The 123133-nt window shown below is 32.5% G+C and overlaps 5 protein-coding genes across 10 annotated transcripts; 3 read left to right on the top strand and 2 right to left on the bottom strand.

Moving 5' to 3' along the window:
• Positions 1 to 6999: 6999 nt before the first annotated feature.
• Positions 7000 to 20138, top strand: LOC143920911 (low density lipoprotein receptor adapter protein 1-like). Of its 4 annotated transcripts, none has more exons than XM_077443939.1 (6): positions 7000 to 7364; positions 18173 to 18352; positions 18495 to 18600; positions 19059 to 19221; positions 19301 to 19438; positions 19523 to 20138. In XM_077443939.1, exons 1-6 carry the CDS (start codon positions 7319 to 7321, stop codon positions 19601 to 19603), a joined length of 714 nt encoding a protein of 237 aa, XP_077300065.1. In that variant the 5' UTR covers positions 7000 to 7318; the 3' UTR covers positions 19604 to 20138. The 4 variants fall into 4 exon arrangements, with proteins under 4 accessions (XP_077300065.1, XP_077300063.1, XP_077300061.1 ...); XM_077443937.1 differs by having other exon boundaries at positions 7023 to 7364; positions 18492 to 18600; XM_077443935.1 differs by lacking the exon at positions 7000 to 7364 and adding an exon at positions 17971 to 18087 and having other exon boundaries at positions 18492 to 18600; positions 19523 to 20087.
• On the bottom strand, positions 20136 to 28401 carry LOC143920912 (lysozyme-like). Its single transcript, XM_077443940.1, has 4 exons — positions 28048 to 28401; positions 20790 to 20969; positions 20638 to 20711; positions 20136 to 20559 (listed from the first exon to the last, which is right to left on the bottom strand). The coding sequence occupies exons 1-4, from the start codon at positions 28112 to 28114 to the stop codon at positions 20413 to 20415; spliced, it is 468 nt and encodes a 155-aa protein (XP_077300066.1). The 5' UTR covers positions 28115 to 28401; the 3' UTR covers positions 20136 to 20412.
• Positions 28402 to 39200: 10799 nt separating this feature from the next.
• On the top strand, positions 39201 to 49320 carry Inos (Inositol-3-phosphate synthase). 3 transcript variants are annotated; one of them, XM_077443933.1, is made up of 11 exons: positions 39201 to 39352; positions 39441 to 39515; positions 45291 to 45463; positions 45541 to 45653; positions 45732 to 45889; positions 46124 to 46257; positions 46340 to 46460; positions 47315 to 47465; positions 47647 to 47738; positions 47812 to 47920; positions 47996 to 49320. In XM_077443933.1, the coding sequence occupies exons 3-11, from the start codon at positions 45354 to 45356 to the stop codon at positions 48448 to 48450; spliced, it is 1443 nt and encodes a 480-aa protein (XP_077300059.1). In that variant the 5' UTR covers positions 39201 to 39352; positions 39441 to 39515; positions 45291 to 45353; the 3' UTR covers positions 48451 to 49320. The 3 variants fall into 3 exon arrangements, with proteins under 3 accessions (XP_077300059.1, XP_077300057.1, XP_077300058.1); XM_077443931.1 differs by lacking the exons at positions 39201 to 39352; positions 39441 to 39515 and adding an exon at positions 42251 to 42442 and having other exon boundaries at positions 47996 to 49310; XM_077443932.1 differs by lacking the exons at positions 39201 to 39352; positions 39441 to 39515 and adding an exon at positions 42283 to 42446 and having other exon boundaries at positions 45295 to 45463; positions 47996 to 49310.
• Positions 49321 to 49690: 370 nt separating this feature from the next.
• Vps11 (vacuolar protein sorting 11) lies at positions 49691 to 56137 on the bottom strand. Its single transcript, XM_077444164.1, has 16 exons — positions 56069 to 56137; positions 55263 to 55331; positions 54866 to 55039; positions 54647 to 54790; positions 54442 to 54578; positions 53968 to 54133; positions 53455 to 53889; positions 53098 to 53373; positions 52799 to 53018; positions 52190 to 52583; positions 51956 to 52113; positions 51802 to 51883; positions 51500 to 51715; positions 51287 to 51433; positions 50374 to 50609; positions 49691 to 50299 (listed from the first exon to the last, which is right to left on the bottom strand). The coding sequence occupies exons 1-16, from the start codon at positions 56081 to 56083 to the stop codon at positions 49788 to 49790; spliced, it is 3381 nt and encodes a 1126-aa protein (XP_077300290.1). The 5' UTR covers positions 56084 to 56137; the 3' UTR covers positions 49691 to 49787.
• Positions 56138 to 59109: 2972 nt separating this feature from the next.
• On the top strand, positions 59110 to 122598 carry beta4GalNAcTA (beta1,4-N-acetylgalactosaminyltransferase A). The gene is made up of 9 exons (XM_077444194.1): positions 59110 to 59185; positions 115877 to 116141; positions 117696 to 118135; positions 118231 to 118369; positions 120175 to 120272; positions 120424 to 120607; positions 121680 to 121802; positions 121886 to 121981; positions 122069 to 122598. Exons 2-9 carry the CDS (start codon positions 116002 to 116004, stop codon positions 122199 to 122201), a joined length of 1353 nt encoding a protein of 450 aa, XP_077300320.1. The 5' UTR covers positions 59110 to 59185; positions 115877 to 116001; the 3' UTR covers positions 122202 to 122598.
• Positions 122599 to 123133: the final 535 nt, after the last annotated feature.

Raw genomic sequence — 123133 nt, 5'->3', positions numbered from 1 at the left:
TTTGTTTTGAACTAGACGCTCTTCCATCAGATGAATCACTTATCTTTGCTTAATTGCGTAGGATAATTTTATCAAAACCTGTAAAAACGATTCATCTTAATTAAATTTATTAATTTCATTTACGCATCACTCTAAAATTGTTTCATAACACATCTTATGCATGGTTGAATATTTGATTTTATATGATGTAAAAATTGCTATAATCGAAGTGCATCGTAGAAAACAGGTAACTACTACAAGGTGTGTATGCATTAGAATTAAAAGGAAGTGATGAAGTAATACTAAGCTTAAAGGCAGGAAAGCTTAAAAGCAGTTAAGGAAAATATAAAATAAAAAAGTACTAGAACTTGTCTGGATATACACTCCATTTCCAGCAATTTCTATTAGAACTGCTTGTAGTAAGTAGATTTGGTATTTTCGTCGCTAATCATCTGCCTGTACAGAATACTTGTAAATGTTTTATTGGGTTTGCTCTTTGTTTATTTTTTAACCAGGATTGAATGTCGTCAGATAGTGGTTTTTGCAAAAAGAGGGTGTCCCATCAAAACTGTATCCATAATTAGTTTGAAACTGGACTGGTCTGGGGATCTGCAGCGGCCCTCGGCTACCAATCGCCCTCCTTGTCGATTTCTAAGAAGATACAGTCATCAGAAATGGCTAACCTTTTGTCTTAAAGTTTCAACACCAGAGGAATATATATATTATTTTTTATATATGTATTATCATATATGCATTTTAGATACAGCCAATGAAGAAATATTGGAAATGAAAATAAGCCCATCTATTCTGATGTGTTGCATATGATAGTTCTATTCTTATTAAAAATTAGAAATTGACATATGTCAATTATAAATTGGAATAAAATCGTTACACTTTTTGATTATATGTTAACGCTTATAATTTAAATAATACAAAAAAATATTGTACTTGAAACTTTATTGTACTATATCTAAGTCAGAGCATCGTAACCTGTGCACCGCGGTAATATGTGTTCCCCGAACAGCACTTCGGCCTAATGCGTGCGAGTGAGATCGCGTGTGAGGGAGAAAACCGATTTTAGTTAGTGTTTTGTCCGTATGCATATACGGAATAACTAGCGACTGCCGATGAAGTACATATGTATGTACGTAGCTGACAAACCCTACGAGTCGTAAACAATGTGTGCCGCGAATATCCAAAGGTTACAATACTCTGATCCAAGTGATGTGTTGCAAATTTTCATATACATTATGTATGAATATTAAAATGGCAATGCTCGAGCCACGTGGCCAGAAGAATTAACAAAATGTGGTGAGAAAAGTGCTTGAATAGTACATTTTTTTCCGTGAAGGTGGAGAAATCTTCAAAAGACTCCACGTTGTTTCCAGCTTCTTCCGATCCTAGTCCGTTCTAAGTAGCGGCTAGAACGGCTAAGTCCCCTCACCACAACAAATTGACGCACCCAAAGGGGACTCGAATAGTACGTAAGACAGCGGAAAGGATGAAGTAAGACCAGAAGTGAAATAAGGAGAGATTGATGGACTCCAAGAGTCGTTCACGTAGTCTATTTTCATGGTTTAAATCAGGGGATCCTAACCTTATTGTTGTGTGCTTGAATTTAAAACTGAGAAAAATGATGGTAGGCGAGATATAAAATGATAATTACAAAGATGTATTTTTTATGTGATTTATTGAAAAAAGCTTATTATAATTTTTAGATGGCTTTTGAACCACGTTACAATTATTTAAACCGAATTTTCTTACCATCGCTTTAAGAGAAAAGATCGAAACGAAAAAAATTGAAACGAAATACTTAATACATTTTTCATTTCTCGTATTGTAAAGGATGTCCTTACAATATATCTTTATATTATTTTTTGTGAAAAGATGCCTTCACAGTCTTTATATACATATTTAAAAAAAGAGCAAAACCAAACATAATTCCAAACTGCGACTTCGAATAAAGCGCAATCTGGAAGTCCAATTCGACTACTTTTTCGAGTAGCTGGGGCGGTATATCGGCAATAACGCGGTGAAGGCTTTCAGGTCGTCCATCGTCTCTGGTTTATCGGCGTAGACTAGCGACTTATATCCCCACATAAAATAAGCCGAAAGTGTTGAATCACACAGTCTTGGGAGCCAATTCACGATCGTAAAATGGAAGTTTCGCGAACTGAACCACGATTTTCAAAATAAATGTGCACAATTTTTGCAAGCATTGTTTTGGCGAAAATCTATTCATGGTGAAATGGCAAACCAAACTGAGTATAAATCAGCTGTCAGCTGCTAAATTAGCTGTCGCTGGAAAAAGTGCTGCCAATTTGAAAAACAAACATCTAAAAAATAGCACCTTTACATAAACCTTAAAATTAAACGGATTTTTTTGCAAATTACATAAAGCTCATTAAGTGCCATTATATATAGCAGTATACATATTTATAGAATCAAATCTTGTTTTATTTTTAATTACAAAGCTTTTACTTTGATCGTGTTTTTTTGGAAAAAATTTCAATGTTTTATATTTCCATTTGGTTTGAGGGTGGTGACACTCTGACCTCCTTTTAGTACATCACTACAAGAGTATGTACATTTAAAAGTTAATAGCATTACTTTCATATATAGTTTTATTGTCGTTTGAAAAAATCACGGAAAGGTTAACAACTCCTGGCGCGTTGAGACGGTACACGCGCTTTGGATGTAGATTGCATCAGCATCGATACTTTCATCAATGATTGCAGAAAAATTTGATAAAAGCAAGGCAAAACACCGAGTGCTTTGCGCTACAATTAGTCAAGTTATCAAATAGTTTAATAAAATGCAGCAAAGACAAAGAAGGGGCTGTCGACCTCAGTTATCTAAAAAATATTCCAAGTTAACCTCATTTCAGCTCTTTGTATTATTGTTGTAGAAGTTGGAAACGAGTGCATAACACCTTATTGCAGTCGATATTAGTAATCTTGAGCAATAACAATTAGCAGACGTGAAGAACACAACTATCCGAAGAAAGGTGACTTCCAGTGGCAATGATTATATAATTATAGTGACAAGTTTTTTTTTTAGATAATGCATACTTAATTCAAAATGTAGTTATAAGTAATAAGTATTTTTACTTTCTTATTTATACGGAAGTCCTGTTTGAGAAGTAATTTTTCTGCAATTGTCCGTCCACATACAGTACCGTGCATAGAAATCGCATCACCTGCAAATACTTTGAATTCTTGGAATTTCTCGGTAAAAGGTCCCCTAATTTCTAAAATACTCTTTTTTATTCAAAAGGGTAGTATTTCGAACATTTTGAGGTATTCTATTAAGTTCTTGTGCGGATTTCGAGTGAGTAACTGCGATTTGTGCGAAACATGGTGAATTGTGCGAAACTTGACGTGACGAAAAATTGGCAAATAATTTCGCTATCTTCAAAAGGATTGTCCACACGAAAAATTACGTTACAGTTGAGATGTCAAACGATAAGTTTAGCACATTGTATACAATGCATTTATGTATACAATGTACATATGTACATTGTATACATAATAATTATATTTGAAAGTGGCAACAGTCCAATGTTCAGTTCCAAAAACACTATTTCTGTTTGACTTAATCCACACATTGTTATCACTTATATTAATTCGATTTGTCCAGAATCTCGAACAAATATTGTCAGACGAAAAATCGAAAGGAAGCTGAAAAGAGGCTAGTAAAATATAGAATAAACGTATTATTATACCCACCCGTATTTTTAAATATTATTAAACGTAAAACATTATATTTAATGTTTTGCGGAATATTTCTCGAAATGAAGAAAAGTGGACTTTTGCCACTCAAATATAACGGCTCATATATGTAAATATTGGTAGGAACAATAATCATGAAACTATTTCTGAAAATAAATGCTTCTTTAATGCATGTACGTCTCCTTGTATGGAAGGCATAGATAATACTTAAGAGAAAGCAATGGTTTGTAATTGAGTTATAATTTTTATAACACTAGTTGGCTAACCAGATGTAACATTTCCCGAAAATTAGCAGCAGTCACAGGAATAATTAATACCATCGAGTATTAGACATTAAAACTAATGATTTATTTTTAATATCAAAGCTGAATCAGCATAATCAGAACACACTACCGATAAATATCTTTGTGGTTTATGTAAAAATTATCACTACGCAAATTTCCCAGAAACCGGGATTTACCTACGTACAGTAGTATTTAATACGCATTCCATTTCGAAACCCAGTTTACATTAGAAATACATAATATGTAACGATTATGATAAAATTGGTATTGCAAATCCAAAACAATACGATTTGCCGCTGTTACAAAGAAAATTAGAAAAGGGCATGTGGGTGAAATTGGAAAGTCAAAACGTGCCAATAATGTAACAATTGCAATAAAAGCTTATACTACTACTTTTACTACTACTATGACTTCTACCACTACATCTACTACTACTATTTACTACTGTGTGAAACACATGTTTTGCTATTTAAAATTGCAATTCAAAGATAGCAGGTATTTAGGTCAAGATTAAATCGATTTTTTTTCAGTATAACAGATTTTGCGGCTTCTTTACAGAGACGTGTTGTATTTTCAGATTATTTTGCTTCATTCATTCTCTGCTAATATGTTTTATTTTGTAGATGCGTTTTTTGTACTTATGTACGTCGCACAGTGTGACCGTATGCAGATCTGCCTAAACATTCATGATTTTAATATTTTCCGAAAAACTTTTAAAACATCATCGTTTTTTATTAATGAATTGTTAATAAAGATTTATTTAGTCGTCTCAAAAGTTCGTCACACTTTATCAAACTTGTGTCTCGTGATATGCAACGAAATAGATTTGTACTGGATGCGGTTGTGACTTCGATTCGAGATCAATTGTGATCTAGTCGAAAACTTTATTGGTACATTTTTGATTGAATATTTCTCAAAAAAGTATTTTTTAATATATGTATTTAATTCAAATTTTATCGGAATATCCACCGCAGAGTTTGATATTTTTTGTATAAATTAAAAATTTCACGAAGAATTTTGAAGAAGACCTCCATTTGACTCCGTCATGATTTTAATGAATTATTTAAGCTGGAACTACTTAACTATAAGAAGCTATATCAATTTTTTTTTACGTTTAACTTACGTATCTTTATTTTGTCAATTGCTATACCGTTAAATAAATGTAGAACTTTTTTTGTATCATCATTGAAACACACATAACTTTTCCGATACATTTTTTTCTCAATGAATACGAATATGATAATTAAATATTAATCAATCGTATAGTTTTTCTATGTAAACACAATTATGTAAGGAAGTAAACTTCCACTTCCGGATCATAGCTTTGTATCAAAATCTCAAAATATATCGACCATTATATTAATTCATCGAAAATGAATTTTCAGCTTATTGTGAGTTACAGTTTTTGAAATATAGCGTTTTTAAAACAAATTGAGCGCGTGTCTAGACAGCTCTGCAACGGCCACACTGTGCGTCGTTTATATACATATGTATATACATATATACATACGGACATACATATGTGTGTCCATAATAAAATTTCATTATTGAATGTTTGATATTTCAAGAGTTTTAAACCAACGAGTAAAATCTTGGTGAAATTCAAAAATAGTTGTAAGATTCTATCGATTATTTTGAAGTCAAAAAATCCAAGCCATCTTGTCCCTAGTCAAATTTCAGAGATTTAATACAATTTAGTATCGATACAAAATTATCTATATATCAATTTTAGTATCTATACAAAATTAGCTAAAATAAAAAAAATGTATAGATATACTTAAAGCTTATTCTTACATAATTTCATTCATTGTAAATTCTGTCATTTCCTTGTGAATCATCAAAATTCTTAATTATTTTCTATACAAACCGCAAAAGTATTATATTCTTTATCTCTCTATACCTGATTGTGTCGAAATAATTTTGCGTTATATTCACCGGAACGTAAAAAATATATGCACATCTAATATATAATTTCGAAAGAGACTTTTTATATTTATATGTAACTGTCGTTGGGAACATTGTAAACAGGTAAGTTTCTATGACGATATATTTTCTTTTCGATTCAAATAAATTTACCACCGGCCCCGGGGGCTACCGAAGGCTCCAAGGGCGCAGGCGTCGAGGGCGAATCATCTGGGGGCGAAGGCTCCGGGGGCGCAGGCGCCGGATTCTGGTATACATATAATTTAGAAAGAGACAGTATATATGTTTGTTTGTTCATGCCAGTCAATTTAATAAAAAAAACAAATGAGTATTCAAATAAATTTATATAAAATAAAACTATTCAAATAAATTTATATAAAATAAAACTATTCAAATAAATGTATATAAAATAAAACTATTCAAATAAATTTAATAAAATGGTTACTATTAGATTAGTCATGTTTAAGCGGTTTATATTACAAATACCGAGCGAAGCCGGTTAAAACCAATCGTATAAAATAAATCCAATTTTTTTTTTATCCAAATGTAGAAACCCTTATTTATAGTATACTAGTTGTTTTACTTGGCTTCGCTCGGTATTTGTAATATAAACAGCGTAAACATGGCGAATCTAATAGTAAATATTCATTTGTTTTTTTATTAAATTGATTTGAATCGAAAAAAAATCGACTCGTTGTCATAGAAATTTTGACTTGTTTACGAAATTCCCAACCAACAATACTTACATACAAGTCTTTTTCGAAATTATATATGAGATATGTATATATGTACATATGTACATATACATATGTATATTCAGTCTAAAATGAAAAATATTTTTATTTCATTAAAAAAAATGTTTGACAATTTAACAATTTTTGACTACGAATACATATACATATATACATATGTAGTTTAATCATTTGACTTGACTTTGTACCGATATTATTTTTGTGGAAATCTATTATATCTAATTGTAAAAAATTGCATCGATGTAAGGCGAATATCGGCAAATTATTTTACTTATTTATTAATATAAACATATCTAGAATATATTTCATTCAAAATTTCTGTTTGATAATAACCAATATCAGTGTTTGGCGTCAGTGGAGCCGTTGATCTGGTCAATATTGTGTATAAATCTAGTACGCCAGTCAGCCAGCATCAGTCGTTAGTGAACAGTTTACGAAGGCGGTCGTTCGCGTTTGTTCACTCCATTGAATATATTACACATTTAATATTCGATAAATTTTGGCAATCTGTCTTAAATAAAATACCAATAAATACTCAGTTTTCGTTTTTAAAAATCTATAACGATACGATTTCAAGAGAAATTGCACGCAGTTTGCGAGCTTTCAGCAGCGTCTAGAAATTCCATTTGGAAGTTTTCCATCGGAGAAAATGTCTCTTTTAAAGAAAATATGGAGGAACAATTCTAAACATAAAAGTGAGTAAATTGCTTAATTTATTATAAATAATTTTTTTTAAATTAAAAATGTTAACCGATCGATCTTTGTTCATATCTACTGTGTCAATTCACAATGTACATACATATACTATAGTACATATAAATGGCTTGGTGCACAGATATTGTATGTCCATTTTTGAATTTGTATTAAATTTTAAGTTTGTAGATGCTGGAATGATTCAAGTCTTTTCCTTTCAAGGTAATTTGTTACGTACATAGAAAAAGCGGAATTATTCCAGCATCTAAAAACTTAAAATTTGATACAAATTAAAAACGGACATACAATATCTGTGTACATATGTACACAAATATTGATTCATTCGATGTTTGTTGTATTATTGTATTTCATAGTAAATATAATATATGATCCGTACCGCGTCCATTCATAAATAAATCATGTATATCTGTAATTGGCAATTAATAAGTTTATTACAAAGAGATCATGAATTTTAAATTGTAAAGTAGATCATGAATTTTAAATTGAATTCACTTTAAATTGAAACACCAAAAATCAAAAAATGTTATTTATACAATTCATTGTTGATTTTAATTCTATATTGTGTGTATTGATTTTGATTTTTAAATGCTTTTTATTATTACGAAATTATGTTGACAATATGTACATCTTATATATATTTTAATAGCTACTGATCTACCGATCATTTTCTATTTTACAATTTAATTTAATTTGGTTAGTAATCATAGTATTATATTATCCTAATGTTAATTTACGGCATAATAGGAAAAAGAGCTCAAAAACCTATTTACAATCCTTATATTGTGTGTATAGAATATTACATAGTAGTGGTTTTACCCGGTTTCGCTCGGTATTTGTAATATAAACCGCTTGAACATGACTAATCTAATAGTAAACATTTTATTAAATTTATTTGAATAGTTTTATTTTATTTTAATTTATCTAAATAGTTTTATTATATTTAAATTTATTTGAATATTCTTTTTTTTTATTAAATTTAACGTCACGGATTCTAACACCCAAACCTTACATACAAAGTCTCTTTCAAAATTATATATTAGATTTTGCTATAATATAGTAATAAAATCATATATAGAATTTTATATATATATATGTATATCAAATTATTGAACTCAAAAAAATACGCACCTAATACACTCAATTTAAACCATTGCTTTGTCTTGTAAGATTCTGGTTTTGTGTGCTATGAAAATGTCAAAATGTGTGAAAATCATTGGCGAATTGTCAGAAATTTGCTGAAAATTTCTAAAAATAATTTTCGATTTATATTTGTACGTACTTATATATACAAAAGTCCGAAACTAGAAAATTTTATAGGGAGTGCAGACAGCGATAGTATATGTAAGTCATTGAATTGTCTCGTATAAAAGCAATTCGTGTGGTCCGTTTCAGATAAATCTGAAACGAATTGCGGTTAACTGTACGATACGCTTTTTTATTTCGATAACACAATGTAGCTTTTTCAGCGTGAAAATAATATAGCAGCTTTTCTTCATAAAATTGGTTCGTTTCTATATTCACATTTCTTTGTTGAAATGTTTGAAAACCATTAAAAAAAACCTAACTTTGGGACTGTTTGGACTATCGAGGTTGCACTGCAGTATGTGTTTTATGTGTATTGAGTCCGTTACACCTAGAGATATCTCCGGGTCTTCTTGGCAACCGATAAACACCCGACCACTTTCTTCAATAAGTTTTCCAAACCTTCCATTCCACAATCACCCCACTGCTTGTCACCAACAGCCATCACGCAACGAAATTTTCAGATCGTTTTATTTTTATTCCATTAGCTTATTTCCAACGTCGTTGCAGAACAATTCCGCAAACAATTCAATCCTAATAAGAAGTCAATGGCAGACTTTAATTTGAAATGTATTACAATACGAATATTTTGGCACACTATATATATTTATATAGTCTGTATTTATATAGACTATATATTTATATAGTCTGTGCCAAAATATTCGTATTGTAATACATTTTAAATTAAGGTCTGCCATTGAATTCTTATTAGGGGTAAATTGTTTGCGGAATTGTTCTGCAACGACGTTGGAAATAAGCTAATGGAATAGAAATAAAACGATCTGAAAATTTCGAGAAGTAAAATGTTAATTTATTATTAACATTGAAAGAGGAAAGCTCGCTTGATTTATGACAAACCAAAATAATATATGTACATCACGTTTTTGAATACAAGGTTTTGTTATTGAAAATTTTATTATTTTGATTCTGTTAAATGGCGCAAACATATTTATTACTACATTCAATAGTCATTAATTGTAATAATTAATTAAAATTTCACTAATAGTTTGTTCCATATAAATGTTTACATCTCTTTTTTTCTTATACGGCATCATATGAAAGAAAAGGACAGAATTTCAAACTTAATTAAGAAAAATAATATTCTATTGTTTATGCAAACTATGCATCTTTTGTATAAATAGATAAATTCGTATTTTTGGTTTCATTATTCATATCAAACTTTTGCATCTCAATATTTACGACCTTTAAAATAAAAATATATACGTTTTAACACAAATTCTAAAATCGCTTTACGCAATTTTTACTACTTGCTCGCACACTTAACACAATTTGGTGAGGTTGTTGTGTTTATTCGCCTGATTTATTTTTTTTCTGCTCTTGGAAGGTTTCCAAATACTCGAACCAGAGCGAACGAATGTGCGAATTTTAGAAGCGAAACGAAATTATTTGCCAAAACTATACGCGTTTATTATGATGTATTCAAAATAGTATACATACAACTGTATTTCTTTTATTCTATTAATTTATTTCGCCACATTTAACAATAGGATCGTCCATCCCTATTATGTATATAATTATGTTACTGAAGTGACGAGCAGACATTTTTTAAATAAAAAAAATAATTGTGAATAATTTAAACGATAAATGGCCGATTGTGAAGGTGTATGACATTCTTACCTCGAAAAGGTTATCAGACGACAATAATGAAATGGTTTAAGTTCACTCATTATCAAATTCAACTCGGTTTAATTTTACACATAACGATACTCTATCTCCAGGGAAACTGTTGGCTTGATTGTTGTACGTGTACATCAACCTTAAATCAAGTACATATGTACGACAATGTACATACATTGTTATATTCAAGATACAATGTATCATTAACCTGTTCGTTTGATAAACTTAGTATATTTTTAGCAAATCAATTAATTTTTTTTAACAAGTAGAGAACATACACACATAGAACAATGGAAATTTCCAGATTGTCAAATATTAGTATTTTTTATTATACTCTGCGTACGATAAGTAAAAACAATTTGGTACTTTTCCACAGTGTATTAGACTAATAAACGTACAACAATTTTACAGTTGATTGATCTGTTATTACACGGGGAGGGAAAAGCGTGTTAAAAACTGCTTTTTTACGAAGGTCAAATACATTCACAAAATGGGTATATCAGCAGAAAGTAATTCTATGTATTTAATTCTTAAGATTATTTGCCTTATTTATACTAAAACAGATAATATCAATAAATATAGACAAGAGATATGTAGAAAAATTATAATATAATTAAAATAAATATGTGTTATATTATATGTTAACCTTATGTAGTAGTAGTAGCTACATTATTACTCAAAAATCACTGAAAATTGATTTTTTAAACTTTTACTGAATCCTTGACCTTTCAGTCTTGAGCAGAACGCTCTATCGATTGAGCTGTGCCACAACTCGTAAACTTAGTTTAAAACTTTGATTTTAAGGATCCCTCTCTCCAAAACTTATCTGAATATGGCATTGATCAAAGTTATTGATGCATAGTTTGAACCAGCAACGTCCCGAGACTTTGTGCCGCCTTAGGCAGAGTTCAAAATGCCGCCCTCTTAAGAGATATGGTTGAAACAAATATTTTTTCATAACTATAATATCATAGAGGGTTACATATTAATAGGGTCTAAAGAGGTGATAGATGACTTGTATTTTAAAAACATTATACGTATATAATATGTAAAATATGAGTAAACATATTTGTCTCGTGTGGAATATGAGCTCAATGGGTCACTGACAAGAACAGTATCTTCAAAAGGGGTCTACCTCACGGCACCGAAAGTGAAAAGGTCGAAAAAGCAAATATCGAAAGGCAAAGATCGAAAATCGAAAGATCTTAAGTCGAAAGATAAAAAAGGGTGCATAATAAACGGTACTATGTATATATAATATATATCAGTGGCACGCGGTGAAATTATCTCTCTTTTTGTCATACAGCCTTGTTTAATGTGCGCGCGCAGGATACGGGAGGAAAAGCCTGTTTCTCTTGTTCCTGTTGTATCCTGCTCGCGCAAATTAAGTGAGGATTTACGACGGGGGGGGGGGGGGAGAGAGTTTTACCGCACGCCACTGATATACATATATACTAACCGTTTTTCATATATATGCATGGTAAACGAACATTTTCGACTTTTTTACGGTCACCCCTTCAAAAGGCATATAGTTTTTCATATCTTCATCTAAGTTGTGCTGTTAAAATATCTATCAATTTTTCATTTCTACTGTAAATAAAAATGTATCATCATTAGGAACAGATTGTTGAGATCGACCCTCAAAAATTTTTAGTCATTTGTAGGTAACATGATCATTTGATCAATTCCAGATATTAGTCAAAGGGGTGCAGGACAATTTGACTCTACAGCCATTAATCAATGATGTTACTGCCATTGAAAACTCACTCTTACTTAATTGTTTTTTCGTCGAACAGATGGAGAACAAGATTCTTTCCGCAAACCTTACTTTATTTAAAATATGTTTTATTCTGCCAGAATTTGCCCCCCCCCCCCTAAAATTTGCCGCCTGTAAAAATTGCCTTACCTTCGGAACGTCACTGGTTTGAATCATGGTCATCAAAATGTTGACAATCACTGCAGTCTAGACGAGAGGATCTCTCCCAGTGTAGCGATCGTTCAACAAACCAGACTATTGCATCAGCTCCTCAACCTTACGGAGGGACACCTCCAGCTTGCGTCAGATACACTTTTTATGCTCGGCGTGCAATTACCCACGCCGACATGCAATTATCTACCTATTGGCGAAAATAAAACTCTCGCCGAAGTGTGCTTCGGGCTATTTGAATTTTCAATTGCAAAAATGTGCATATAATAGTTGCATTATGAAAAAAAAACGGACAAGTTAGTCAACATTTTCACCGTTATATAAGCAACAAGTTCTTGTATATTTCGTACCTTAAATTTAATCACATATGTATGTAAATATATCCGTGATATTATTTCATATGCTATTTATTTTGTTAAGTATTGCATTCGAATTAAATTAAGGAGTTTCTATAAGTTTTTCGCAAATATCCTTTTTCTTGTGTCCTTCATGACTTAGGATGGATATCGTGATGGTAAACTTATTTTCATATCTCGATACTATCTACTCTGAAATTTCTAAAATAATCATGGGGGATTTTGAATATCCTCTTCATTTACAGCCATTCATTATTCATTGCTGGATAAAGGCTTCTCGAAAACGTTTCCATTCGTCTCTGTTTTGCGCATTTCTCATCTATCTCACACCACACCTTTTTCTAATTTCATCCTCCCATTTTACTTGCGGCCTTCCTTTCACCCTTTTACATTCTATCGAGTATCATTCCAGCACTTCTCTTATCCACCTTTCATCCATTCTTCTAGCTAATTGACCCACTCATTGCCATTTCAATCTCTTTAGTCTCTCCACTATATCCACTACCCATATCATACTTCTCACCCACACATTCCATTTCACATCTCTCCTCTTTATGCCGAGCATACAGCGTTTCATACTCGTTTGATTGTATTGGACTTTGTGTCACATCTTGGCGTTCAATGTCCAAGTTTCACATCCATACGTCATCATTGGCAAAACATATTGAGCGAAGATCTTTCTCTTTAGGCAAAGTGGAATTTTTCATTTAAAAACGGCATTTATACGACCAAAATGCACTTTTTTGCCAAATTGCAATAATGGTAGTACATAGATACTAATTTTGTATAAAACTTAAAATATTACAAACCAGTTTTTCGATTTTCTGAATAATCAAACTATCAATGTATTTACATAGTGTTTCATAATAATATAATAATTTTATAATAATATAACATTTTGCCACTTTTATAAATAAATATGAAAAAAATATTGGAAGCAAACTGTAAAACGAGAATATCTCCGTTACCCATCACGGAAAGCTTAAGCAATTTGGAAAGCTTAATTTTTCTACTACAATTGCTTAAATTGTAGTAGAAAAATTGAGATAATTTATCACGGAAATCTCGTCACTATATGCAGATCCGCTATATTTGGGGATTTCCAACTTTCCAATTGCTCGTTTTACAATAATTTTATAATTTAATTACCCCAAGGTGATTTAACTCGAAATAAGAATCAATGTTACTTTTCACTTGAAATAAAATAAACCATGGCTTGCTCTTGTCGCAACTAAGGACCGGTCATTATTGCAATAGATGTAAGGAGGTATTTTTCCGATGTGATTCTCATTCGATACGACCCTTTTCATTTCGGTGAGCCCTTTTCAACAGCGAGAATTTGTACATGGGATAAGGGCTACGGCTTTTCGCTTGCTCACCTATCGACCCTTTCGACATTTCAACGCTTGACACTAAAAGATATTGGAAAAGCTTCAGATATTGGAAATATTTTCAAACGACTTTTATGTATATATCGCAAAGTACATACTTACGTTTATGTATTTCACCACGTTATGTAAATGTTTGAGTAGAAAGTAATATTTCTACCGGTGAAATATATTCATTTTGCAGATCGCAATTTTCCGATAAGTAATAATAATTATTGTCAACACGTGCGCAAATTCTGGTTTGTGTCCTTTAATAAAACGCTTCGATTGTATTGTTTTAAAAATAAAGTCGTGGAAAAGTTTAAACATGATTAAAAGGAATAAACATGAAAAACGTTTCTTTTCATTAACCCTTTGAGTGCTGACGTCTTTTCTGTTGACAGCCCGCCACGATGAAAATTTCGCCAACATCATTTAGAAATCCAATAGAAAGCAGGTATAAAAATTGTAGCTAATCTAAACAAACCCTAGATAACTACCGCTGAGGATTTCGAGTTTTGTAAAGGTGTATTTAGACTCTCTAATATATCTTGCAACAATATAAAATAAACTAAAGAAGTCTATTAATGAATGTATTTTTTCAAAACCAGTTCCATCTTCTTCATTATCGTTAAAATGTAATGATCGCAATCAATAAATGCAAGCCACAATCTAAAATACTCAGCAGTTAGGGATTTCCATCGAGAAATTCTGCTATGGTTATAAATTCAGAAATTCCGGTGTAAACCAGTCTTTATAAACATTGACACGGATTGAACGACCCATGTTCAATGCATTTTTTTCAATGCTACCTGGAAAAGCTTAGCGGGTAGTATTCTTGTTTACTTTGTACATGCTCAAAATACAGTGCCTATCGGCGTTTTTCAGTTTCGTGGACTTGTTGGAAAAACGCCGATCGGCGTTGGTCAGCATTCAAAGGATTAAAATCTGGAATACACAAGGAAAACTCTGAGAATACACAAGTAAATTTTCCCAATTAACACGTTCAACCCGGCGTGTACCAACGGTGGCCACGCGGATAGTGCTATTAGCAGATTATAATTTTACGGTTCCACTTCATTGAGCACCTCAACACTAAAATACCTATAAAGCTCTAAGGATTTAGGGACAACTCATTATATAAAGTGATTTAATGCTGTCACACGTAATTGAGTGCCGATACGCGTGACAGTGCCGCCACACGGGCAAATGTATGAAATCATGCGCCGGGCTGAATGTGTTAAATGAAATTTAAATAGAATATTTTTACTTTTCTATAAAAAGTGTCACTAATACAAATATACATACATCGCTGTTGCAAATTTATTATATTTGTATATCATATTTAGCACCTTCACAGTACCTTCGTAATCAATTTTGGAAATTATATTAGTACTGTATGGTTTATGTATATGTATGTACATATATATATGAAAATGACTTGTTGTCGTTAGCTGAGATTGCGGAAACCGCTCGAATAGATTCATGAGGGTCTTATGAAAGGGATGGAATTACTAGCCATCAATTCCAACGGGTACTTAAGTCACTCGAAATCTGTATTGAAACCAATTAATTGAAACTGCGAAGGTAATTATTTAGTGAATACGTCTGCATTTGAGTATACGAGTACGCATGAGAATACCGGTCGAATTTGCATAAAGATATATTTGCGTATATATGTATGTACCTACTGGAGTAAGTACATATGTAGGTACAAGTATACTTTAGAAATGCAATATTAAAATCGAGTGCACGCAGCATTCGCAAATTATAATCAATGATCTATAATGATCGTTGAATAAATGCGAAACTGCTAGAGATTAGGTCAATCGCTGTGTCTAATAACACGGTAAATATGCACGTAATAAGTGAGCACACACCATTGAGGTTGTCAACCTTCAAAAACATATGCAAAATGACCATTTAATTGGTAGATACATATGTATGTACGAATCTTATTTAATTTGTAATTTAGGTGGAGTAAAAAATATCCCAAATTTAAATTCGTACCTCTATACTTTACAGTTTGACATTGAATTTACGATTATTATTATATATTTTTTTAATAAATGTTCATATGTACATTGACCTCAATAGTACTCTGGAGAAATGCGCATTCAACCAAAAATATATAAATATTGTTGTTTAATATAAATGAATCGTACGAAAAAATATTTTGATTTACATTTCAAGGCGTCATTATTTATTGTTTATCGCATTATTCCAAAGATTTGATGACGACGCACTGCCGGGTTCGATTTTAATTCATAACTTATCTGCAAACGTTTATACATTGCATTGTTTATACATTGTTTATACAAACGTTTATACTTACATGCAAACTATACACATTAAAACTTTACAAATTTGGCAATCCATTGATATTCAAAGAATATGTCCATTATCTGGCTGAAATAAGTACATACTTAAATAAATGTGAAAATAAGTAAGTAAATCTCTTTATATCATACAAAATTAAAATAAATCGGTTTATAAAATATATTAAATATTTTTAATATATTAAATATCGGTTTATAAAATATATTAAGTATTTAATTCGACCCATCGAAACTTCTGAAACGTCAAATTGAGTAGTAAAACATATCTCAACATTTTTTTTTGCCGTTCATGACCGCTAGCGCTGAAATAATTAATTCGTAATTGCAGGTATGCGAATAAAAATGGCGAGAACTATCCGATAATGCGAACCTTTTTGTAAAAGTAGTTCAGACAACACTCGGATGCCGTAAAAGGGATCGTCTGCCGCTTTTTAGCGTGACTGACCAGACTGGATTCCGTCACCAAGTCTCCTCAGTGATGATGAACGATAATCATTATAGAGATAGTGTATAAACGAGCATTTCTAAATGATCATCTTCGATGTAAACTTTCACAGTTTATGAAATTTCAAAGCTGCAATTATATTAATTAATTAATACATGGACATGTACATATTTCTAAATTATTTTCAACACATAAAATAAAACTATAATAAGTCATGGCAGGTTTTATTATTTTTTAAGACTAAATATTCAAAATTCTGATATACTTGTAGGGGAGAAAAATTTTCTCCCATATATTTTTAATCATATTTAATTTTTTGGAAAGATGTAATGAAGAGACAGTTTTAGGTATTTATTTACTTGTAAATGATTAAAACTACACATAGTAATCAATATTTATTTTAGATAAATTATCATTTTGTACATTATCATGTGTAATAATACTATGTTGCAAAATTATTTTATTAATATTTTGATTTTTAAATGCTTTTTATTATTACGAAATTATGTTCACAATACATCTTATATCTATTTTAATAGCTGCTGATCTACTGATCATTTTCTATTTTACAATTTAATTTAATTTGGTTAGTAATCATAGCATTATATTATTCTAATGTTAATCTACAGCATAATATGAAAAAGAGCTCAAAAACCTATTTACAATCCTTATAAATGCTCATAATACATCTAATACATAATATTAATTAAAGACTCTCTAAAGTCGATGTACCTAAAGCAGATTGTGTTTAGGTAATCTATGATTTTATTCATATGGGATATTTCATCCTCTTGAAATTTTTACTTTTTTACGAAGGGAGGTAAAGATTTTTCTGGAAAACGGCTTGGTATTGATTTTAATAAAATATAAATTAAAGAACAGTTAAATATAATTTATTAAACATTAAGTTGTTGTTGTATTTTCTTTGATAAGGTTATAAAAGAATTTGTTTATTAAACAAAAAAAATCACTGCGCATTCTTTGAAGGCAATACTGTAATAGTACCAGGCTAGTGCCTGGTATAAAATAAACAATTCACAAACGAGACGATAAACGTCAAAGGTCGAACATTCAATGCAATAATAATCTTTTTGAAATCTTTTCGTCGAACTAGTCAAAGTACACAACTTCAGTTCAGCAATATTTACAGTTCAACCTTACATGAACTGTAAAACGATGATAGGCGCCGACAAATGCGCAATAGCAAAACGACACATTTCACCATTGAAACTGGTTTAAAACATCATAACTAGAATGATATGATATTTGAACGTACATATGTCTCGTAATCGTAATTGTGTTATACGGTCATCTTTTTGTCAAGCTCAAAGTCTGCTAGCATTGAAAATTATTAATATTACAATGAGATAAGTATTCAAGTTCTTTTTATGATTTATTATCATTTAATGTTTCAGAACTATGTGAAGATTGGACGTCAAATAAAGGCCTTGGATCTGAGTTGTCGCTGAATCCCCTTGGTGAGACAACGGAAAGGACCTTCAGATTGAAATATGTAGGAGTGGTACCAGCTGAAAGAGCATGTTCTGCTCCAGCTACTGCCGCTGCCATATCCCAAGCTGTAACACAAGCAAAAGGTTTATACAATATTACATTGATAATTAATAATAGAAAAATATTTATATAACATTGATATATATACATAATTATATTTCTATTGTACTTTTAACTATTCAAATTTGTTATGTGTATAATATAATAAAATATGTTTTTTAGCAGCCGGAAAAAGAAAATTACAGAGGGTTGATGTAACAGTTTCGCCTAAAGGAATTACTGTCGAAGATGCAACTACAACTGAAAGGGTTTTAGAGGTTTCTATTTATAGGTATGGGTGAATTTATTTTATTTAATAATCTTTTTGATATGAGAAATTAATTTCATTGTTAGAATAGACAATTATCCTCGGATTTTATTGAAAATGAAGATCACAGTAATCGATTTAAAGTGGTTTACTGCTTTTGTAATAAAAAGTAAAGTCATATACTGCTTTTGAATAATATCAGCACTTAAAATTTAGATTAATCTTATTTATTACTTCAATTATAACTTTTTACAAGCTTTTTATTATTACCACTTAGTTCAATGTAAATCAATAATTAATTACTCTTAGTCATAATGTGTGTGTGTATTAATTCTGCGTGAGACAATTAAGTATTATTAAATAATTAACGCTTAAGAATATTAATCTCGAAACAAATGTTTTATATTTGAAATAAAGTTTCATAATCATAAAGATAAAAATAAAATAATATATATTGAAAATACCCATAATATCATTTCCAGGATATCATATTGTTCAGCGGATGCAGCTCATAGCAATATATTCGCCTTCATAGCATCAGGACCCAACGATATACTCGAATGTCACGCTTTTCTATGTTCCAAAAGAAAATTGGCTAGAGCGGCTACTTTGGCAGCAGCACAAAGCTTCAATGCAGCTTATCAAGTAAAATATATTTGCACCCTAAATTAAGTTTTAGATTTAAAAAGCACATAAAATATTTAACAAGTATTGTCTTGTATAGATGTGGCAGACTAACCAAGAGAAGAGGCTTATATTATCAGACAAAAACAAAAAAGTTGACGATATGATTCCAGTCTTCTCTGCACCTAAAGCTCTATTGATTGATTTTGGAGGAGAAAGTTTAATCAACACTCCATGGGTATATATTCTACAAATCAAAATACTATAAATAATAAACAAAAATTTCAAAATTTTTAACTGGAATTTTATATTATTATTTTAGGTTTCTTTCGAAGAAGAAGGCACACTCGATCTGTGGAGTGATGCTCCAGCCGCCAGACTGTTGAATCCAGTCATCAGCTAATTATTCGATTTGTTTTATTAATGCATAGGTGTAGTTTTAATATATGACATAATCATATAACATATTTACAAGCACTTTTCAAACATAACTTTTAATACTGTATTTAAAAAATATTTTATATACTCCAATCATTAGTATTTTTGATTCGTCAATAGATATGTTGGATTTGAATTTTTCTATAAGCTAATTATCTCTAAATTGTGGCCGAAATACAGAACTAATTAAATTTTAGTATTAAATCATCTTTAACGCCTTTTTTGCTCAGCGTTGCAGTTTTACTATTTTTTTATTGTAAAATTACTATATTCATATGTATTCGTGTTTAATTAGTTTTAATTAATTATATACTGTGGTAATTATATTATATTTAAGTTGTATGACTTCAAAAATGGGATACTCATACTTTTATATTATTTGTATAAATTAATTATTTTTTACGACATTGAATGATATTTGAAAGTTAATAAATAATATTAAAAGCACAATTCTTTTTGTTTAAATATATTTTAAGGAATAAAAAAAATGCAACATTCTATAAATACATACATAATTTTATTGAGAAATATCACAAATTCGTTTTTAAGAACTCATTCAGCGGAAAGCAATTTCCTGAATAAACTCAATAATAAATATGACAAGTTTTATATAATAGTTCATATTATATTAGGATTTCATTTTATTACATTAAAAAGTGTTTATTATATTATAATTGTTCCTCTTCATAACATTACAAATATAAATATTCATTCAAAAGCCCCTTTAATGTTTTAAAAAATTATAATATATCAAAAATACGATGATTGTTAAAATTATCCCTGCTTCTTTTGTACGGCATCGATACACTGGTTGAACTTATTTGTGTACTCGTATGGTAATTCACTTCGGCATCCATATCCTCCTTTCTTGTGAATGGCCATGTGATCGTAGCAGTTGATTACACCGTCACCATTACAATCCTGGGCAATGCGATCATCGTGAATTAATATCAATGAATTACATTATGTTGTTTTCATTTACTTTTAACATTTACATACCTGTCCGAATTTAGCCATATATCCTTGTACAGCTCTGGCAGCACAGCGTGGCTCAGTCACACAGTTGGAATAAGCTGAAATTTAATAATAACAATAAATTTCACTTGAAACATTTCATACTTGTAAATCATAAGTAATAACAATATAGGTACCATTAGTATCATCAGGAGACTGATTGGTCAGCGTTGGCTTTCCAGCATCAGACCAGTATGCCCAAGTAATACGGAATAGACCACAAGTATCTCCATCACAAGCTAGAGTCACATTGCAATTGGAAACTGCCTCACATATGCATCCCAAGCATACATCTGTTACGGGTGGTACGCCATCGGCTGAAATGTTAAAATTTTACATACCCATCAGTTTTCACAAGATATAAATGTTTTTAGTTTTATTTATCGGTTTAAATACGACTAGATACATTTAAAAATTTGATGTATTGTATGTAAATTCTAAATAAATTAAGTCTTAAAATAAATTTTATAAAAAATGGTCAGAGGTTAGAAGTAAAATAAAAATTTTAAAAAATTATTATATACAATTATTATTGCTATGACATAAAATATATAAAAATAGTGAAATTAACGTTATTAAGGGCATTTTATTAATATTGATAAACCTATGGATCACTGTGATGTGAGTCACTAAATTGCCCGTTAAAATAATACTTTTCTTTTATAATAATTATTATTAGGAATTCCTGTAATGCCAAAATGGTCCAAACTTCAAATAAATTATATTTATTATAAATTTAACACTTAAAGAGAAGACCTAATAAATATTTAAGGTAGAATATATTTTTATAATTAGATTTATATTTACAAAAAAATGTTGCCAAACCACACAAGTAATATATAACTATAACCTTTCTTTAGGTATGTATCTGCAAAATTGTATTTTATTTAGCTCATTTAAGTATGCATAATAATGCACATAAAATGATAGAAAACAAAAAGAGAAACACAATAATTAAAATCGAACACACATGTATACTGTCTATACATAAATATCGAGATACAGAAGTTCAAATGTCAAGTTGCTTGGGAAATTAGGCTGAAACCAGTACATTAAAAATTATTTATATTATTGAATATTAAGAAAAAACTGTGCCCAATAGAAAACAATAAACCAACGCAAATTTTTATTGATAACACCATTAAAACGTTGGCAGATAGATTATATAAATCAAATATTGTACCAATGAACACAAAACAATTCAAGATTGTCGATGTTCAAGTTTTATTTTAGCGATCGAATCAACTTTTAACATTTTTGTTGTGTCACCTACATATACATATAATTCAACAATTTTAATAACCTTCTATTCTTATCGATTCTATCTTGGTTTTTCCCCGCTTTCAGGATGTAAATGGAGACAATGAATTCCCACACATATTAAACCGACATTTATCAAAGGTGAAACCTTCATAAGAAGCTAGTCAATCAAAATTGCGCTTCAAGGTTTTTGTACTTGATCTCAAATCACTACAAGTATACCGGTTTGAAATTAAGTTGGAGAAGTCCATTGATATTTATTTATATAGTGTTATTCTGTAATTTATAAGTAATTAACATGAATCTTCAGTAGCAACACGCACATTACCTCATAAAAACCTACATACCTATTCAAAATGTAAATACATTTTTGCCTTGATCCTTTTCATTATAATATATTTTATTTTGTATTTATTTCCATAATAAATGTGTTAATTTTTTTGATTTGATTTTTAAATGCTTTTAATTATTACGAAATTATGTTCACAAAACATCTTATATCTATTTTAATAGCTACTGATCTACTGATCATTTTCTATTTTACAATTTAATTTAATTTGGTTAGTAATCATAGTATTATATTATTCTAATGTTAATCTACAGCATAATAGGAAAAAGAGCTCAAAAACCTATTTACAATCCTTAAAATGTGTTAATTTAATCATTGTATAAAGTATTATATATATATATATATATATATATATATATATATATATATATATATATATATATATATATATATATATATATATATATATATATACATATATATATATAAATATTTTTTTTTATTAATTGTTCAATTGTTTTGTTTATTTGATGTGAAAATTTTTGATACACTAGTGGAAATAATTCATACTACATATATTTTGATAACTGTATCATCGTGAATATTTTTTGTGCAGTAGCTGAAGTAATGTTGGCAACAAGATTATTACTACTGTTATCTACTAAACTGTATGGGTTGGGTTGTTTTTGCAGAACCATGGTCAAATGAAATCGTGATAAACAATAATTTTAAAGTTTACCGTTTATTAATAAAATTTTTTGTTATACAATAAATGCTTTTTCCAGTGAAACAATTTATATTGCAAAAAACTGGTCGTGTTATATGTATGTATGTAGTAGAGTGGGTCAGACTGGGTTATTCCGTTAAGTTCACGACCTACACTATGCTGCATCAATGATATGATATGTATATTTCAGAATGCATTCAGAAGATATTCGAAATACATATAATTATGTTTTGGGTGCTGTAAAGTCATAAATACAAGAACATTAGAATAAACTTGTATCTACAAATATATGTACATATGTAATCACAATATAATGTGTGTAGTCATATTGCATATTTGTATTTGATGACAAGAACGTTCTTGAACTTGTTTTGTCGAAAATAAAACAATGCTAATGACGACGGAGACTACGCGGAAAATTACTGTTTCGATTGCACGCTTATTATCATATGTGTACCTTTAAATCTGTACTCATGTATTATTCATAGATGTATAAGAAGAATTGCCAAACGAAATTGTGTGCAGTTTAAATAAATAATAAATCTACACAATGTCGAAATCTCTTCGATACGTCTGACCTTCGGCGAAAAGTATTAGCATTTCAATTTTGATTTAAAAATTCAAAGAGACCTTTATTTTCCCGGATGTGCCATCGATCAAATATTGACATACGATTATATTACATTTTTCTGCAATGTGCAATCATATTTAAGAAATACATAATTTTTATTGATTTATTATTTTTTAAATATGTATTTCGCAGCAATGTTTATTACCTACTATTTATCACTAAAATGAATATTAAAAAAAAATAGCACATTAGCTACTTCATATTATATAATACCAGCTTAACCGTTGTTTGTTTTTGTGTGTCACATTCTATAATTTATACATTAAATAAGCTACAACTCGATTCGCATATAAAATACTATATTTAAAGTCTATTTTGCGAGACACAAACTTTAATTAGTGTCTATATATGTGTTATTCATGTAAATGACTACTAAATTAAAAATAGAAAAAGGAAAATTGAACGCTGCTATAGGAGGAAGGGAATTATAAGAAACTAACTTTATCACCCGGCTTCGCTCGGTATTTGTAATATAAACCGCTTAAACATGACTAATCTAATAGTAAACATTTTATTTAATTTATTTGAATAGTTTTATTTTATATAAATTTATTTGAATACTCATTTGTTTTTTTTATTAAATTGATTGTCACGAACAAAAAAACATATTTAGTAAGTCTCTTATAAAAAATTATATATACACCCCCGGGGTCTGCGCCCTCTAAGGAGTGGGGCCCTAGGGCTTCGCCCTCAAATTATTTGTTCGATGACGTCAGAACAATAGACTGTCGACTATTAATTAAATTGGCGAAAAATACGTAGGTACATACAAACATACATACATACATATATAGATTTTATTTTTTTTTTTATTATACAACATCAATTAATTAAGCATACTCGTCTAACAGATTGCTCCAAAGCGGCGAGTGTGCTAAAAATATTAAGAAAGGACAAAAGGGAAAAAGTACATGAAATTTTACAATTAAAAATACTTAAATAAAGAAAATATAACTACATAAAACATGACATAGAAAAAAAGAATTCTTATAAATTCATAATTAAATAAACTAACTCAACCTTTTTAAATGGTCGCGACTTTCGTAACTTAGGAAGTGGTGCAGAGATTGAAGAGAGATGTGACAAATGTCAATGGCACCATTCAGTGAATTTAAGAAACGGAGGCCACGAGGAATAGGAGAATAACTAAAAGCCACAGTTCTACGAACAAAATTTAGTGTTTTATATGTAAGATTACTAGCTTCAAAAACCGACATGTTCAATTTACATATTTGGTGGAAAGCTCTACTTTTTAAGTATGTTTTGTTTGTAAGATTTATTTTGAGAAGAGGAAAATCATCATGAATATTTTAGAAGGAACTTTGTTCCAAAAAATGTCATCAAAAGGAAAAAATTGATATATTTTACGAGGCTATTCTATGTTTCACTTCGCTTGTTGGTCTGACACTATTCCTACATTCTTCCGATCGTATTTTATATTGGAAAAGTAAAATTTTACTTTTTGATATACATATAATACAATAAATTATATCCTGTTATAAGTACTTCCCTAACTATTAACTGTATAGTTATTTGGACTACCAATTTATTACATATAATTTTCTACTGCCTAATGGCATTCAAATGCTAATCTGTAAAATACCGCAAAATCAACGAAATTTCCTAAAATAAATTAACACTACAAAAATTAGCAGCGAAACAAATGAGTATAACCATGTTTAACTGGTCGTAAAAATCACACCGGCCTAATTTCCCGAACGCTAAATCTATACTTGATTAACATAAATCATGTAAATTTCTATACGGCTAGTTGAAAATCGACATACGTTATGGCCGCGACACTCTAAAAATAACGGTCGAAATGAAATCATTTTAAAAGCTAACGTCATTCAATGATCTAAGAACAAATATATTCCAATTCGATATCGAAAAATTTGGAGTATGTGCGAAGACAGGTCGACCTTGGACGATGCGGATTTCCTACACTCGGATATTGGCGATCAATATAATTAATATATAAGAAATGTGTAATCATCGATCTCACTGCTCGAGGTTTCCGAAGATTTTGAACATCAAAGATCATCGGATGTTTTGTCTCCACATTCAATGATTTGTTATTTGACCTTCGCTGAAGATCTCTCCGGCTATATTTCAATATTGCACATACGCTCGTTTTTGAAATTCGTGAACTTTCACAATATTCACTCCTACGCATAGATGTGCGACCTGTAAATAAAGTTATAGTTGTCCCTTGATGATATTCCTTTTTTGATGCGTTCACTAATTTTTTTATGATTTCTATTGTATATTAAATAAATGACTTAATTTGCGATGCCACACTAGGAGAGCGGACCCCAAATAAATAGGATAAAGCTAAGAAATGAAGATTTTAATTCCAGGCGACATTAATAAAGATCCATTTCTTAAAATTAAACGAGTTTTATGATTTGATGATTGTTAACTATTTCCATTTTGGGAAATTTCTAATTCTGATTAATTTTTCAATCGTTACAACCTGGCTAGAGTTTTAAATAATTAGTGGAGCTTAAACGAGTTCACTTGAAGAAACTTTTTAATATACAACACAAGTTATCACTTAAAAAGTATTCATTGGAAAAAAAAGTATTCGATATTTTAGGGAACATTTTATTCTAACTAGCATCGGTGGTTTGGCGTTTAAATTTGGCAATTTTTCCGTGAACAATTTACAAGTTTCATACACCATCTTAAAATATTCTCTACATATGTACAATTAATGTAAAATAAAAATTAAATCTAAATGAATTGTGACAAAGGGTAGTAAAACTAGAATTTTAGTATCATTCAATTTTCTTGGAATGAAAATATTTATTAATTAATTTATTTTATTTTATTGACAATTTTGCCATAGAGACATGACAGAATTTCTCCAAGTCGTCACTATGGCTAAGCAAAAAACGGATACAAAAATAAATATGAATGCAGAAACAAAATAAAAAAGAAACATAAAGATAAAAATACAACATTAGAACACATTTGCGATCTCAAATGAAACCAATCACTCAACCAGATCAATATATTTTACATTAAACAAAGCTTGATGCCCCTTGCGACAGGTGACGAAGCCATCAAATTGGCACGTGCCACAGGAGAAGAGGGCAAACTGCGGCATCTAATGTACCTGAGTTGGCTGAGAACATTGAAGGTCAATTCTGCCAGAATTTGAAGATTGCTCACCAAACCAACCAGTAATTTATAAATAAATTAAATCGAAATTATGAAATTGTTCATTCTATCGTGAATCGTATTATAACAAACTGGGTCATGAAGTGCGACATGGGTAGATAGAATGACATTTGTACATATATTCGTCGAATTCAAAGATCTCAAAGATTAAAATATTTTAAAGTTTTTTTAGCTTTACTGACTGGATATAAATGTTTTTAAGAACAAAGGACTAACGGAACTGCACACATTGCTGTGCAACTTCTTCCACACATACGTAGACATAGTCTGTTAATCCTTACAGGGATAACCGGTCCCGCAAACTTGATTTCACCAAGTTTCTTGCCCTCGTGTTTGATTATAGCAATCATGTGAACCACGGGCACATTACGTAGGTAGATAGATATTAGCAACAAGATGCTCTCGAACCGAACGCACAATTTGCATATACCTATACATACTTCATATTGCTCAAGTGAGACATTGCAAAATCATTGTCAAATTTTTCACGATGAACCAACATTCTTTCTAACACTCGAGGCAAGTAAGAGAATTATGTATTTGATCCTCAAAGCTTAAATAATATTTTACCTTGACCTGATGATCATTTTCTCAATACAAATATTATATCATACAGTACAAATTTAACATTATAGTTTCACAAGTCTAATATATATTATACGTATATAAACAACAATCTTAGCATATTAGAAGAGTTTTCCTTTAGACATGATACAATACATAATTTAAATAAAATCGAAAAGGATATTTGTAGGAACTTTCATTTCACGTGTTGAACTTAAATTTGAACACTTTTTGCTAACTTCATCTAACTCAATCTTAATCTAACTTCAGGGTTTCAATTGCTCCCAAAAGATTTTAAACAAAAAGATCTCCTACCCGTGATTTTACAAACCCGATGGAATTTTTTAGATTCAAGTCGTAATTTCCAACGATAGTTTTGAATTTTTGTCTGTGCCAACAATTATATCGTTATTGGAATTCAAAATATATTCATATGAATTTTTAGTAATAATAATCTAATCTTAAACCCAGCAACTTTCTTGGTCAAATTTTAGTAAATCAGATTAAAAAAAAACTATATCCCGAACATAAATAAATTGATTTTCCTTCAGAATTTTCTTTCAACAGAAATATGTAATGAACGTATGTATTTTAATATTTTGACCAAATTTTTGACATAATTTTAAATAAACGTATATACTTCCGTATAAATAATTATTTTAATAAATCTACTTGCTGAAATTTGTAAAAAATTGTCTAAAATATTGCAGTTTTTAGTATTATTCAAGTGACACTGACCTTTAACATTGGCACAGAGTGATAGTCCGAAGACAAGCACCACAATTCCACACGCTGATCTGAACATGGTTTCTCAGAAGTTTGAGATCCTTGAAGTGATTTGAGTTATTCACGGACTGGAAGTGGAAGCGACTGACGCGAAGACCTCGTATACAGTGCTCTTTATAAGATCGAGTACCCCCACCGTGATACTAATGTATGTATGTACATATAATATGCATGTATGTAGCTAAACTGCACAACAGCTGACAGTGGAACTTTATGATCCGGTTCAAAAGCCGGAACCCAAACCCATACATTAAATTTCATGAGAATTTTTTCATGGATGGAAGGATTTTCCATCGGCATTGTTGTGCTGCAGGATTCCGAGAATTCCGATTAAAATTAATAAATAACAAACCACGCTTTGGTTATTTATTATCGTTATCTACATATATAATGTTTTACTTGGATATGACGTATGAGCGAATTTGATTCGTTTGAATCAGGTCGAAATAATTATATTTATAATAGTATGTATTTCGGAACTAAGATTTGTATTTATCTGAATTATTTTTAGTGGTCCCAAATTTTTACCATATGCATTATATTTCCAAAAAGTCAACACCAAGACGTTTTATTTTTGAATATAATACGAACATAACAGTATCTTCTTATTTTTCAAATAAGAAAATCAGGTTTGAAGCCATTCACAAAAAAGTAAAACATTGTCCTGCAGGCATAATAAATTATTTGCATACAATAACGAATTTTCAAAAATAAACGTGACACAATTTTGCATTTATACTATGAACGCTGTAAAGCGGATGAAGGAAAAGGTTAAGGATTACCAAAACCGTAAAGGACCGAACTTTAATCAAGGCTGTAAAATAATCCTACATATTATATGTAAATACATACATTATAATCCAACATACTACATACATATCTCAAATATTGGATATATACAAGGTATGACAAATCACTTATTTTTTCCCCCATGGTGGCTATATTTTTCAAAAGTAGATTTATTCACTTGGCGCAAATACGTAACGTTGGTTATTAAATTTCAATCAATCTTCACCAGGGGAAAGACCAAAAGAAAAGTACGCTTATGCAAACATAATCCTCACGCAGTGTTGAGCAGTTTGTCGCCATAAGAATTGCAATACCTGACACATTTAATTTAATTTATTTATTTATCTTACATAGATATATACCAGAAAGGCCTAACAGGTAAACCCCAATGCGCCTTCCTGGCCAATTACAAACATTGCAGTATTTTTTAGTACATAAATCGCTGAATTTCGAGATGCTGAAAAACTCGAAATCAACTATTAATTAATTAATCCATATAGATATCTATGGATTTAGATTTGTACATACATTTTACTGTAAATTTGCCGAATACGTGAAATCGGTAATGAGCTTGAGTTTTTCATTATTTTTTTTGCTGATTACACGCATAGAAATGTGACAGTAATAAAAGTGCCTTTTCCAATAAATAGCATGTGTCAGAAAATGACACACGTACCCTTTCCATAACTACACATATACGCGTACACTACTACTATTCGCATGGAATAGAATCAGGATAGTCACATATTCACTACAGAAATAAAAGTCCTTTTTGATCATAGAATATACGTATTTTATTTTGTTATAGATTTATTTACAATTTATTTATAAACAGATAAAAACCCATTTCAATACATCATCTATACATACATATAAAATTGAATGTCTGTTTGTCTGTCTGTCTGTCTATCTCATATAGGCTAGTAAATCACTCAACCCATTACGATGGAACTTTCAGGATTTGTTGTATGCATGTCCGGGAAGAACGCTGTGAAAAAAAACCTCTTAGTAATAATATTCGTAATTACGATTTTACCGACGCGAAAGTATGAAGCGTCATTGTGTAGTCAAGGAAATGTGTTTGTTGGTAACCACGTTAACAAGTTGGTTTATGACGACATGGCGTTGAGGAGACGTTACTCCACGCTATTGAGATCCAACCATCACTTGAAACGGGAACGGAATTGCATGCCTTATTCTGGCATTGCAACGCATGCCGGGTTTAGCTAGTATAATATAAACAATAATAACAAAAGAAAATAACATCAGTAGATAAAAATAATAATATGTCGTTAAATCATATGAATATGAGAAAAATATAGTAAAATAAGAATAAAAATAATAGTGAAAACATAAGATAAAAGAAAGAACATTAATAAAATGAAGGAAAAATATTCTGAATGGATATAATAAACTGACCATAAGTCACATATTATGTCGTTATTCGTATGATCAGCTATATAGTTAAATAGCTGCACGGCTGTGCATAATGCAAAAAATTACATATTGATACAATTATACAAATAATACAAACTTTAAATTAAAAACCATTGAAAAGAATTTGCTTATTAAAGCGTTGACGGTTACTTTCGCCTTTAACTTTTAAAGTAAACATTTTGCTTTCAAAATGTAATCGTGTAAAAAAATATTTTTCGATTATTGCTTTATGCGTATGATTCTGCGTTTCCGTCAAAATTTGGAGCAAATGTACTCTATTTATATTTACTTATTTATTTAAAAATATTTTTTACATTTCAATTTTTACATACATTCTTCATACAATTATGAAGAATGCCGGTGGTCGCCATGACACTTTTACAAACTGTCAAACTACGATGTTAATCGAATAGTATGTTACTTAAATGATTAACTAAATTATGAAAATGTATTCCATGCTGTTTATTGTGTTTTTGAATGCATTGTGCAATTTTAAACGATGCACTTGCCCATCTTGCGAGTAATATGAACAGAGGAAATTTTATCAAACATACATAAAACACGACTAGGTATGTCGGTGGACCTACTCCAACCTGACAACAATATGACGCCTAAAGACACTTCTATTATTATAACACTAGTGTTGTGTCTGTTGATATTTCAACGGATGGTTCCGGAAAAGGAATTAATACATGAATTACAATAAAATCCGAATCGGAAAGTCGTCGTCGGAATCGGAATCGAAATCAAAATCGATATAATAACTTTAGATAGTTCTAATTTTTTTTTTAAATCTCCATACTTGTCGATGCACTTACCACATACCCACATACATCCTTCCGGTTTTATATACATATATTTTTTCTCTGATTACACGTAATGCAAATATACATTAAAATATACATACATATGTATATTTATATGTATATTTGCACATATGTATGTATACGTATTTATGTACGTTTTCTCATGAAACCAACTATAAACAGCATCTTATTGCTTATCGAGCTCTGACCTTTACAGTTGATGGTCACTAACTTACACGTCGTTTTTAATTCATTGTCAAGATTGAAACGATTGACTATGTATAAATGTTCAAATAAATTAGTTATTACCAATTTTCATGACGGTGTATGTAGTTATGACTAAATGGAAAATAATGGTCGTGTAATGAATGACAAATGAAAATTTCGAAACGATCGATCGACTGGATTAATTATCGAAACAAGGACAATGTCGACCGAAATTGACATTCTTCAGAAATGCAGTTTGCACAATTGAATATCTATGTATTTATCATCGATTATGCCACGCATGACTTCATTGTCCATAAAGGGTCAATTGTATTTTACATGCATTTTATTCACATATTTTGTTGGCGATCGAACGTGAAGGAATTTGTATTATATTATATTGTATATGGAATATATGTATTTAGCAGGTGTATATGTATGTACATATGTCATCATCATCTCAATTTTTAATACGATTAGTTAAAAGAATCTTTTGGAATGGATTGGTGACTAGCTAGTTATGTAAAATAATAAAAGTGACATTTGAGTGCTTAACCCTTTGAATGCTGATCAACGTTTTGCCAACAAGTCCATAGGCATGAAAAACGCCGATATGCATTGTATTTTGAGCATGTACAAAGTAAACAAGAATACTACCCGCTAAGCCTTTCCAGGTAGCATAAAAAAACTGCATTGAACATGGGTCGTGTAATCCGTGTCATTCATTTGTCAACGTTTATAAAGACTGGTTTACACTGGAATTTCTAAATTTATAACCATTTTCCCGCAGAATTTCTCGATGAAACTGCCGAGTATATTAGATTGTCCGCATTACATTTTAACAACAATGAAGAAGATGGAATTAGTTTTGGAAAAATACAACCATTAATAGCAAGATATTAGATAGTCTAAACACACCTTTACAAAACTCGAAATCCTCAGTAATTATCTGGGGTTTGTTTGTATTAGCTACAATTTTTACTAACCTCTTATACAGTTCATTATAGCTGCTTTCTAATGGATTTCTAAATAATTCTAGTTGGAAATTTTCAGCGTGACGGGCTTTCAACAGAAAAGACGTTAGTGTTCCGACTTTTGTAATGACGTGTGGCAAACAGTCTTATTAACTGATTGTCGATTGGCATTATTGACGAGTTGGCATTAGTGTCGGCCCAAGCGGAAATACGCGACGGTCGACAGAGTCAACGAGTAGACGGCGTACGGACAGCTTGTGTTCCGTACGCTCCGCTGGCCCACCACGTGCAAATTTTACATTTCAATAAACTACATCAAACCATTATCGAAGTCTTTTCCATGATGGTCACTTCGAACCGGACACCAGTAACCTAGGCCACAACACCAAACGGACAAACCAATAGGAAAAAACGTGGTCGAGAAAAAATGGATGTCAATTAAGAAATCGGTATCGTTCCTTTGTTACTATCCATACCTTTCCAATACTAATAACATGTTTGCTTCTATTTCAGCAATATATTGATTGATGTACAGAGGTACATGACCGCGTGATTGACGCAGAAAATATATAAATAAAAACATAACCTACAAAGACGCATGGGACACAGAGGTAATCCAAAATTATCGGAACGATCACATAAACATCGTAAAGGATATTCAAGTAAGTGAATGTATTCAATCTCAGGCAATCTGTTCAAAAGGCAATCATGTGGGTAGGTCAGTTTTTAAAATATGTTTTAAAGTATAACAATTAATTAACGCGATTGTATAAAATAATATCGCGCTACGAAGGAAGGTTTCATCGGTCGCATCGAATTTCGTATTAAAAGTGTAAAATCAGATGTAGTGTAAAATTAGCAAAGCACGTGGGGAATTATACTTGTAGCCCCAAAGTGGCTTAAACCAAGTACATACCGGTATATTCATATCGGTAGATCTTTGTTTCTTAATGTGTGTAGAAACACCCTCCCCCCCCCCCCCTTCCACGATAAATGTGGAATTATACTTGTAGCCCCAAAGTGGCTTAAACCAAGTACATACCGGTATATTCATATCGGTAGATCTTTGTTTCTTAATGTGTGTAGAAACACCCTCCTCCCCCCCCCCCCCTTCCACGATAAATGTGGAATTATACTTGTAGCCCCAAAGTGGCTTAAACCAAGTACATACCGGTATATGCATATCGGTAGATCTTTGTTTCTTAATGTGTGTAGAAACACCCTCCCCCCCCCCCCCTTCCACGATAAATGTGGAATTACACTTGTAGCCCCAAAGTGGATTAAATCAAGTACATACCGGCATATTCATACATCGGTAGATCTCTTTGTTTCATAATGTGTGATGAAACAGTGGTGATTTAAAATAAATCACAAGACTTGTAGCCCCAAAGTGGTTTAAATCAAGCACCCACCAATTTAGGGTTGTTATTTCTTCCAAAATATGTTGGATAGATTCTGGTGATAATAGTTAAAGTAGAATATTAAGATTCACGGTTAATCATTGAATATTATTACCTTATCTCTACGAATAGTTCAATTGACAGCTATAGTAGAGAATAACTGTATTTATGAGACGAAATAGTGCAACTTTCTGAAACAAATGTCAAGTGCTGAAAACGAGGAAATAGAAGCTTCGACTTCCAAGTCGCATAAAGGTCGAAATCCAACTAGGGACGTAGAACCTATTAGAGACAGGTCAAGCTCTAGAATACATCAGACTCGAAGTCAGACTCAATCGATAGAAATATTAGCGAAAGAAAATAAAGTAGAAGTTACAATGGCGTCAATAGAATTAAGGTATTCGGGCGCGTTAAAAAGACTAAAGGGAAAAATAGAAAGAACCTCCGAAATAAATGAAGGCCAGTATCAAACCATTAAAGAAGCATACGATTATGTCCGAAAACTCCATTATGAGTATTTAGATAACCTCACAGATATAGAGCAGGCGGATCAAATAGACGAAGAGTTCGACATGATTTCAATGACAATTCAAAATCTTAAAGCGACATTAGATAGACAATCCATTCAAAATAATCAACTAAAAGTAGAGCAAACAACAATTAAATTTGCTAGAGATAAGTTACCGACGTTGACTATTCCCACATTTCAGGGAGATCCATCTGAATGGCAATCATTTCAACAAACCTTCAAAAATATAATAGGAAATAAACCTGAATATTCTAATGTCACTAAATTACTATATTTGCATCAATCATTACTCGGTCCCGCTTTAGCAGCTGTCTCAGGGTTAGATATTAACTCAGACAATTACGAAACAACTTGGAGTATTTTAGACAAGCAATATAATTTACCAAGACTTAATCTCAAAACTAGGATCAACTCACTTTGTGACTTAAAATTAATCACAAAGGAATCACATATCGAATTGAGAGATCTATTAAATAAGGTAACGGTGTGTATTAAAAACATTGAATCATTGGGTTACGCGAGAGAAATTTTAGATCCATGGGTAACATGTTTAGTTCTAAGGAAATTACCATTTAGTTTATTAAAGGACTGGGAAACATCTCTGGTTGACAGAGAAATGCCACCGTACGAGAAGTTAGAAACGTTTCTGCAGAATAGATGTAATGTATTACAATCTACTGCATCTGTAACTACGGTGAAGGAATTCCCTCATAGTCGTCAAAGAATCATGAGAACTCATGTCGCGAACAAAAACCCATCAAGTAAGGTAAACGCATGCGCATTCTGTCGAAATAATCATTTCATAGGCAAATGTGATAAATTCAAAGCAAAATCCAGTATGGAAAGAAATGAATTCGTTAAATCTAATAACATGTGTTTTAAATGTTTAAATTCATCGCATAAGATAACAAATTGCAAGTCTAACTATAATTGCTTAAGGTGCAAACAAAACCATCATACTTTGTTGCATCAGGACGATACATTTAGTTCAAATAATACGGGAAGGAAGTCAATTAATGCTCATTCTACTCATTTCTCTCAAAGGGAGATAATTTTACCGACGGTACAAGTAGACATTATAACGTCCAATGGAACGGTCGTTAAGGGTCGCACATTATTAGATTCCGGCTCACAAGTCAACTATGTTACCACATCTTTCGCTAAGAAGAATAACTTCAAGTTAGAGAAAATCTCTCAAAAAATTGTAGGTATCGCTAATCAAGAAAGTAGCATTCGTCACATCACCAAGGTGACCATAAGGTCTTCAACCACTAATTACTCAACCAAAGTGTTGTGTTTGGTATTACCAGAAATTACTGGCGAAATTCCAACTGTGAAACTGGATCAACAGTTAATTTCAATACCAGCGGGAATCAAGTTATCAGATCCCCTTTGGAATAAACCGACGCCAATCGATTTATTGCTCGGCGCCGAGATTTGCGTTCATGCTATGAAAGCAGGAACCATCCAGTTAGGAAAAGGTATGCCTATCTTAAAGGATACCGAATTCGGATGGACAATAGTTGGTCCATATCCCGAAGTAAATAATGCTCCAGGGAAGAGCCACATAGGCTTAAGTCAATTAGACAGTCACATTCAAAACTTTTGGATGATAGACCAGGTTCCTATGGTAAAACATCAATCTCTTGAGGAGAAAAGATGTGAGGAACATTTCCAAGCACACACATCACGAGATAAAAACGGTAGATTTTGTGTAGCTTTACCATATAAAAATTCCCCGGTAGTATTAGGAAGTTCATTGCACATTGCGGAGAAAAGACACAAAACTTTGGAAAGACGTTTTTTAGCCAATAATAATTTAAAAATGGAATACAATAAAGTTTTAGAAGAGTATATAAATTCAGGACATATGTCAGAGTGTGAACCTCCGGAGGCACATGAGGTTCATTGTTATTCACCTCATCACGTCGTAGTTAAGGAGTCTAGCCTTACCACTAAATATCGTGTAGTTTTTGATGCGTCCGCAAAGACAACGTCCAATATCTCACTAAATAATATTTTGATGGTGGGACCTAGTGTCCAATCAGATTTGTTAAGTTTACTACTCAACTTTCGACTCCATAAATACGTGATTACTGCGGATATTAAGCAGATGTACCGACAGATTCAAATAGCAGAGAAAAATAAAAATGTACAATTAAATCATAATTCGTTATGGTGGGACGGCCCTAGTTGGTTGAAATTAGATGAATCACGATGGCCTCGAAGACCTCCTGAGATCACAATAGATCTTCCAGAGAGAAGGGTAGTCACTAACGCTACCCTTGTGAGGGAAAATAATTAGATAGATAAATATTCTCATCTTCCAAGACTCCTTCGAGTTTTATCATATGTTCGTCGGCCACTAAGGAATAAACAATTAAACGTTAAAGAAAATAACGAACCGTCCGCTTTCGAATTAAAAGATGCTTTAAATAATTTGATAAGGTTATCGCAAATGGAATCATTTCCATTGGAATATCGTTTGCTGAGCAAGGGACATCCAATTCCCAGTAGCAGTAAATTAGCTAAATTGTCCCCTCTATTCCATGAGAATTTAATTTGTGTTGGAAGTAGACTTCCTCTGGGAACAACTCTATCAACGTCACCCATTATCTTGTCAAATAAGCATAAACTTACACACATGATTGTCCGAGATGCGCACTTGAAATATATTCACTTGGGTACTCAAGCCTTACTGTCGTTATTGCGGCAGACCTATTGGCCATTGGCCGGACATAATACTGTCAAAGGAGTGGTGCGTTCATGTGTCATTTGTTTCAGAAATAAACCACTGTCACACAATAGATTAATGGGATTGCTCCCGCTTGAACGTACCACTGCGAATTTTCCTTTCAGTCATGTGGGGATAGACTTCGCAGGACCTTTTCCTGTGAAGAGTGGTTGCAATAAGAATTCTAAGATAATTGAGGGTTACGTTTGTGTCTTTGTGTGTTTTTCCAGTAAGGCAGTTCACTTGGAACTTGTCGGAGACTTAACGAGTTCAAATTTCTTAAATTGTTTAAGAAGATTCGTAGCCAGACGTGGCAGGCCCAATACGATATATTCCGACAATGCTACTAATTTTGTCGGTGCAAGTCGTGAACTCGTTAATTTAGTAAAATTAATTTACGAACGTCCTCATGAGGAGAAGCTACTACGGTATGTAGCCTCCGAAGGGATTCGTTGGAAGTTTAACCCGCCAAGGGCGCCTCACATGGGAGGGCTGTGGGAAGCAGCGGTTAAATCCATGAAGATTCATTTAAACAAGGTGTTAAAGGCCACCACCTTAAATTTCGAATCATTTTGTACGGTATTGACTCAAATAGAAGCTTGCATGAATTCCCGTCCTCTTAGTCCCTTGTCTTCGGATCCACTAGACCTTTTACCCCTCACACCTGGACATTTCTTAATTGGCAGATCCTTACTCGCTCTTCCAATGGAGGTTAAATATAACACTAATGTCCATGCCAATCTGCTTCAGATACAATTGACCACAGCAGCATTTTGGAAACGTTGGTCGGCGGAATATTTACATTCTTTGCAGTTACGACACAAATGGAAGAAGGACTCGAGCAACAATCTGAGTGTGGGTCAAATGGTCCTGTTAAAGGAGGAACACATGCTGCCAACCCGATGGGTCTTGGGTCGAGTCACTAAATTGTATCCCGGACCAGATGGCAGAGTTCGAGTCGTCGACGTCTTTACTGCCAGCGGAGAGTTTCGTCGGTCCAGTCATCTAGTGGCGCCATTGCCGATTCTACCACAAGGACCACTTGACAGGAAGGAAGATCAGCAAGAGGGAGGAGAAACAGCAGCTTCAATTCCGTCAACTTCGGTAGCTTAGTTTAACCCGAAGACACTACCCCCAACTCATATTACTTATTAGATGTAATCATGAGTTTAAATCATTCAATGTTAATAGTAGTACTCCGTAATTCACTTTAATTGTGTTGTGTGTATAATTTAAGCTATTTTCATTTTAACATTCGGCAGTATATATCTCCGAATTTAATCTAATCATTTTATCTTTATAATATAAGACTTGTCTCATGTCATCACTCGGAAGGATTATATCCGAGTTTAAAATAAACTGTTCAAATTTGACAGTTAAAATTAGATTCATGATTTGTTAATGTTAGTCTCCAAGCCACACTTAATGGAGCATCTTAAATTATTTCATGTCTACTTAATTATAACCTGCCGGGAGTCATCCGCAGGTCTTATGTTTCTTGTTATGAAACCATAAGTTAACTCTTACTGTTTATAGTATTTATGTGAATCATAGAATAAGTAAATATTATAATACTGAACATTTCGATGTTTAACGTAGAGACATCTATAATCATAGTTCGCCTTCATTTCCTGCTTGTAGGAATGAATGAATGACTTTCCAATTTACTTTTAATTTAGCAATGTTTGTGCTACTTGTTGATGAAATCAAGTTAACTTAGGAGCATTACACTCACTAATCAAGTTTAGTTGATCGGTAATAGCTGATCTGTCTTGACAACTGTAACAGTGTCAACATTGTATTGTCTAAGTTAACATCAAGATGAGGAATGCTTAAGTTTTAAACCATATACAGTCCACTCTCTCTTCTTTAAAGTAAACTTATCTTGTAATGCTTATTCACAGCTTCAAAGGAGATTTCAAAAATTTTAATGTAAATAGAAACAACATTCACCAGAGGTATACCTATAAGTTGAAATATTACTGAACCAATAAATTGATTTTATCCTCACACTGGATGAGGCAAAGGTTTCATTATTCACCCTCTATTTAATTATTTTAAGAGCTATGATTTATTGTAAACGACTCGTCAGTAATGCTGTAACTCTGTAGAATAACTGTATTGTTCAACAGTTTTCCTATGTGGGACTATGTTCCGACTTTTGTAATGACGTGTGGCAAACAGTCTTATTAACTGATTGTCGATTGGCATTATTGACGAGTTGGCATTAGTGTCGGCCCAAGCGGAAATACGCGACGGTCGACAGAGTCACCGAGTAGACGGCGTACGGACAGCTTGTGTTCCGTACGCTCCGCTGGCCCACCACGTGCAAATTTTACATTTCAATAAACTACATCAAACCATTATCGAAGTCTTTTCCAGTTAGTACTCAAAGGGTTAAATGCTAACCAACTGAAAATATCACAGCCATGTTATAAATAAGATTTTAAATTATATGAAATATTTCAGACTTTGCATGGTTTAAATATTCAAAATTCTTCCGATCCGATCATCATCAAAAGAGACGTGCATCTCCTAATATGTGTGAGTAATAAAAAAAAAAACAGTCCCCAAATATTAAAACGCCATGAATATATTATTTGATAGCGAATCAACATGGACATTTTCGAACAATGGATTGCCATCGATGACCGTGGATTGAATCCTGAGAGGCCTTCCTTTTTTTTCCCTCGTTGCTAAAATACTTGTATTGGTTGTTCACCGCTTGCATATATGTTTTTATCACAAAAGGCGTGATGACTCGATCTGTGACAAATTCCACCCACGTGTGCTCGTTGCGAATTACAGATATATTAGGTAGTATGTTAAAATATACATATTGACATTGTCGTGTGATGTCTATGTGAAAAATGATTAAACGAACGTCTAACCATGAGAATCTACTAAGGTAAACAATTTGATTACCAATGAAAATATTGAAGAAATTTTGTCTTTTTTTTTAATTAAATTGTTTTTTTTTTTAATTAAATACAAACCACTTTAATTAAATTTTAATTAAAGTGGTTTGTATTTTCGTCAATCTCGTTTAAGAAATACTGAAAGAAGATTTATAGTTAAAAAAGTATTATTGAATAAAAATTAAATTGTGAAAATATTCTATTTGGAATAATTTAGCGATATTGTACGAAAAACGAATATCGATAGATTGATTTCATAGTTTCTGTATTAGTATAATTTATTAATTATCAAACATTAATTAAATAAAAAAAGAATAAAAACCTAGTGTTCCGATATTTGAATTATAAAGAGATTTCTTTTGTTTAAAATCAAAACTTTTTTGTTAAATTCAAAATGTGTATATTTAAATATGTATAGATATATAAGTAATTATCAATTTAAACATTATTTTTTTGTTAGTTAGATGTCGCTTACTAATGCTATAAGTATTATTAAAATTATAATTTTAGAAAAGCATCAATCAGTTAATCTTACTTTTAGCATCTAAATCTAATGTTTGTATATTTTGCGATAAAAAAGTCATGCAAGTCTGTATGAAATGATAATTCACTGGGAAAAAAAAGTTTAATGCTTTATCTGATTATTATTAGTTTTATAACGTTTAGACAAAAAATTTGCTATTTTTGTGAAGCTTAGATAACGTGCATTCATAACTACGTTATCATCGCTATACATGACTATTTAATTTTGGAATATCGTTCGATTGTTATGTGTGAACGTCATATTTTTCAGTTAAACAAACTAAAAACAGTTGATGATTAATTCAATTTAGCAAGTTGCATAAAAATTCAACTCTGACAACAATTTTGCAGATCAGTTATAATAATACTTATGTACATATAATACATAGTAAGTATATATATAATACATATGTACATATAATATGCTTACCATATTTTTTATTAATATTACATTGTCCAACACAAAAAACACGTATAATTTCAAAATCAATAACTACACTGCATATTTAATGGAAAACTTTTTCATCATTTTTTCTCTTCAATATTCAACGTAATTCATTTATTTGAATATTTTTATTAAAATATATGTCGTTCATAAAAAAATGATCATTTCATTCAAACAAACAAAATATGTACATATAGATATGTATGTATAATAGAAATTAATTGAAATATCCAAATGGAATTGACAGTTTTTTAAAATTCGACACTTCAATTAATAGATTAATAATATTTTAGATGTAGAAACTACTGAGTAACTATTTTTCATATACTTTAATTTTCAATTCTACACTTCTAGAGAAATTTTAATTTTTTTGATTTTTTTTTTACCAAAAATCACAACATGGATTTGTGGTGCTGGTTTCATGAATAAACTTACATTTTTCGTGAACATACTTGTCTATTTCACGAATTCAGTATAACGTACATATGTATCTTGATATGTGCATACATTTGTAAGTTGGTGTTTTTCAACTTTATTTGAGCAATGATTAAAAAATCTCGATGATTTTATAATCACTAAAAATTATGGCTGTTTCAAGTAAAAAAATGCACACAGTCAAAACTATTTTAATTTGACTGTTGTAAATAAATATGCATGTTATGATTAATATTATCTATAGGTCTGTTGCTGAGAGTTGGCGCGTTCTCTTACTCGCACAGAAGCGCGCGAAAGAGACAGAGGGTATTTTTATGTACTATGGAATATAGTGTGACAGCATACTATACACCTATTCACTGACACTACACAAGCGCATTTGTTCGCGTCAACTCTCGGTATGTATAATAATATGTTTAAGCAAAAAAAAAATGGGAGAGATGTGCCCCACGTTAAGAAAAACTGATGGCAGGTAATAAGTAAAGGCCGGATAGCCAAGGTGCCGTCTTGAAAAAAACGGACCCAGAGGGTGCTGTGTATTGTTCATTGCATTGTTAAAGGTTCGCCGAACGTTTTTTTTTTGGACTATAGCTTTGTAAATAGAGCTAAACCGCCCCGATTCCTGGAAAAAGCACTGTGTCTAGTAATAAGATATCATCATAGAATGGTCATTGTTAAAAAAAATTATCGTCTAAAAGCGAGCCATCGAACAGAGAGACGGAAAATCAGAAGAGAGACGAAGTTTAGCAAACAATGATCAAACTCCGCCGCGCAGAGTTTTTGTAGCAACATTTTTGGAGGCTGAGAGCGATTCTATGCATTCTACTTCTATGGATATCATACATCAAAACTTTTTTCGAATGGTAAAGTAATTTGCAAAAACAATTATTGCGTTGGTAACATTGCACAGTGGCGTGATGCAGAACGATATATAGTGCGCAAACTCGAACGCCCGCCTCATTTTCAAACAACACTCCATTCCCACCACTCTTCGCACTTAACCCTCTGACGTCACGTTGCAAAACGCGAGAATGGATCGTTCACCTTTGTTGAAGGTGTCAAATTCGAATTTGAAATATGAAAACGGTTACATGCAGGCCAGTTACACCTATTGCAACACCAGAGTTACCAAACATGATGACCATTGTCGGGTGAGTCGATTTATGTAAACAACCCTTTGGGCCACTTGCGAACATTTTCTAATGATATTATTATAATATAGAATTCGCGATATATTCACTTAACGAATGGTGCTGTCATAGTTTGCAACCCGGTTTATCGATTGTGACATTGGCCTTGACAGTCAAACAGCTTTCAATCAATACTCGCCCGGCTGAAAAGAGAAGTTTCTCGAACGCGTCCTCGACTTCTGGAATATTGCTTACCCCAACTTATTTTCCAATTTCATTCCTTCGTTATATAAACTATACACTGTTTTCTTGTTTTGTCTTATGTGGATACGTAGGTACTATTTTTTCTATTAGTCGTCGAAGGTATATCTAGGTCTTCAGTAGTGTACCGATAATTTAATCTGGGGGAAAGAAAATCCTCTGGCCCCCTCCTGGTTGCGCCAATATAGGTTTTTGTTACTTTTCATTTGCTATTATATTTAAAAATAGATAGCATAATGTAATAGTATATCGAACCAAACGGAATACGGAGATGTGTACTTCCGATTTTTTATTTGCATCAAATGGATTAAGACAATACAGAAAAGTACTTATGTTACGTAATAATGCTAAAACGATTTTTTTTTTAAATTTTAGGCTTCCTCTTTTTAATTGGTATGTATTGAGCTGAAACTTTGGGAAAACGTTAAAAAAACGTGACTCCAACTCCAATTTACAAAAATTTTAATTGTTTATTCCCCAAGTTTGTTCCTCTATGGGCGACCATTTTCAGGTGCACAAATAGTCGTAATTTCACCAACTAATTCCACGAATTAGCTAATTTTCGAATACTCTGACGTACTAATAGAGAGTGTCACATACATACATACATATATACATATCAACACGGCTTTTTTCCCATGTAACGCGGTGGAACGGCATTCCGGCACCTTTTTTCTCAGCAATTTTTACGTTTCAAACGAATATTCTATATTAGTGTTGTACCCGATGACATATCATCGCATGGGTGTTGGCATATTAAGTTATCAAATACAAAAAACTAAAAGACATGTGTCGTCGGTCATGTGCTCGATCCCCACGCGGTTAATTTTTTTTTCAAATACCTTTTACATAAATATACTTAATTTAATATTTATATTTAATTGTTTAATATGAAAAAAATGGTAAAACTACCTACCTACCTACATATAAACAATATAAAACACCACAATAGAAAAATTAATTAATAAAATAAATTTTCACTAGATGGCGGTAAATTATTTATCTGCCCTTGTATTCGTACATACGTTTTGGTAGAGGTATAGCTGTGACGTACATACATATGTATGTCGAATCCAAACATTATAGTACGGCGAGCGTTATCTCAGACAGACAGAATAGCGATATTATATATATGATTCTATATAATTTAATTTGAATGTTATCTTTTCTAATAAAAAAACCTGACAAGAAGTGAGTTCCGGTACCTTTTTTTTACAAAAAAGCCCGGCATATCAATATATCAGTGGCGTGCGGTGAAAATTTATCTGTTTCTATTGCACAGCTTTATTTTTATTTATCTGTTTCTATCGAGTAGGATACAAGAGCATACTGTGACGTCATAGCGCATCCTTTTGTACCCTACTCGCGCACACCTAAGTAAAGCTGTGCGATAGAAACATATAAATTTCCACTGCATGCCATTGCTATATACAGTGAGCTCGTGTAAATCATTAACTTTTAACTACACTTTTTTCTTTTAATATTTACGAATAGTTGAATTATTTAATACATTGATGTGATCTTTTTACATTGATTGTTAAAATGTTCATAAATTAAAATGTTCATATTGTCCATAAATTACCGCCATTTTCAACTTCAACGTGACAGGCTCATTCGAACGCATTTTCCATCATTTTTATTAGGGTTTCGGGTATTAACACTCTAATGTCAGTAATTAGAAAAATACAAAGATAGAAACACTGCGTCTCAGATCTGTATATGTATGTGCATTGGATATTGGTGGATCACTCTAGTTCCAAACATAAGTCTTACGTTCGTCAATAATTCAATATTCACATACTATTTAAAAGTGAAAATATTGAAAATAAATAAATGCGAAATTAAAGTTTGGGTCGCTCGATTTTTTAACGACTCTTGAGTCCACCCAAAAAGCTACGACATAAAGATATTGACAGTACTGACAATAAGGATAGAAAGATTCAGAAAACAAAATTTCTAATATACTTAAGAACTCAACTGGAAGTAATACTTAAGTAACTCGAGTTCTGTGGCTTTTCATGTTTTTTTTTTTTCCGAAACAATTCAATGTATTGAACTGAAATTTAATATTTAAAAATTTCTTGCTTCACACGTTCAACCCGGCGTGTACCACCGGTGGCCACGCGGATAGTGCTATAGCAGACTATAATTTTACGGTTCCACTTCATTGAGCACCCCAACACTACAATTCTTATAAAATTTTAAAGATTTAGGGACAACTCATTATATAAAGTGATTTAATGCCGTCACGCGTAATTGGGTGCCGATACGCGTGACAGTGCCGCCACATGGGCAAATGTATGAAATCATGCGCCAGGCTGAATGTGTTAAAAGGTTAAAAACGTAATAAATTTTGTAAATACAGCTGATTTTTTGAAAGTTTTGGTTAGAAGTTGTGAACTAAAAGTGATTAGTAAAATTTTTAATTCTGTATCTTTTTTCCTTACATTATATAGAACTAGAAACTTGAAAGTTACCAAATTAACAAATGTCGATTACAAAATTTGAAATCTTTAAATTATTAGCAGACTACTTTCATTTAATTTCCATTGAAAAATAATGAGATCTCTTGTACTATAATAATAATGAAACAATCTTAATATTACAGGTAGAAGAACATAAAACTAATTTAGAGATCCGCACTAAATTGACACCGGCCAAACTGGGAGTGATGCTCATCGGATGGGGCGGCAACAACGGTTCTACCCTCACAGCAGCAATCCTGGCTAACAAGCATCAAGTACAATGGAACGATAAAACTGGCGTTCAAAAATGCAATTGGTATTATTTCAATTTCTAAACACTTAAAAGTTTAAACGTTTCAATTTGTATCAAACTAAACTTCACTTCTTGTTCAGGTACGGATCCTTAACCCAAGCGAGCACAGTTCGTCTGGGTATGGACGAACGCGGCAAAGATGTATATATACCTATGTGTGATGTCCTGCCTATGGTCAATCCTGACGATTTGGGTATTGTATTTAACTATGTGTAGATGTTATTGGAGTTAAAATTTGACACACTATGCAATTATGAAATTTTCATTTCAGTCATCGACGGGTGGGATATCAGCTCGTTGAATTTGGTCGAATCCATGACACGTGCCCAAGTGCTCGATTACAATTTGCAGCAACAGCTCAAGGAGGAAATGTCACAGATGAAGCCGAGACCGGGTATCTATGACCCTGATTTCATAGCTGCCAATCAGGTATATTACATTTTTATGTACATATATAGCAGGAAAAATAATAACAACTTGATTCTTATTTAAAAGATTGAATTGTTATTACTCGTCGTTAGTATTTTGTTAATAGGATGTGTCATTAAAATATTTTCTACCAAACATAAGGTTAATGCAATGACATAACAGTTGCATAATATTTATCACACTTTGGTGCATATCTCACATTCTTTTGTAATTCACCACGCAATTTTGTCTAAGGCCGACCGTGCGACGAATATTCTAGAAGGTACCAGATATGAACAGTACTTACAAATACGATCGGATATAAAAGATTTCAAAACAAAAAACAATCTAAACGATGTCATCGTTTTATGGACTGCTAATACTGAAAGGTATGAAAATTTCATACTTTTTAATATGAACATATGTATAGTATATAGCATATTAAAAGGTAATAATTAATATATTATACAGGTTTAGTGATGTGATTCATGGTGTTCATGACACGTCGAAAAATGTGCTAAATGCATTAAAGAAAAATCATTCTGAAATATCTCCATCGACGATTTATGCTGCAGCTGCAGTTGAAGAAAGAGTAAGTTTTATAATTTGTCTGTGTGTTATATATGTACTTATGTACAGTGCATAAAGCAGCTCTTATAATACTTGACTAAATAGCTGATATAAAAATACTGATCAAGTAAAATAAATATGCACATTTTAGTATTATTACAGATAAATTCTAAACAAAAAAATATCTATATATCTAATACATAATTTCGAAAAAGATTTTGTATGTATGTATGTTTGTTTGTTTGGTTCGTAGACTCCGTGACGTTCAATTTAATAAAAAACAAATGAATATTGAAATAAATTTAAATACAATAAAACTATTCAAATAAATTTAATCAAATGTTTACTACTAGATTATCCATGTTTAAGCGGTTTATATTACAAATAACGAGCGAAGCCGGGTAAAACCACTAGTCTAATATATAATTTCGAAAGAGACATTGTATGTATGTATGTTTGTTTAGTTCGTAGACTCCGTGATATTCAATTTAATAAAAAACAAATGAATATTGAAATAAATTTAAATACAATAAAACTATTCAAATAAATTTAATCAAATGTTTACTACTAGATTATCCATGTTTAAGCGGTTTATATTACAAATACCGAGCGAAGCCGGGTAAAAACACTAGTCTAATATATAATTTCGAAAGAGACATTGTATGTATGTATGTTTGTTTGGTTCGTAAAATCCGTGACGTTCAATTTAATAAAAAGCAAATGAATATTCAAATAAATTTAAATACAATAAAACTATTCAAATAAATTTAATAAAATGCTTACTATTAAATTGGCCATGTTTAAGCGGTTTACATTACAAATACCGAGCGAAGCCGAGTAAAAACACTAGTATTATATAATATTTGATTATTTTAGTGTTCCTTTATCAATGGATCTCCTCAAAATACAATCGTGCCTGGAATAATGGAAATGGCCGAAATCAACGGAGTGTTTGTCGGTGGAGATGACTTCAAATCCGGCCAAACAAAACTGAAATCTGTTCTGGTAGATTTCCTCATCAGTGCTGGTATACATTATATTTACTTATCAATTTTCATTTACTCAAATATATTTTGAGTTAGTAAAATAATATTGACCAAAATATTATTTTACTAACTCTATCGAATCACTACAGTGAATATTGATCGAAAATTTAATTACAAGCCATTTATAAAGTATATGATTTAAAACTTTACTAAACAATGCAGGTATAAAACCAGTATCGATCGCAAGTTACAATCACCTCGGAAACAACGATGGAAAAAATCTACAAGCACCCAAACAGTTCAGATCTAAAGAGGTAGACAAAAATTTAGCTTATGCATACATTTAAAATATAGTTATTGAAAGATTTCATAATGATAATGTTTTAGATTACCAAAAGCAATGTCGTCGACGATATGGTCGAATCAAATTCGTGTCTATACTCCAAAGGAGAAACTCCTGATCATTGTGTGGTCATTAAATATGTACCATACGTTGGTAAGTATCTAAACATAATAAATTCAACAAATTGTAAATAAAATGACACACCAGTAAACGTCGATGCAATTTTAGGTGATTCTAAACGAGCTATGGATGAGTACACATCTGAAATTCTCCTTGGCGGACATAATACGATAGTCGTTCACAATACATGCGAAGATTCACTCCTCGCAACGCCAATAATCCTCGATTTGGTTCTACTAACAGAATTATTTTCTAGAATAGAATTCAAGGAAGCCAATTCTAATAGAGATTTTTCCAAGTTTCATTCAATACTTTCACCACTGTCATATCTTCTCAAGGCGCCGCTTGTTCCTGAAGGTACTCCAGTCATAAATGCACTGTTTAAACAGCGCGCTTGCATCGAGAATATTCTCAGAGCTTGCATCGGTCTTGCTCCGGATAACCACATGTATTTAGAGCATAAGATACCATTCATGATGGAGTCTAGACAAAAGACAAAAAATGGGGATATTCATATGAATGGGGCTAATGATAACGTAGCCCATAAGAAGATAAAATATTAAGAAATAATTGATTTATATTTATAGCATGATATTTCTTAGATAGTTATCCTGTCAAATTTTATCATATGATTTTGTAAAATAATACTTATTTAAGATTTTATGGAATCAATTTTTTTCCAATAATTTCTAAATCGAAATTAATTACTGTTCGATATTAAGTGGATATTTCTTATGCCAGAAAAATAAATGACCATTCTTATGTACATTTGTGCAAAATATATTTGTACTGTGGACAAAATATATTTTTAGACAGATTCTGGAGGACAAGTAAGACTCTAATAAATATTTTATTTTCCAGTCTGATCTGTACTTGTTGAAATTTTATGATAGATTTTAATGATCTGAATTTTAAAGAACGATCATACCTAATTAAAGTATTGTGATGTACGAACTAAAATAGGGATAGATTTTAAAAATATTGTCGAACAGCGTTTGAAAATAAATATATTTTTATACTGTTTGTAATGAAAAAATTATTGACGATACACTTATTTTTTGCGAAAAATACTTGAATATTAAGTGTAACTGTGCCAACTGTTCAATCCAAGAAGCTTTAATTTCAATTAATAATGTTAACATTTGTGTAAAAATCACTTGTTTCCTACATTATCTGTATGTTATAACAAAATGAGTCTATATTAAATGATATTCAGTAGATACATGTGTATGTCTACTGCAATCAATGATAATCCGAAGAAACTGGCGTAGTTGTAGAATTATTAAACATTATTTAAAAACAATTACCATAATTTCTTTTAAAATTACATCATAATATAATAAGCATTCCAGACAAATATGTACTAAGTAGCATTAGGTCTGAATAAATTTGTTTAAATTGTGTTTTCAAATAAATTATATTTAAAACAAATCAAATATTGTGTAATTTTTTATTTTCCTGCATTATAAAAAATATATAAAGAGATACAACAGATCAGCTGTATGGATGTATATTTCTCAAGCGATTAACAATTTGCAGTTTTTTTTATATTGTTATACATAGAATGATCAAATATACATTAAAAATACATACATGTGTATTCAAATTATAAAAATTATTTGGGTATATATATATGTATATATATATATATATATATGTATATATATATATATATATATATATATATATATATATATATATATATATATATATATATATATATATATATATATATATATATATATATATACATACATACGTAATATAATGTAACTAAAATTTAAAAAAATGGCATTAAATAAATGATTATTAAATAACTCTAATTTGTCTATACGTAAAATAATTGCAATTAATGATTATGCCTAATAAATGAAGCATTTGTAGATTGACTATATTTTTCTTATGCAAAAGGATTTGTGTGTTTGTCCGAGCTGCTCAATTCATCATCAGCGTCTTCGTCAAATGGATTATTTTTTGACGACACATTACTAACAGGCTTCTCATCATCACTGTTCGCAAATGGATTATTAGAATCATCTTCGAATGGGTTAAAGTTCGATTTTGACCCTTGAGATTTATTGTCGCGCAAAGAGCTTGTGCTTCCTAAACTACTGTTGTCTATATTTGATGAGATTTTATCGAATCGCTTACTTTTCAACGATATAGGAGAGTTCTTCGCTGGCGTGGTATTCTTCGAAGAATCCTTATCATAAAAATCACTTGATAGATTTGCTAAATTCGAATTAGACTGCTTTGCTTCGGGTTGGGGGAAGCGGTTTATGTTGGCTTCGAGACTAGAACTGTATTGTAACTCTTGACGTTTCTGCTCCATCAGACGAATACGAGCTTCAGTCGTCGGTATAATAATTGAGCTTTTCGACGGTGGCGGTCTTTGGCTTTCCACAGTAATAGCTGCAAAAAAATATAATCAAATGTCGCTTTGGCTATCAAAATAAAATATGTATTAAAAATAGAATAATAATAACCTTGTCTATTTTTTCCGCCTTCTTCTAATCGAATTCTGGCTTCGGCTCCAGGACCATAATTCAAAGTTTCAGGCTTTATCGCTTTTGGAAGTTTAGTACCTAATGCTAAATTAGGAGGACTGTAAGATTCGATCTTAGACGCACCTGGTTTACCTTCAGCTGATGTATCATCACCGGTTATGATGGTTAACTTATTGAATACACCTCTACCAAAATATTCAGCGACTACAGAAAATCTGGAATTATAGATAACAGACATAAATATCTTCAAACAAAATTTTTATCAGTTTTTTATGTAAAATCATCAGTTATATTATTCAAAATTATTACTGCTTGTATGTATGTACATATAATTTTAAGATCATCATCATCATTTACAGCCATTCACCATCCACTGCTGGATGAAGGCCTCTCCAACACGCTTCCACTCGTCTCTGTTTTGCGCAACTCGCATCCATCTCACACCGCACATTTTCCTAATTTCGTCCACCCATCTTCCCTGCGGTCTTCCTTTTACCCTTTTGCATTCTCTCGGGTACCATTCAAACACTTCTTTTGTCCACCTTTCGTCCATTCTTCTGACCACGTGGCCCGCCCATTACCATTTCAATTTTAAGATAATATATGAAAATATAACTTTAGAAAACTAGTATAACATTATAAAAACATACTGGAGATAGATCAAAGAAATTGATCTGATCTATTGTCAGTCATATTTGTAGTTATATTCAAAATCCAAAAAATATTTATGGAAGTTTTTTGTGCTCACAATGTACCAACCTTGCTTACTACTAATCGATAGCATTACATATGTTTGTATGACTACTTTCAAATTCAAAACCAGTGATCAAAATACTATACTCCAGGTCAATTACTATGGTATTTCTACTACATTGGTTGTTATAATACATACCCATCACTTGCTTTTTCTAATTGAGCATGGAATGCTTCCGTGGTTTGAGCACTAGTACCTTGATTACGTAGAACTTCGAGTAATTTTTTATTATTGGGTACGCATGCTGGACATTCCTCTTCATTTTCAGAAAAGCTCTGAAAACAACTAAAAAACAAAATCAATTGTAAAATTGAATTGAGGAACTCTTTCATATTTTAGGTAAGTCCTTACTGTTGATGATAGCTATGACTACATAAGAAATGCCTGGCAGGTAAATCGAGTGGCCGGGAGCAAGCAGCACATCTCGAAGCTTGACACACCAAAGGTCTTAAGAGAGCATCACGTAATTCGTTTCGTCCTTGAGCAGCTTCCCCGCGAAGGCGATCGCCTTGCGTTGCCTCTCGTGCACTTATCTCTTCTTCTCCAGTTAATATATTCATTAAATATCTAATTATAAACAAAAAAGAAATATAAGTATAAAAATTAGACTGTTTTATATGATATATGAGAATTAAATTATACATAATACTTACTTTCTTACATCTCCCAAAGTACAGGTAGTTGAATTTGTTAAACAATCGATGACTAGTAGTGGAGACAGTAGTCGTTGGTTAGCTAAAGAATATACCGAATCATGTGAATTCTTTATAAATTATTTAAAATCGATAAAAAATATTATTTACAAACCTATAACGTTAAGCACTTCTGCTAAATGTTTGGGTGGAGGTGGACTCCACAGCATTTCAACCCAAAGATGAGGTTCTTGAGCTCCAAATTTACGACAGCAGATCATCGCAGAGTCCATATCTTTCTGAGTAACATGATATCGAAGAATCTGTTGATATCTAAAAAAAAAAACATAGCCAATTATTACAACAAAACTGTACATTTGTATAATATCAAATCCGAAACTATACCCACAATTTATACTCTTCGTACAAATACAAAATTCCTGGTTTGAAATTGAGCATCAAGCACACTATCAACGTTTGATCTTTATCATAATTAGCTTCCGAGTTCTGAAGGAGCTTGACAACCTTCTGTTCGTAGGTTTCCCTCAACTGGGGCTTGTCCTTGAGGCTGGACCATACGTGAAGATGGTGCTCTATTAGAGTATTGTAAATTAAGGTCGACCAATTAATTTCGCATTTGACCAAATGTTCGAGGAATTCGACGAGCCGTTCAGAATTATTCAAAAATAAATGAATATACTCCTCGGGACGAGCTCTGTCTGCTTGATTACGCGATACGACACCAGCCATCATAGCATCATCTACCAATGGTTTATTTTTGGGTTTGTAATCAATACAAAGTTCTGAAAACGATCAGGCAAAGACATTTAACAATTGAAGGATGTATAATATCAACATACATATATTATATTAACCTAGCAAAAAAGAACTAAGGGTCCAAGAGATAATACTCATGTACATAAATACATTATTTTTTAATTATGCTCTTCTATTATCATTAATATCCATTTCAAGTATTAAAAAACAATTTATAAAGAATCTAAAATAATTTATTTACGTTTCAAAAATTGCGTAGTTTCCGCTGGAGCATGCTGTATTAGTACATTGCCATATTTTTTCATATATACATCAGCATCATCGAATTCTAGATCGGCAATATAATCCAGAGCTGCTAAAAAATCTTTTTTATCTTCGGTGACTATCCTAAGATACCAATCGTGTTGTTTATGTTTCTTGGATAAATACAAAGCATCATCGCTACTTACTTGTCTACACACCTGAAAGCATGTTCTTATTACTACATATATCCACATAAAAATGAAATGTAAATAAAAATTGTCTCTATTCTATACTCACTTTAATTGCAATTTCTACATCAAAATCAATAACGCGATCTTTGGCGTTAATAAATTCTTTTAATTTTCCATGCTGATCGTGCTGATCCAACTTTACGAAGCATGTCAGAAGCAAAGTGGTGTGGTCTTCAGTAGCTAAACCCATTTTGTGTAATTCTTGTAAATAATAAGTCAACGGTTCCAAATGTCTAGACTCAAGATATTTTTGAATAACGTAAGACGTTTCAAGTCTTCCGATAGTTTTAACATATTGCTCTACTGCTCCTTTAGGATCCCCCTATAATAAATGACCATAAACGATAAATAAAATTCCATAGATAAATAGACAATAAATATTGTATAATACAGTAATATGTACCTTCTTAAAAAGGTGATCTCCGTATTGCGTATAAATGTCAATCAATCTTTCTGAATCATATTTTTGACTGCTGGCGATTCTAATAGCAACATCATATAAATTTTTCTTAAACAATAAACTTAATTTAGACTGAAGATCTTTCTCATCTAAATGATGAATTTGTTTATCTTCTGTAATTATATAAAACGCTCCCCATTCTGTGATCACCGCATTGACTTCTTCCAGAGCCATCGTAAAAACTATAAATTTATTTTGAATGTCTAAAATTGTGATCAAATCGCCCGATGGCGAGTCATCACTTCCCGGAGCCGTGGTTTTAGATCCAGAGTCTTTCGAAATGGTGACTAGATAGCTACGGAACCAATCAACGCGTTTTTTAACGCCTTCTAATGCATAACACGGACCTCTACCGTCAGTTGTATAGCAATAGATCGCCTAAAAATTTAAATTTGATTAAAAACATATCGCACAGTAAGTTAAGAACTTGAATACAAAAATACATCAGATGCATACATCATTTTTAGCCACCACAAACTGCTGATCTTGTACTAAAACAGCACAGTGAAGCCGACATCCACTAGCACCTTCATCCATGATCACACTACGTTCTTTCCCACTGTTTCCAATAGTGTATACCATGACGGACGACCGACTAGCAATGAATAAATGAGTTGTGCCCCTGAAATAAAAATCAACATTAAATCTCGAGAAATAAAATCTACAATTATCTGGGTGAAGTTTAAACTATAAACACACTTCAGAATTCTATTTTTACTAGTGAACTTCAATTTTATAATATAAAACTGGAAAAGATTAGAATTTCCAATCATTTGAGGCTCTCATATAAGAAAAAATATTATATAATTTCAATAAAACTCAACTTGAGTATGATTAGGTATTGTTATTTTCATCTAACTCAAAATAGAAAAGTATTCTGAAATGTATTATTCGATTCAACACCACCCTACATACGTATGAAAAACATACTTAAACGCAAGTCCAGTAATCGGAGTACCGTCAGTAGGCTTATTGCGAATATCAACTTCCTTACTACTCCGTTGCCTCGTTATATCACCTCTGAATAAAATTACCGAGCCATCGTCAAACCCAATCGCCATCAAATTCTAAAGCGTTCCAACATTAAATTATTCGTATAATTAGCGATAATTCTCAAAAAAATATGTCAATATACCTTATTTTCATGAATAGTTAAACACGTCGATGCCGGTCTCATTCGTGATAATTTGGTAACTCTGAGACAAACGGGTCGGCCTTGTCCATCTTGGCGCACACTGTCCCAAACTTTAATAACTGACTTAATGCCAACTTCATCTTCCTATTCCGAATTATTTCATAACATTTGTTGAGAAAAATAAAACAAATAATTTGATAAAGCTCGAGATAAACTTACGCCGATTGTAACGATGCATGGATCATGTCTCAATTGAACAATTTGAAAAATGGAATGCTCGTAAGCTTTAAACGATGTAACTTTCCACGCACGTGAAAAGAGATGCACCCAACCTTTAGCATCTCCAATTACCAGTTGGGAATATCCACTGGAACATACTTCAATAGCGGTATCCTAAAAAATACAAAAAGCATGATACAAACATTTTATATGGCACAAAAGTACATATATTGTAAACCGGTCTCCGCGACGGGCCAGAATGTGAAATTACCGATAACGCGATATTTGCGTTTTCGGTAATTTCACATTCCGGCCCGTGAGGTAGACCCATTGTAAACTTTGAAACATGAAACATGAATTTCACATTGTATCTTTCAGATGTTTTAAGTATTTTCACCTGCAATGCTTCAGCAACTTTGCCTCCATCAATATTTTTACGCAATTCAAAGAAATTAAACTTGCGCCACTGAAACAATACAAACAATCAATAAATAATCACATATGTAAATATACATATTTTATCACAAATAGTAAAATTCATCAATAAAAACTTGAATGAGCATACATACTCCAAGACAATACACATACATATAATAAGTGTAACTAATAAATTAAAATTAAGTTTTTATGCTGGATTTGAAAATGATTCAAAATCAAAATTAAAAAGTCCACACAACATAAATTTTCTCTTATATTTACATAATTTTTGTCAAATTAAATTTTACCCAAGGGTTGTGCATAATGTCCACGTAATTAATTTTATCCATCTTATGCACAAAATTAAGTAATTCAAAAAGGAACAAAGATGGGAAAAATAAATGCCTAGACAATGCTAATGCGTGAACTACTGTTGAACGAGTGTGATATTGGTTGGATATCGTGTTTGTATAATTACAGTCAATATTTAAAAATGACAACAGAGACAACACAACGATTTATCGATAAATTTGATAACAAATAAATATATTTTATAATTTAGTTGCGATTGAAAGGTTCGGTGAAAGGTGATTATATATATATATATATATATATATATATATATATATATATATATATATATATATATATAGCTATTTTTTTCAAATATTACAAAAATAATTGCAATAACAAAGAATATTAATTTCAGATATAGTTTTTTTATAAAACGTGAATCGAAATTTAATAACATCGATATATTATATTCTAGTAAAATAATATGAATACTTCTAAAAATGCCATCGTGTCTCCAGCGGACACCACACGTTGAGAATTGCGGAACCGCCCTCTTGACAGCGCACTGACAGAACGTTTTTTTTATGTATTTGGCCCAAACACTCGGTTTTATTCCTCTTGGCAAAAAATTTAATCTTCATTTCTTGTAAAAAAGACATTAATATATTAAATATTGATAACAATCAGCTTGTGATTTTGTAAATTATTCAATTTACAAAATTAAAAAAAAACATAACGTTGCTATGAAAATCGCGAAACCGGAATATTTGGCACTTGAGTTCTCATATGTATGAAATTTTCGGGTGCCAGATGTTCCGATCGAGATTTTAGTGACGCGAGAGAGATCTCTTTATGCAGAATAATCACCGAACGAAAATTAAATAAAAATATATATAAAATATATGTTTTTACAAGCATTTTATTAGCTTCATTTTAGATATAATTGAATTGTTAGAATCAAAATAATATATTTGACATGAAATCGAATTGTTTAAAATTTAATTCGATTTGATATTTTCGTATGAAATATAATTTTATGGAAAAAATATGAATGATATTATACATATTTTTGGATTTTTGGGAATATGTTCATATTTTCGAGGAAAAATAGGATTTTTACTAAAATCGTCATTTTATTTGTCAATAAATGTTTATGTACTTACAACATAGCTTTTAAAAAAATAATTCTAATACCCTTTCTTTACGTTGGGTCAACTATGATAAAAACTTTTTGCATGAAATATTTGAATATCAACGAATGCATGAAAATATAACGCGTTTGTGTTCACACTTTGGCTATACAATGTTTTATGCGCTTTGTCGCTAAATCACGCCAAAATCTACATACATTCAAAATTTATGTCATGATATTCGTACACAAGTCATAATTAGAGGTAGGATAGCCAAGGTGCCGCTCACTGTCCCATTGTTGTAAATCATTTGTAAAAAAGGTTCGGCAAACCTTTAACAATGCATTTACAACATTTGAACAATACGCGGCACCCTCTGGGTCCGAGCTTTAGTCATAGTATTGTTGCATAAAAACGACGTTTCTCGAACTAAAATGATTGTTTTTGGAAAATTGACACATTATATATTATAATTAAATAATTTATAGAAATCACAGCTTTTCATATTGTCAATTCCGGTGGGCTCCGTTCTACCAACTTGTAATATCTCGAGACTCGTTTTTTCGGTTTTTTGACTGCTTAAACAGGAGTTTTTATATTGTATACAAAATTTTGCTTGTTTTTTATATACATCCAGGGATTTTTTTCCCATTTAACGCGGTGGAATGGCGTTCCCGCACCTTTTTTCTCGCCATTTTTTATGCTTCAAACGAATATTCTATGTATATAATATACATAATTTGAATATAATTTTTTCTAATAAATACTTGACAAGTGAGTTCCAGCACCTATTTTTCAAAAAAAAAAATCCCTGTATAATATGTATGATATATATTTAATGTACGAGATACATTATGATCATTCATATTTTTTTAAGCTATTAACACACTTTTAAAATATTTTAATAACCGTTTATAAATCAATTTTTACTATATTTTTTAAAAGGTAATGTTTACACCTGTTTTGTTTTGTATATAACACATATACAAAACATGTTTGTATATGTGTTATGTAGTTCAGTGATTATTCCACAGAAAGCAATCTTGCACAGTACATGTGTATTCATACTCGACTACGAAATATACCGGAAAAGTTGGGAAAACGAGTCTCGAGAGAAAAGGTCCGTACAACGAGGTAAATCCCATAAATTCACTAGGGTTATCAAATATTGCTTAAAATATCGAGATTGCACCATTATATTTTAAAGAAATAATATTTGAAAAATTGATTCATCTTCAATTTATGATATAAATATAATCACGAATTCAATTTGATATTTTAAATTTGTTGCAATTCAATTGTTTTATGAGTCGTTGGAAGTTCAAATCTCGTCAGCAAAGCGGCATTCTCTAATAGCGCGCTCACTCAATAGATGGCAGCTGAATTCGAATCAATACAGGGCAGGTGTGTATGCTCGGTTTATTCTTTTGCTTTAAAGATACGTAATGACCAGCCCCAACAAACAATTCGACACGTAGAAAAGCTTTTCTACTGATCTAGAATATTTTTTCTATAATATTAACATAGATTAATATTATATTTAGGACTTAAAAAAACGAACGTAGCTCATCTCTGAATATTTTTCTGCTATCTCAACGATCTTAGGCTACATTATTGACTTAGTAAATCTCAACATGTCAATTTGCAAAAAACGATTGTCATGTCCGTCTCATTTCCCATCCTTTTCATTTATCCAGAACGCTGACTTTCATGCAGAACGCAAAATTTAGAGGTTGATCCTTTTGATAAAGAAAACTTTTAGACTACTACATCATTATCAATCGAGGAAAGGAGAAGTTCTCCAAGTTCTCCTGATATCACGTTAAAAGTCGATTTACAAACAAATACGATTTTTGGTTAGATTTCAGGAAAGATTAGTGTTTAAATACCGATCTCTTGATAATTATGTTCCCACAGATTTTTTTTTTCTATTGAGTCTATTGATGTTTGCCCGCATCGCTCACGTTTCTTACTAAGAAAATGCTATTTATTTATACAACAAAATAAAATTATTATAAAAATAATAACTTCGGGAAACAAAAATATTTTTCTAAATGTAGAGGTTGGTACACCTTAACGAAATGAGCTGCAAGTGGCACGTGAGTCAAAACTGGCCATCTTCTGTTTGTTTGCCAATCTAATGTTTGGCTGATGAAGTTTGAACGCGCAATGGCGTAGATTAATTAGACTATCGCTAATATGTATCTTTGCAAACAGCGTAATTCTACACGAGAGCGATCAGCTGACAAACCATTGCTGAAAATCGGATCGGTAACGATTTCCAGATGTGTAGGAAATATGTATGAATGTAGGCGTCGTACACCCCTGCCTGCTCGATCAGCTGTTATACAGTGTTGTGTCGACAGCGGTGCCCTCTATCCGCCATCACCAAGTTGATTTGTCAGTTGCGCGCGGTCTTTCGCCGCGGTGGGACGTGCGTTGGTGCGGCGCGTTTCTGTCTTTGGCAACTGTGGTCCAGGTGAGCTTTTGCACAATCTCCGACAAAAACGCCGACGACGCGAGAGCGTTCGCCCCCCCAAACCCGGCCTCCGCCCCCGTCCTCGCGGGGACGCGAGCGGCGGATGTCAGCCCGACCAAAACATCCGCATTGCGAATCGACTACCCGCTACCCGCCACCGGTCCCGATTATTCCCGTTTGGTTCGCATGCCTGATCACGACCAAATCACGACCATGCACCCGCCGAACCACATAACCTCAACTGCCATTCCTATTTGTGTTCCTTTTGAAGCGATCTAACAAATTGCACCGCAAACCGGTTTTTGCAACATAGTGTTTTTTGTACTATGTATTATGTATCGATCTACATAGAATTCAAGATGACCGAGAGGTGACCGATCTCACGATATACATATATACATATATATATTATATGTATTTTTACATATGCAGAGGGGAATTTATTTATTAAAAATGTATGCCTTTAACGACTCGTTAACTGACAGTTTGTAGGAGCGTTGAACTGTCGTATGTATTATATTTTTTTAATGCAATCTTGCATATCATTTAATATTTTGCTTTCGTTACAGTATCGCTCATGTGTGACACGCTATAATAATATTTTGGAGTGAATCAGCTCAATGAATTTTGAATTCAGCTCAATGAACCGTTTGTTAGGCTTTTTTTTTCGATAATACGATTTATAATTTTAATCGCAATGTAATGTTAAGTTTTCGTTCATTATTACTCCTATAATATGTTAATTTTTTTTCCTTGTATTAGTAATTTATGTGTGCAATCTATGTTTGTTTGAATCTAAAAACTGTCTTGATTAGATTTGAAATATTACGCTTTTTTTTTTGATACGTGTAAAAGCGTTACGAGAACATTTCTATATGACTCACCAAATTTTTCTTATGTCATTCAAATAGACTTTCCCTTTCATTGGATAAAAATTGGGTGCTTATTGACACCCTCTGTTTCCCTACTTTGTTATTTATCAAATTACTAATTCGCCAGAATGTTTAATTATTTATGTATATATTGAATTATCAGACTATTTTAACTCCATTGGAAAAAGCATTTAGTATTGAATCGAATATTTTACAAATAAACCGGTCGAATTTGATTTTGATTTTTAAATTATCTGATACCTACATATATTATGTTTACAATACATCGTAGGTCTATTTAGTAGCTACTAATCCAGCGATCATTAAGTATTTATAGTATAATCTCATTTTAATGTTATTGTATATGTTACAGTAAGAGTATAAGTCTCGAATCAGTATACACGGGAGAATGAATGAACACGTTTACTAGTAGATTCATACACCAACTATCCGTACGCAGTAAATGTTTAGGAAAGGAATAATAAGTTGACATTCTTAACAACTCGGCCTATGACGGATTAAACTAAAAACTGAAAGAATGCGACATTATATCGAAGAACATATTATTATTGAACAAAATAAAATGTAACCTAACCTAAAGTCGTAGGTAATACGGATGTACGTAATTTTGCGTCTTCTACAGTGGATTTCACCATGTTAATTTTTGTCTATTTCGTATCAATTCAACAATAAATTAGTTATTTGAACACAAGCAGTTATATATTCTTGAGCATAAAATTCATTGGAAGAGCAACGTCAAACTTTGGTCAGCTATCAATCCACTCAAATTTCATTCGTTAGCAGATTTACTAGTGCACAGCAGCAAGTGCATGAATTTGCGCTATACTTTGTGTAGTAATAGTATCTGCGGGATCTAGCGTCGTAAGCTTTAGCTAAAAACTAAAGCTAGTGTATACACTTACTAGTCAGTGTATACTGATTCGATTTTTGAGGCTTTCACTGTAAAATGTATAAATGTAGCTTAAAAAAGATTGATCTAATGAGGTGGGTTGTATTATATACATATGTACTTTGATTTGCATTTAAATATTTTCACAAATTCGCTGTAATTTTATACTTTCGTCGTCCCTCGGCCCTAATTTCGAATTTATAAAATGTAATAATGTTAAAAAATTAAATTTTATAAAATATCTACCAGCATGCAGGCACTTATATTAGCAGTGTTATATTATATGTAGGCATATTGTGCATGTGTATGTATGTCACAGTGTCTATCGGAATTATATATTGCTCAATCGGTAAATTGTTAGCTTGGGAAACGCTGATTTTCACGAGTCTCAATTTAATTCGATAATTACGCGGCATATGGCGAGCGATATGTATGTATGTACATACATATGTACGCTTTTCGATCGAGAGCAAAAAATAATTCGTCTATTTGTGTACTAGATCTGAGATGGACAACCTTTTGGATTTTAAATGCTTTCTGTCCATAAATTATATTCACAATACGTCCTAAATCTATTCTGAATAAAAGCTACTAATCCAGTGATCATTATCTATTCTACACATTATTTTCCTTGTTAGTATTTATATAGTATTATATTTTTAATGTTAGTGTATATGAACAATAGGGAAAAAACGTATACATTATAAATAGTATACAATGCTTATCATATTTTCCATTTCCATTTTTTCCATAAGAGTAATAACACAATAGGAAAAAAGTTCAACAACCTTTTTAAAATTCTTATAAATGTTCATAATATGTATATTAATTTTAATTCACAGAATCGTACGGCACGGCATGCCTAGTAGACTCGAGCTGTGAATGGGCGTGTGCTTATCTCATTGCTAATTCGTACGATCTTATTATTTCGACAAGTTTCTCCGAAATTTCTTCAAATATAGGGATCACCCGTTATCGATCACTGTCAAACCTATGTATGTCATTTTTGGCCTGGATCGCCGTAGCATTGATCAGGCATGCTAGCGGTGTTTTACAATCTAAAAAATAAAACTTGTGCCGTGTGTCTGCGCCCTACGATCTAAAGTACAGCACAACTTTTTTGAAATTTTGAGATTTTAGGTTCTTGTGAGGTCTTAGCGGCCTCAATTACGTCTCAATTCAATCTAAAATTTCGTATAAGAAATGAGGATATGTACATATATGTACAAATACATATATTAAAAGAAAATCAATCGAAATCTCGAATTCGAATTTTCGCATGATCTATGTAAATTATTTTTTTAAATTATTACTAAATACATAGTACTAAGTACTACTACATTTCTATTATTATTAAGTACATAGATAAAGTGAAAAATCACACTTTTATTACATTTGTTTTATGGTTCGTTTTGTGTACTTAACATTTGTATTTGATCAGTAAATATAGTGAATGTAAAGTTATAAAAATAAAATTTTGAATGATATTTTTTCATTATTTATCTTCTTTATCATTTTGGCGGTGATTCACAATAAGACTAGTTTTTAAGATTTTCCTTGCAAAAATATATTCAAGTCGTGTAAAAATGACACTTGATCGCATTTATTGTTAATTCAAAACCCATTTTTTAAGGATGTGGTTACATGTATGTAGAATACATTTTATTTTTTTCAATTTATATTTACCATGATGCCCATGTGCTATTAAACTTGTACATATATAAATTTTGAAGTCATATTCAAATTGTAGGTAGGGTGGTTTTTTCAATTTGATGAGGAACCGTTTGAACAACGAAATCAGATAAATCGGCAAACTCTGATTGGAAACGATCGACTTGGAGTCACAAATATTCAAGTCTGCCCAGCAGCACTGTGGAAATACTCAGAATAAATTCTCTTCAATCGAGGTCAACCTATGGCTTGACCCCGGGTACCTCTCCGAGCTATACTTCTGGCTATTTTTACTTGTAATGTCGCTTTCGTTTGATTTTACATTCCCCGGTGAACCCGCACGATTAGACTGTGCGTAGTCCCATCAGCCTGACTTGCTTGCAGGTTACCTTACGTAAGTGAACGTCTATATCAGAGCATCGTAACCTTTGGATAATCGCGGCACACATTGTTTACGACTCGTAGAGTTCGTCAGCTACGTACATACATATGTACTTCATCGGCAGTCGCTAGTTATTCCGTATATGCGTAGGGACAAAACACTAACTAACATCGGTTTTCTCCCTCAAGCGCGATCTCACTCGCACGCAATAGGCCGAAGTGCTGTTCGGAGAACACATACTACCGCGGTGCACAGGTTACGATGCTCTGGTCTATATGGTACATATCCAAACGTTGCAAACAAATACACCTACTTGCGTTGTCAACAACCGCCTCTGTTGTCTCAGATTTATAGGACATTTATAAGAAATTGAGTGTGTGTACTTGACGCGACTTCGCCTTTTTCGTGTATCGCAGTCATTCGACCGGAAGTAGCAATTAACTTTTCCGCGGTATCGTAGTTTTTGCTCGGAGCTTTTTTCCGAAATGTTCGAAATCGTTTTGTATGCAAATCTATTCTGGAAACTCGACACTTAACTGCGTCGAATTTATGGGGGAACGTTAAATATAATACAACAATCTAGCTGTACGTGTATGAGTACTTATATATATATATATATATATATATATATATATATATATATATATATATATATATATATATATATATATATATATATATATATATATATATATATTATATGTAGTTATACTAGTGTTATTACCCGGCTTCACTCGGTAGTTGTAATATAAACCGCTTAAACATGGCCAATCTAATTGTAAACATTTTATTAAATTTATTTGAATAGTTTTATTTTATTGCTTTTTTTATTAAATTGAACGTTACAGATTCTACGAACCAAATAAACAAACATATATACATACATACAAAGTCTCTTTCGAAATTATATGTATTATATTAGATGTACGTACATATTACGTTCGAAGAGAATTTAACGTTCTTATTCGTAAAAAACGATCGCAACAAAAAACGGATAATATCGAATTTAACGATCGTTGAATCAATTATAATGCTGGGACACGTTAACTTTCAGCTTTTAATCGATACACGTAAATTTATTCAGTCGAGTCGAGGTGTTAACGCTTTTTAATATTGGCCATTTATAAGGATTGTAAATAGGTTTTTGAGCTATTTTTCCTATAATGCTTTAGATTAACATTAGAATAATATAATACTGTGATTACTAACCAAATTAAATTAAATTGTAAAATAGAAAATTATCAGTAGATCAGTAGTTATTAAAATAGATATAACATGTATTGTGAACATAATTTCGTAATAATAAAAAGCATTTAAAAATCAAAAAAAAAAAAAAAATATTGGCCATTTTGTTCCGGTAAGTTCCGGTATTGGCATATGTACATATGTATGCATTCTCTCTATACCATCAGTCGTATTATTATTTCAATAGACTTTCGATTTATATGAATGTACAATTCAATTTTTTTTTCCGACAAAACAAAAACAAACTCAATAAAAGATTTTGCGAAATCGAAGAAAAACAATTTTCCCTTCGTCTTGTACTGATAATAATTCGTCTTCTCTTTCGTCTTTTTTTTTTATTTGTAACGAAGATAAATTGAAACGTTGTGAAATAAAGGCTATATTTTCCATCGTCAAATGTCACGTCGCCGTTTTTATTATTAACAACCTACGGATTTTTCATTAGCGGATTTGACATTTTATTTCATCGGACCGTTATTCGTTACCCCCAACCTCCCCCCCAGTTGTTCTGTTTTAATCGAAGTTGTTTATTGATTTTTGAAATTAGATATATTATATAATATAATAATAATCGGTGGGTCTGGTTTCACCAATTCTCGTTACATGAACTCTTCGTTTCTATACTTGAATATCAATTCAATTTTGTCAAGTCATCAATTTTGAATAAGATTAATAATTTTATGTTTTTTGCAGCTATTTGCATATGTACATATGTAATGAAACCAAAACTGAACTTGAAAATTCTACTATAATAATTTAATTTAAAATAATTAATTTGAATTTAATAAAGTCGTAACATAATAGAGATATTGGAAATAATAATGTATATAAAAACGGACGGGATGTACATATGTATGTATGTGCGAGTGCATCTACAAGTATGGAGTTTTCAAAAAAAACAAATTTTAGAATTATCAAGAGTTATTATATCGACTTCGATTGCGATATCGATTTCGATTTCAGCTCCGATTCCCGATTCCGATTTCAGTTCCGATTTCGACGGGCACAACACTAGTATACATTTATTATCTATACGTACTATATATGTGCATATGTATGTATGTTCCTATGTATGTTTATATAAATATCATCTTGATTTTTTAAAATATTAACTAAAATAAAAAAAAATCATGTTTCCTTTAAATGTTTGAGCTAGCTATAATATTGATACGTTGAATAAAAATTATAAATGATGTGGAAAACGTCTTAATTTGGAAAAAAAGTTCGTGTACGAAGCTATTTCCCTTTTAATCAAATTCAAACGTACTGAAGAACCGTGATTTTATAGAAACGCTTACGTATGGAATATGACGAAATGAAAAGCAATATATCTCATGTTTGATGTGAAAAAATGTTTGTTCTATTACTTTCATTTCATACGAGTATACCAGATGTTTCTAAACCCTCGCCGTTTCAAATTCTATCCGTGTATTATGTATATATGTACATACACTGACCGCAGAAGGACTACTTTCCAATATTATTAATATATCAAAATTTGCGGGAAATTTGCTGGCTTTGTATAAAAAGTCCGATGCAAAATTTATATTTTGAATGATGGTGCCCGTCAATGCAAATCGAAAAGGAAACCAACTATGTAAATTCAATGAGCCATTCAAATATATGCTTCTACACACATACATACATATGTATGTATATGTGTATATTCAGACCCATTTTCGATTATTCCTAGCTCATTTAATTAATAATGCGCGCCCACCATGAAGGCTGTGCAAAATGGTCAAGAATGAAGGGCATTGCATACATAATGTATGTAGATGAAGTTCATAGTATTTTTTGTTTAAGTTAATTTTAGTGTCATGTTATTTGAGTAATATCTAAATTTGTGCACCTCAGCACATCACAAAAACAAAAAATTTAAATTTCAGTTCTGAGTCAGTAAATTTTTATTTCTTTTACTGTGTATATACATACATATGTATGTATTTAGTTACTGAGAGATTATACATAAAAAAAATAATTGTTTAATAAGTACTTCAGTGTTTTGACGAATTTTGTCGACGAATTCGCCACCGCTGGGCAGACGGGAGTTTGCAGGCTCGTCGGCTCTAACATATGTACATATGTAATTTTAACATACATATGTATTTGTATTCTTCTATAATTTAGTTATTCTTGAAGTAATTACCCAAGTACTTTCACACGCCTCTAGTGTGAACACCTAGCAATCATTTACCATCATTGGCGCCGGTAATCATATACCTATTTTTAAATAGAGATGCATCGCTCAAGCGCAACAGGTTGTCGACCGCTCAATCATAATCTCTAATTAAAAGAGATGAATACACAGTATTTTATGCCGCTTCATCAGCAACATACCTATAAATAAAACACAGTATTTTATATGAAGGATCTTGTGTTTTCATCTTCAATGTACATATGTAGTTATTTTCTTTTTATGCTTTTGGATATCATTTGACTATTTTTATGGTGGTAGAGTGGGCTATTGACCACACGCCATACATACTGAATTTTTAACAATTGTTATCAATTTATTCCGTTTGCATATTTATCATCGATGCGATGTCAGTGGAGGCAAGGTCAATTGAATGCGTTCGTTTCCTTCTGACATAAATGGACTTGGCATGATAATTTTATGTAGTATTCAGTTTTCCGGATGTTAAATCATTAACGTACTCTCTATGCATTAATTCAATGAAGAATAGAACGTTGTATGCCCGGCATAGTGAGGAAAGAAAGAAACGGAACACGTGGGTGAGAAACATGACTAGGGTAGTTGGTAGTTGAGATAGGGTAGGAGAAAGTGAAGAAATTGAATAGGTGGGTCACGAAGATAGAAAAATTGAAGAAAGAAGTGCTAGAATGGCACCCGAGAGAATGTGAAATGGTGCATGGAATGTCTCAAGGGAGATGGGTGGATGAAATTAGAAAAATGTGTGGGATCAGATGGATGAGAGATCAAAATAGAGACGAACCGAACCGTGCTGGAGAGCAGTGGATGGTGAACGGCTGTAGATGATAATGACTTTTTATTTGTATTGTGCATTTTTGCCAATTTATTCAAATCAACCGTAAAATATATTTATGGCTTTCAAAATAAAAACCGAATAATTCTGCTTTTCATATGTGGTTCATCTGGACCATCGATGAGACGATCGGTATTTTTTTTTTACCAACGCTTCTCAAACTTGAAACTTTGCATGTGGTCCTGAAAAACAATTTTCATAAGTAAGCGATTTGTTTCAGTGATTCTCAATTCTTATTTGATTTAAAGATTATTTGATAATAACAACGTGAATTGAAAATGCAAATCTTATTAGAATATTGATTTTCAATCTAGTTCAAAAATATATGTATAATATTATGAATAAGATTTGCTTTTGCGCAAAATTTCAAATATGTATGATTCATCTACCGACAAATATGATATTGCAATGTGTATAAAATTAAATACATGTGTATATACGTACATAAAACTACCGAGTCACTTTTATCATCTGCATTATCCATTATGTATACAGTTCACTGCTACATTAATCATACCGCAGTAAAGTTCTTCAATTCAATTGTAAATTATGGTAATTAAGCACCGTCTGCTGAAAAAAATTGAACGTGTTGATGTGCGAAATTTTTCATGTTGAAATCTCAAGAGACAAAGCTTCGAATTGACGTCACGGCTATTTTTGTATGTATTTAGTACTTACTTAACGGAATTTCAGCGAAGGCTTCATTGATGAATTTGTTCCATCATCTTTGTTTTTTTTTTCAACAGAAGCGATAAGTAGTACGTTTCCTGTTTGCTGAAAAATCTAATTTCCATACGAAATTTTTACAGATCGACACGCTAGCGCAGTGGTACAATGCCCCCGATATGCTTATTTTTTGCATTTTTTTTATTCAACTTTTTTCAATCCAGTTATGGACACGTATTTCGTTGACTATAATATTCGAGCGGTGTATGAAGTCAATGAAAAATATCCAATTTGCAATATACGAAAGTTTATTTTCTTAAATATTATTCCAAATGGTGTTGGAAATAGGCCAAATTTATTTTTATTTTTTTGTTTTTCGCTTTTACGTTTCTCTAGATTAATAACGGAATAATAAAATATGTGTATATGTAGGTATGAGGGGGCGTATATGAAAACCTATCGAAAGAAAGAAAAAAAAAGATTAATTAATTGCACGCGACGCACGAGCTAAAGGTTAATACACAAGGTAATAAATTTTTACTTTCCGACACAAAAAGATCGATACTAGTCCGGAAATAAAAATATATTGCACATAAAGTGTACTTTTTTATTTTTTTTCCCTACATTTTAATATACTTACTTCACAATGTGCGTGTGTACTACATATATATTCAATTACATATGTATGTAGTATGGATCGACTAAACGAAGTTTAAGTTCTATTCTCAGTTTTATTTATAATATTTTACTGAAATACAAATATAAAATTATCTGTGTTGCATTATATAATCATTTGAGTTCCAATTTAATTAATCTGCATACATTATAACAATTTTTACCATATTTCTAAGATATCATATTTTAGATTTAGATTTTTTTTTTATTATTGTAAAGATTTATTTTTGAATTAGATAAATGGTAGCCTTATCCAGGGCCGACGAGAGGGGGGGGGAAGGGTATGCATATAGCCCGGGCTCGGCTTTCAAAGGGGGCCCTGGCCTTATCGTAAAAAATTAATTCAGTGTACGTATGTATATTTAATATGTTTATCAAAAAAATCTATGTAATTATTTAATTATCTGATTGATTTAATCGTGCGAAATACTTATGTATATGCCAATAAAAAAAATATTATGTTATCTAAACTAGTATGTATGTATGTAGGCTCTCCAGCCTAATCTATATAGGATAATATGATAACTAGAGGTAGGACCGGAAGCGCGCCGTCTATTGTTCCATTATTGTAAATGCTTTGTAAAAAAGGTTCGGCAAACCTTTAACAATGCATTTACAACACGTGAACAATGGACAGCGCGCTCTGGGTCCGCTCTTTAATGATAACTAGACACCGGACCCAGAAGGTGCCGCGTATTGTTCAAAGGTTGTAAATGCATTGTTAAAGGTTAGCCGAACCTTTTTTACAAAGGATTTACAACAATGGAACAATGGATAGCACTGTGACTATCCGGTGTCTAATGATAACACATCTGAAAATAAATGTTGGTTTGTAGATACTTACATGTAAATTGTATGCATGCAAATCAACAGTTTTCAACTTCGACTACTACATTTGTATACGGGTTTTGGTAAAAATCGAAAACTTATGGCGGTTTTTTTTTCAGTATTATCAATTAAAAATAAACTATTTATTTTTTTTATTTTACGTACAATACAGGTAAGTTTTAGATTTAAAATAACAAATTTACATTTTAAAAAAATAACAAGCTGACGGCGACTGTTTTCGTTACGATACAATAAACAGTAACAATCATTTGTATTTACAAAAAATATTTGTTAAAATAAAAAAAAATATTTGTTAAATGTAATAATAAGATATTTCAATTATTTATACAATATACATCAAACATGGAGTCAATATTTCAAATAATTTTTGTGGGTGACGGAAATATCGTGCGTACCATTTGGGCCCCCAAAGTTCATAGTGTATATTCATATATTATATACGGTAATACACACACTTTATTTTATTTTTATTTTTATTTTATTAATTGAAAAATCAACAGACAGGATGTACAGAGATAGGTATAAAAAACACAAAAAGTAAATAAATAATATATGTAACACCCGAGTCCAATAATAGATTTTTACAAAAATGAAAAAGATAAATATAAGGAAAACAAATTAAAAAGTAAAGAATAAAGGCATGACAAAATATGTAGTACATTGCATAATTAAACTATAGTATTAAAATATTTGGAAAAGGTTATAAGATAGAATATAAGAAGAAATTGAAATTTACAAATATAAAAAACAAATGAAAAAGGTAAATACAAAATAAACAAATGAAATGGAAAGGAATGAAAGCTATAATATGATTAAATAGCACATTACATAACTAAACTAAAGTATAAAAATAATGGAAATATTGGAAAAATAGAATAGAAGAAAAAATGAATCAATCGGTCAAGATTCTCTTGATGTTAGACCTGAATTGATGTAGGGAAATACCAAACAGATCAACCTCATTCAGCTCTCCGTTAAACATACGATAAACGCGCTGCAGATAAAAATATTTTTGGGAATTAGTATTGAAAGGATCAAGTGAAAAGAGTGTAACGCGTCTAGGGTATCGAACTGGGATTCTGAAATTAACCTTATTCAGTAAATCAGAACAATCAAGGAAACCATTTATGAGCTTAAAGAAGAATATAGCATCAGAATGTCGTCGCCTGACAGAAAGATTGTTAAAAGAAAGGATTTTTAAAATGTCGGAAACAGTAGAATGGGTATAGGTAGGAAAAAGGTAGCGTAAGGATTTAATAAATTTAAGTTGAACTTTCTCAATACAATTAATATGGGATAAATAAAAAGGTGACCAGATAATTGAGGCAAATTCAAGGTGAGACCTTACAAAGGAAAAATAAAGTAATTTTAGTACATAAGGATCATTAAAGGGTTTTGTTGAGCGGAGTAGGAATCCAAGAGATTTAAATGCTTTGTTGGTAATAAAAGAAATATGTTCAGAGAAATCTAGTTTATTATTGAGTATTACACCAAGATCCTTAATAGAAGATGACGTGTTAAGGATTGAATGATTTAATTGATATTGATTAGTAATAATTGACTTATTTCTAGTGAAATTTAAAATAGAGCATTTTTCTAGATTAATAAAAAGATCATTATTTAAACAATATATAGAGAATCTATCTAGATCTTCTTGTATCTTATGACAATCGTCTATGGTGTATATAGGTTTGTAAATTTTTAAATCATCAGCGTAAAGAAGTATAAAGGAATGTTTGAAGATGTATGAGATATCATTAATATAGAGTAAAAAGAATAAGGGACCTAAATGCGACCCTTGTGGGACACCGGAAGGAATATGTCTAAGTGATGATCTAAAACCATTGAGAATTATGATTTGGTGACGATTTAGTATATACGAAGAGATCCAACGAAATAAATTTCCTCGGATTCCAAGGGACCAAAGTTTATTGAGTAAAAGGTTGTGATTGATTTTATCAAAAGCTTTAGAGAAATCCGTATAAACGACGTCTATTTGGATTCGTTTGTCCATATAAGATGTGAGAGTACTAGTGAAATTAAGCAGGTTAGTCTCTACCGATCTCCCCTTAAAAAAACCATGTTGTTCAGGTATAATGTAGTTTTTGAAATTGGAGAAAAGGAAATTATAGATAATTTTTTCAAAGATTTTACTAATGACAGATAGTTTAGATATAGGACGGTAATTCTCAATAAGATTCTTATCACCTTTTTTAAAAATAGGGGTGATGTAAGATAATTTCCAATAGTCAGGAAATTTACCGTTCGACATAGAAAGATTGAAAAGGATTGTTATGGGAAGAGATAATGGGACAGCACATTTAACAAGGAAAAAAGAAGGCAAACCATCACAACCCGCACCAAGATTAACATTGAGAGAGTTGATGTGACTGAGTACAGTAGATAAGTCAAAATGAAAAGTAGATAAGTTACAAGAAGAAGTATCTGTATTAGAGATAGAAAGGTTAATGGTAGAATCACTATTGAAAGTGGAGTCAAAATAGTCAGCAAAAATGGTACAGATTTCAGAACCATGTGAAGCCGACTTATTTCCATAATACATTACGGAAGGATATGAAGAGGAGGTATTTTTTTTTGAATTTATATATGACCAAAATGATTTGGGATTAGTTTTAATATTATTTTGAATAAGAGAAATATAATTTCTAAAGCAGATTAAAGAATATTTTTTAATTCGAGCTCTTAATAGTGAAAAACTTTGATAATCTAAGGGATTTGAATAAATTTTAAATTTTTTATGGAATTTGTTTTTTTCTTTTATAATTTTAATAAGAGACGATGTAAACCAAGGGGGATATTTGGATAAAGGGTGTATTTCAAGCTACATTACTCTTTCACATCAGTATAAATCAGTTTTTTAATACTTCCCGCGTTGATAGAGTTACTCTTTGTCCCTCGCCATTTTTTCATTCATTGCTTAATTTTCCGTACAATTTCAGGGCGAGAACGCAACGCACCGAAAGGAAACGGAAACGGTCGTGTCACGGCCATATTTACAACGGAAAATATTTTCTCTTTTGTCGAATTGCTCTTTTAAAACATCCCCCAACTTGGTCGACCGTGATGCTGAAGACATGAACTTTTTTTTCATGCGGGAAATTGGATCAAATTCTCCACAGATTTTCTCCGTACGTATTGATGGAATTCGGAGAGTTTGTACTCACGACCCACAAATAAAATAATAAAAAAAATACCATATAATACCTTATTGATCGGCATAACCCTTGGACGGTTATTATATTTGTATTTTCCATTATACATACGTTTATTTTCTTGATTTTCATTATCTCTACACACGAACGAGGATAATTGAATATGTATGTTATGAAAGTTAAATTTGATTTATTTTGATTGTGTCTTATATTTTTTAAATGTTTATGTGTACGTCACGTTGTTAATTACATTAGAATTTCATTTTGTACGACGAGCTTAGAATGAAGTTCTCGTTTCATCGTGCAAATTTACTTCGCGCATAAATTTGGCTTAAGCAGTTCATCTGTAGATTTACATAAATGAAATGCTTCCTTAAAATTTATCGTTTTCGTTTGCAAACTTCATACTTCATAAAATTATTTGCTATTCAAAATAATTGCCGCGGCAACAAAACAGATACCATTCATTTAAATATATCTACTTTTTATATTTATAGCATAGCCAGTGCTAAACTTTGTGCCTTTACTTTGAGTGCTTTTCGCAATCGACTTTTTTTAAATATCTTTTGTCTTTGCAATTGTTCATATGTACATACAGTAGGCTATTAAATACAATACAAATATAAATGTGTCTGATTTCCAATTTTATAATATTATTAAGACGTTCAAATCGAGATGACGGCAACGACCGTAGGCGGTCCTGTCGCCTCTCAAAAACCACAAAGTTAAATTAAATTGCCAAATTCAGACGCAAAACATTCGATTTCAATTGAAAAAGATAATACAATAAAATTTTCTATTTTTTTAAAGATTAAACGCGATATGTAATTCTATATGTACTAGATAGTTTGATGGTTTTTTTTTAAATATTGTAGATACAGAGTATTTACTATGAAACTGTCATGCGAGCGTTTGCCATATTTAATGACGAGTTTCAATCAATTCTTCAACGTGTAATGAAATATTCATTTATAGCGGTCATGTTATGAAAGTTTGATTCCACTTTCACAATATTTATTATTAAAATGGAACATTAAAACACACTAGCTTCAAAATCCGATTCCATTAACAATAATCGTGTAGCTTTTACATCATCAATTATTTTGATGTGATTTTTTTTACACATAAACCCATTCAATTAAAATGGTAGAAAATCCGGCTGATGATTAATAGATGACATAAAAATATATTCAATTTTTTTTTAATGTTTGCTGACAAGGTCACTACTCAAAGCAAGTAACGAAGCGATTAAGGGCGAAAACACACTGACTGGTACGTGGTACGTGTTTTTTTAGATACGTTTAAACATGCAAAAAAAACGCAGCACCTCTAGTCCATATACATATATGTTTCAGTCACAAAAATTACCCCCTGGAGTGTTTTCGGTGATATTTTATCCTCGTATTTATCCTTGCTTGACAATGATCGATAACGGTGAATCCCATATTTGAAGAAATGTAGGAGAAACTTGTCGTTTGCATATGGATATGTATACAAGTTCGACCTCCCAGACATATTCATTCTGCACGTGTGAGTACACCCGAATTCGGTTTGGGGAACACCCACTGTTTACAGTCACAGCGGGAAGCCAAGGACACGTGACGTCCCATACCACTCAGTGTGTTTTCTCCCTAAAGCTCATGATGCAAGTGAACTTGAAGAGATCCACTTACACAGACCGACTTTTTTGGAATATTTCGGACTCAATATTTGACACATCTGGTATTTGGCCGTCATCGATCAGCCTCTGATAAATGAGCGTTTCTTCGTATAATTCATCCTAGCCGACATAAATAAAATACACTTAGTCACACGACAGACAGTAAACATATCTGTCAATTGCTTTCGAAATCGATTATGTGTTGATAACAAATCGCAGTGTAAATTTTAATATTTGCATAATTGCTATGTTATCGTTCGACGAACTGTATGGCCTTTGCGATTGTTGCACGCCATACAGACATTCGTGTCGAGCCTTTTAACGATTGAATCTCTATGTAGTTCAAATAAATACCATAATTTATTCAAGCGGTCAATTAATATGTGTCAATTGAAGGTTCCGTCCAAGGTTCTCGTCACCTGTCATACGCACTGCTCGACTGTATTGTACTCGTACGTCAAATTTTACACACACTGTTCCTACGTGCGTATGTAATGTTTTTGACGTTTACAAATTTTCGTTACTAACTAAACTAAAAGCCACTTCAATTTAACTAGTTTTTTTTTGTGTCGTTTTACCGAGTAAATTAGCGTAGCAGTTAGTCGGTCCATTAGTTAATTGTTGCCGATTTTTCAAAGTGAGCGAGTTCATAAACAACAACGACGTGCAATATATGAGAGTTTATGTATGGTTTTAATTATCATTTTTAGAATTGGATATGTGTATGCGTATAAGAATGAGTGGATTTAGAAATATTTTATTAGAAAGTGGAGGTGTATTCTAATTTATCTGAGCATAAAGAAACTTGTTGGTTTTTCGACGAGCATTTTATGACTTATTTTGCTTATCTCAACCGTCTATATAGACCTCGCTCCCTTTTCTAAAACGTGTGCTATGCAAACGATCGATGCGAATGCGAGTCGCCAAGTTTTTTCCCTTCTGCGTGAAAATAGCTCCATTTTAATATTGTATAATAAATGGTTGGCGAGGGGAAAGAGGAGTGCGAAAGTATGAGGATGGGGATATGAAATTCTCCAATCCACTTTCTATGATTATATTTTTACGACCCGAAATATTTGAGATTTCAATGCCGTAAATCGTTTATTTATATACACAATTCACGTCAAATACACATCATATACGAGTGTGTTTATTAATAAGAAGAGTGTTTATTAGTAAGAATATTATTTGTATATATGTATGTAACTTCTAGAATTAAATTTTAGCAAACTTAGCCGGCAGCTTAGCTCGCTGGTTCCGATAATGCCAACCACCAAGAGGTTCCCGGGTTCAAGCCCTGGGTTGACCCCGATTGGTGTTCAGGTCAGACTTGTATATTTGTGATTCCAGGTGGATCGTTTCTCATGAGAGTTTGCCAATTTAACTGAAACGGTTCCTCATCAAATTGTCAAAACTTACTTACTATTATTTTGTCAACACTATTTGAATAAGATTTCAAATATTTCAAACATATAATCTTAATGTATATATGTACAAGTTTAATGCCATACGTGTCGCTTGGGGGTAAAACCCATAATGGCATCATGGTAAAATATATTTATTTATATATATTTTAGCTATCTAGCTAATTTAGTACATATATTAAAAAAATCTGATAAATCGAGTTAATTTTTTGTATTTGAATGAATAAATTCATATCGGTTGAATCATAATCAATATTGGATCAGATTCCAATCTGGAATACGTTCGATCCAAGACCTTCCATTAAAAATATCATTGGGATTAAGAAAGCGTTTTCATCTTACGGTATTATACCCACGTTCCACGACAAAATGCTCACGGACCTAACATTCAACGACACAACGCGGACGACATAATGCTCACGCGACAAAACACTCACGGACATTATACTCACAGATAAAACGCTCACGGAATTATTCGTACGTATAAAAATGTTATTTTTTACAACAAAATTAATCCAAAATTCAATAAAACGTGTCGTGATGAATTTACACATTATACTATTATATGTAGATTAATAAATGAAATATATATTAGATAAACCAGTTTAAACTCAATATTTGGAATAATTCCATGAGCGTTTTATCTGTGAATATGATTTCTGTGATCGTTTTGTCGCGTCAGCGTTATGATGTCAGTGTTATGTCCGTGAGCGTTTTGTCATGACCAGAGATCGGCGGATAAGTTGCATTCGCCTATAAAATATGGTTCACTTTTGTCTTACAAAGCAAGTGAGCAAAAAAAAGGTTGGCAATATTAATTGACTATAGTGAACCATTTTTGTGGGCAAAAGCAAATCGTCCGCCGATCTCTGGTCATGACTAGTGAGCGGAACGGAAGCGTGCTGTTCATTGTTAATTGTTGGCCGTGCTTTGTTAAGGGTTCGCCGAACCTTTTTTTTTTGCACTCTAGCTTTGTACAAAGACCCAAAACGCCCGATTCCTGGAGAAACACGCTCCCTATCCGCCCTTTAGTCATGACACCCCTAACCATAACCATTAATTTTTATAGTTCCATGATTTTTCTAGTTCTAGCGCGCAACGATCGATTTAAGTAAGTGCGCAACGGTTTCGTTACCGATTTTTATTATAATCTGATGTATTCAAGCTTGTTTAACTATTTTGTTAGTTAAACTGTGTTGACGGCTGCTTCTTTTATATTTTTCGAGCTATAGCTAAAACTTTATGAAATTAAATAGAAATATTTTGTTAAGAACTTAGCACACTATGTGTCGGTATTAAATTTGTGTAGCTATTTTTCTAGCTAGAGATTCAATTCAATATGTGTGACTGTCAACAGGCAAACAGGCGGGTTTAAATTGTAATATAGATATTCTTAATGTATGCACATTGACTCTATGGAGTGTTACACATATGTATGTATATATGCTACACGTGTATTTTGATTGGGTACCAATTGCTATACTTCTTCACTATGCAAATTCTCCTTAAGAGGCTAAGTGTGTCAATGCGAGTTCGCACTCAACAACACTCTGGAGAATTTGAAATATTTACCGTGCGTAATGTTATCAACGTCCCCTACATACATATTTCACATATGTATGTAATATCAATTTTCCGATTGTATATACATATTATTTATACGCGATGATACAGACCACACGTATCTTTGTATGTTAAATATTTATGTGTGGTACAAAATAACTTATACATATATGTAGATGTGCATTTAATGATGATATATATGTACATATATCGAGCAATTGCGATGGTGAAATTTCATCGTTTTAAATGTATAGTTGCATGCGAATCAAACCATTTGCAAAATCTGACAAAATGATTACTCTGCCGTGAGTGGTTTAATGCTTTTTTTTTTGCAATAGCATTCAAGTGAGAGTGCATTAAAATATGAAGAAATGAAAGTAGGCTAAAAATCATTTAAAATGTGGTATTCAATTTCGAAATTTAAATTGAGTTACTAATCAAACAATTAAAATATTTTTTTTTATTTCTAAATCAGTGCCGAAATATAGTTTATGAAACGTTTCTTATTTTATTTTGTTTTATATACCTATTCCATTTTTAGCATAAATGCCATAAAAGGTTGCTTCTTAAACTCTAACAAAACACGGTCAATTTAAATTTAATAACCATTCATGTATGTAGATCTTGCCAGCAACGTATGTATATAAATAGCATAATTACTCTATCTATTACGATTACTCTATCCATCGACGATTTGAACCTCGACCTTTACTGGTAAACAATGGCTTAACCAACAAACTACGTTTTGGTTCATCATAAATTGACGGTACTTCAATCATATAAATGTGAACGTTACTATGTACTATGTGCACTATGTCTTTATTCCATTTGCGATGTCTTTATTCCAACACATATATCTTTATTCCATTTGCGATATATAATAATATGAATTACTCACGACACAGGGGCGCACGACATAAATATATATTACATACACTGCTAAATTCATACCTAATCAGGAAACATTGGAACAAATCGTGAATTCAAAACGATATAGTATTATTAACGTGTATTATTCATCAATAAAAAAAAACATTGTTGTAAAATTTTAACATATGTATCTTTATTTTTATTCGGCCTAAGGCTTCAATTTATCAAGTGTAAAAAAAGTTTTGGAAAATTTAATGATAATTTGATACCCGTGTCGTCTTTATGTAAAAAATCGTTGCTCTTCGTTGTACCAACTTGCAATATCTCGAGACTTGTTTTTTCAACTTTTCGTCTGCTTAAACAGGAGTTTTTATATTGTATACAAAAATTGTTTTTTTTTTGTATACATTTATGTAATTACATCTTTAATATACGAGACATATTGTAATTATTCATATATTTTTAAGCTATTAACACACCTTTAAAATATTTAAAAAAAACGTTTAAAAATTAATTCTTACCATATTTTTACTTTATCTATGTACGTAGTAACAATAGATGAAATTTTGTGATCATGCGAAAATTCGAACTCGAGATTTTGACTGATTCGAACTCAGAATCGATCACTGATCACGTTTTCATGATCTAGAAAAAAATGTGTGTGTGTGTGTCTGTGTCTGTGTGTGTGTGTGTATTTTGGGGATATTTTTAACACCGTTAGTCCTATCGAACTGAAACTTAGTATCGGTTACTGAAATTCTTATCGACACGACGTAAATGTTTTTCAAATTTTTAAGTTGACCGGAAATGGTACCTCGCCTTATAGGTGCCCTCTTTTTTTAAGTTTTTGAATTCAATTATCTCCCAAACCACTAACTGAATCGGACTGAATTTTTTTTAAATATGATACAAATAATAATTTTTATAACCTCATATTTTTTAAATATTGATATCTGAACCGGAAGTAGTACTTTTACTATAGAGAATCGAAGTTTTTTATGTTTTTTTCAGAAACCTTTTGGTTTATTGAACTGAAATTTCATATCTAGAAGTTTAAGTTTAATACCAAGTTAATTATAAAATTTGGTTAGCATCCGTCAACCGGAAGTAGCAGTTTACTCTTGTTCGATTTTTCTTCCACTATTTTTTTCGACCCCTTAAACATGTGTGTTCGTCACAAAAAAATTGTGTGCCCACTACTCTGTCCACACCCCTGAACGTATTAAGCTGAAAATTTATATTTCTATCCTTTATGTACTAACTTAGATCTGGTAGGGTTTTGGTCAGAATTCGTAAACCGGAAGTAGTATTTTTTTTTAAAACAATATTTCATTATTTTATTTTGACCTTTTAAATTGTTTTCAGCTTCTTGATATTTATTGTGTATAATAAAAATAGTAATTTTAAGTAAAAATAAAAAAAAATCACTTAATTTAATAAACCGGAAGTGGGATTTTTTTCCTCTTAGAAAGGTCAAAAATGTTGTGCCCACTACTCTGTCCACACCCCTGAACGTATTAATTTTAATAGTTAATGTTTATCTCGTAAAATAAGTATTTCACTATGTAAAACATTTTCGTATATAAGTTTTGTATATACATATACAAACTCGACGACGAAATGCACCGAAAAAGTTGAGAAATCGAGTTTTGAGAAATTGCAAGTTGGTAGAACGAAGTAGACCAGTAAAAAATATATAAAAATTGCAAATTTGGACAGGTCGCATGCGGTCCACACAGACTGTAGTCATCGTGACGCATGGAGACGAAAAATGATGATCGGAAGGAATAGAATATTATTTGGAGAGAGTCCAATGTAGCAATGGAGACTGAATTAATTCTGTATTGGTTGTTTTTCGTTTATCAGTTACTGTGTAAGAATTTCGTCAGTTGGAATATTGCGTGTTTCTGTTTTGGAAACATTGGTTCGCGAACTGGTATGTTCTCAGAATCGTAAATTTTTCGGCAATAACGGGAATAGTTTTACGATGTGAAATTTTCCGATTTTCCAACTTCACTGCGAGTCAAGTGAGAGCTCAATGTGATTATTCTTCAGTAACAAACCCAAATTGTTTAGTTTTAAATAATTTTTTTCATTCAAATACACTTTTTTGCAATAGAAAAGTATTTGTGTGTTAAAATAAATATACAGCCGTGGACAAATGTATTAGGCCGCTGTAAAAAATTGTTTATGTAGCTTCCGTCAGACGTCTTCTTACGATTCGCGAAGAAAATTTTATATTCCATTCACTTTTCTTGCTAGCGCAGAAAGTTCGTTTTTGGGATTTTGAAAGACAATCGCTTAGATGAGAATCTATTCCTCATTTTTCCCGTTTTTAATGGATTTTTTTTATAAAACCAATCTCACTGAATTATTTTAATGTCGTTTAGACCGAGCATCGCGATAATTTAAGTTATTTGAAACTTTTTTCGATCCCAACCCTTGAAAGTCTAGTTCCCTTCATTGGATTCCCATATTTTGTCATTATTCAATTAAAGAAGATTCACTTAATTAAAAGAAAATAGAAATGGAAACGATAAAAACGAAGCGACGAAACCACTTCCCTCGAAACACTGATTTGCGTAAAATGGACAATTTCTTTTTTATTTTTTTCAATAATAAACGACCCAAAAAAGAGAAAGTAGGGTTAAACAAAAGAAGAAAGCCTAGTAATATGCGATGAAGGTATTGACTGTTTCAAATACCTAATAATACGTATTTTCGGTTAAAACCATATTTTACAAATGGCCTAATACATTTGTTTACAGCTGTATATATTTTTTTCGATAAAGAAAAATCCTCTTTCACATACATACATTGTTGGTTTGAACAAACTTGAAATTATTAGGATGTTACAGGACGTGCATTTTATTATGATGTGAACGTTATAATCCAATCACACACTATAAGATAAGCAAAATGAACGCGCAAAATTACATGCTACTTATATACACATACATATTTACGAAAACATCTATGTTTCAAACCGACAGCATATTAATCACGCTTTATAAACGATAATAATTCAAACGGAAAAGTTCCGAACGAATTTATACATGACGTAAATTCAGAAAAGTACATATAAGCACAAAAATATAATATAATGTATGGAATGAAGAGCGATGATTTTAATCTGCGACTAATGCGGATTTGAACCGAGAGAGAGAGAGAGAGAGTAAATTTCCCGATAATTTTCCCACGTTTTCGCTACATCGACTTTTGCGAACGAGACGCGACGGACAGGTATACAAATTTACGTATATTTTACACATTCATAAGCATTTTTTTATACCAGAGTATATGTTTTATAATGTCTACGAATGAATAACTGACGGTGGGGTGAAAAGTTATCGACTCCCGTTTGATTTACGCGTAACCGTCGAAAGAGAACCGTTTCGTATTGGCAAAAGAGAGAATAATGAGGAAAAAAGGTGGAAATCAAATACACATCTGTGTGTGTAATATGTGTATGTAATATTAATATGTATGTGATGGGTTATTATCTATAGAACGTACGTTTCGTTGCTCGATGCTGTCAATCAAACGACGGCGAACAAAGTCTCTATCTACTCGTTAATGGCAGTTCTGTCCACTGTTAAAAATATTGTTGACACTGTTGTGTTGATTGGTCGTAACGCTGTATTGGGTTTCATCAAAATAATAAACCTATCGATATTGATGTTGTTACCAGAATTATATATGTGATGTTTTAGACCCATCTTTTTATTATACGAGTACAAGGTGACTGCGTATAATTAGTAACTTAATCCCCATCACTTGTTCTTTCAAATGCCAAAGTAATTTTTTTTTTTTACTTTTTATATGAAAATATTTCATATTTATTTGTTTAAAAAAATTATATTTACAAAGGTCCCATTACGGGGTTTGCATCAAGGCGATGCATATATACTGTATATAAATTTATAAAATTATTATTCTAAATTTGATATTCAAATAATGGTGACAAATGAGGGGGTGACCGTCACCGCACCGAATGTTAAAAAGTCGAAAATGTTCGTTTACCATGCACACATATGAAAAACGGTTAGTATATATATATATCAGTGGCGTGCGGTAAAACTCTCTCTCCCCCCGTCGTACATCCTCACTTAATTTGTACGAGCAGGATACAACAGGAACAAGAGGAACAAGCTTTTCATCCCATATCCTGCGCGCGCACATTAAACAAGACTGTATGACAAAAAGAGAGATAATTTCACCGCATGCCACTCATATATATTATATGTATATATGTACATAGTACCGTTTACCATGCACCCTTTTTTATCTTTCGACTAAAGATCTTTCGATTTTCGATCTTTGCCTTCCGATATTTGCTTTTTCGGGCTTTTCACTTTCGGTCCCGTGAGGTAGACCCCAAATGAGGATACGTTACCAATTTGTTTAGGACCGTTTCAACAATGAAATCAGATAAATTGACAAACTCTAATCGATCTGGAGTCACATATATCCAAGGTCTGGCTAGCAACGCCGGGCCAGGAATTGATTCCATGAGTTAATGGTAGCATTATACGTTGAGCTACGTTGCTGGTTTATATTATGTTTTTATTTATTTCATATATTTCATTCTTAATGTTGAGTACGGGTGGGTTGAATGAAATGAAAGGCTAAAGTCGCTTCAAAGCATTTATTCAACGATCCCAGAGGTCCACACGGAACCACCGCTCACTCCAGATCTACCGTATGTACCTCCTTATAAAGAACAAGTTGCACAGCACAGCTTCCCTGATCCATTAATGTTTCTATTGTATACGCACTTTAAGGTCTACCCTGGTGAGTCTATTGTTTACGCACGCACTCGCCCAGGTCTGTGAGAATTCCAGCGTATCCTTTGTTCGGTCACTTACTGAGTCCCGTTAACCTAATCCGGGGTCTCTATTGTTCACCCATGAATGCAGTTAGACAGTGGATACTCTTTCTCATGATCCCACGTTACATCACCATAGATGACATAAAAGGTTGCCCTGAAGCGACACCTACATATGGCCAAACTTGTACATAAATACATTCTACAATGCAGGTATATCAACAATTTCGGATTTGTGTCAAAGGAGGAGGGAGGGGGATACCGATTTCATTAGATCCGTCACAACAGTTAAGTTAAAAAAAAATGACAAACTCTAACAAGAGAAGGTCGATCTGTATTTAATAACCACCCAGATCTTGCCAGTAGCGTATGTAAAATGAATAATTTCCGGAATTTGAACTCTCTACTAGTAAACAATTGCATAATCAGTGAGATACGTTGTGGATCAAATCTTAAACATATGGGTTTAAGCTTTGATCTAAAGTCATTGCAATAAGTAGTGAGTGTTTAGAGTAATCGGCATTTAAGGCGACTGAAATTCCGAAAAAAAAATTAAAACGGTCGACATTTCAGCCACGTATGTATATATTGCAGCAGTTACCCGGATGACGGAGACCCAAACACCAACCTCATCAAAAAAAACGATTTTGGCGTTTTGTGATGAGGATACGGACATTTCTACGCTTTTTGACAAAAAATTATACAAAATCATATAACAAATAATAAATCGTAATATTTTCTTCAGATGTTTCCATAAACAGATATGGTTCCCGCAATATTTGCCTTAATCTGACGGAGACTGAACCGTTACCTTATCTTATATGAACTTCACCTTGACTAATTTTTACTGTCAGAGATTTTCAGTAATCTCATTTCGAGATACAAAGGATTGGGCGCTTTTAAGTAAGACAATTAGATATTAAATATATGTAATATATATAATTACGAAACTTACAAATTACATTCCAAACGCTGAAATATGTACAGTCAAGTTTGGTTTATTTAAAATTTGTTATTAATTTTTAATGTACACGTGTGTATATAATATTTCAGACGAATTTAACTTGCCTTGATATGTACAAATGTGCTTATATTCCGTAGGTATTATGTTGTTAATTAAAAAGGAAATAACCTTGTCCGTGAAAAAGCAGTATAAATATTAATATATTTCATCATAATATATGTATGTATGTATACACATACATATATACTTCGAAATTATGTATTCCGGTAAAACCGACGATTTTTTATTATTCGATTGCATAATTTAATTTACTAGTGTGATTTACACACGCGCACTATGTACATACATACATATAAATAATACTGCTTTTTGTAAATATGTCCTTTCGTAACACGCTGTATATCAATTTTGCGAAAAGTTTGCATACGTTGTGCAAAAATTTCGCTTTCGTTTGACGCAAAGATGTTTACTATTACAATTAACGCCCTATAATGAATGATGCGCGTTCTCCTTTGCCGTCGGTTCTTATATTTACTTTCCTAATTAAATGAGCCATTAGAATTGTTAGCGACGATGTTCCATCAAAGTCAACTACTTTTTCTCGGAAAACGTTTTCAATTTCAATTAGATTTTCTTCTGTTTCACTTTGTTTAGAAAGCGACGTCTAATTGCAAGGATCTTGTTTAGCGGATGTCTTTCTATTACTGTGCTTTTCGCATAAGATAATGGTTAATGCTAATTTTTAATTTTCTCTCTGGTGCGTCATTTCCTTTTGTTTTGCGAATGAAAATATACAATGCATAATGTCATGATTTTTTAAAGAAAATTTTCATACACGAGAGGATGAATTACGCAGCAAGCAATTGCTCGTTGAACTGAATAGTTTCCTCGACGCTGAATTTTCGCAAAATCAATACGTACATTGTATGAGATTCAATCGCGTGAAAGATCAATATCAAAATAGGTTCCGAAAAAATGTTAAACTAATATCTAATCGAACCGTTGAATCCATTAACAAGCTTATTTTAGAAATTCTGAATGTTGTAATCTAGAATGTGTAGAATAATCTAGAATCTAGAATATTAATATTCATTGATTATCAATATTATAATATTGTTTTTATTATACTTGCATATTCATAAAAATCGTGGATACTGATTTATTATATGTACGAATATTCTTTTATTTTACAATAATGCCATTACGGGCTAAACCCTGAGCTACACCAATGGTATTAAATTTGTAAAAATATAAATTATAAATTTGAAAACCGTGTCAACAATTAAATCAGTTAAATTGGCAAATTGATAGGAAACGATCGACTTGGAGTCACAAATCACTGATCAGCAGCACTGCAGAAATACTGCAGTGCTGCTGATCAGCTACAGCAGCACTGCAAATCACTGATCAGCAGCACGAATAAATTCTCTTCTATCAAAATCAACTTCAGTCGATAACCGAAATTAATATCGAGAGTAAAATATGTGACAAAAAAAATACTTGCTTATTTATTAAACTCGAAATTGATTTAAATTTCGTCCCACAAAAAATACTAATTACAATATATTAAATTAGTCATTAAAAATCTGCAAAGGTTCCAAATATGTCCTTTTTTTTAGAGTTTTTCGTATTTCAACGAGGCAGCTTGCCAACTCCCTTGACACAATTGGACATAAAATAATTGACAACTGTACATATATCGACAACTCAGCTACCCAAAAACATAAACGTACTTTCAGACTTTTTGCAACGCAATGTATGTACATACAAACCTTTGTTTTGAAAATCTTGACACAAATGTCATTATATGTCATAGACGTCAATTATGCAACGGGAAAATACATACCTGAAAACATAAAACAAACACATTTAATAATTTTACTGAGATTGTCTTCACGGATCTGATTGAAAAAAAAAAAGTTTTTGAAATAAGTCGAACGTAAATAAACCTTTCGGCGATAATTACGAAACGTTCGCACATTAAACACATTGACAATTCAGTTGATGACGGAAATTGCCAAACGGCTTTTAATACAAAATAAATTACATTGTAAACGCGTGGCGACACATGGTGACTTTTAATTTGGTTTTAATGCTTATCTTTGGTTCGCATAATCGGCAACGCGTCGTCGATTAAGCGACGTTCAACCACGACGTTAATTATTTTTTCGTCACGAAACGCTTAAGGATAATAAGGATGAGTGGGGAGGCCAAAGCAAAAGTGGGAGGGTGGACTAGGTAGGACACGAAAGACTGTGATTAATGGCCGACCCGTTCTAATTTAACTTTTTACTCGTGTTTCAGGCTTTGGGCACGTTTTCCATATGATGATGATTTTTTTTTTCAACGTTATTCTTAAAATTTACGAAGCTGAATCGTAAACATGTTTGAATATATTACGAATAAAACATTTGAAAATCTGATAAGAATTTGATTGAACCATAACTATGTATATACCTTCCTCCAAGACACCAATTTGCCTGAAAACGCTATTTTTCTTATCCAAAATCATCTTAAAGTTTTGAAGTAAAACTTACGTTTACGGATAATATAACGAATTAATGCGGCTAAACTACGGAAAAGGTACCCCTCTCCATTTATTGAAAATTACCTCGCCAACCTAATCTCTTTCATGGTTTATTTTATGTAAGAAAGTTGGTAATTTTATTAGTCATGTCAGTTAGTTGTTTTATGTAAGAAAGTATGTAGTATGAACGCAGTCGATTTTTTCCTAAAACAAACTTCAAGCTAATCACACTTTATGAGAAACTTAGGGCGACAATACACTGACTCGAACAGCACCAGCACGTTCGTGGCATCCCGCTGTGGAAAATGCGACTAGTTTCTCCTACATTTCTTCAAATATGGGACCATTATCGATCACTGTTGAACTTCTCATCTCATCATCTCGAATTTGCTGATTTGTAAATGCTACAAAAATACAAATTTATCCATATATGTATCTGTGATGCTGTGTAAAATTACTCTATAAATTATTTGTTGATGTTTATCATTGACCAGGAAGGCGCATGGGGGGTTACCTGTTATGCCTTCTTAGCTAGGCCAGCCTGGGTACCATAAGCATAGAATACATATGTATGTATGCTAGCGGTTTTCTAACATGTGCAAAACTATCTAAAAAAAACACATGCCACGAGCCTATCGAACTGGATCGAACGTTCTACGATTAAATTAGCTCAAAACTTTCCTACTTACTATGTCACCACTATTTGAGTATGATTAATGTACAATAAAATTTATGTACAAGCTAAAATTCATAGATGTCTCGCTAATTTCGAGTTTTCAGTGTCTCGTAACTTGTCAACTTGTGTTATTAAAATGCTGCATTGTTTGTAATTGGCCAGGAAGGCGCATTGGGGTTTACCTGTTAGGCCTTCCTGGTATATATGTATATAATAAAAAAAAATCAACAACATCAAGCAAAATCGCTCACGTCACTTGAAGTATTATAGACGTAAAATAGTGTTTGTTATATCTTGCATAGTGCATATTTTAGTAATATTTTTTTTTATCTCATCTACCTGTATTATGATTAGTAATTACATTTTGTTATAAACGCGTCCGTTTCGGGGGAAATTGGACTCGGACAAATGGCGTAACGATACGCGTTGCGAATCTTCAATTAGCGCCACTGTCTCGACATCGCCGCTTTTCTTTGCGAGCATTGTGGGTGTGTATCTGTTTCTGTGATAGATGTGTTGCACAAACTGTGGTGCGTGTAATACTTCAATTTTACCGTGTGAGAAAGCGGCTGTAAAGTATGTGATGAAATTGTGTGTATGTATGTATGTAGGTGGAAAAATTACTTCGTTTCTGTTGTTCGAGTAAATGTTGCGTGTCAGTTTATGATGTAAAATGTATTGTGTATTTTTCCCCTCTTGGCGGTTTCGTGTTATTTAATCTTTATTATTAAAGTGACGTTTAGTTTCGAGGGTCGCTTCTTCACTCTTTTCTATTCACTATGTAGTACTAATAGTTGGCCACTTGGCTTATAGTAGTTGACCACTTGAATTTTGAAAATAAAAGTATAGTCGGACTACATTGTATAAAATAAATTTAAAAGCACAATAACTTAACACGGTTAATATTTATTATATTTGAATTTAAGTACAGATTTAAGCAGGACTGCTAATTCGGATTTGGAGTCGTGGAGTTAGAGCATTTCAATCGGAGCTGGAGTCGTAAAAAATCAACCGACTCCGACTCTTATTTTCTTTAATTAATGGTATTATGGTATTTCTCAACTAGAATCTCCAATTTTACTGAAGTATGTAATAAATCCACTAATGAATTCAAATTTAATAATTTCTTTATAGAAATCATGATTTTAAATCTATATATACATATGTATATAGGTATATAAATGAATGTCTGTCTGTGTGTCTCGAATAGGCTCATAAACCACTGAACCGATTACGATGGAACTTTCAGGATTTGTTGTATGCATGTCCGGGAAGATGACTGTGAAAAAAAAACGGGAACGGAAACGGGAAAAACGGGAATGAGCTATAATTTCAAATGTTTTCGCGTCGCGACCAACGTGTTCGCTGCCTGCGTTTTTCCGACAAATGGGAACGGGAACAGGAATCGCATGCGTTATTGTGGCATTGCAACGCATGCCGGGTTCAGCTAGTTCATTCAACCGATTGCGATGAAACTTACGTGAGTTATTGTGTGCATGCCCGCGATGGTTTCTGTAAAAAATCGCCCAAAAACGGGAACGGGAACGGGAAAACAGGAATGAGTGGCATTGCAACGCAATAATTTAAAATGTGTTCGCCGCCTGAGTTTTTTCCGACAAATTATCATTTCTGTAATTTAATTTGATTATTAAGTATTAATTTGAAACTGAAACATTCACTTATCGAAACACATCGAGAAACGGGAACGGGAACTTTGACGTTTTTTCGCCGAAAAGATGAACAAGATTCTTTCCGAGAAAAATATTTATTGCTAACTTTATTAAAAATATTTTTTTTATTCTGTCATGATTTACCGTCCCCTAGCATTTGCCGCCCGTAAACATTGCCTTACCTGCCTATGCCTTCGGGACGTCACTGTGTAATCCTATGATGTCATTGATTGGTTACGAACAAGAACACCGGTTTGGACGCACAAGCATTTTAGGACTTATTTTGATTATTTATTTTTTCCTTTTTACAGTTTTACATATGCAACTGTGAATGTATATGTACATATGAAGCTCGCCTATCTAGCTTCTCTCTACGAATTGTTCATTGAAATGGGTTGCGAATGAAATATTAATCCTCTAATTCCAAAATACGATTCTTTATTTGGTTGCAACAGTGGTTCCCAACCTTAGTACTTCGATATTTTGACTGATTTGTATCTGGTATTGATTCCTGATCATGTTTTCGTGTTTTCTATCTGGTATTGATTCATGATCAAGTTTTAAGATTCAAGCGCTCATCGGAATAGGCCCTATACGCACTTTTGTCTCGATATTTTGTCTCGCGATTACTTGTTCGTACAGAGCTTTATGATAAATTTCATACACTAGTATTTTTTAAATACTTTCACATCAACCGGAAGGAGTAAATTTTACTCTAAATAGTTTTACTCATAAACCAATCTTAACAGCCCGTTTCCCAAAGTTAAATTCCAAATATTACATATAACTCATACATATTTATATCGTAATAGACAAATTTGCAATCGATTTTTTATATCAACGCTGATTGATTCTAAATATGAGCCACTATATAATAAAAAAAACTTCATCTATTGTTACTACGTACATAGATAAAGTAAAAACGGTTCAGTGATTATTCTGCAAAAAGTGATCTTGCGCACGTCACAAATCTTGACCACGGAATATCTGGCACCCAAAAACTCCATCAATTGATACTTGAACGCGAAATATTGTACTAACGGGAACTCGAGTGTCAGATATTCCGTATTCGCGATTTTTTTGGTAACGATTTGGTCGTGCGCGCGATCGCAATTTTCGCAATAATCCGTTTACCATAAAAAACATCATCAAACAAAGTCCTCGTATATTCAAATCATGAATCTATATATGCTAATTTGTATTTTAAATCATTATTTTTGTTTATTACTTCATTCATCCAGTGTTCTGTATTTCTCACTCTTTTATTGCATTTAGTATTATGTAATACTACATATTCGACATGAATGAACAGATATGGGAAACCGTTACATGCAAAGTTTGGCAAAATAGTCAGAAATAATCAATAATTAGTTGCGTGGGAAGGTCAACAATTTTGATCTCAATGTTTTATCGCCATTATTGATTTTATTTATTTTTTGCATACCTCCAAGGGCTATTCAAAATTGCCTAATTGGCAATTGTTGGATTAAAACAATAGTTTTTCTGCCTACTATGATTACATGTATGGTAAAAAAATACAATATGAAAAAGTGCAATTATCATTTATGTATGTATATACATTTATTAGATGCGTTCCTCCTGTGTTGACATCCGTCTGTGTCGACCCATACATCCGTCTTTGTTGGTCCATACATCCGTCATTGTTCGTGACGTGCAGAGACGTTGTACACATGTACATATGTATATATGTATGTTTGTATGTACATGCGAAATACAATCAAACTATACAGCAACAAATAAAATTTATCGACATAATGAGTACATCATTTTTAATGGCATTGTAACATCTTTAAAAACTTCAAAATAAAATCTCAACCTATGCAAATACATGCGTGAATGGTATTTTGACAAGCGCGTCTTCATGAATATTTTTTGCACATTGTTAAAAGCAAACTTATAAAATTTAACAGACAGAATACTCATTGTTGTCTACTATTGCCAATTTTAAAAGTTTTATTTTGCAACGTACCAAAAAAGACTCGTCAAAATATTGTTCACGTCTTACATAGTACTATTTGGTCTTACGTAGACAAACTCATAAGTTTTCACTTTATTTTTACATGGAAAAAAAGTATAATAAATTATTTAAAAAAGTCGGTATTGATAAAAACAGATACGCTCAAAGTCTTACTTGAAATCGAAGTATTACGTGATTTAAAAAAAAATATATACACACAAATAATCGGTATTGCAACATACATATTAGGTGGCACAGGACATTGTTTAAAATCAATGATTTTTTTTTATTTAACGTTCCCTTGATACGACGAGTTTTCCACTATGTTTGTACATATTATATATGAAAATTCGCGTTTTTCGCTCCAGTCTATTGTACACACACATATGTCCATTTAAACATCGCAATATTATATGAATTTAACGACGTGAGTATATTTTTAACGTACATATCGTGAACACTGAAAATGTGACATTTGAAAACATTACATGTGTATATATGTTCGATAATGTGACACATTTGTAAAGATAACACGCTAAGCACCCGCCAGTTGTCCTTATCGTACGAAAGGCTTTCCTGTTTTCGTCGAAAGCCTGTAAATCCAGAAATTAACATATCATCGCGTTTGTGCACACTTCTCTTAATAATCTAGTGGGCGGTACCGGTTCCTAATCTCATTATTTTTTTTATCATTAGTGACATTAAATATCAATATATGCGGATACAGTACTGGTCTAACTTGTTGCAATTATTGTTTGTAATTCTATACTTTAGAAAAATATATTATACAAAAAAAATAAAATTCAAATTCTGTGTAATATATTTTCTGTATTGTAAAATTCATGCTGTGATGACTTCTTAATTATTTTATTCCAAATGTTTGTCATTGTATTACACTAACAGAACGGGCGGTCGTATGACCTCTCAAAATCCCAAATAAACCTTTCCAGAGTTCATTAGTGCTTCGAATGCTATATGATTCGCTGACTATTCTTCTATTATATGGAGCTGTTCTTATATTACTTGAGAATTGAGTGAGTGCAAAAGAAGTTTCTCAGATATGTACATACATACATATATGATAGTGTTGCGTAGGGGTGGGTGGAGGATCCAAGTAAAAGGCCAACAGTCGTATCACAGCATTTATTGATGATTCAGGAGATACACGCAGTGTCACTGCTCCGTCCAGAATGACCTGAGATCGCTTACGTACCGCCTTATAAAGGGTAGATCTCTCAGGACGTCTAATCTGTTTACCTACTGTATAGTCACGTATTCGGATATGTATTCCCACGGTATGAGAAGTACAATCATTGTTTAGCTTTCATGCACTTAGCTTGTCGCTAATCCCTAAAACCACTTACACCGGTCTCACGGTCTCTCAGGACATCTAATCTGTTTACCTACTGTATAGTCACGTATTCGGATATGTATTCCCACGGTATGAGAAGTGCAATCATTGTTTCATGCACTTAGCTTGTCGCTAATCCTTAAAACCCACTTATACCAGTCGCACGGTATGCATTTAGTTAATCCGTTAACAGATATCCGTTACAGATAATCTTTGAACGGTCACACAGTCTCTGGGATTCTATTCGCTTAATCCGCGGCGTACGTTACAATAGTTTACGGTCGCTATCCTTGGCTCTATCCTAGTTCCTACCTGCTGAGAGTACTAGCCTATAATTAGTTTTCGGCGGTGGCGCGTGCTTTTTCCAGGAAAAATGGCGTTTTGGTGTGGTGTGCTGGTGCAACAATGGTGTGCTGGTGCAGGGTCGCGCCGGCCTATGGTTAGAATTCCCTCGAGTCACGACGTGGAGTATATTTGGGAAAACATTTCTAAAAATACTCAAGTTATTGGTTGGTTTGGTGAGCAATTCTTAAATTCTTGCAGAATTGAGCTTTAATATTCCCAGCCAACTCAGTTACATCAGATGCCGCAGTTTGTTCTCTTCTCCTGTGGCACGTACCAATCGGCCTCGTCGCCTGTTACAAAGGTCATCCAGTTTCTGGACCAAATTTCTATTAACACATTCAACCCGGCGTACCACGCGGATAGTGCTATAGCAGACTATAATTTTACGGTTCCACTTCATTGAGCACCCCAACACTAAAATTCCTATAAAGCTCTAAAGATTTAGGGACAACTCATTATATAAAGTGATTTAATGCTGTCACGCGTAATTGAGTGCCGATACGCGTGACAGTGCCGCCACACAGGCAAATGTATGAAATCATGCGCCGGGCTGAATGTTTTAACTTGGATTTGTTTAATCTAAAATATACTGGTTTGGTTGAGGGATTTTTTAATTTGATATCGTAAACGAGTTGTGTTTTTGTATTCGTTTTTGTTTTATTTTTATGTTTATTTTTTATCATTTTTCAATATTATTATTTTATTACTTTTTTATTTTTTTGTTTAACTATAGTGACGACTTGGAATTACTCTGTAATTTCAATATTGCAAAATTGTAAAAATAAATAAATGAATATGATAGCAGGATCTAAAATACATAAATATATACGTAATAAAACAATTATGTTTTTTTGTTATAGCTACATACATACACAAATCGTTAGAACGTTAGTGTCGTCCGCCTCTCTCTAATTGGATGAAATTTACAAGCTCGTTCAATTACGAGATGTGTACACTACAATGCAGTTAACTTGATGATAGTGAAATCCAATTACCTGCCATAAAAAAAATACATATCTAACCATACTTAAATCCTAGAAATAATGGGGTAATTCGACTCGAAGTTTTGTGGTTGAATGCGTCGTTTTACGGTATATCGTAATATTATTTCCAGCGAAACGCGAAAATGGCAAGTTTATTTCGTGGAACGCGAGCTCTAAATATCGCTGTGTTCAGAACTTAAGTTCTCTCAAGTGATATTATATTCACGAAAATGTAAATATATATTTTATATGTGTTAGTTGTATACTTGTTGATGCCGCGGTCAGCGAAGGAGAAATTCGCTCAAAGGGCAAACTCTGTGGCCTTTTAATATTTGCCCATCCAAAAAGGTGTTTATATTATAGTATTTTGTGAAGTTTATTCCTCGTTCGTACTAAGTTTGTGGAAATTCATTCTAGTTTAAATTAATTTATAATGCAGTGCGCGATGGGGTCAAACGTGAAAATGTATGTTTGATATTTAAACTTAATTATAATATACATATGTATGTACATACATATGTATGATAGCTATTGAACACAAAATTCGCCCAAGTACATTTTGGAATAGATCATTTAAAAAATAAATCCTCTCCCCCTCCCCCTCTTATAACTTAAACATATTTTGTACATACATATTTTGTACATACATATTTTGTACATACATATTTTGTAAGTATTTGTGTGCAATAACTTGTATATTGCACAAAATCTTTTTCGGAATTGTGAGATCTCTTTCGTATTCTTATGCTTAGCTTTTCTTCATCACATAGCTTCATATTTACATATTATAAAATGTTCCCAATATCTCAATACATAGTTATATTTATGTATATACGATAAAATTGCTAATTACATATGAATGTATGCCGATTTTCTGATCAATAACATCAATTTATTACATTAGCTAATTTCCCGAGTGTTCACTATTCAATTGGGAATATTCATTGAATTGTTACCATGCTATTCACAGGAAAATTGTACAATGACGTTTCGTCCATATTTAAGTTTTTTCCATACTACATACATAGTATAATGGACGTATTCAAAATAATCAATTACCTGAAACTTCTGGCAAATGAGAAAAAAAAGCTTATGGGCGTAGACATACTGAATCGTACGGCACGGATGGTCTAGGTAGATTCCAACTGTGATGGACGTATTCTCATGTCACTGTTAATTCGCACTATCTTATTATTTCACAAGTTTATCATACGTTTCTTCAAATATGGGAATCATAGTTATCGATCACTGTCAAACCTATGCCAACACAAGGATAAAATATCACCGAAAACACATTGTCAAAGCGTGCTATCGCTTTTTTACATCTGCAAAACTATCTAAAAAAACCACTCTGTGTCTGCGCACTAAAACACATCTTTAAAACCGGAAAAATTCAAACAATTCTTTAGGAAAGCATACCTTTGATCGATAGAAAATTTCTCAATCGAACCTTATATAATTAGCTATTTATTACTTGACTACGTATAATGTATAGTACATTATATTTAATTTTAGAAAAAAATATATTATACAATACTTGATACCATTGTAACGTGGACGTGTAAATGGGCTTCGGAAATCGGAGGGAAAGACGTAGCTAGTGTGTTAGAGGTAATTTATGGCAAGATGCGTCGACCTTCCAGCTCCAAATTAAGCACGGACCAAAACCGCCGAATATTTATACCCATCGAGTACTCAACGCACAGCGAGATCATTGATTGATGGGGCGTGAGACCTTATTGGTTGTTGTATTCGGCTCGTTCATACGTCGAGGCTTTTTTGGCGCGAACGCGAGATCAGGCGATTAGTGATGTTAAACCAGCGGTCCACAAGCACCAATCATCTAATCTCTTCGTTACAATATGTATAATACATATTAATTAACATATATAAATATATTAATTAAATTTAGTCTTAAAATTATGTATAATACGTACATTATTTTTACACAATTTCTCACGGATATGAAAGTCTATCGACAACCAAACAAGCGACTCTAATTAATTTATTATTATAATCCGCCTCGTTTATTTTACGATAAAAAATTCTTTGATAATAAAAAAATTTTTCGTATCACTTTTTATATACATATGTACATACACATACATTTTTTTTACGTCACTCGTCTTCTCATTTCCGATTCTAGATATTTTATACGGCGATTTTTCGGCGAGAGCGATAAATCGGCGGGCGTCGAATCCCGGCACACTGTATTAGGAGACGAAACGTACAAATGTGGTGAGATGGAAGTTGAGCGGGTAGCACACAAAAAGGGACCGAAATCCCCCGGAGGGATTTGACCGGATTTGCCATAAAGTCTCCGAACTCTGGATGAAGGGAATGGAGTGGGAGGAGGACGCTAAAAGGGAAATAGGGATGGTAATGTAAGTGAAGGTGCACGTAGACCACGTAAAACAGCAACCATGTCACGGTAAACTCGTCCATTGTTGAAAAATGGCGTAAATACCCGGCGTTGTCTTGGTTTTATAATTATGTGACGTCACTGTATGGTTGAACCACCAAATCTGCTTAACATTATAATAGAAAATACACCACGATTACACTAGAATAACGATACTAAAAATAATGCCACGATACGGCTTTCAAGCGTTATAGACGGACGTAAGGCGATACTTAAGGGCGACACACTTCGAAGGGTGGTAAATTGTGATGTGCCAATTATCAACTGATGTATGTATGTGAATACATCACAATTACTTCCATTAAAACATATGCATTTAAAAAAAAATGAGTATCGGAACAAATTTACGATTTAAAAATGTAATTTAAAATATCAGTGTTTCTAACCATAAGTATAGTAACAATGGTTTACGAAATAAAAAATGCACATTGTCAAAAGTATTTTAAATTGGAATATCGTTAGTAAATTTGACTTTCGTTATTAACCAGCAACACAGCTCAGTGTTTAGCGTATAGCGTATAGCATGGGTTCAATCCCTGGTCCGGTGTTACTAGCCAGATCTTGGATATATGTACATACATATGTGACTCTGGGTCGATCGTTTCTTATCAGAGTTGGCCAATTTATAAGATTTCATTGTTGAAACGGTTCCAAAGAAATTGGCAAACAATACTCATGTATTACCATTATTTGAATATAATTTCAAATTTATAATAATGATGTTATAAATTTATATAATGTATATAAAAAAGGTGTCGTCTTCAGGCAAAATCAATAATAGCACAATGGTGCCATTATTGGTTTTGTATATTGGCTAATATAAATTAAATTTAAAATATACATAAACTTGTGTATGTAAGAACATACGAATTTGAGAAACGGAAATTCAAATAATCATCTAAATATTGACGACCTTTTTCTCGCTTTCATAACTCGTTGTGTACATGGGCATTAGGAACTATAATAAAAATAAGTTTATAATATTTATAGACTTAGAAAAGTCGAACGAGAAATATCATGTATGTATTTATTACGGGCGCGAACAATTCTATGACACTCGAAAGCCCTATAGATTCTACACTACTAAAGTTATTTAGAAAATTGTTCGATTTTATCGTATTTGGAGGGGGCGGAAAGTAGTCTGTGAGCGTCACTGGTTATAGATAGCACTAGATCACGTTTGACGTCCACGTTTAGCTGGTTTGTACATCTATAAATACTCGCACATGCGTTTAAATGAAGATGTTTTGAATATTTTTATTGCAATTCTTTTCCACTAAAGGTTACCCGTTGAAATATCAACGGGCACAACTCTGGTATCTATAGCAGCAATGGTGAACCTACGGCGCGCTTAGAGCTTGTGATTTCTCGACTTTTTTATATTCTTAAGATTCAAAAATCTCATTTTTTCGTAATATTTGAATCTTATGAATTCAAGATTTTCTTTTTTTATTTCTTGAGATTCTCGAATTTTTTCTAAAAATGTGCTTTAAACATATTAAATCGATTTTTTTTATTTTAATGACAAGTGAATGATAACATAAAAATTTAAAATACACGAAAACAATATTATTTTAGCAGTGTTTAGCGTTCTTTCGGTTGTGTGGTCACCGGTTCAATCCCTGGCTTTGTGCTGCTGGCCAGACCTTGGATATGTGACTCGATCATTTCCTATCAAAGTTTGCCAATACATCTCATTTAATTGAAACGGTTCCAACAAATTGACAACTCTGTGATTGTTAATCAATGTTGGCGTTGAATAATACTTATGTACAATGATTGACCATAGATTTGTTGTAAAAATAAAAAAAATACAAATGAGTGTATTCCTGTATAAATAAATAATTATATGGATTGATGTTTTTTAAGGGTTTAGATTTTTTAGATACAATTCATTATAAATTAAATCTTTAGTTAAAATATTCTAGATTTTAGTAAATTTTATTTTTTTTATTTTTAATATGTTAACATCCCTATATTTTTATAAAAAAAAGGTTTAATTTTGAAAAGAGTGGTTTTAATAACACATTTTTATCACGGGGTGTCCGCAAAACTTGGGACACATCTTAAGGGGACCGCGATATCGAAAATGTTGCCGAATACTGGCATAAACGATAAGATTGAGCAGGTTCCACGAAGCAAATGATATATAAATAATTGTAATACATAAATGCTTAAACTATTTTCGCATTTTTGGTTTCTCAATAATATAATATGTACAATACACGTGCTATTCATAAATAAATACATATATTATATAGGTATTAACTCCGTCATACCCGAGCGAAAAGCATTTGAAGCTTGGGGCCCGGCCGGTTCTCAAAATTATGTTGTTTATTGCAAATGCTTCCAAAGTCCGTTATATTCACTTTGTTATATTGAGTAGCTACATATGTATGTACATACATACATGGCATTTGTAAGTTGTCATTCATTTTTACAAGACTTTTTACTTTATTTTATATACTCACTACTTGAGATGGCTGGAACGGGTTACGAGTTCATTAATTAACGTGTGTGTAGTGATAAATTAAAAATATTCTCGAAATTTTTAATAACGATTTGTCGAGAAACGAGAATCTCTATATTTCATCTAATATATATGTAATGTTGGTTGGTAACATCGAAAACAAATCAAAGTTTCTATGATGACGATTTGATATGGTTTCGATTCAAATAAATTTAATAAAAAATCAAATGAATATTTACTATTAGATTCGCCATGTTTAAGCTGTTTATATTACAAATACTGCGCGAAGCCGGGTAAAACAACTAGTTATAAAATATTTTCGAGAGGAGATTCCTCAATCACAACCTCTATATACGCTTGCCATAAACGCTTATTCTCAGTAATCACTCATCTTTCATCTTATCATAACGCCAATTAGACCACTGAGATAATGTCACCTTGGAAAAGAAATTTAGATTCGAAAAAGTTATAGTTCATCTGTGTCGTGCTTGATAAGGATAAGTTCCTCTGTGTCGTGTTGTTGCATTTGCCGTTTTTCTTGTTAAAAAATTTACATCTATAAAACATATATATTTTACATCCGTGCATGCGTATGCATGTATAGGTATTATATAATACTATATTTACTCATCTTGATTACCCAGACTGTAGATATTAGAATTAAACATTAACCTCGAGTCGTCACTACTTCAGGCTACATATAATATGTACATATTTAGATAAATAGTATGTAGAGGTAATAACATGTAGAGGTTCAATTTTATTGAACATAAATATAGCGATCGCAATAAAACTAAAAGGGGAATCGGCAACGATAGATCATACTTCAATTCAGCCGTCAAAACTGACGGCGTGTGTCCTTTCACTTGTATATAAATAAATAACGTCGAATTTCCCGAAAACGTTTACAGGGCGGATAATAATGAAATTTCTGCTTCCGAGTTGGCAGAGGACGTTAGCGAGGGTAGGTTGAGTTTTAAATTAGTTTAATTAGACTCGGGTCGGTGGTACTCAAGGAAATTACAATTTAACCTTTCGACTACACAGCTACCACTTCGACCCCTATTTATGTCTCAGTTGAAAGACGAGCGAGAAAAATAAGAAGCGGGTAGGTTTGGGCGAAATTTCTGTTGTCCTCGTTACCCTGCTCGAATCGTCGCATGATAAATGCCATTGTTTGATCCGTTCGCTATGGAGTTTCTTTGCGCGGAAAATGCCGAGGAAAATCTGTAGCGTTTGTGATTTTCAAACGTGACGCGGAAAATGCTTTTTCGTCACAATTTGCACTTCGCAGCAAAGCGAAAAGTTTTTCCACCCGTTTCCGCCTCACGTTCAATGAACAGACCCTCTTTTTTCCAAAGTTTGAAACGACTTGTACTGTTTTACATGACGACTATTTATATACATATGTGTTACATACATTGGAAGTGTATTTTCAGTTTTAATATATTCCAAATGGCATTTTAGGTCATTCATATTCGAATACAATTCAACTAGTAAATTACATCTCTACAAACGCAAATACACTTTCAACAATGTGCGCCATTTGTAATATAACAGTTGATTTTTGACAGTCCTGATGTTTGTACGAATGCTTTAGAATTCAAAAATGCGTTAATATTTGCTAGATATTACGAATAATGAATACCGTATTACGGTATCTCTAAGAATATGTTCAAAACAAAAATGTGACTTTCCAACTCAATTTACTAGTCAAGTGAAGTTTTTACGAAAACCTAACCTATCCATCTAACCTGGTACCAACTTATAGTTGAACTGTATTTTCAGTTGTAGTACATATGTATGTACATATATTTAGACCAGTTGAAATGTAATTCGCTATATGAATCAACATACGTGGGCTAGACGGAATATATTCCAACTAGTCAAAATATATTACAACTGGAAGACACTTCATCTGTAACATTAATATTATTAAATAAATTTAAATATGTGAATGAATAATATTACTTTCAATAAGAGCAGACGTACATTTTCACTGTCCCACATAGAAAGGTTCACTCCCCAAATATGTATTTGTATCTCTCGACGACAATACGCTTTGTTTCAAATAATAATAACAATAAACTTCAAATTATTATCATTGGGTAAGGGAATAGGGGTGAATTTCCACCGATACGATTCAGCCGCTGAAGGGTTATCTAGAAAGTTGCCAGCGATTCGCCAAAATGCTCCACTGTGAAACCCCGACCTTTATTGTTCCTATTTGCTAAACTCGACCATAAATATTCTTGTGTGGCTTTCTGTTTTATTTACTTTTTGTGTGTTTGGTGAGGACTGCGACTACGACTGGGAGGGTCAGTGAAAGAGGTCTCTGTATACTATTTATATACTCACGGGGTACAAAGTACCCTCTCGGTGAAGATACCCCGTAATCCCTCTCCGGACTCCCTGTGGGGTTTCAGTGTGAAGTCTTTCGCGGATTTCGCCCTTCGCTAAACGTGCGGTAAGGTCGCTTTTTATATTATATCCTAGGTTGTATTAATGTTGGTAAGATTGACCTTTAGGCTACATCGTCAACTTTTTACCGACACTGAATCTATCATCGTATGAAATATAATACAATATACTCACATTAAGAGGGGTTTGTTTCATTTTTGTAGTATAATATACTTCATTGCTTCTGTTTTGATAGTGTTTCGGTTAATTGTATGAAAAAGCCTACGTTATGATACCGTATAAGTTATTACTACAGCTTGCTCATAATAAAATTGTGTGCATTTCTGAGTGATTGCATTAGAAACTTTGCTTTGGTCATTGAAAAAAATATTTTTTACTTAATGAAAGCGGATGAAATTTTTATTAAAATGACAGATGAACTGTATCGACAACATCACGAATACCAAAATACGAACCAAACAAGTATTATGAAATACGACCATCATTATGCAATCAGTTGTCAATTCCAAAGTTGAGGCATCATTCATATTCATATCTAATACGTAAACAAAAGTAAACTCTTTTGACAGTTGACAGTTGTCAATAGCGGAATACTGCAACGTTGCCACTTTTTCTATCTATAAGTATTCTAATGCTAAAATCTATTTTTTCGAATGATCGTTTCATATTTTAAAATGGTCGCTTTATAATGCCAAAATATTTTATTCAATGCACAATACGAGATTGTTTAATGCACCGAAAGTAACACAAATTTTTAATGCATAGACATTTTTTTTAAGATACAAAGTATTTTTCTCAATGTACAGTTAAATCGTACCCTTTCCGGAACACTTGAATATAAAAAAGTCCATCTAATTTACTCTTCGCCGTTTTTTTTGACAACTTATCTTAAAGTAGTGTTGTGCCCGTTGATATTATTACGGGTGAACTTGGAAAGGAATTGATACATGAACCCCACCCTTGGCTATTGCCGCTAGCGGCTTCGGAGTGCACAGCCCTTGCGATCAATTCGGGCGAAAACACACTGAGTGGTACGTGGTACGTGTTTTTTTTGGATACTTTTAAACATGTGAAAAAACGCAGCACCCCTAGCCCATATACATGGTACAGATCCAAAAATCCCCCTGGAGTGTTTTCGGTTATATTTTATCCTTGATTGACAGTGATCGATAACGGTGAATCCCATATTTTAAGAAATGTAGGAGAAACTTGTCTGATCTCGGTTGCATGTGGATATGCATACACGTGTGAACTCCCAAACATATGCACTCTGCTCGTGCAACTTCACACCCGCGCTGCCCCCTCATTCCATCCCCGCACGCTCGCCCGGCCGTTCGTGTACAAATGAATATGTGTCTTCTTCAGTGCATTGTTATGTACTCCCGTGACTCACCCGGCCGTCCTCGTAATAATGTGTTCTTGTCAGTGTTTATCGTGTGATCTATTACAGTCTTATAAACTTCTGATAATTGCAATACATATTTATTTTTTGAAATAAATTCTCTGACGCTAGCGTATCATACGAGATGTACTTGCAAAAATAGAAAACTGCTAATTTTCATCGAGATTAAACTCTACTGAGTTTGACCCATTGAATTTGTTTGAAGTTTGCTTTCGTTTATGAAATATGAGTGTTTAAAAAATGCACAATTTTTATAGCTTTTTGACATTTGCGGCCTTTAACGCAAAATCTAATATTGCTTTACTCAAAGTGAGTATTGGAATCAATAGTCAAATGTATTTTTTTCTATTAATTGTGATTGTTATCGCTTAAAAAACTTGCAATTAATTATCTAGCGAATTTTAAAGTCAAAAATATTTTTTTATTACACTGTTTTTCCCCGTGATATATGTATATATACATATTTTGCATTTATTGGGCCAGTTTTATATAAGTTTTCTCAATATTTTGTTATCTTGACGTTCTAGTTTGGAGCGTTAAATGATTTTAACACAGGTGAAACCGAAACCATCTAGCCGGGTATAGCGATCGTTTTTGCATACTAGAAATCCAAACTACCTACATATGTCGATCAGGTATTAACTAAAAAAATGTAATGTACAGTTGTACAGAATATGTAAAAGATAAATTTCATATCGGCTACTCAAACAAAGCTTGTCACTTTTATTAGTAAGACTTGATTTTTTAAAATGAAATCTTATCTAATTTGCACTTGCTTTTTGCAATGTCAGTAAAATATGGGCTTGGCGTTTAGTTTCCTTTTGTCCAATCTGAATTTAATATACATATGTTGCATACCGATTATTATTGTGTTTATCTGCTACGGAAGTTTATGAGATATCACCATTGTTCCGATTCGAAAATAACAAGATACTTTAATCAACCCCAACTCGAAAATTTCTTCAAGTGCAATTCATTGAAAATACATTGCGAAAAACAATCACATACTGCATATATACATACATATGTCCATTCGTATGTATGCAGTATTAACGTACACACATTCGTGCTAAACGATCTTACGATCAGATCGTGCAATTCGAATCACCTTAATACAGCTCGACGATTCGGATGAGTCACAACATGGTGAGGAATATGAAATTGGGTGAATTTTGCAGGTCACGTGCTGACAGGCTACCTACACATATCTCTCTGTTTGCAGAATACATACTTATCTTTATTTCTGTCCGATTCTGACCTCGGTCCACTGGCTACATCAGTGTCCACCAACCTTTTCCCCGATCCGTCGTGATCGAAGTGTCCTTCTTTTCTGAGAATTGTCGCCTCGCGACGGATACGAATCAATTGTCGACAATGGCCGACTACTAATGGCCACTTCCTGCGTGTGCGCTAAACAATTGTATCCATGTACCTACTGCGCCGAGATTTTTTTGCATTGTCTTAATCAATAGTTCTAATGAGACTTTGGAAGTTTCGTCGTTTGAAACCCATAAGGAAAACTAGGTCAAATGGGATTTCTCAACCTTCAAATGTTGTACCAAAAAAAAAAGAGGGTAAAATACTCCTAGTGAGGTTCGTTCAATGCTGACGCATTGCAGTATTGAAAGTTATATGTACATCTTTTAATTTTGGCTTTAAGTTAAAGTGGCTAATCTTCACATAAAACCTCTCTGATCCAGTTTAAATTTTTGTTGGTTGTCGAGCTTGATTTAATACACGTATAAAATCGCTTTCGGGAATCGGGGATTCAAAGCTAAATCAAAATTTATTTAGCATATAAAAATAGACTTTTGTAGATAGCCGCCTTTTATTGCGTGTGCAGAATAATAAAAGTGATAATGGTTATTAAAATTTGTAATTATCTTGTAACATCACAAAATGAATTACACGTTGCCAATTTAATTCCACACGATGATTTTTATGCGAAATGTAAAGATTCGTTTATACCAGTAGAGCTTAAGCCGGCAACTGCACGTATACAGCAGTACGAAAGATATTCTTTAGTACATTCTTAACCATTTTTATTTTATTCAATCAATCTATGTACACTTGTCATTACAGATCGCTCCAAAGCGACGAGTGTACTATACAGATTAAGAAACACCAAATTATATATTAATACATAATTATTGCATAATTCGAAATTATACATGACTGGTCAATTATAGCAATGTGCATTGCAAACATCGTATACAATACGATCAACAAATATTTATACAACTCTACGAATTTTAAGACAATAATCATCCACAGAGACATCTATGGAGAGAAACCCGGCGAATATAACATAATATTCGATATAACATAATAACTCAAAATTTTGAGAGAGAAATGGAGATGGAAAGCCAATTTTGCAGGAATCGTTTCAATAATGAAAATCGGAAAAATTGGCAAACTCTGGCAGGAAACAACCGACCTGGTCACAAACAAAGGTCTAGCCAGCAGCAAAAAGTTTAACTTGAACTCGTAACCACACTGACCATAGCAAGATATGCTAACCATTAGTCCATGCTGCTGATATGGACACATTCATATCTTCCGTAATGTGTACGTGGCGTACCGAAACAGCAGTAACGGACACGATCTATTTATATTATACAGCAGTACATGTCATCGAAATGTATCGAGCAGAACCAATATTATTTTAAAATATATTTACGCATGAGGTGACGTCATATTGGGGAATGCACCCGTACTAACGAAAGTGCTGTGATGTCATGCTGCTGAAATGTATTTTTTTTATGTATAATTGATTAGTATATTATTTTTGCTATGTATTAATTTATGTTTAATTGTTATTTTTTTTGTGTTATATTTTTGACCATTGTGGCGCATTAGGAATTCCTGTAATGCCACAATGGTCTGAACTTTAAAATGAATAAATGAATATTTTCGAAAACGTCATATTGTGACAATAGCGACTCGATTATACAACACCAGAAATATTATGCCGTATCGTTATATTTGTTATGTACATATATTTAAGCTGATTTTGCCTCGCACTTGAACAAGAAAAAATGTGCCGAAAACGAGCGGTGCTGTATAGTATGAACATACCTATAGTCTTTACCATGCAGTCCTGTTGTGCCGAGCTTTTGACGTGCAGTACTGGATAATATATGTATGTTCGTGTACATATACATATGTTTGTATGTATATTTGACATTAAACATCTCTACTTTTATAAAAAAAAATCAATTAGAACACTGACGACCAGTTTCGATACGATTTTAGTTGAAATAAAAAAAAGATGTGGCATGCGGTTGAGCTTAAAAGCTGTGTTAGTCATCTGAGAAGTGTCGCACTAGCAACAGGTTGCCCACCTCTGCAAAATAGTCGATATTTAACTTTACCTATACGAATATACAGTATACGTACGTACATAAGTGCGTTTGTGTAAGCAAACATATAGATATACATATTTATATTACTTTTAAACGCACTCTTTTGCATATGGAAGAAATGGTAAATTATACTTTTCAAATTAAAATTACGATTTGAATAACTAAATGAAATTTTTAAACTACATGACTAGACAATGACGCAAATTTGTCATTAGTACTATTAAAAATTCATAATTTATATGACAGTTGACACATACAGATAACGCGTGACTTTAAACACTCGCATGATGATATCAACTTAATCGTGCGGAAAATGTAGGATAATTAAGTTAGTTCAAAAGAGGGGATAATGTTGCTGAGAGGAAGGTTTCGGGAATACATATACGAAACTTCAAAAGTTTGTATTTGTATTTAGTGAACGATCTCTGGGGAATCAAAAAAACCATTAACTGTCCAAGTAGACGAAGTGTTACCGAAAGTTAGTCGTATATATACAGTGGTGTCACCCCAATTTTAGAACAACGGGTTTTCAATTTTTTTTCAATAAAATTATTTTGAAAATATATATGTTTATAGATTTTTTTTCGTCCAAGGCAATATTAAATGAAAGTTCATTAAATTTTTCAAGATTTGTATAAATTTTGATAAAAGTTATATGAATTTTTAGATTAAATAACGGGTTTCCGGAAACTTGCCGCGCAATATATGTATAAGTAATAGGGTTTCTGTATTCCCGGACTTTTTCAATTCCCGGGACACGGGACGGACTCGGGATGCGTTCCCGGGATTCCCGGGATCCCGGGACACATTTAAAAAAGATTTTTTTTTTCAGTTTAATATATTTTTTTATTAATAAAAAAAATATTTATTTACAAAATATAAAAAAAGTAAACAATTCATAATATACCTATTAACTGGAAAAAATCTAATTATAAAAGTAAACTTATTTAAATAATACTAAAATATTTAAATGAGAATCCGAAAGCCTATTTCTAGATTTGGTACAAAAATTTTCAGCAATGGAAAAAAGTCTTTCAGTTTCAGTCAAAGTTGATAATATTTAACGATTCTTTGTGTATTTGATTTATTATTTGCCTTCGCGCAGTCTTGAAAATGTTGTATATTCGTTTTTTTTTTTTTATTTGTTTAAATCCATTTCCCGGGATTAGAGATAAGAATTCCCGGGACACGGGACAACAAAAATTCCGTGAATTCCCGGGAATGTTTGTCCCGGGTCGACCCGGGTCAGAAACCCTAATAAGTAACTACAAAATTAAATTAAATTAAGTTCTTTTTGGTTTTATTCCATTTTGCATAACTGCTTCATCGATAGAAATTTATAAAGTTTTTGAAAATGGGGCTATATTTTCAAAACTTATTTCTCATATTTGGAAATCGAAGTATCGTTAAATTAACTCCAAGCTGGCAATACTCTGACTGGAAATAAATTCCGAGCGGAAAGGGTCAAACATTGCTTTAAATTTTTTATAGATATTCGTTTACGCCCAATACTAAAAATAAATTTTAACCTAAAAACGTTCGTTCAACATCGTTAGTAAATATTTAAAACTAGCTTTGTGCCCGTTGATTTCCACGGATGGCAACGGATGGAAAGGAATCGATACACGAAATAAAATAAAGTTATATGCTATATGTACATATATAAATATAATGTAAGGTAATTTACAGGCCTGTACGTACGTATTTATAGTAAACAGTTGAATGCGCGCATTACAACGCTCGCCTATCCAACCCATTCACTCGTTAGAAATGATGAATGTGTGTGTGTCTTCGTGGATGTGTGTACGTGTGTACGCTCCCGTACAGCGCATCTAACGCTGACGCCACCCGTTCCAACTCGCTCAACATCAGGAGCACATGTCAGACGCTCCCCCCCCCCCCCTTCCCGGCGACTCCTCGACACGATTGATCGTCACGCCACATCCCTATGCATAACGTATACTCCTAGTATTCTAATTTTTTTTTTTTATCAAACATGTACATCACTTCCGTTTTTATATACATATATTACGAGTATATATGAGATGTCGTATTGTATTTTTAATTTCAGTTTTAGAGTAATCGGTTTGTTTTAATGCTATTAGAACAAAAATTACATTCGTAACAAATGTATAAATAAGTATTGAAAGATTGTGTTTCAAAATCGGTGTGTTTCCATTCGAATTTTTCTTCGGTCTGAAACAATTCATTCGATCTCTCGCGTCGTTAATTGAATCAATATATGTAGGTATTTGCTATATGTACATATACGATTTTACGTTGTAATGCAAACAATTTTGCGTAACTTACGATCGTGTGGATGAAATAGGGGGTGGGGGAACCGCAGGCTGTGCGAATGGCGCCTACAAACGATCCAATTTTCACGGGGAGCCTGGGGCATAATGACACTCGCTCTTCCTCTCTTGATACAAGTTGACGAGCAACTCGTCAACCGAAGGTTCGCGACCCTTCAAATTCAGATTTCAAAGTATATCCTATTCTGTTTTATGTATACTAAAATATACTGTCAGCTTTGTCTTTTAGTGTTTTTCACGCTAAATTTTAATTCAAGTGTATTCCCACAAATTTTAACTAAAAATACAACTCTTTTATAGTATGTAGCTCTCATACTTTTGCAAGTATTTTTTAGAAACTAATTTGGGTAGCCACTATACAATTTTCACGTCAGTGACTCCACCTAAATATTTACGATGACACAAAATGCTTATCGTTCATTGTTATTTAGGCCGATTTGTATGAGTTGATTCTCAACTTATTGAAAAGTACTTCAGCTCCGAAAAAAATGTGCATATAATGCTATATTTTAATGTAGTTCTGCAAAAAGTATCCAATCCACAGGAAAAGCACAGGATCACAAGTATTCCCATACAATATGAAAGCAGAAAGTTAGTAATACTGAACAAAATGCTCACAACAAATACAAAAATTCAAAAAAGCTCTTGATATATTCTACTTCAAAATATTATATACATCATCATTTACAGCCATTCGCCTTCCACTGCTGGATGAAGACCTCTCCAACACGCTTCTATTCGTGTCTGTGTTGAGCACGTCTCATCCATCTCATTCCACATTTTTTTCTGATTTCATCCACCCATCTCCCCTGTGGTGTCATGACAGAACGCTCACGTACATAACACTCAGCGACACAACGCGCCCGACATAAAGCTCACGCGACAAGACGCTCACGCACATTATACTTACAGATAAAACGCTCACGCTCACGCATTCGTACATATAAAAACGTTATTTTTTACATGCAAAATTAATCCAAAATTCAATAAAACGTGTCGTGATGAATTTACACATTATCCTATGTATTCACGAAGTACCAACTTAATTAAAGAATTTTTTTATGTCTTCGTATTAATAAGGATTTTTGTAGTTACAATTATTTTTTTAATTGGTGGTATTTATAAATGCTTTTATGTGTAAAATAATCAACGGGATTATACATATGTATAATCCCGAACCCTTCACCTGTGGTCTTCCTTGCACCGTTTTACATTCTCTCGGATACCATTCGAGCACTTACTTCGTTATATAGTCCGTTCTTCTAGCTACGTGACCTGCCCTTTACCATTTATTTACTCTCACCGTATATATAGTATACATATATGTGCCCATAATTATGAAAGTGGTCTAAGTCAAGAAAAAAAAGTCGATTATATTGTTTAATATCGGTTATATTGTAATATGTAATTGATTAAAAAAAATTATTTTTCTTGACTTGGACCACTTTCATAATTATGGGCACATATACAAAGTAATTGTCTAGGTTTTATATTTTCATTTTTCTAAAAATTTTCACTTAACATGTTATATTATTATTTTGCATCACTTTTCGTTATCTATATAGTTTTTTATACCCCGCCACTACTATTATGAATTTTATTAGTTGTAAAGTTATTTTACAAAGCATTAAATATTATAATGGTGTAGATATAATATATCAGTTGATATTTATAACCGGTGTGGTGTGTCTTTTGAAATGTTGAAACTTGAATGTTGACGTTCGTAAAATAGAGTTCCTCAATTTGTCACATTTTCAATTAAAATAATTATATTATAGCCTAAGAAAATTTTGCGCACTTTATTTAATTTACTTACAGTTACTTCTTTTCGAAGTCTAATTTTTCTTATAAGACTCTTATAAGTATATTGTATTATATTTTGTTACGCAACAAATTTTACAAACGTCGTCCGACCACTTACCGCATCACAATTTCAAACAATGGCCCTTTTCCGTAATTGAATTAGAACGGTCGATATTATTGAAGGCATTTCAAAAATAATACCTCCATATTTCATTATACGATAGACGATAAGTGACACTGGTGTAACTTTCAATGTTACGTTCGTGTATCAAACAAACGTGTGACTTTTGGCACATTGTCGATACGCAACAGAGGCACATACATACAATAATTTCATATCGAATTCTATTCAATATTTGAACAGACTCGTATCTTACGAAAGTCTCAACTTGCTATTTAGTAATTTTGTTAACAATCGTTCTTGCAATATATTGTGGTTGGAATTAATAGATAAACTGATGACGTCAGACCAATTTTACCATCGTTGTTTTACATATTGTTATGCGTTGATTATATTAACCACTTATGCGGGTTCAAAGTTGATGGTTAGAAAATAATCTTCATACACTTGTTTTACTTTGCTAAGAAAAAATCCGCTAGACACTGTGCTGGTCGCCACTCGTCCAGTTAAAAATGTTTGTTTTTTGTTTAATAATGCAAAATTTGCGAGCTTTATTCTCAACTCTTAAAACTCAACATGATATATAAAAATTAAACATGTGCAAAATGCGTCATGTGAAATGTGACATGAATTTTTGAAGATTATCAAATTTAAAACATTTTTTACTTTATCTATGTTTTTAGTTGAAGCTCGTGCAATCAAATTTGATTAGTCTTCGTCGACATGTATTACCTTTAATCAGTGGCGTGCGCTGAAATTCACATTAAGTAAGTCTGTAAAACAAAAAGAGAGAGAATTTCAGCGCACGCCACTGCCTTTAATGATAAATATTTGAACATATTTAAACCACTAATGTCTAAAAGTCTTCTTTAAACTGTTGAAACAACATGCTTTCAAATCCCTGGAGAACTACTTCAAATCGCTGCAAACTGTTCAAAAATCACTTCAAATTGTTAAAGAAATCCTACTTCAGATCGCTGAACACATTCTTTTTCAAACCACTCTATAAACACTTTTCAAAACTTATAATCTTGGAATAGTTGATAAAAAATTTCAACGTTGATATATACATATTTAACAGTTTGATTGTGTATTTTAAGTAAAATTACATTAAATAGATGCTTATTTTCAGGACCTAAAACACACCTAATATGCAATATTCCATACGACAGCATACCAATGGTATATACATGAATTTGTATACAGGCATATTTTGTATCCGATTATATTATGTTACAGTATAGTAGTAACGTCGTTAACGCGTCTTATTGTTAAGTTGGGCGACCCTCTAGTTTGGTCGAGTTTGCCCAAACTCTAACTGGCTAATTCCATTGGTTCGTGAACTGGAAAAGTTTGAGAACCATTCCTAGTTGGTTCGAATCGTCCACCCACCGAACCACCCCAAAACCTGAAGTCTCACCCCCCCCCCACACTCGAGGTAATTTATAAACACGCTGTGGTGCCTTGCTCACGTACAAACGTAGGAAATTCGTTGTGCTTAGCTCTCTTCACTTTCCTATACACCCATCATTGACGTGGAAAAATCGCTACATTTTATTTTTCGCTGCACGATTTCATTGCTTGCAATCAATTCCATAACTTCACATCAATTTTAATATTTTATACAAGAAAATTTCTCTCGCTGTAGGTATATACATTCATATAACATTTCATGCCTGATAGCATCCCATTAGACGATAAACCAGTAGAAGTATTAAATAATTATTTATATTTAGGTCAAATAATTGACATGTCTGGTATTTAAGATGAGGAGATAAAGAGACGTATGAAATTAGGATGGAGTGCATTTGGACGGATGAATGCTGTTTTCAAATCAAAAATGCCACTCTGCCTGAAGAAAAAGATCTTTGATCAATGCGTTTTGCCAGTGATGACGTATGGATGTGAAACTTGGACACTGAACGCCAAGATGCTATATAAAATCCAATGCACTCAAAGAAGTATGGAACGCTATATGCTTGGCATAACGAGGAAAGACAGATAGCAGAACACGTGGGTGAGAAGTATGACAAGGGTAGTGGACATAGTGGATAGAGTGAAGAGATTTAAATGGCAATGGGCGGGTCACTTAGCTAGGAAGATGGACGAAAGGTGGACAAAAGAAGTGCTTGAATGGTACCCGAGAGAATACAAAAGGGTAAAAGGAAGACCGCAAGGAAGGAAGATGGGTGAACGAAATTAGGAAAATGTGCGAAGTGAGATGGACGAGTGTTGCGCAAAACAGAGACGAGTGGAAGCGTGTTGGAGAGGCCTTCATCCAGCAGTGGATGGCGAATGGCTGTAAATTATGATGATGATGATGATATAGTATAACCTGTAATTGAATATATTCTTATTATACAAGATGAATAAAAAACGGAATACGTGGGTGAGAATTATGAAAAGAGTAGTTGATATACATAGTAGAGAGAGAGAAGAGTTTGAAATGGCAATGGGCGGGTCACGTAGCTAGAAGAATGGACGAAAAGCGTACAAATGAAGTGCTGAAATGGTACCCGAGAGGATGTAAAAGAGTGAAAGAAGATGAGTGGACGAAAATAGAAATGTTTAGGATGTGATGGATGAGAGTTGCGCAAAACACAATCGTTTGAAGAGGCCTTCATCCAACATTGGATGAAGGCGTCTTCAAAAGAAAAGTTCAAGTATACACAGATACGATACAGTCGTGGACATAAAAAAGCCGCACTCGATCTTTTTTGACATTTTTTTTTAATTCTGTTCGGTATTGTAATTTTCAAAGAATTTGTAAATGGGGTTTGAAGATTTATCAATAAACTTCAATTTAAAAAAAAATCGAAATAGTTACCAAGATAATCTTGGAATGGGAAGCGGTCATTAACGGTACTTGCGCCGAAGTTGAACCCGTGTAATTTATGAGGGTCAGACTAGCCTTGCAACTTTTTTGTTGTTAGATTTCTAAAGTTAATATTCCTTGTGAGGTATGGAAAAGATCTTTTGTATATAATACAACTTTTAAATATTATTATACTATATATTATATTTTAATATTTCGTAGTGCCGCCTCGATTTTGAATAATCGCCAATATTCGTTGATTCGTACAGTGAATTTAAATATTAGATCGTAATATCATTCTTCCAAATTTCGGTAATGTTTTACGCAATTCTATGATATTTGATGTCCATCGTTTTGCCAATTTTCTCTTTCGCTTCTGCTTCGAGTTATCCATTTTTTGCGATGTGTTTGCGCGGTGACGTCCATAAAAAAAAACTATCGAACTCTTAAAACTTGCAGTGTCTCAAATATCAGGTTCCTGAAGTGCGCCATACCCAAAAAAAAATGAAAACAATCGAGACAATTCTGGGAAAAATCCAAATTGAATGTAATATGCCATCATGCGGCTTTTTTATGTCCACGATAGTACTTTATTATACCAAAGCTCAAAATCAAATGTAATCGAACAATAATACGACAAATGAAATCGGTTATCAATGGAAAATCTTTGCGTGATGTCTCAATGTGTGTGTGTGTATTATTTATTTATTTATTCATTATTCAGTTCACGTGGTATCATCATAAATAATCATTTAATTGATAGGTCAAGGTAAGCGAACATGATTTTAGTCCGTAAAACCAATTCGAACTTTGTCTGTCTGGAGTCTAACGATCTTGAGTTGCATATTGCGTGTTTCAAACTGTCTGAAAACAATTAATACGTTATTGATGTTGAAAATTTTACTCCCTGTAAAACTTCGGGAACAAGTGGTATCATTCAAAACATTTAAAGTTTAAAAAAATATAAAGCATTATGTAACGAACGGTTTTACGCGCGTTATCTGATCTCGCGGTGGGAGATCCAGAGGGCGGATACGTCGTTCTTCTTCCAAGGGTCGGGCTATAGGGAAACGTGAACTAACCTTGGGATACAGTTTATATAGTCGGGGAGTTTCCTGGCTGCAAATTCCTCGTGGTCGGGAGCTGGCTCTGCGCTTCGGACCGGTCCACTCGCGTCTGATGTTTCTCCGGAAACGGCGTGAACAATACGAGGACGTTGGCTGGAACTCTTGGGAGAGAGTGATGCTGCACTCGACCTCACAGCGGTTCTTCAGCAAGATGGCGCCGCGCAAGATGGAACTCTGGGCCCCGTCTCCCCGTGGAGACGTGTACAGGAGAGGTCCTTCTTCGGCGGGGGATGGCGGTAGAGAGAGCTAATCTCGAAGCGCTCGAGATGAGCATAGTCGTTGGCGCGGTAAAATCATGGGTATTACTATCGTTACTAACTGAAGGGACACTCGGGAGAACGTCGCGTTACAATTATTATTTTATTCGCCAGAAGTGATATGTATTATCAACAAATCAAATTATCATATATATAGGTTTTCGTTTAATTAATTTTAATTGTTAAATATTTCAAAATTGTCAAGACATAAAAAATCTTGTTTATTTATATTTAAATGTTTTAAAATGGGAGTTAGAATCATAATGAAGCTAAAATCACAATGAAAGCTGGAATCAGAATACATCGAATCCAAAATCAGAATTAGCGCTGGGGACAGATATTTTTTAATTTTATTGAAGTGTATATGATATTGTAACGTAGAGATTAGGTGAGTGGCGCTCGTGAACCGATGGCTTACCAGCCCTGATCACCTGATCTCGCACTCGCGCCAAAATGGCCTCGACGTATAGAGGAGTCGTGTATAACGGCCAATAAGATCGCGCGACTCATCAACCAATAGGATCTCGCGAATATCTGTATATGCATTGTGCCCGATTACAAATATTGAGCGCTCTCGAACTGTAGAGCATTCCGAGCTGGAGAGCCGACGGGTGCAGACCAATAAACAACTTCTACAACACTAGATGCGCCTTTTTCTCCGATCCTGGAAACCCCTCTTCACGTCTACGCAACAATATTTTATTTTTATTCAATCAATCATCCACAATTGCTCCAACGCAACGCAACAACGGTACTCACATATTTGTTAAACACAACATGTATGGACAAATTTTTGCAGCATTTTCTAATCAGCGAAAATCGAGATGCTGAATAGCTCTAATTTTCGCGAAAGGGCCAGGTCAGGGTTGCCAATTTGTTTGAAACGTTTTAATGAAACCAGATAACTTGGCAAACTCTGATAGGAAACGATTGACCTTGGAGTCACATATCCAAGGCCTGGCCAGCAGCATACGGGATAGAACCCGTAACCACACAATTGAAAACATTACATGCTAACCATTGATCTAAGCTACTGATTATAGTACACTAGTTGTTTTACCTGGCTTCGCTCAGTATTTGTAATATAAACAGCGTAAACATGGCGAATTTAATAGTAAATATTCATTTTGTTTTTTTATTAAATTTATTTGAATCGAAAAAAATATAATATTCAACCAATTGAATTGTTAAACTTTGTATTGTTTACGAAGTTCCCAACCAATGATACTTACATACAAAGTCTCTTTCGAAATTATATATTAAATTTCGTTCGTTTATGAACATACTAGTTTGTTCATAGACGAACCTATCTGGCCAGTCACAGTTTACACAAAAGAACAAGTTGACAAACGAACTATTTAGCATAAGTTTAAGTATTTAGTGGGAATTATTGCAACATTGTAATGCGGTTTCCATAGGATTTCAAAAGTTTCATGCGACGCTAACAACATCTGATTGAAGATAGCTTTTGACTGTTAGCATTTAAACTACAACCAATAATTCATATATTAACTTTTAAAATGATAATGATAATCTTATAATTTAAAAAAAAAACAGTAGTAGAAATTATTTATATTAATTCGATAAAGCTCGTAGTCATACATATGTAGATAGCCTTGTGTTGACTTGTGACTTGTACATATCTCCATTTAATCAAATTTAGTTTTTATTTATAAAACGTATTCTTTTCTAAAAATTCTAATTTAAATACATATTGATTACTCGTTTTTGGTCGAATACATACTAATTTCCATTAGTACTTTGTGTACTCTGATATATGTACGTATAAACACTGAAACGCTATCTACCAAAGTGGTATATTATCCATATTGAATTCGCAATGTTTGCTCTAACAATAAAACGTTTATTTGCATTGTCCACAGATATCAATGGAAAACGAAGTGAGGATAGCGGCGTAGTCGTGATGAAGCTGGGAGAAGTGGGGTGTCAGGTGGCTGAGTCCCCGGGCACTACCAGGTCGGCGTCTCTTCGTCTGACCTAATACGCGATGGCTTCCACAAATGCAGGCTGTTCGCGCACCAAAGTCTTCAAAATCCTTCTAGCCCTCTTTTGCCTGCTCTTCCTGTTTGAGTACATCATCGATATCCGAAGAACAGACACCGTCTACACTCCGAGTAACAACATCAAGTTAGTACTAAATAATGCTACGAATTACAAAGTGCAATGGAGAACCCTAATAAATTTTAAAATGCAACTCTGTTTAGTATTTAATTATTAATCAGCACTGACATTATCGCACATGTACTATTCATTACTGATTGAAGGTATCTTCAATATGTATGGTTTAAGCTACATGCAACCACTGCAGTTGCATGTATGTATGTACATATGTAGTTAATAGAAAAAAATTAAACCGGCAGTAAAACTGGAGTCAATTGGAGACTAGTCGCAGATTGGAAGAAGACCAGTTGTATCCCAATATATTGCATCTACATATTATACATAACTACATATGTACATACATGTCGTATTTCATAACAACTCGGCATCCCACTAATTATAACTCGGCATCTTTTTCTCATTCTTAACCACTCCCAAAATCCTCATTTTTACTCGGAAGTTGCAAAATTAATAGTATTACTAAACACAAAAAAAAACTTTCAATGCTAAACTTACAGTGCCGTGTCCGGATATTTCATCGCAATGATTTTTCATTGCGGATACAACTCACACAGATTTCATGTAAATATTTTTTATCCACAATATTAATCTTTCATTTTTATGTTGACTGTACTTTTTGAAATGTATATTAAAACTGTTATTCAAATATTTGGAGCAATTTTTTTTTGCATCATTGAATCATTACTCTTTTTTAATAAAATTAATTGAAAACTTTCTAACTTTCTCTTATCAACAAAACAATAAATTATATATTTCGTTCGAAAATTTTTATTGTCGTATACTCCAGAGCATCTTAACCTGTGTACCGCGCCAATATTTGTTCCCCGAACAACACTTCGTCCTAATGCGTGCGAGTGAGATCGCGTGTGAGGGAGAAAACCGATGTTAGTTAGCGTTTTTTCACCTATGCACATACGGAATAACTAGCGACTGCCGATGAAGTACATATGTATGTACGTAGCTGACAAACTCTACGAGTCGTAAATAATGTGTGCCGCGAATATCCAGAGGTTACGATGCTCTGGTATAATCTAATTAAAAAAATTGTTGCATGAAATCTGTCAACGAGTTGTCCCTGCGATGAAATGGTCGTGCAATGAAATGTCTTAGAATCGGACAATGCAAATGCTAAAAACTTTTCAAACTTTCCTTTAGATTTCATACAAATGTAATATAATTAAAAAGCAAAAATTCTGGAGGATTGGAACCGAATTTGTGAGCAACAAACTTTCAAACGATCTGAGTAAATGTATCTCATAAAGTGATGAACATACTTTGATTGAAATTGGAACGGTGTGTAAAAATAAGATCACGATAATTTGCTGGGTCTGCAGTAATTAATCCATTGGATTTTAAAGCTAAAAGTACAGTCTTTAATAATGATCATGAGCACGTGGGATTACTATTGATGTTACTTTTTGACTGTAGATCCAAGTGAGCAACTGCTATAGACCAAGAAAATTATTGTACTCTATCCCCTATTAAAAAAAATGGCTTAACTGCGTTTTTTCACACCACTGTGTGTTTATTTTTTTATTAAATACTGAATTCTTGTTTCAGAGGTATCGTACCAGTTCAGTGGCCGAAACGAACTCAGAGTCGGCACTGTTTTGAAGGTGTGACGGAGCCACCTCGTGAAAATCCATCAGCATCGAACACAACGTCCAATTCCAGCATATTGAATGTTACGAACGATTCAAAATCAAATATCAGTCTAGAGAGAAAGGACACTGTGACATTTAATGTTCACAATTTAACTCAAAAAATTACCATTCTTGGTGCCGAAATAAACGTAAACTACATCGAAAGCTCTAAAGATAGAAATAGGACTGCTGATGGTGACAGTGTGGATATGAAGAGTAATACTTCGACGACTACTAGTCAAAATAGTGATGATTCCCATCAGGGATATGATAGTTTAAGTGATAGTGTTAGAGAATTGACTGTTATGCCTGAGCTCGGATGTGATGTTCCTTGTCCGGCCATCCCGCCAGGGTTGAGTAAGTTATCTCTAGTGTGCTATATATACGATATACAATTTCATTTTGATTTATGTGCATAATAATATAATATTTTTTCACTTTGTGTATTGTAGATGGTCCCATAGAGGTGAATTTGACAGAAATTGCCATAAAAGATATAGAAAGTACACAGTTAGATATAGCTCCCGGAGGACATTACGCTCCTCGTCACTGTAAACCCAATGACAGAGTAGCAGTTGTCATTCCTTACAGGTAAATATTATTTTATATTAATTTTGTAATAATTCTTTTTTTCTAATTCTCATATTCATCGTGTACATTTTATAAAAATGCGATTTCAATAGTGGCCGATTAGTCAACTTATTTTCCATCTATTTCAGTTTACTAGTGTGTTTCATGACAGGTTGTATATTATATTACCGAGTTCAGGGCAAACTTTAATATAACATTCTATCTTGAAACTGTTTCAACCAACGCATTATTATCATTTGGGCAAATCAGGGTTAGAATCAGTGATGCACAATAATTTTTTTTAATTGCTCAATTGCAATAGTTAGCCCTTTTATGTACAAACTGGGCGTTTTGAAAACGCATGCTTCAAGTTACTAGATATTCCAAAGACACACTAAAATGTCCTCTTTCAGTGTGGGAATGATGCTTTTCACACCCATTAGTTAATTATAATTGGTGTCACGATAAAACGCTCACGGGACAAAACGCTCACGAAATTATTTGTATATTCGTACAAAACGCTATTTTCTACAAAAAAATTATTCCAAAATTCTTAAAAACTTAATTGTAAGATTTACATATTTCAAAAAACTTACAATCGTTTCATTATAGTACTGTTGATAAAATAATTAAAAATAAAAAAGTTTTGGATGAAGAATTATGTAACTTATGTATATTGGCTACACAAACATAAAATTATATAATGCTATTGATTATTTTCCATTTGAAAGCATTTATATTATAATTGTACAAAAATCCTTATCAATACGAAGACATAAAAAAATCCTATAATTAAATTGGTGCTTCGTGAATAAATTAACATCAAACTGGTTTATAATAAGGATAATGTGTGATTTCATTAGAACACGTTTTAGTGAATTTTGGATTTATTTTGTTGTAAAAATAGCGTTTTTATGCGTAAAAATGCGTGAGCGTGAACGTTTTGTCGCGTGAGCGTTTTATCTGAGTATAATATCAGTGAAAGTTTTGTCGCGTGAGAGTTAAGTCGTGCGCATTGTGCCGTTGAGTGTTACGTCCGTGAGCGTTTTGTCGCAGAACCTATACAATTATGTTTTATAAATAGACACCTATAGTAGGTAGCATGGTTTTGCCGATTTTATGAGGAACCGTTTCAACAATGAAACCAGATAAATTGGCAAACTTTGATAGGAAACAATCGACTTGGAGTCACAAATATCCAAATCTGACCAGCAGTGCTTCAGAAATGCTTCCGAACAAATTATTTTCAATCGGGATTAACCCAGGGCTTGAACCCGGGAACCCCTCGATAGTTAGCATCAACGCAACCACCAAGCCATACTGCTAGCTATGTATGGGGGAAGCACTACAGTTGTTGGCCATGCGATAATCTTTGACCACTTGGTTAAAAATAGTACATAGTAATATTACAACGCCAGTTGACAATAAACTCTCGATTAGGTGAACCATTTGAAAGCAATAAAGTTTATTTTTCACTTTAAAATTCAAACAGCTAACGGCTATAATGTTTCCCCATATGAATACATTGACATTCTCTAAACAATTGTGCATCACTATGTCACAACTCTTTCCATTCATCATATAAAACATTTTATGACTAATTACATGATTGTATGTATGTATGTACAGCTAAATGACCCAACTTATTTTAAGTACACACAAAATACTAATCACGCACGAACATGTTTTTTTATCAATATAAAAAACACATGCACATGTGTAATTTTGTAAATATTTACCGATACCATTCATAGGGTTTTTACTATGAGTGTTTTTACAGCCGTTAGGGCTATGTTTCATACACGCTATTGATTTCTGTTTTTCAGAGATCGCGAAGCACATTTAGCCATATTTCTTAATAATATGCACCCATTCCTGATGAAACAGCAAATAGAATATCAAATTTACATAGTCGAACAAAAAGGTTTGTCCACAATCATACGTATTATTATGTACAGTTTAAAGTTATTCGTTGTTATTTGCAGTTTATATCTTTATATGTGCACATACATTGTATATGGTTGTTTGGGTGTGTACGATGCGTTAGTGAAGGTTTTATCTCGTGTGTTTTTCAGGACATGGGAAATTTAATAGGGCGTCTCTAATGAATGTCGGTTTTGTGGAAGCTAACCGTCACCGTGAATGGGATTGTTTCATTTTTCACGATGTCGACTTGTTGCCGTTGGATGATCGCAATTTGTACACCTGTCCATCCCAACCGAGACATTTGTCGGCTGCCATTGATAAATTCCAATTCAAGTAAGTGTTATCTAATTAAATTTGCCAAAAAAGTGTGTTCATATGTACATATAAATTATTGGGCTTAAAATGATGTGATAAATTTCATCACAGAAAACTATCCACCATTTATTACAAGAATATTATAATTTTGAATAAAATATTTAATGTTATTTACATTATTTTTTATTTTTATTACAATCAATGTACACTCGTCATTACAGATCGCTCCAAATGCGACGAGTGTACGATAACGGTCAGAATACAATAATAAATAGAAAATAATAATTAATCAAGTACAGAAATAATAATCATAGAGACATCTATGGATTAATTTAGATTTTGTGCATAATTATTATTACAATTTTTATACACATAATAAACATGAAATTATAGAGATGCCTATAGATTTCAGATTACTGTGCATAATTTCTACAAATTATGCACACAGATTTGTGACAACAGGAAATGATCTACATATTACCAATTTTCAGGAACCGTTTCAACAATGATCAGATAAAATTGGCAAACTCTGATAGAGAAACTATTGATTTGGAGTCACAACATCCCCAAATCTAACCATAATTATATGGTAACCAGTAGAATAGACTAGTGGTTAGCATATAATGCTTTGGACAGAGTGGTCACGGGTTCAAATCCCACTGGTTTTTGTTGGCCAGACCTTGGATTTGTGACTCCAGGTCGATCGATTCCCATTAAATTTTTGCCAATTTATCTGATTTTCATTGAAACGGTTCCAACAAATTGGCAACCTTACCCATTTTCTCACAGAATCTCGAGTTTTCAACAATCTCGAATTTCGCTGAATTTATTTAAAAAATTTGACAATAGATGTCTCTGTGGATGTTAATTGATATGTATTTACTGAATTGTTTAAAATGCTGCAAATTTACAAATTTTTGGCCATAGGTGTCTCTGTGGATATTAATTAATATGTATTTATGTACTTTGTATAATACTTATAATATTTGTATCAAAATGTACAGTGTTTCTGGCCTAGAAGGCACATTGGGGGTTACCTGTTAGGCCTTCCTGGTATAAATTGAAGATAAAATAAATAAATAAATTTTAGGTTGCCATATTCTACAATTTTCGGCGGAGTATCCGCTCTGACGACTGATCAATTTCAAAAAGTGAATGGATTCTCAAATAGCTTCTGGGGTTGGGGCGGGGAAGATGACGATATGGCAAATAGGTATGTAATTATTTTTGTTTTAATTTTAAATTTAATACAAATCGTTGAGAGTTTATTAATAATTAATCATGTATAACTTTCAGAATAAATTATCACAATTTTCATATATCGCGCTATCCGATGAGCATAGCCCGTTACACGATGCTCAATCACGAGAAAGAGAGTCCAAATCCTAAACGGTTATTATTTCATATTGTATTATTTATAGTTTTATAATATTATATATACATACATATTTAAATATAATTTTTAATTCATTTTTCCAGGTATGACGTGTTGATGAAGGGTAAACGAGTGTTCAACACTGATGGTCTAAACAATCTCCAGTACACCCTGGTCGAAACTCAAGTGCATCAGTTGTATACTCTGTTTTTAGTCGAACTCCATCCACCCAGTTGATGGGGGATCTTAGCCAAGCTCTTGTTCGGCTAACGTCTCGTATTTCGAGAGTTTTGGGAAACCGACGGCTTGGCTAACTTCATACTCGCGTGTAAATTTAAAACCTGTAAATAATACAATGTCCGTGTCAACATCTGAAATGCGTTCCGGACAAGTGAAACAAAAATATTCAATCGATCTTCATCATAAAATTATTATATATTATAGTTTGCATTTTTCTTTTCTATTTTGTATAGGTGTACAATCATTTGTGATATTTCTTTTCCTTCAAGCTTGAAATCAACAGTATTTTTAGATTAAAATACCTAATATATTTTTTTTTTTTACTGTGCAACGTAATTGAATTATTTTTATATTTTTATTTTATTATATATTCCAACCTGTAAGAATCTTTATCAAAAAATAAATATGTAACTAATTTAAATATAAGGTGTAAAAAGTGTAAATATCGTCATAATCTTTTGTTTTTATTGTTATTATTATTCATAAACATCACAAAATGTTAATTTTTCCATTAATCAGTTAGTATAGGTGAAAAAAAACTAACTTATACTATATAATATTCATCGAGTATTTGAAAAGGATTCTAAAACATACATCACAAAATTAAGAGGTCACAAACGTTATTTTACATATTATTTAAAGTTTGGTGTAATAATCATTTTTATCGATACTATCAATGTCAATGGTCACAAATTTATATCCACATGCAAATTGAGACGGTGACCAATATTTATATAATATTATACATGTATATGTTTGTATGTACATATAGTATCGGTCCAGCAAGACATTGAATTGAATTGTGCAAAGAAATTAACGTCCATTTACAAATTCTTATCTGTCTACGCTGTTATAATTTGCATTTATATAATAATCATTGCGAGTATTGTGTGTTTTTGAATTTGTACTTTATATAAAAATATAGACAA

Source organism: Arctopsyche grandis, chromosome 13 (genome assembly GCF_051622035.1).
Source record: "Arctopsyche grandis isolate Sample6627 chromosome 13, ASM5162203v2, whole genome shotgun sequence".
In the NCBI taxonomy this organism is placed as follows: Eukaryota; Metazoa; Arthropoda; class Insecta; order Trichoptera; family Hydropsychidae; genus Arctopsyche; species Arctopsyche grandis.
The sequence above is the reverse complement of the archived record's forward strand: the minus strand, read 5'-3'. Positions and strand labels throughout refer to the sequence as shown.

Excerpts from the sequence above, each read along its gene's own strand:
- LOC143920911 (XM_077443935.1), top strand. The coding sequence starts at position 18,036 with ATGTCTCGTAATCGTAATTGTGTTATACGGTCATCTTTTTGTCAAGCT. Across the intron at positions 18,088-18,172 it reads ATCTTTTTGTCAAGCTCAAA|AACTATGTGAAGATTGGACG; the intron begins GTCTGCTAGCAT and ends TTAATGTTTCAG. Across the intron at positions 18,353-18,491 it reads AGCTGTAACACAAGCAAAAG|CAGCCGGAAAAAGAAAATTA; the intron begins GTTTATACAATA and ends TATGTTTTTTAG.
- LOC143920912 (XM_077443940.1), bottom strand. The coding sequence starts at position 28,114 with ATGTTCAGATCAGCGTGTGGAATTGTGGTGCTTGTCTTCGGACTATCA. Across the intron at positions 20,970-28,047 it reads ACTCTGTGCCAATGTTAAAG|CCGATGGCGTACCACCCGTA; the intron begins GTCAGTGTCACT and ends TTAACATTTCAG. Across the intron at positions 20,560-20,637 it reads ATATGGCTAAATTCGGACAG|GATTGTAATGGTGACGGTGT; the intron begins GTATGTAAATGT and ends CGCATTGCCCAG.
- Inos (XM_077443931.1), top strand. The coding sequence starts at position 42,323 with ATGGATCGTTCACCTTTGTTGAAGGTGTCAAATTCGAATTTGAAATAT. Across the intron at positions 45,464-45,540 it reads GGCGTTCAAAAATGCAATTG|GTACGGATCCTTAACCCAAG; the intron begins GTATTATTTCAA and ends CTTCTTGTTCAG. Across the intron at positions 47,739-47,811 it reads AACAGTTCAGATCTAAAGAG|ATTACCAAAAGCAATGTCGT; the intron begins GTAGACAAAAAT and ends ATAATGTTTTAG.
- Vps11 (XM_077444164.1), bottom strand. Across the intron at positions 54,134-54,441 it reads ATTACTGGACTTGCGTTTAA|GGGCACAACTCATTTATTCA; the intron begins GTATGTTTTTCA and ends TTTTTATTTCAG. Across the intron at positions 53,019-53,097 it reads ATGTAGAAATTGCAATTAAA|GTGTGTAGACAAGTAAGTAG; the intron begins GTGAGTATAGAA and ends ACATGCTTTCAG.
- beta4GalNAcTA (XM_077444194.1), top strand. The coding sequence starts at position 116,002 with ATGGCTTCCACAAATGCAGGCTGTTCGCGCACCAAAGTCTTCAAAATC. Across the intron at positions 121,803-121,885 it reads GATGACGATATGGCAAATAG|AATAAATTATCACAATTTTC; the intron begins GTATGTAATTAT and ends TATAACTTTCAG. Across the intron at positions 121,982-122,068 it reads GAGAGTCCAAATCCTAAACG|GTATGACGTGTTGATGAAGG; the intron begins GTTATTATTTCA and ends TCATTTTTCCAG.